The following is a 144,179-nucleotide window of genomic DNA, read 5'->3' as shown; positions in this document are numbered from 1 at the left end:
TTTTCTTCAACGACTTACTAAGGATCTTCTTCACATTCGCCCATGCAGGGGAAGCCAGTTACACCAAAGCAAACGCAGGAAAGTGCATTTCAAGCAGAGACCAGGAGGGACTTGTTTACACCGAGAGTGGTCGGAGAATGGAACAATGCGCCCAGCCCTGTTGCTGGAGCCGATTCTTGATGAGATCTTGGGCTCACTGGATGCTAATCTTTCTGTTGTTCTTGCAGGTCCTGCGCTGCTTTTGAGCCGACAGAGCTCGTCCTGGTCTGTCGGCACAGCCCAATTGCAAATGATCGGCTCCGCGTACAGAAGGAACGTGCGTTTGGTACAAGAGTGCATGAAGGCACCGGAAATACATTGGGAACAAATGACCGGTCGCTCAAGACCTCTGTGAAGTACAGGAGCGTGCAACAAGAGGCTGTTTCCGCCCGGTCTCGAACCGGGGACCTTTCGCGTGTTAGGCGAACGTGATAGCCGCTACACTACGGAAACCTGCAGGGACCGCTGCTGGTGTCTCGCTTGCGTTTCGGGCTGAGAAAGGGAAGCGTCACTTTAGGCAGGGGGCGCTGGAGAGAGGAACAAAGGGCGCGATGAAACAAAATGCCGAAACCCGGGATCGAACCAGGGACCTTTAGATCTTCAGTCTAACGCTCTCCCAACTGAGCTATTTCGGCAGTGCACAGAGCCCACAGCCACCTGCTCCAGCGGCATGAGCGCACCAAGAGGAGCGGGAGAGTGTTGCAGGAACGTCACTCAGAAGGAAAGCCACCCAGCTGCGCCCTCTGAGCTCTGTCCAGCGCATCTTCCTCGCATGGACTCCTGCCTGCGACGGGCAGGAAACAATTAGCAAGAACAGAACAGCACCCCATGGGTGTCTCATGACCACACCTTAGGTTGTGACACGTGCAGGTGTGAGGGGTTGCCGGGCTACTCTGGAGCAGAGCTTGGGCGGAGGGGGGGCGGGAAAGCAGACAAAGAGGTGACACCTCAAGGTCTGCACGATCACAGCTCTCCGCCGCCCCAGGCTTCCGCTCGATAAGCTACTGGACACACCCGCCCCTCCTCACACAGACCGTGGAAAAGCCCCCGAGTGGGAGGGCTCTCTCTTCCTCCCAGGAGCTCTTGGACACGACGCACAGACAGAGCGCGGGGAGCCGCCGCCTGCAAACACGGCTCCAGGCAGGACTCCACTCCACAGGAGCCGCAGAGCAGAGGAGATGGGGGCAGCTTAGTTCCTGTGCAGAGACCTGAGCTGTTGTTGCTGCGGACGCTGTCTTTTCTGTTCTCGGGGTAGGAGTGAATGTTGAGTTGCCCTTAGAAATGAAGCAGAGCACTTCAACGGCACGGGTGTGTGTGTGTGCGTGCGCCCTGGTGATTCTGGGAGACAGATCGAACCTGGGCTAAAAGAGAGGGGGCTTAGCCCTCTTCCATTTGCTAGTTCAGAGTTGTACAACCCATTTGTATCTGCTAGGCGGCGCAGTCGTCGTGCACAAAGAACGCTTTGAAAAGCGTCAAAAGCAAGTCATTCCGAGTTGGTCGTTTGTGTTTTCCGTTCAGACGCGAAATGCTGAAATGATCTCTCGGCTCCTCGGTTGTCATTTCTGCTCCGTAAAGGAATCACAGCACGCGTCGCCTTCCAGCACGCTGGGTCGGGACACGATGCCGGGGATCGAAGGGTGTGATGTCTTCCTCGTTAGTATAGTGGCAAGTATCCCCGCCTGTCACGCGGGAGACCGGGGTTCGATTCCCCGACGGGGAGTCGAAAGCTTTTCTTTTACCTCCTTAGAGAAAGGACTGCCTTTCACTTCTCTGTTTTCTTTCACAGCGTCGTGCACCTTTTCATTGCTCTCGCTTTCAGAGCCTCCGCACGGCACACGACTCGACATCAGAAAGCACATTGAAGTGAAAGCAGGAAGCGCTGCGACATGCACTGTGCAGATCCCGCCACACTAAGAGGTGAGTGGGTCTGTTCGATGCACAAAGAACGCTTTGATAAGCGTCAAAGGCAAGTCATTCCGAGTTGGTCGTTTGTGTTTTCTGTTCAGACGCGAAATGCTGAAATGATCTCTCGGCTCCTCGGTTGTCATTTCTGCTCCGTAAAGAAATCACAGCACGCGTCGGCTTCCAGCACGGTGGGTCGGGACACGATGCCGGGGATCGAAGGGTGTGATGTCTTCCTCGTTAGTATAGTGGCAAGTATCCCCGCCTGTCACGCGGGAGACCGGGGTTCGATTCCCCGACGGGGAGTAGAAAGCTTTTCTTTTACCTCCTTAGAGAAAGGACTGCCTTTCACTTCTCTGTTTTCTTTCACAGCGTCGTGCACCTTTTCATTGCTCTCGCTTTCAGAGCCTCCGCACGGCACACGACTCGACATCAGAAAGCACATTGAAGTGAAAGCAGGAAGCGCTGCGACATGCACTGTGCAGATCCCGCCACACTAAGAGGTGAATGGGTCTGTTCGATGCACAAAGAACGCTTTGATAAGCGTCAAAGGCAAGTCATTCCGAGTTGGTCGTTTGTGTTTTCTGTTCAGACGCGAAATGCTGAAATGATCTCTCGGCTCCTCGGTTGTCATTTCTGCTCCGTAAAGAAATCACAGCACGCGTCGGCTTCCAGCACGGTGGGTCGGGACACGATGCCGGGGGTCGGAGAGAGCGATGTCTTCCTCGTTAGTATAGTGGTGATTATCCCCACCTGTCACGCGGGAGACTGGGGTACATCAGGACGCGCATTGGAGTGAAAGCAGGATGCGCTGCGACATGCACTGTGCAGATCCCGCCACACTAAGAGGTGAGTGGGTCTGTGCGATCACAGCGGTAGGCGAATCCCCAATCCCCTTTTGTGCGTGGCGACAAAAGGAGCCGGTCTGTTTCCGCCCAGTTTCGAACCAGGGACTTTTCGCGTGGGAGGCAAACGTGATAACCACTACACTACGGAAACGGTAGCAAACCCTTCCCAGCGGCCCAGTGCTGAGCTTCGCCAATGCGATTCAGCTGCTTCCAGTGCCTTTATTGGAGTGCGCTGATGGACCGTGCTCTCTCTCCAGAGACCAGCACGCCTGTCATGGACGGAGCAGGAAAAGCGGCGCCACATTCTACAGCCCTCTCCACGCAATCGACGAAATCGGGCTACTGAAGTGGAGAAAATCGCCTCTCCAGAAAGTGCAAATATCATCTTGGAGAGTATAAATCCTATTGCCGAAGGTCAGCCCTGTCTACCAGAGTAACCCTCCCACCTCCTGCAGCGATGATCAGCTCGTCTCACACGCGAGAAGTCTTCGGTTGGAAACAAGCGCCCCCTCTTCTCGCGCGTTTTGCACGTTCGAGTGGTTTTAATGCGGCTCCTTCGTACACGGTGCTGATCTTTTGGAAAGCAGGAGGCAAAACTGACACGTTCCCATACCGGGAGTCAAACCCGGGCCGCCTGGGTGAAAACCAGGAATCCTAACCGCTAGACCATATGGGAGCACACAACCCCGCTGTTCCGGGCATCATGCAAGCAAACTACATAAATATGAGAAAACACGCAAGAGAGTTGTCACTCAGAGTGTCGAAGGGTCGATGTATACTGGGGCTCAGTTGAAATGCAACGTCAGGACTTTTCCGAATTAGGTCACACGAAGAGAGCACAGCCTTTTCCGCCCTACCATGTGTGTATCGGTAACTCGCCGTGATCGTATAGTGGTCAGTACTTTGCGTTGTGGCCGCAACAACCCCGGTTCGAATCCGGGTCACGGCAGAATAGGGGCGTCTACTTTTACTACTTGCGCGAATGAAGGCAAAAGAAAGCCAATCGATGTGAACGAACGGCGCTTTACAGAGGAGTACTGCCTGACTGGATCGTTGATGAACGACAGAGGCCACTCCGACCTCTTCTCGGTTTTCTTCAACGACTTACTAAGGATCTTCTTCACATTCGCCCATGCAGGGGAAGCCAGTTACACCAAAGCAAACGCAGGAAAGTGCATTTCAAGCAGAGACCAGGAGGGACTTGTTTACACCGAGAGTGGTCGGAGAATGGAACAATGCGCCCAGCCCTGTTGCTGGAGCCGATTCTTGATGAGATCTTGGGCTCACTGGATGCTAATCTTTCTGTTGTTCTTGCAGGTCCTGCGCTGCTTTTGAGCCGACAGAGCTCGTCCTGGTCTGTCGGCACAGCCCAATTGCAAATGATCGGCTCCGCGTACAGAAGGAACGTGCGTTTGGTACAAGAGTGCATGAAGGCACCGGAAATACATTGGGAACAAATGACCGGTCGCTCAAGACCTCTGTGAAGTACAGGAGCGTGCAACAAGAGGCTGTTTCCGCCCGGTCTCGAACCGGGGACCTTTCGCGTGTTAGGCGAACGTGATAGCCGCTACACTACGGAAACCTGCAGGGACCGCTGCTGGTGTCTCGCTTGCGTTTCGGGCTGAGAAAGGGAAGCGTCACTTTAGGCAGGGGGCGCTGGAGAGAGGAACAAAGGGCGCGATGAAACAAAATGCCGAAACGCGGGATCGAACCAGGGACCTTTAGATCTTCAGTCTAACGCTCTCCCAACTGAGCTATTTCGGCAGTGCACAGAGCCCACAGCCACCTGCTCCAGCGGCATGAGCGCACCAAGAGGAGCGGGAGAGTGTTGCAGGAACGTCACTCAGAAGGAAAGCCACCCAGCTGCGCCCTCTGAGCTCTGTCCAGCGCATCTTCCTCGCATGGACTCCTGCCTGCGACGGGCAGGAAACAATTAGCAAGAACAGAACAGCACCCCATGGGTGTCTCATGACCACACCTTAGGTTGTGACACGTGCAGGTGTGAGGGGTTGCCGGGCTACTCTGGAGCAGAGCTTGGGCGGAGGGGGGGCGGGAAAGCAGACAAAGAGGTGACACCTCAAGGTCTGCACGATCACAGCTCTCCGCCGCCCCAGGCTTCCGCTCGATAAGCTACTGGACACACCCGCCCCTCCTCACACAGACCGTGGAAAAGCCCCCGAGTGGGAGGGCTCTCTCTTCCTCCCAGGAGCTCTTGGACACGACGCACAGACAGAGCGCGGGGAGCCGCCGCCTGCAAACACGGCTCCAGGCAGGACTCCACTCCGCAGGAGCCGCAGAGCAGAGGAGATGGGGGCAGCTTAGTTCCTGTGCAGAGACCTGAGCTGTTGTTGCTGCGGACGCTGTCTTTTCTGTTCTCGGGGTAGGAGTGAATGTTGAGTTGCCCTTAGAAATGAAACAGAGCACTTCAACGGCACGGGTGTGTGTGTGTGCGTGCGCCCTGGTGATTCTGGGAGACAGATCGAACCTGGGCTAGAAGAGAGGGGGCTTAGCCCTCTTCCATTTGCTAGTTCAGAGTTGTACAACCCATTTGTATCTGCTAGGCGGCGCAGTCGTCGTGCACAAAGAACGCTTTGAAAAGCGTCAAAAGCAAGTCATTCCGAGTTGGTCGTTTGTGTTTTCCGTTCAGACGCGAAATGCTGAAATGATCTCTCGGCTCCTCGGTTGTCATTTCTGCTCCGTAAAGGAATCACAGCACGCGTCGCCTTCCAGCACGCTGGGTCGGGACACGATGCCGGGGATCGAAGGGTGTGATGTCTTCCTCGTTAGTATAGTGGCAAGTCTCCCCGCCTGTCACGCGGGAGACCGGGGTTCGATTCCCCGACGGGGAGTCGAAAGCTTTTCTTTTACCTCCTTAGAGAAAGGACTGCCTTTCACTTCTCTGTTTTCTTTCACAGCGTCGTGCACCTTTTCATTGCTCTCGCTTTCAGAGCCTCCGCACGGCACACGACTCGACATCAGAAAGCACATTGAAGTGAAAGCAGGAAGCGCTGCGACATGCACTGTGCAGATCCCGCCACACTAAGAGGTGAGTGGGTCTGTTCGATGCACAAAGAACGCTTTGATAAGCGTCAAAGGCAAGTCATTCCGAGTTGGTCGTTTGTGTTTTCTGTTCAGACGCGAAATGCTGAAATGATCTCTCGGCTCCTCGGTTGTCATTTCTGCTCCGTAAAGGAATCACAGCACGCGTCGGCTTCCAGCACGGTGGGTCGGGACACGATGCCGGGGGTCGAAGGGTGTGATGTCTTCCTCGTTAGTATAGTGGTGATTATCCCCACCTGTCACGCGGGAGACTGGGGTACATCAGGACGCGCATTGGAGTGAAAGCAGGATGCGCTGCGACATGCACTGTGCAGATCCCGCCACACTAAGAGGTGAGTGGGTCTGTGCGATCACAGCGCTAGGCGAATCCCCAATCCCCTTTTGTGCGTGGCGACAAAAGAAGCCGGTCTGTTTCCGCCCAGTTTCGAACCAGGGACTTTTCGCGTGGGAGGCAAACGTGATAACCACTACACTACGGAAACGGTAGCAAACCCTTCCCAGCGGCCCAGTGCTGAGCTTCGCCAATGCGATTCAGCTGCTTCCAGTGCCTTTATTGGAGTGCGCTGATGGACCGTGCTCTCTCTCCAGAGACCAGCACGCCTGTCATGGACGGAGCAGGAAAAGCGGCGCCACATTCTACAGCCCTCTCCACGCAATCGACGAAATCGGGCTACTGAAGTGGAGAAAATCGCCTCTCCAGAAAGTGCAAATATCATCTTGGAGAGTATAAATCCTATTGCCGAAGGTCAGCCCTGTCTACCAGAGTAACCCTCCCACCTCCTGCAGCGATGATCAGCTCGTCTCACACGCGAGAAGTCTTCGGTTGGAAACAAGCGCCCCCTCTTCTCGCGCGTTTTGCACGTTCGAGTGGTTTTAATGCGGCTCCTTCGTACACGGTGCTGATCTTTTGGAAAGCAGGAGGCAAAACTGACACGTTCCCATACCGGGAGTCAAACCCGGGCCGCCTGGGTGAAAACCAGGAATCCTAACCGCTAGACCATATGGGAGCACACAACCCCGCTGTTCCGGGCATCATGCAAGCAAACTACATAAATATGAGAAAACACGCAAGAGAGTTGTCACTCAGAGTGTCGAAGGGTCGATGTATACTGGGGCTCAGTTGAAATGCAACGTCAGGACTTTTCCGAATTAGGTCACACGAAGAGAGCACAGCCTTTTCCGCCCTACCATGTGTGTATCGGTAACTCGCCGTGATCGTATAGTGGTCAGTACTTTGCGTTGTGGCCGCAACAACCCCGGTTCGAATCCGGGTCACGGCAGAATAGGGGCGTCTACTTTTACTACTTGCGCGAATGAAGGCAAAAGAAAGCCAATCGATGTGAACGAACGGCGCTTTACAGAGGAGTACTGCCTGACTGGATCGTTGATGAACGACAGAGGCCACTCCGACCTCTTCTCGGTTTTCTTCAACGACTTACTAAGGATCTTCTTCACATTCGCCCATGCAGGGGAAGCCAGTTACACCAAAGCAAACGCAGGAAAGTGCATTTCAAGCAGAGACCAGGAGGGACTTGTTTACACCGAGAGTGGTCGGAGAATGGAACAATGCGCCCAGCCCTGTTGCTGGAGCCGATTCTTGATGAGATCTTGGGCTCACTGGATGCTAATCTTTCTGTTGTTCTTGCAGGTCCTGCGCTGCTTTTGAGCCGACAGAGCTCGTCCTGGTCTGTCGGCACAGCCCAATTGCAAATGATCGGCTCCGCGTACAGAAGGAACGTGCGTTTGGTACAAGAGTGCATGAAGGCACCGGAAATACATTGGGAACAAATGACCGGTCGCTCAAGACCTCTGTGAAGTACAGGAGCGTGCAACAAGAGGCTGTTTCCGCCCGGTCTCGAACCGGGGACTTTTCGCGTATTAGGCGAACGTGATAGCCGCTACACTACGGAAACAGTGGAAAATGGGGTCCCCCGGCAGTTAGTATTCAACTTCACAGCATTAGTGCTCGAGAATTCAATTGTTATCCCAACCAGTTGATATCAATTTAATTCCAAAGGTTATGTACTTGTTTTGAGTATCTAATGTAGAAGTTGTAAACAAGTTCAATTACGATACGGTCTAAATGAATGATATACCGAACTTATGTCCTCTTGATATGTGTAACTTTTTGTAACTGAATGAATTTATATCTTTTGTATTCTGATAACCCTTACGATAAGATCTGTTAGGTTTACATGCATATTCTATATAATAATAAATGCAGCCTCGTATATTAGTACCTGTGTGTGCGTTGTTTGAGTTATATCGCATGGTTAGATTCTAAGACCATTAAAATAATCAATTTTGTGATTTACTGCCACAATTAATAATTGTCCCAGTAAATGCCCAAACCCCTACAGAACTGGTGCTTTGTGAGAGCACACTACAACAGTGTGTGATCTCCTGTCCCAGCCTGAGGAGCAGACAGCAAGCCTGTCTCTCAATAATACTAATAATACAGTGTGTGATCTCCTATCCCAGCCTGGGAAACTGTGAGTCAGCCACTCAATAATTATAATACAGTGTGATCTACTGTCCCAGCTTGAGGAACACACAGTGAGCCTGTTTCTCAATAATAATAATACAGTGTGCGACCTCCTGTCCCAGCTTAGGGAACAGTGAACTAGACTCTCAATAATAATAATACAGTGTGATCTACTGTCACAGCCTGAGGAACAGTGAGCTTGTCTCTCAATAATAATAATACATTGTGATCTCCTGTCCCAGCCTGAGGAACAGTGAGCCTGTCTCTCAATAATAATAATACAGTGTGTGACCTCCTGTCCCAGTTTGGGGAACAGAGAACTAGACTCTCAATGATAATAATACAATGTGATCTACTGTCCCAGCCTGAGGAACAGTGAGTTTATCTGTCAATAATAATAATACAGTGTGATCTCCTGTCCCAGCCTGAGGAACAGTGAGCTAGTCTCTCAATAATAATAATAATACAGTGTGATCTCCTGTCCCAGCCTGAGGAACAGTGAGCCTGTCTCTCAATAATAATAATACAGTGTGTGATCTCCTGTCCCAGCCTGAGGAACAGACAGTGAACCTGTCTCTCAATAATGATAATACAGAACGTGATCTCCTGTCCCATCATAAGGAACAGACAGTGAACCTGTCTCTCAGTAATAATACAGTGTGTGATCTTCTGTCCCAGTCTAGGGAATTGAAAGTGAGCCTGTCTCTCAGTAATAATAATATAGTGTGTGATCCACTGTCCCAGCCTGAGGAACAGACAGTCAGCCCGTCTCTCAATAATAATGTAACGCTTACGGCCGACAGGTACTGTGTAAGAGCCGGCGTACCAGAGCAGGTGACGTCACCGCCCTTCCCTGTGATAGCAGGACTACAGCTACTGGGCTGTAGAGAGATCTCTCTTTAGCTCACGGGGCTGGGTCGCTGCAGAGAGACGCGGAAGTCCCGGGTTCGAGCCCCGGACGGTGTGGGGCCGACCTGATGCGGCAAGGGCGCCCGCCTGAGCCCCCGTTGCGTTACATTGGTGTCAGAAGTGGGATGGGATAGCCCTTCGCCGGGGACGGCGATTTAAGCGGGGGAGAGTGTAACGCTTACGGCCGTCAGGTACTGTGTAAGAGCCGGCGTACCAGAGCAGGTGACGTCACCGCCCTTCCCTATGATAGCAGGACTACAGCTACTGGGCTGGATAGAGATCTCTCTTTAGCTCACGGTGCTGGGTCGCTGCAGAGAGACGCGGAAGTCCCGGGTTCGAGCCCCGGACGGTGTGGGGCCGACCTGATGCGGCAAGGGCGCCCGCCTGAGCCCCCGTTGCGTTACATTGGTGTCAGAAGCGGGGTGGGATAGCCCTTCGCCGGGGACGGCGATTTAAGCGGGGGAGAGTGTAACGCTTACGGCCGTCAGGTACTGTGTAAGAGCCGGCGTACCAGAGCAGGTGACGTCACCGCCCTTCCCTATGATAGCAGGACTACAGCTACTGGGCTGGATAGAGATCTCTCTTTAGCTCACGGGGCTAGGTCGCTGCAGAGAGACGCGGAAGTCCCGGGTTCGAGCCCCGGACGGTGTGGGGCCGACCAGATGCGGCAAGGGCGCCCGCCTGAGCCCCCGTTGCGTTACATTGGTGTCAGAAGCGGGGTGGGATAGCCCTTCGCCGGGGACGGCGATTTAAGCGGGGGAGAGTGTAACGCTTACGGCCGACAGGTACTGTGTAAGAGCCGGCGTACCAGAGCAGGTGACGTCACCGCCCTTCCCTGTGATAGCAGGACTACAGCTACTGGGCTGTAGAGAGATCTCTCTTTAGCTCACGGGGCTGGGTCGCTGCAGAGAGACGCGGAAGTCCCGGGTTCGAGCCCCGGACGGTGTGGGGCCGACCTGATGCGGCAAGGGCGCCCGCCTGAGCCCCCGTTGCGTTACAATAATAATACAGTGTGTGATCTCCTGTCCCAGCCTGAGGAACAGACAGGAGTGAGCCAGTCTCTGAGTAATAATAAAGCAGATTATGATCTGCTGTCCCAGCCTAAGGAACAATCAGGAAAGAGCAGGTCTCTCGATAATAATAATACAGTGTGTGATCTCCTGTCCCAGCCTGAGGAACAGACAGTGAGCCTGTCTGTCAATCATAATAATACAGTGTGTGACTTCCTGTCCCAGCCTGAGGAATAGACAGTGAGCCTGCCTCTCAATAATAATAATACAGTGTGTGACCTTCTGTCCCAGCCTGGGGAACAGTGAGCCAGACTCTCAATAATAATAATACAGTGTGATCTCCTCTCCCAGCCTGAGGAACAGACATTGACCCTGTCTCTCAATCATAATAATACAGTGTGAGACCTCCTGTCCCAGCCCAAAAGAAGAGACAGTGAGCCTATCTCTCAATAATAATAATACAGTGTGTGTCTCCTGTCCCAGCCTGAGGAACAGACAGTAAACCTGTCTCTCAATAATAATAATCCAGTGTGGGATGTCCTGTCCCATTCTGAAGAACAAACAGTGAGCATGATTCTCAATAATAAAATAACATTGTGTGATCTCCAGTCCCATCCAGACGAACAGACAGTGAACCTGTCTCTCAATAATAATAATACAGTGTGTGACTTCCTATCCCAGCCTGAGGAACAGACAGTGAGCCCGTCTCTCAGTAATAATAATGCAGTGTGTGATCTCCTGTCCCATCCTGAGGAATACACAGGAGTGAGCCAGTCTCTCAATAATAATAAAGCAGATTATGATCTGCTGTCCCAGCCTAAGGAACAATCAGGAAAGAGCAGGTCTCTCGATAATAATAATACAGTGTGTGATCTGTCCCAGCCTGAGGAACTGACAGTGAGGCTGTCTCTCAATAATAATAATACAGTGTGTGACCTCCTGTCCCAGCCTGGGGAACAGAGAGTGATCCTGTGTCTCAATAATAATATTCCAGTGTGGGATGTCCTGTCCCAGTCTGAGGAACAAACAGTGAGCATGTCTCTCAATAATAAAAGAACAGTGTGTGATCTCCAGTCCCAGCCAGAGGAACAGTGAGCCTGTCTCTCAATACTAATAATACAGTGTGTGATATCCTGCCCCAGCCTGAGGAACAGACAGTGAGCCTGTCTCTAAATAATAATAATACAGTGTGTGATTTCCTGTCCCAGCCTGGGGAACAGTGAGCCAGACTCTCAATAATAATAATACAGTGTGTGATCTCCTGTCCCAGCCTGGGAAACAGTGAGTCAGACTCTCAATAATTATAATACAGTGTGATCTACTGTCCCAGCCTGAGGAACAGACAGTGAGCCTGTATCTCAATAATAATAATACAGTGCGTGATCTCTTGTACTAGCCTGAGGAACAGACAGCGAGCCTGTCTCTCAATAATAATAATACAGTGTGTGATTTCCTGTCCCTGCCTGGGGAACAGTGAGCCAGACTCTCAATAATAATAATACAGTGTGTGACCTCCTGTCCCAGCTTGGGGAACAGTGAGCCAGACTCTCAATAATCATAATACAGTGTGATCTACTGTCCCAGCCTGACGAACAGTGAGTTTATCAGTCAATAATAATAATACAGTGTGATCTTCTGTACCAGTCTGAGGAACAGTGAGCTTGTCTTTCAATAATAATAATACAGTGTGTGACCTCCAGTCCCAGCCCAAAAGAAGAGACAGTGAGCCTATCTCTCAATAATAATAATACAGTGTGTGTCTCCTGTCCCAGCCTGAAGAACAGACAGTGAACCTGTCTCTCAATAATAATAATACAGTGTGTGACCTCCTGTCCCAGCCGGAGGAACAGACAGTGAGCCTGTCCCAGTCTGAGGAACCTGTCCCAGTCTGAGGAACAAACAATGAGCATGTCTATCAATAATAATAGAATAGTGTGAGATCTCCAGTCCCAGCCAGAGGAATAGACATTGAGCCTGTCTCTCAATAATAATAATACAGTGTGTGACTTCTTGTCCCAGCCTGAGGAACAGTGAGCCATACTCTCAATAATAATAATACAGTGTGATCTACTTTCCCAGCCTGAGGAACAAACAGTGAGCCTGTATCTCAATAATAATAATACAGTGCGTGATCTCTTGTACTAGCCTGAGGAACAGACAGCGAGCCTGTCTCTCAATAATAATAATACAGTGTGTGACCTCCTGTCCCAGCTTGGGGAACAGTAAGCCAGACTCTCAACAATAATAATACAGTGTGATCTACTGTCGCAGCTTGAGGAACAGTGAGTTTATCTGTCAAAAATAATAATATAGTGTGATCTCCTGTCCCAGCCTGAGGAACAGTGAGCCATACTCGCAATAATAATAATATAGTATGATCTCCTGTCCCAGCCTGAGGAACAGACAGTGAACCTGTCTCTCAATAATAATAATAATTCAGTGTGTGACTTCCTGTCCCAGCCTGAGTAACAGACAGTGAGCCTGTCTCTCAATCATAATAATAAAGTGTGTGACCTCCTGTCCCAGCCTGAGGAACAGCGAGCCTGTCTCTCAATAATAATAATACAGTATGTCATCTCCTGTCCCAGCCTGAGGAACAGCGAGCCTGTCTCTCAATAATAATAATACAGTCTGTGATCTCCTGTCTTAGCCTGAGGAAAAGACAGTGAACCTGTCTCTTAATAATAATAACCTTGTGTGGAATGTCCTGTCCCAGTCTGAGGAACAAACAGTGAGCATGTCTCTCAATAATAATACAGTGTGTTACCTCCTGTCTCTGCCTGACGAACAGTGAGCCTGTCTCTCAATAATAATAATACAGTGTGTGACCTCCTGTTCCAACCTGAGGAACACTGAGCCTGTCTCTCAATAATAATAATGCAGTGTGTCATCTCCTGTCCCAGCCTAAGGAACAGTAAGCTTGTCTCTCAATAATAATAATACAGTGTGATCTCCTGTCCCAGGCTGAGGAACAGTGAGCTTGTCTCTGAATAATAATAATACAGTATGGCCTCCTGTCCCAGCCTGAGGAAGAGACAGTGAACCTGTCTCTCAATAATAATAATAATAATACAGTGTGTGACTTCCTGTCCCAGCCTGAGAAACCGACAGTGAGCCTGTCTCTCAATAATAATAATACAGTGTGTGACCTGCCTGTCCCAGCCTAGGGAACAGCGAGCCTGTATCTCAATGCTAATAATACAGTGTGTCATCTCCTGTCCAAGCCTGAGGAACAGTGAGCTTGTCTCTTAATAATAATAATTCAGTGTGATCTACTGTCCCAGCCTGACGAACAGTGAGTTTATCTGTCAATAATAATAATACAGTGTGATCTTCTGTACCAGTCTGAGGAACAGTGAGCTTGTCTCTTAATAATAATAATACAGTGTGATCTCCTGTCCCAGCCTGAGGAACAGTGAGCCTGTCTCTCAATAATAATAATACATTGTGTGACTTCCTGTCCCAGCCTGAGGAACAGACAGTGAGCCTATCTCTCAATAATAATAATAAATTGTATGACCTCCTGTCCCAGCCTGGGGAACAGTGAGCCAGACTCTCAGTAATAATAATAAATTGTGATCTCCTGTACCAGCCTGAGGAACAGTGAGCCTGTCTCTCAATAATAATAATCCAGTGTGTGACTTCCTGTCCCTGCCTGAGGAACAGACAGTGAGCCTGTCTCTCAATAATAATAATACAGTATGATCTCCTGTCCCAGCATGGGGAACAGACAGTAAACCTATCTCTCAATAATAATAATCCAGTGTGTGATCTCCAGTCTTAGCCTGAGGAACAGACAGTGATCCTGTCTCTCAATGATAATAACCTAGTGTGGAATGTCCTGTCCCAGTCTGAGGAACAAACAACGAGCATGTCTCTCAATAATAATAGATTAGTGCGTGATCTCCAGTCCCAGCCGGAGGAACAGACAGTGAGCCCGTCTCTCAATAATAATAATGCAGTGTGTGACTTCCTGTCCCTGCCTGAGGAACAGAGAGTGAGCCTGTCTCTCAATAAAAATAATACAGTGTGTGACCTCCTGTCCCAGCCTGAGGAACAGTGAGCCAGACTCTCAATAATTATAATACAGTGTGGTCTACTGTCCCAGCATGAGGAACAGACAGTGAGCCTGTATCTCAATAATAATAATACAGTGCATGATCTCCTGTACTAGCCTGAGAAACAGACATCGAGCCTGTCTCTCAACAATAATAATACAGTGTGTGACCTCCTGTCCCAGCTTGGGGAACAGTGAGCCAGACTCTCAATAATCATAATACAGTGTGATCTACTGTCCCAGCCTGACGAACAGTGAGTTTATCTGTCAATAATAATAATACAGTGTGATCTTCTGTACCAGTCTGAGGAACAGTGAGCTTGTCTCTTAATAATAATAATACAGTGTGATCTCCTGTCCCAGCCTGAGGAACAGTGAGCCTGTCTCTCAATAATAATAATACATTGTGTGACTTCCTGTCCCAGCCTGAGGAACAGACAGTGAGCCTATCTCTCAATAATAATAATAAATTGTATGACCTCCTGTCCCAGCCTGGGGAACAGTGAGCCAGACTCTCAGTAATAATAATACATTGTGATCTCCTGTACCAGCCTGAGGAACAGTGAGCCTGTCTCTCAATAATAATAATCCAGTGTGTGACTTCCTGTCCCTGCCTGAGGAACAGACAGTGAGCCTGTCTCTCAATAATAATAATACAGTATGATCTCCTGTCCCAGCATGGGGAACAGACAGTAAACCTATCTCTCAATAATAATAATCCAGTGTGTGATCTCCAGTCTTAGCCTGAGGAACAGACAGTGATCCTGTCTCTCAATGATAATAACCTAGTGTGGAATGTCCTGTACCAGTCTGAGGAACAAACAACGAGCATGTCTCTCAATAATAATAGATTAGTGCGTGATCTCCAGTCCCAGCCGGAGGAACAGACAGTGAGCCCGTCTCTCAATAATAATAATGCAGTGTGTGACTTCCTGTCCCTGCCTGAGGAACAGAGAGTGAGCCTGTCTCTCAATAAAAATAATACAGTGTGTGACCTCCTGTCCCAGCCTGAGGAACAGTGAGCCAGACTCTCAATAATTATAATACAGTGTGGTCTACTGTCCCAGCATGAGGAACAGACAGTGAGCCTGTATCTCAATAATAATAATACAGTGCATGATCTCCTGTACTAGCCTGAGAAACAGACATCGAGCCTGTCTCTCAACAATAATAATACAGTGTGTGACCTCCTGTCCCAGCTTGGGGAACAGTGAGCCAGACTCTCAATAATCATAATACAGTGTGATCTACTGTCCCAGCCTGACGAACAGTGAGTTTATCTGTCAATAATAATAATACAGTGTGATCTTCTGTACCAGTCTGAGGAACAGTGAGCTTGTCTCTCAATAATAATAATACAGTCTGATATCCTGTCCCAGCCTGAGGAACAGACAGTGAACCTGTCTCTCTATAATAGTAATAAAGTGTGTGATCTCCTGTCCCAGCCCAAAAGAAGAGACAGTGAGCCTATCTCTCAATAATAATAATACAGTGTGTGTCTCCTGTCCCAGCCTGAGGATCAGACAGTGAGCCTATCTCTCAATAATAATAATACAGTGTGTGAACTCCTGTCCCAGCCTTGGGAACAGTGAGCCAGACTCTCAATATTAATAATACAGTGTGATCTCCTGTCCCAGCCTGAGGAACAGTGAGCCTGTCTCTCAATTATAATAATACAGTGTGTGACCTCCTGTCCCAGCTTGGGGAACAGTAAGCCAGACTCTCAACAATAATAATACAGTGTGATCTACTGTCGCAGCCTGAGGAACAGTGAGTTTATCTGTCAAAAATAATAATATAGTGTGATCTCCTGTCCTAGCATGAGGAACAGTGAGCTTATCTCTCAACAATAATAATATAGTATGATCTCCTGTCCCAGCCTGAAGAACAGACAGTGAGCCTGTCTCTCAATAATAATAATAATTCAGTGTGTGACTTCCTGTCCCAGCCTGAGGAACAGACAGTGAGCCTGTCTCTCAATCATAATAATAAAGTGTGTGACCTCCTGTCCCAGCCTGAGGAACAGCGAGCCTGTCTCTCAATAATAATAATACAGTGTGTCATTTTCTGTCCCAGCCTGAGGAACAGCAAGCCTGTCTCTCAATAATAATAATACAGTGTGTGATCTCCTGTCTTAGCCTGAGGAAAAGAGAGTGAACCTGTCTCTAAATAATAATAACCTGGTGTGGAATGTCCTGTCCCAGTCTGAGGAACAAACAGTGAGCATGTCTCTCAATAATAATACAGTGTGTGACCTCCTGTCCCAGCCTGAGGAACAGTGAGCCTGTCTCTCAATAATAATAATACAGTGTGTGACCTCCTGTCCCAACCTGAGGAACACTGAGCCTGTCTCTCAATAATAATAATACAGTGTCTCATCTCCTGTCCCAGCCTAAGGAACAGTAAGCTTGTCTCTCAATAATAATAATACAGTGTGATCTCCTGTCTCAGCCTGAGGAACAGTGAGCTTGTCTCTGAATAATAATAATACAGTATGGTCTCCTGTCCCAGCCTGAGGAAGAGACAGTGAACCTGTCTCTCAATAATAATAATAATAATACAGTGTGTGACTTCCTGTCCGACCCTGAGAAACAGACAGTGAGCCTGTCTCTCAATAATAATAATACAGTGTGTGACCTGCCTGTCCCAGCCTAGGGAACAGCGAGCCTGTCTCTCAATGCTAATAATACAGTGTGTCATCTCCTGTCCCAGCCTGAGGAACAGTGAGCTTGTCTCTTAATAATAATAATACAGTGTGATCTCCTGTCCCAGCCTGAGGAACAGTGAGCCTGTCTCTCAATAATAATAATACATTGTGTGACTTCCTGTCCCAGCCTGAGGAACAGACAGTGAGCCTATCTCTCAATAATAATAATACATTGTATGACCTCCTGTCCCAGCCTGGGGAACAGTGAGCCAGACTCTCAATAATAATAGTACATTGTGATCTCCTGTACCAGCCTGAGGAACAGTGAGCCTGTCTCTCAATAATAATAATCCAGTGTGTGACTTCCTGTCCCAGCCTGAGGAACAGACAGTGAGCCTGTCTCCCAATAATAATAATACAGTATGTCATCTCCTGTCCCAGCTTGTTGAACAGTGAGCTTGTCTCTCAATAATAATAATACAGTGTGATCTCCTGTCCCAGCCTGGGGAACAAACAGTAAACCTGTCTCTCAATAATAATAATCCAGTGTGTGATCTCCAGTCTTAGCCTGAGGAACAGAAAGTGATCCTGTCTCTCAATAATAATAACCTAGTGTGGAATGTCCTGTCCCAGTCTGAGGAACAAACAATGAGCATGTCTCTCAATAATAATAGAATAGTGTGTGATCTCCAGTCCCAGCCAGAGGAACAGACATTGAGCCTGTCTCTCAATAATAATAATACAGTGTGTGACTTCTTGTCCCAGCCTGAGGAACAGTGAGCCATACTCTCAATAATAATAATACAGTGTGATCTCCTGTCCCAGCCTGAGGAACAGTAAACCTGTCTCTCAATAACAATTATCCAGTATGTGATCTCCAGTCAGAGCCTGAGGAACAGACAGTGATCCTGTACTCGATAATCATAACCTAGTGTGGAATGTCCTGTCCCAGTCTGAGGAACAAAAGATGAGCATGTCTCTCAATAATAATAGAATAGTGTGTGATCTCCAGTCCCAGCCAGAGGAACAGACAGTGAGCCTGTATCTCAATAATAATAATACAGTGTGTGACCTCCTGTCCCAGCCTGAGGAACAGTGAGCCTGTCTCTCAATAATAATAATACAGTTTGATCTCCTGTCCCTGCCTGAGGAACAGTGAGCCTGTCTCTCAATAATAATAATAATACAGTGTGTCATCTCCTGTCCCAGCCTGAGGAACAGTGAGCTTGTCTCTCAATAATAATAATACAGTGTGTGATCTCCTGTCCCAGCCTGAGGAACAGTGAGCCTGTCTCTCAATAATAATAATAATACAGTGTGTCATCTCTTGTCCCAGCCTGAGGAACAGTGAGCTTGTCTCTCAATAATAATAATACAGTGTGATCTCCTGTCCCAGCCTGAGGAACAGTGAGCCTGTCTCTCAATCATAATAATAGAGTGTGTGATCTCCTGTCTCAGCCTGGGGAACAGACAGTAAACCTGTCTCTCAATAATAATAATCCAGTGTGGAATGTCCTGTCCCAGTCTGAGGAACACACAATGAGCATGTCTCTCAATAATAATAGAATAGTGTGTTATCTCCAGTCCCAGCCAGAGGAACAGACAGTGAGCCTGTCTCTCAATAATGATAATTCAGTGTGTGACTTCCTGTCCCTGCCTGAGGAACAGACAGTGAGTCTGTCTCTCAATAATAATAATACAGTGTGTGACCTCCTGTCCCAGCCTGAGGAACAGTGAGCCAGACTCTCAATAATTATAATACAGTGTGATCTATCGTCCCAGCATGAGGAACAGACAGTGAGCCTGTATCTCAATAATAATAATACAGTGCATGATCTCCTGTACTAGCCTGAGAAACAGACAACGAGCCTGTCTCTCAACAATAATAATACAGTGTGTGACCTCCTGTCCCAGCTTGGGGAACAGTGAGCCAGACTCTCAATAATCATAATACAGTGTGATCTACTGTCCCAGCCTGACGAACAGTGAGTTTATCTGTCAATAATAATAATACAGTGTGATCTTCTGTACCAGTCTGAGGAACAGTGAGCTTGTCTCCCAATAATAATAATACAGTCTGATCTCCTGTCCCAGCCTGAGGAACAGACAGTGAACCTGTCTCTCTATAATAGTAATACAGTGTGTGACCTCCTGTCCCAGCCCAAAAGAAGAGACAGTGAGCCTATCTCTCAATAATAATAATACAGTGTGTGTCTCCTGTCCCAGTCTGAGGAACAGACAGTGAGCCTGTCTCTCAATAATAATAATCCAGTGTGATCTCCTGACCCAGCCTGAGGAACAGTGAGCCTGTCTCTCAATAATAATAATCCAGTGTGTGACTTCCTGTCCCAGCCTGAGGAACAGACAGTGAGCCTGTCTCTCAATAATAATAATATAGTGTGTGACCTCATTTCCCAGCCTGAGGAACAGTGAGCCTGTCTCTCAATAATAATAATACAGTGTGTCATCTCCTGTCCAAGCCTGAGGAACAGTGAGCTTGTCTCTCAATAATAATAATACAGTGTGATCTCCTGTCCCAGCATGAGGAACAGTTAGCTTGTCTCTGAATAATAATAATACAGTATGGTCTCCTGTCCCAGCCTGAGGAACAGATAGTGAACCTGTCTCTCAATAATAATAATAATACAGTGTGTGACTTCCTGTCCCAGCCTGAGAAACCGACAGTGAGCCTGTCTCTCATTAATAATAATACAGTGTGTGACCTCCTGTCCCAGCCTGGGGAACAGCGAGCCTGTCTCTCAATGCTAATAATACAGTCTGTCATCTCCTCTCCCAGCCTGAGGAACAGTGAGCTTGTCTCTTAATAATAATAATACAGTGTGATCTCCTGTCCCAGCCTGAGGAACAGTGAGCCTGTCTCTCAATAATAATAATACAGTGTGTGACTTCCTGTCCCAGCCTGAGGAACAGACAGTGAGCCTATCTCTCAATAATAATAATACAGTGTGTGACTTCCTGTCCCAGCCTGGGGAACAGTGTGCCAGACTCTCAATAATAATAATACATTGTGATCTCCAGTCTTAGTCTGAGGAACAGACAGTGATCCTGTCTCTCAATAATAATAACCTAGTGTGGAATGTCCTGTCCCAGTCTGAGGAACAAACAATGAGCATGTCTCTCAATAATAATAGAATAGTGTGTGATCTCCAGTCCCAGCCAGAGGAACAGGCATTGAGCCTGTCTCTCAGTAATAATAACACAGTGTGTGACTTCTTGTCCCAGCCTGAGGAACAGTGAGCCATACTCTCAATAATAATAATACAGTGTGATCTACTTTCCCAGCCTGAGGAACAGACAGTGAGCCTGTATTTCAATAATAATTATACAGTGCGTGATCTCCTGAACTAGCCTGAGGAACAGACAGCGAGCCTCTCTCTCAATAATAATAATACAGTGTGTGACCTCCTGTCCCAGCTTGGGGAACAGTAAGCCAGACTCTCAACAATAATAATACAGTGCGATCTACTGTCGCAGCCTGAGGAACAGTGAGTTTATCTGTCAATAATAATAACACAGAGTGATCTCCTGTCCCAGCATGAGGAACAGTGAGCTTGTCTCTCAATAATAATAATAATTCAGTGTGTGACTTCCTGTCCCAGCCTGAGGAACAGACAGTGAGCCTGTCTCTCAATAATCATTATTAAAGTGTGTGACCTCCTGTCCCAGCCTGAGGAACAGCGAGCCTGTCTCTCAATAATAATAATACACTGTGTCATCTCCTGTCCCAGCCTGAGGAACAGCGAACCTGTCTCTCAATAATAATAATACAGTGTGTGACTTCTTGTCCCAGCCTGAGGAACAGTGAGCCATACTCTCAATAATAATAATACAGTGTGATCTACTTTCCCAGCTTGAGGAACAGACAGTGAGCCTGTATCTCAATAATAATAATACAGTGCGTGATCTCCTGTACTAGTCTGAGGAACAGACAGCGAGCCTGTCTCTCAATAATAATAATACAGTGTGTGACCTCCTGTCCCAGCTTGGGGAACAATAAGCCAGACTCTAAACAATAATAATACAGTGTGATCAACTGTCGCAGCCTGAGGAACAGTGAGTGTATTTGTCAATAATAATAATACAGTGTGATCTCCTATCCCAGCATGAGGAACAGTGAGTTTGTCTCTCAGTAATAATAATATAGTATGATCTCCTGTCCCAGCCTGAGGAACAGACAGTGAACCTGTCTCTCAATAATAATAACAATTCAGTGTGTGACTTCCTGTCCCAGCCTGAGGAACAGACAGGGAGCCTGTCTCTCAATAATAATAATAAAGTGTGTGACCTCCTGTCCCAGCTTGAGGAACAGCGAGCCTGTCTCTCAATAATAATAATAAAGTGTGTCATCTCCTGTCCCAGCCTGAGGAACAGACAATGAACCTGTCTCTCAATAATAATAAAAATACAGTGTGTGACCTCCTGTCCCAGCCTGAGGAACAGACAGTGAGCCTATCTCTCAATAATAATAATACAGTGTGTGACCTCCTGTCCCAGCCTGGGGAACAGTGAGCCAGACTCTCAGTAATAATAATACATTATGACCTCCTGTCCCAGCCTTAGGAACAGTGAGCCTGTCTCTCAATAATAATAATACAGTGTGTCATCTCCTGTCACACCCTGAGGAACAGTGAGCTTGTCTCTCAATAATAATAATACAGTGTGATCTCCTGTCTCAGCCTGAGGAACAGTGAGCTTGTCTCTGAATAATAATAATACAGTATGGTCTCCTGTCCCAGCCTGAGGAACAGACAATGAACCTGTCTCTCAATAATAATAATAATACAGTGTGTGACTTACTGTCCCAGCCTGGGGAACAGCGAGCCTGTCTCTCAATAATAATAATACAGTGTGTGACTTCCTGTCCCAGCCTGAGGAACAGACAGTGAGCCTATCTCTCAATAATAATAATACAGTGTTTGACCTCCTGTCCCAGCCTGGGGAACAGTGAGCCAGACTCTCAATAATAATAATACATTGTGATCTCCTGTACCAGCATGAGGAACAGTGAGCCTGTCTCTCAATAATAATAATCCAGTGTGTGACTTCCTGTCCCAGCCTGAGGAACAGACAGTGTGCCTATCTCACAATAATAATAATACAGTGTGTGACCTCCTGTCCCAGCCTGGGGAACAGTGTGCCAGACTCTCAATAATAATAATACAGTGTGTCATCTCCTGTCCAAGCCTGAGGAACAGTGAGCTTGTCTCTCAATAATAATAATACAGTGTGATCTCCTGTCCCAGCCTGAGAACAGTAAGCCTGTCTCTCAATAACAATAATCCAGTGTGTGATCTCCAGTCTTAGCCTGAGAAACAGACAGTGAGCCTATCTCTCAATAATAATAATACAGTGTGTGACCTCCTGTCCCAGCCTGGGGAACAGTGAGCCAGACTCTCAATAATAATAATACATTGTGATCCCCTGTACCAGCCTGAGGAACAGTGAGCCTGTCTCTCAATAATAATAATCCAGTGTGTGACTTCCTGTCCCAGCCTGAGGAACAGACAGTGAGCCTGTCTCTCAATAATAATAATAATTCAGTGTGTGACTTCCTGTCCCAGCCTGAGGAACAGACAGTGAGCCTGTCTTTCAATAATTATAATAAAGTGTGTGACCTCCTGTCCCAGCCTGAGGAACAGAGAGCCTGTCTCTCAATAATTATAATACAGTCTGTCATCTCCTGTCCCAGCCTGAGGAACAGCAAGACTGTCCCTCAATAATAATAATACAGTGTGTGATCTCCTGTCTTAGCCTGAGGAACAGACAGTGAGCCTGTCTCTCAATAATAATAACCTTGTGTGGAATGTCCTGTCCTAGTCTGAGGAACAAACAGTGAGCATGTCTCTCAATAATAATACAGTGTGTGACCTCCTGTCCCAGCCTGAGGAACAGTGAGCCTGTCTCTCAATAATAATAACACAGTGTGATCTCCTGTCCCTGCCTGAGGAACAGTGAGCCTGTCTCTCAATAATAATAATACAGTGTGTGACCTCCTGTCCCAATCTGAGGAACACTGAGCCTGTCTCTCAATAATAATAATACAGTTTGTCATCTCCTGTCCCCGCCTGAGGAACAGTGAGCTTGTCTCTCAATAATAATAATACAGTGTGATCTCCAGTCCCAGCCTGAGGAACAGTGAGCTTGTCTCTGAATAATAATAATACAGTATGGTCTCCTGTCCCAGCCTGAGGAACAGACAGTGAACCTGTCTCTCAATAATAATAATAAAGTGTGTGACCTCCTGTCCCAGCCTGGGGAACAGCGAGCCTGTCTCTCAAAGCTAATAATACAGTGTGTCATCTCTTGTCCCAGCCTGAGGAACAGTGAGCTTGTCTCTTAATGATAATAATACAGTGTGATCTCCTGTCCCAGCCTGAGGAACAGTGAGCCTGTCTCTCAATAATAATAATACAGTGTGTCATCTCCTGTCCCAGCCTGAGGAACAGTGAGCTTGTCTCTCAATAATAATAATACACTGTTATCTCCTGTCCCAGCCTGAGGAACAGTGAGCTTGTCTCTGAATAATAATAATACAGTATGGTCTCCTGTCCTAGCCTCCTGTCCTACAGTGTGTCATCTCCTGTCCCAGCCTGAGGAACAGTGAGCTTGTCTCTCAATAATAATAATACAGTGTGATATCCTGTCCCAGCCTGAGGAACAGTGAGCTTGTCTCTGAATAATAATAATACAGTATGGTCTCCTGTCCCAGCCTGAGGAACAGACAGTGAACCTGTCTCTCAATAATAATAATAATACAGTGTGTGACTTCCTGTCCCTGCCTGAGAAACCGACAGTGAGCCTGTCTCTCAATAATAATAATACAGTGTGTGACCTCCTGTCCCAGCCTGGGGAACAGCGAGCCTGTCTCTCAATGCTAATAATACAGTGTGTCATCTCCTGTCCCAGCCTGAGGAACAGTTAGCTTGTCTTTTAATAATAATAATACAGTGTGATCTCCTGTCCCAGCCTGAGGAACAGTGAGCCTGTCTCTCAATAATAATAATACAGTGTGTCATCTCCTGTCCCAGCCTGAGGAACAGTGAGCTTGTCTCTCAATAATAATAATACACTGTTATCTCCTGTCCCAGCCTGAAGAACAGTGAGCTTGTCTCTGAATAATAATAATACAGTATGGTCTCCTGTCCTAGCCTGAGGAACAGACAGTGAGCCTGTCTCTCAATAATAATAATACAGTGTGTGATCTCCTGTCCCAGCCTGAGGAACAGTGAACCTGTCTCTCAATAATAATAATACAGTGTGTCATCTCCTGTCCAAGCCTGAGGAACAGTGAGCTTGTCTCTCAATAATGATAATACAGTGTGATCTCCTGTCCCAGCCTGACGAACAGACAGTGAGCCTGTCTCTCAATAATAATAATACAGTGTGTGACCTCCTGTTCCAGCCTGAGGAACAGACAATGAACCTGTCTCTCAATAATAATAATAATTCAGTGTGTGACTTCCTGTCCCAGCCTGATTAACAAACAGTGAGCCTGTCTCTCAATAATAATAATAAAGTGTGTGACCTCCTGTCCCAGCTTGAGGAACAGCGAGCCTGTCTCTCAATAATAATAATACAGTGTGTCATCTCCTGTCCCAGCCTGAGAAACAGCGAGCCTGTCTCTCAATAATAATAATACAGTGTGTGATCTCCTGTCTTAGCCTGAGGAACAGACAGTGAGCATGTCTCTCAATAATAATAACCTTGTGTGGAATGTCCTGTCCTAGTCTGAGGAACAAATAGTGAGCATGTCTCTCAATAATAATACAGTGTGTGACCTCCTGTCCCAGCCTGAGGAACAGTGAGCCTGTCTCTCAATAATAATAATACAGTGTGATCTCCTGTCCCTGCCTGAGGAACAGTGAGCCTGTCTCTCAATAATAATAATACAGTGTGTGACCTCCTGTCCCAACCTGAGGAACACTGAGCCTGTCTCTCAATAATAATAATACAGTGTGATCTCCTGTCCCAGCCTGAGGAACAGTGAGCTTGTCTCTGAATAATAATAATACAGTTTGTTCTCCTGTCCCAGCCTGAGGAACAGACAATGAACCTGTCTCTCAATAATAATAATAATAGAGTGTGTGACTTCCTGTCCCAGCCTGAGAAACCGACAGTGAGCTTGTCTCTGAATAATAATAATACAGTATGGTCTCCTGTCCCAGCCTGTGGAACAGACAATGAACCTGTCTCTCAATAATAATAATACAGTGGGTGACTTCCTGTCCCAGCCTGAGGAACAGACAGTGAGCCTATCTCTCAATAATAATAATACAGTGTGTGACCTCCTGTCCCAGCCTGGGGAACAGTGAGCCAGACTCTCAGTAATAATAATACATTATGACCTCCTGTCCCAGCCTTAGGAACAGTGAGCCTGTCTCTCAATAATAATAATACAGTGTGTCATCTCCTGTCACACCCTGAGGAACAGTGAGCTTGTCTCTCAATAATAATAATACAGTGTGATCTCCTGTCTCAGCCTGAGGAACAGTGAGCTTGTCTCTGAATAATAATAATACAGTATGGTCTCCTGTCCCAGCCTGAGGAACAGACAATGAACCTGTCTCTCAATAATAATAATAATACAGTGTGTGACTTACTGTCCCAGCCTGGGGAACAGCGAGCCTGTCTCTCAATAATAATAATACAGTGTGTGACTTCCTGTCCCAGCCTGAGGAACAGACAGTGAGCCTATCTCTCAATAATAATAATACAGTGTTTGACCTCCTGTCCCAGCCTGGGGAACAGTGAGCCAGACTCTCAATAATAATAATACATTGTGATCTCCTGTACCAGCATGAGGAACAGTGAGCCTGTCTCTCAATAATAATAATCCAGTGTGTGACTTCCTGTCCCAGCCTGAGGAACAGACAGTGTGCCTATCTCACAATAATAATAATACAGTGTGTGACCTCCTGTCCCAGCCTGGGGAACAGTGTGCCAGACTCTCAATAATAATAATACAGTGTGTCATCTCCTGTCCAAGCCTGAGGAACAGTGAGCTTGTCTCTCAATAATAATAATACAGTGTGATCTCCTGTCCCAGCCTGAGAACAGTAAGCCTGTCTCTCAATAACAATAATCCAGTGTGTGATCTCCAGTCTTAGCCTGAGAAACAGACAGTGAGCCTATCTCTCAATAATAATAATACAGTGTGTGACCTCCTGTCCCAGCCTGGGGAACAGTGAGCCAGACTCTCAATAATAATAATACATTGTGATCCCCTGTACCAGCCTGAGGAACAGTGAGCCTGTCTCTCAATAATAATAATCCAGTGTGTGACTTCCTGTCCCAGCCTGAGGAACAGACAGTGAGCCTGTCTCTCAATAATAATAATAATTCAGTGTGTGACTTCCTGTCCCAGCCTGAGGAACAGACAGTGAGCCTGTCTTTCAATAATTATAATAAAGTGTGTGACCTCCTGTCCCAGCCTGAGGAACAGAGAGCCTGTCTCTCAATAATTATAATACAGTCTGTCATCTCCTGTCCCAGCCTGAGGAACAGCAAGACTGTCCCTCAATAATAATAATACAGTGTGTGATCTCCTGTCTTAGCCTGAGGAACAGACAGTGAGCCTGTCTCTCAATAATAATAACCTTGTGTGGAATGTCCTGTCCTAGTCTGAGGAACAAACAGTGAGCATGTCTCTCAATAATAATAACACAGTGTGATCTCCTGTCCCTGCCTGAGGAACAGTGAGCCTGTCTCTCAATAATAATAATACAGTGTGTGACCTCCTGTCCCAATCTGAGGAACACTGAGCCTGTCTCTCAATAATAATAATACAGTTTGTCATCTCCTGTCCCCGCCTGAGGAACAGTGAGCTTGTCTCTCAATAATAATAATACAGTGTGATCTCCAGTCCCAGCCTGAGGAACAGTGAGCTTGTCTCTGAATAATAATAATACAGTATGGTCTCCTGTCCCAGCCTGAGGAACAGACAATGAACCTGTCTCTCAATAATAATAATAATACAGTGTGTGACTTCCTGTCCCAGCCTGAGAAACCGACAGTGAGCTTGTCTCTGAATAATAATAATTCAGTATGGTCTCCTGTCCCAGCCTGAGGAACAGACAATGAACCTGTCTCTCAATAATAATAATAATAATACAGTGTGTGACTTCCTGTCCCAACCTGGGGAACAGCGAGCCTGTCTCTAAATAATAATAATACAGTGTGTGACTTCCTGTCCCAGCCTAAGGAACAGACAGTGAGCCTATCTCTCAATAATAATAATACAGTGTTTGACCTCCTGTCCCAGCCTGGGGAACAGTGAGCCAGACTCTCAATAATAATAATACATTGTGATCTCCCGTACCAGCATGAGGAACAGTGAGCCTGTCTCTCAATAATAATAATCCAGTGTGTGACTTCCTGTCCCAGCCTGAGGAACAGACAGTGAGCCTGCCTCTCAATAATAATAATACAGTGTATGATCTCCTGTCCCACCCTGAGGAACAGTGAGCCTGTCTCTCAATAATAATACAGTGTGTCATCTCCTGTCCCAGCCTGAGGAACAGTGAGCTTGTCTCTCAATAATAATAATACAGTGTGATCTCCTGTCCCAGCCTGAGGAACAGACAGTGACCCTGTCTCTCAATAATAATAATATAGTGTGTGACCTCCTGTCCCAGCCTGAGAAACAGACAGTGTGCCTATCTCACAATAATAATAATACAGTGTGTGACCTCCTGTCCCAGCCTGGGGAACAGTGTGCCAGACTCTCAATAATAATAATACAGTGTGTCATCTCCTGTCCAAGCCTGAGGAACATTGAGCTTGTCTCTCAATAATAATAATCCAGTGTGTGACTTCCTGTCCCAGCCTGAGGAACAGACAGTGAGCCTGTCTCTCAATAATAATAATACAGTGTGTGATCTCTTGTCCCAGCCTGAGGAACAGTGAGCCTGTCTCTCGATAATAATAATACAGTGTGTCATCTCCTGTCCCAGCCTGAGGAACAGTGAGCTTGTCTCTCAATAATAATAATACAGTGTGATCTCCTGTCCCAGCCTGAGGAACAGACAGTGAGCCTGTCTCTCAATAATAATAATACAGTGTGTGACCTCCTGTCTCAGCCTGAGGAACAGATAGTGAACCTGTCTCTCAATAATAATAATAATTCAGTGTGTGACTTCCTGTCCCAGCCTGAGGAACAGACAGTGAGCCTGTCTCTCAATAATAATAATAAAGTGTGTGACCTCCTGTCCCAGCCTGAGGAACAGCGAGCCTGTCTCTCAATAATAATAATACAGTGTGTCATCTCCTGTCCCAGCCTGAGGAACAGCGAGCCTGTCCCTCAATAATAATAATACAGTGTGTGATCTCCTGTCTTAGCCTGAGGAACAGACAGTGAGCCTGTCTCTCAATAATAATAACCTTGTGTGGAATGTCCTGTCCTAGTCTGAGTAACAAACAGTGAGCATGTCTCTCAATAATAATACAGTGTGTGACCTCCTCTCCCAGCCTGAGGAACAGTGAGCCTGTCTCTCAATAATAATAATACAGTGTGATCTCCTGTCCCTGCCTGAGGAACAGTGAGCCTTTCTCTCAATAATAATAATACAGTGTGTGACCTCCTGTCCCAATCTGAGGAACACTGAGCCTGTCTCTCAATAATAATAATACAGTTTGTCATCTCCTGTCCCAGCCTGAGGAACAGTGAGCTTGTCTCTCAATAATAATAATACAGTGTGATCTCCTGTCCCAGCCTGAGGAACAGTGAGCTTGTCTCTGAATAATAATAATACAGTATGGTCTCCTGTCCCAGCCTGAGGAACAGACAATGAACCTGTCTCTCAATAATAATAATAATACATTGTGTGACTTCCTGTCCCACCCTGAGAAACCGACAGTGAGTTTGTTTCTGAATAATAATAAAACAGTATGGTCTCCTGTCCCAGCCTGAGGAACAGACAATGAACCTGTCTCTCAATAAAAATAATACAGTGTGTGACTTCCTGTCCCAGCCTGAGAAACAGTGAGCCATACTCTCAATAATAATAATACAGTGTGATCTACTTTATCAGCCTGAGGAACAGACAGTGAGCCTGTATCTCAATAATAATAATACAGTGCGTGATCTCCTGTACTAGCCTGAGGAACAGACATCGAGCCTGTCTCTCAATAATAATAATACAGTGTGTGACCTCCTGTCCCAGCCTGAGGAACAGACAGTGAACCTGTCTCTCAATAATAATAATAATTCAGTGTGTGACTTCATGTCCTATTCTGAGGAACAGACAGTGAGCCTGTCTCTCAATAATAATAATAAAGTGTGTGACCTCCTGTCCCAGCCTGAGGAACAGCGAGCCTGTCTCTCAATAATAATAATACAGTGTGTCATCTCCTGTCCCAGCCTGAGGAACAGCGAGCCTGTCTTTCAATAATAATAATACAGTGTGTGATCTCCTGTCTTAGCCTGAGGAAAAGACAGTGAACCTGTCTCTCAATAATAATAACCTTGTGTGGAATGTCCTGTCCCAGTCTGAGCAACAAACAGTGAGCATGTCTCTCAATAATAATACAGTGTGTGACCTCCTGTCCCAGCCTGAGGAACAGTGAGCCTGTCTCTCAATAATAATAATACAGTGTGATCTCCTGTCCCTGCTTGAGGAACAGTGAGCCTGTCTCTCAACAATAATAATACAGTGTGTGACCTCCTGTCCCAACCTGAGGAACACTGAGCCTGTCTCTCAATAATAATAATACAGTGTGTCATCTCCTGTCCCAGCCTGAGGAACAGTGAGCTTGTCTCTCAATAATAATAATACAGTGTGATCTCCTGTCCCAGCCTGAGGAACAGTGAGCTTGTCTCTGAATAATAATAATACAGTTTGTGACTTCCTGTCCCAGCCTGAGAAACCGACAGTGAGCCTGTCTCTCAATAATAATAATACAGTGTGTGACCTCCTGTCCCAGACTGGGGAACAGTGAGCTTGTCTCTGAATAATAATAATACAGTATGGTCTCCTGTCCCAGCCTGAGGAACAGACAATGAACTTGTCTCTCAATAATAATAATACGGTGGGTGACTTCCTGTCCCAGCCTGAGGAACAGACAGTGAGCCTATCTCTCAATAATAATAATACAGTGTGTGACCTCCTGTCCCAGCCTGGGGAACAGTGAGCCAGACTCTCAGTAATAATAATACATTATGACCTCCTGTCCCAGCCTGAGGAACAGTGAGCCTGTCTCTCAATAATAATAATACAGTGTGTCATCTCCTGTCCCAGCCTGAGGAACAGTGAGCTTGTCTCTCAATAATAATAATACAGTGTGATCTCCTGTCGCAGCCTGAGGAACAGACAGTGACCCTGTCTCTCAATAATAATAATATAGTGTGTGACCTCCTGTCCCAGCCTGAGGAACAGACAGTGAGCCTATCTCTCAATAATAATAATACAGTGTTTGACCTCCTGTCCCAGCCTGGGGAACAGTGAGCCAGACTCTCAATAATAATAATACATTGTGATCTCCTGTACCAGCATGAGGAACAGTGAGCCTGTCTCTCAATAATAATAATCCAGTGTGTGACTTCCTGTCCCAGCCTGAGGAACAGACAGTGAGCCTGCCTCTCAATAATAATAATACAGTGTATGGTCTCCTGTCCCAGCCTGAGGAACAGTGAGCCTGTCTCTCAATAATAATAATACAGTGTGTCATCTCATGTCCCAGCCTGAGGAACAGTGAGCTTGTCTCTCAATAATAATAATACAGTGTGATCTCCTGTCCCAGCCTGAGGAACAGAGAGTGACCCTGTCTCTCAATAATAATAATATAGTGTGTGACCTCCTGTCCCAGCCTGAGAAACAGACAGTGTGCCTATCTCACAATAATAATAATACAGTGAGTGACCTCCTGTCCCAGCCTGGGGAACAGCGTGCCAGACTCTCAATAATAATAATACAGTGTGTCGTCTCCTGTCCAAGCCTGAGGAACAGTGAGCTTGTCTCTCAATAATAATAATACATTGTGATCCCCTGTACCAGCCTGAGGAACAGTGAGCCTGTCTCTCAATAATAATAATCCAGTGTTTGACTTCCTGTCCCAGCCTGAGGAACAGACAGTGAGCCTGTTTCTCAATAATAATAATACAGTGTGTGATCTCCTGTCCCAGCCTGAGGAACAGTGAGCCTGTCTCTCGATAATAATAATACAGTGTGTCATCTCCTGTCCCAGCCTGAGGAACAGTGAGCTTGTCTCTCAATAATAATAATACAGTGTGATCTCCTGTCCCAGTCTGAGGAACAGACAGTGAGCCTGTCTCTCAATAATAATAATACAGTGTGTGACCTCCTGTCCCAGCCTGAGGAACAGACAGTGAACCTGTCTCTCAATAATAATAATAATTCAGTGTGTGACTTCCTGTCCCAGCCTGAGGAACAGACAGTGAGCCTGTCTCTCAATAATAATAATAAAGTGTGTGACCTCCTGTCCCAGCCTGGGGAACAGCGAGCCTGTCTCTCAATAATAATAATACAGTGTGTCATCTCCTGTCCCAGCCTGAGGAACAGCGAGCCTGTCCCTCAATAATAATAATACAGTGTGTGACTTCCTGTCCCAGCCTTAGAAACCGACAGTGAGCCTGTCTCTCAATAATAATAATACAGTGTGTGACCTCCTGTCCCAGACTGGGGAACAGCGAGCCTGTCTCTCAATGCTAATAATACAGTGTGTCATCTCCTGTCCCAGCCTGAGGAACAGTGAGCTTATCTCTTAATAATAATACAGTGTGATCTCCTGTTTCAGCCTGAGGAACAGTGAGCCTGTCTCTCAATAATAATAATACAGTGTGTGACTTCCTGTCCCAGCCTGAGGAACAGACAGTGAGCCTGTCTCTCAATATTAATAACCTAGTGTGGAATGTCCTGTCCCAGTCTGAGGAACAAACAATGAGCATGTCTCTCAATAATAATAGAATAGTGTATGATCTCCAGTCCCAGCCAGAAGAACAGACAGTGAGCCTGTCTCTCAATAATAATAATACAGTGTGTGACCTCCTGTCCCAGCCTGAGGAACAGTGAGCCTGTCTCTCAATAATAATAATACAGTTTGATCTCCTGTCCCTGCCTGAGGAACAGTGAGCCTGTCTCTCAAAAATAATAATACAGTGTGTCATCTCCTGTCCCAGCCTGAGGAACAGTGAGCTTGTCTCTCAATAATAATAATACAGTGTGATCTCCTGTCCCAGCCTGAGGAACAGTGAGCTTGTCTCTGAATAATAATAATACAGTATGGTCTCCTGTCCCAGCCTGAGGAACAGACAGTGAACCTGTCTCTGAATAATATTAATAATACAGTGTGTGACTACCTGTCCCTGCCTGAGAAACCGACAGTGAGCCTGTCTCTCAATAATAATACAGTGTGTGACCTGCTGTCCCAGCCTGGGGAACAGCGAGCCTGTCTCTCAATGCTAATAATACAGTGTGTCATCTCCTGTCCCAGCCTGAGGAACAGTGAGCTTGTCTCTTAATAATAATAATACAGTGTGATCTCCTGTCCCAGCCTGAGGAACAGTGAGCCTGTCTCTCAATAATAATAATACAGTGTGTTTCTCCTGTCCCAGCCTGAGGAACAGACAGTGAGCCTATCTCTCAATAATAATAATACAGTGTGTGTCCTCCTGTCCCAGCCTGGGGAACAGTGAGCCAGACTCTCAAAAATAATAATACATTGTGATCTCCTGTACCAGCCTGAGGAACAGTGAGCCTGTCTCTCAATAATAATAATCCAGTGTGTGACTTCCTGTCCCAGCCTGAGGAACAGACAGTGAGCCTGTTTCTCAATAATAATAATACAGTGTGTGACCTCCTGTCCCAGCCTGAGGAACAGTGAGCTTGTCTCTCAATAATAATAATACAGTGTGATCTCCTGTCCCAGTCTGAGGAACAGACAGTGAGCCTGTCTCTCAATAATAATAATACAGTGTGTGACCTCCTGTCCCAGCCTGAGGAACAGACAGTGAACCTGTCTCTCAATAATAATAATAATTCAGTGTGTGACTTCCTGTCCCAGCCTGAGGAACAGACAGTGAGCCTGTCTCTCAATAATAATAATAAAGTGTGTGACCTCCTGTCCCAGCCTGGGGAACAGCGAGCCTGTCTCTCAATAATAATAATACAGTGTGTCATCTCCTGTCCCAGCCTGAGGAACAGCGAGCCTGTCCCTCAATAATAATAATACAGTGTGTGACTTCCTGTCCCAGCCTTAGAAACCGACAGTGAGCCTGTCTCTCAATAATAATAATACAGTGTGTGACCTCCTGTCCCAGACTGGGGAACAGCGAGCCTGTCTCTCAATGCTAATAATACAGTGTGTCATCTCCTGTCCCAGCCTGAGGAACAGTGAGCTTATCTCTTAATAATAATACAGTGTGATCTCCTGTATCAGCCTGAGGAACAGTGAGCCTGTCTCTCAATAATAATAATACAGTGTGTGACTTCCTGTCCCAGCCTGAGGAACAGACAGTGAGCCTGTCTCTCAATATTAATAACCTAGTGTGGAATGTCCTGTCCCAGTCTGAGGAACAAACAATGAGCATGTCTCTCAATAATAATAGAATAGTGTATGATCTCCAGTCCCAGCCAGAAGAACAGACAGTGAGCCTGTCTCTCAATAATAATAATACAGTGTGTGACCTCCTGTCCCAGCCTGAGGAACAGACAATGAACCTGTCTCTCAATAATAATACTACAGTGTGTGACTTCCTGTCCCAGCCTGAGAAACAGTGAGCCATACTCTCAATAATAATAATACAGTGTGATCTACTTTCCCAGCCTGAGGAACAGACAGTGAGCCTGTATCTCAATAATAATAATACAGTGCGTGATCTCCTGTACTAGCCTGAGGAACAGACATCGAGCCTGTCTCTGAATAATAATAATACAGTGTGTGACCTCCTGTCCCAGCCTGAGGAACAGACAGTGAACCTGTCTCTCAATAATAATAATAATACAGTGTGATCTCCTGTCCCAGCCTGAGGAACAGTGAGCCTGTCTCTCAATAATAATAATACAGTGTGTGACCTCATTTCCCAGCCTGAAGAACAGTGAGCCTGTCTCTCAATAATAATAATACAGTGTGTCATCTCCTGTCCAAGCCTAAGGAGCAATGAGCTTGTCTCTCAATAATAATAATACAGTGTGATCTCCTGTTCCAGCCTGAGGAACAGTAAACCTGTCTCTCAATAACAATAATCCAGTGTGTGATCTCCAGTCTTAGCCTGAGGAACAGACAGTGATCCTGTCTCTCAATATTAATAACCTAGTGTGGAATGTCCTGTCCCAGTCTGAGGAACAAACAATGAGCATGTCTCTCAATAATAATAGAATAGTGTGTGATCTCCAGTCCCAGCCAGAGGAACAGACATTGAGCCTGTCTCTCAATAATAATAATACAGTGTGTGACTTCTTGTCTCAGCCTGAGGAACAGTGAGCCATACTCTCAATAATAATAATACAGTGTGATCTCCTGTCCCAGCCTGAGGAACAGTAAACCTGTCTCTCAATAACAATAATCCAGTGTGTGATCTCCAGTCTTAGCCTGAGGAACAGACAGTGATCCTGTCTCTCAATAATAATAACCTAGTGTGGAATGTCCTGTCCCAGTCTGAGGAACAAACAATGAGCATGTCTCTCAATAATAATAGAATAGTGTATGATCTCCAGTCCCAGCCAGAAGAACAGACAGTGAGCCTGTCTCTCAATAATAATAATACAGTGTGTGACCTCCTGTCCCAGCCTGAGAAACAGACAATGAACCTGTCTCTCAATAATAATACTACAGTGTGTGACTTCCTGTCCCAGCCTGAGAAACAGTGAGCCATACTCTCAATAATAATAATACAGTGTGATCTACTTTCCCAGCCTGAGGAACAGACAGTGAGCCTGTATCTCAATAATAATAATACAGTGCGTGATCTCCTGTACTAGCCTGAGGAAAAGACATCGAGCCTGTCTCTGAATAATAATAATACAGTGTGTGACCTCCTGTCCCAGCCTGAGGAACAGACAGTGAACCTGTCTCTCAATAATAATAATAATTCAGTGTGTGACTTCCTGTCCCAGCCTGAGGAACAGACAGTGAGCCTGTCTCTCAATAATAATAATAAAGTGTGTGACCTCCTGTCCCAGCCTGAGGAACAGTGAGCTTGTCTCTGAATAATAATAATACAGTGTGTGACTTCCTGTCCCAGCCTGGGAAACCGACAGTGAGCCTGTCTCTCAATAATAATAATACATTGTGATCTCCTATACCAGCCTAAAGAACAGTGAGCCTGTCTCTCAATAATAATAATCCAGTGTGTGACTTCCTGTCCCAGCCTGAGGAACAGACAGTGAGCCTGCCTCTCAATAATAATAATACAGTGTGTGATCTCCTGTCCCAGCCTGAGGAACAGTAAGCCTGTCTCTCAATAATAATAATACAGTGTGTCATCTCTTGTCCCAGCCTGAGGAACAGTGAGCTTGTCTCTCAATAATAATAATACAGTGTGATCTCCTGTCCCAGCCTGAGGAACAGACAGTGAGCCTGTCTCTCAATAATAATAATACAGTGTGTGACCTCCTGTCCCAGCCTGAGGAACGGACAGTGAGCCTATCTCACAATAATAATAATACAGTGTGTGACCTCCTGTCCCAGCCTGGGGAACAGTTAGCCAGACACTCAATAATAATAATACAGTGTGATCTCCTGTCCCAGCCTGAGGAACAGTGAGCCTGTCTTTCAATAATAATAATCCAGTGTGTGACTTCCTGTCCCAGCCAGAGGAACAGACAGTGAGCCTGTCTCTCAATAATAATAATACAGTGTGTGACCTCATTTCCCAGCCTGAAGAACAGTGAGCCTGTCTCTCAATAATAATAATACAGTGTGATCTCCTGTCCCAGCCTGAGGAACAGTAAACCTGTCTCTCAATAACAATAATCCAGTGTGTGATCTCCAGTCTTAGCCTGAGGAACAGACAGTGATCCTGTCTCTCAATAATAATTAACCTAGTGTGGAATGTCCTGTCCCAGTCTGAGGAACAAACAATGAGCATGTCTCTCAATAATAATAGAATAGTGTATGATCTACAGTCCCAGCCAGAAGAACAGACAGTGAGCCTGTCTCTCAATAATAATAATACAGTGTGTGACCTCCTGTCCCAGCCTGAGGAACAGACAGTGAACCTGTCTCTCAATAATAATAACAATTCAGTGTGTGACTTCCTGTCCCAGCCTGAGGAACAGACAGGGAGCCTGTCTCTCAATAATAATAATAAAGTGTGTGACCTCCTGTCCCAGCCTGAGGAGCAGCGAGCCTGTCTCTCAATAATAATAATACAGTGTGTAATCTCCTGTCCCAGCCTGAGGAACAGCGAGCCTGTCTCTCAATAATAATAATACCGTGTGTGATCTCCTGTCTTAGCCTGAGGAAAAGACAGAGAACCTGTCTCTCAATAATAATAACCTTGTGTGGAATGTCCTGTCCCAGTCTGAGGAACAAACAGTGAGCATGTCTCTCAATAATAATACAGTGTGTGACCTCCTGTCCCAGCCTGAGGAACAGTGAGCCTGTCTCTCAATAATAATAATACAGTTTGATCTCCTGTCCCTGCCTGAGGAACAGTGAGCCTGTCTCTCAAAAATAATAATACAGTGTGTCATCTCCTGTCCCAGCCTGAGGAACAGTGAGCTTGTCTCTCAATAATAATAATACAGTGTGATCTCCTGTCCCAGCCTGAGGAACAGTGAGCTTGTCTCTGAATAATAATAATACAGTATGGTCTCCTGTCCCAGCCTGAGGAACAGACAGTGAACCTGTCTCTCAATAATATTAATAATACAGTGTGTGACTACCTGTCCCTGCCTGAGAAACCGACAGTGAGCCTGTCTCTCAATAATAATACAGTGTGTGACCTGCTGTCCCAGCCTGGGGAACAGCGAGCCTGTCTCTCAATGCTAATAATACAGTGTGTCATCTCCTGTCCCAGCCTGAGGAACAGTGAGCTTGTCTCTTAATAATAATAATACAGTGTGATCTCCTGTCCCAGCCTGAGGAACAGTGAGCCTGTCTCTCAATAATAATAATACAGTGTGTTTCTCCTGTCCCAGCCTGAGGAACAGACAGTGAGCCTATCTCTCAATAATAATAATACAGTGTGTGTCCTCCTGTCCCAGCCTGGGGAACAGTGAGCCAGACTCTCAAAAATAATAATACATTGTGATCTCCTGTACCAGCCTGAGGAACAGTGAGCCTGTCTCTCAATAATAATAATCCAGTGTGTGACTTCCTGTCCCAGCCTGAGGAACAGACAGTGAGCCTGCCTCTCAATAATAATAATACAGTGTGTGATCTCCTGTCCCAGCCTGAGGAACAGTGAGCTTGTCTCTCAATAATAATAATACAGTGTGTCATCTCCTGTCCCAGCCTAAGGAACAGTGAGCTTGTCTCTCAATAATAATAATACTGTGTGATCTCCTCTCCCAGCCTGAGGAACAGTGAGCCTGTCTATCAATCATAATAATACAGTGTGTGATCTCCTGTCTCAGCCTGGGGACAGACAGTAAACCTGTCTCTCAATAATAATAATCCAGTGTGTGATCTCGAGTCTTAGCCTGAGGAACAGACAGTGATCCTTTCTCTCAATAATAATAACCTAGTGTGGAATGTCCTGTCCCAGTCTGAGGAACAAACAATTAGCATGTCTCTCAATAATAATAGAATAGTGCGTGATCTGCAGTCCCAGCAAGAGGAACAGACAGTGAGCCTGTCTCTCAATAATAATAATACAGTGTGTGACTTCCTGTCCCTGCCTGAGGAACAGACAGTGAGCCTGTCTCTCAATAATAATAATATAGTGTATGACCTCCTGTCCCAGCCTGAGGAACAGTGAGCCAGACTCTCAATAATTATAATACAGTATGATCTAATTTCCTAGCATGAGGAACAGACAGTGAGCCTGTATCTCAATAATAATAATTCAGTGCGTGATCTCCTGTACTAGCCTGAGAAACAGACAGTGAGCCTGTCTCTCAATTATAATAATACAGTGTGTGACCTCCTATCCCAGCCTGAGGAACAGACAGTGAGCCTGTCTCTCAATAATAATAATACAGTGTGTGACCTCCTGTCCCAGCCTGGTGAACAGTGAGCCAGACTCCCAGTCATAATAATACAGTGTGATCTACTGTCTCAGCCTGAGGAACAGTGAGCTTGTCTCTCAATAATAATAATACAGTGTGATCTCCTGTCCAAGCCTGGGGAACAGACAGTAAACCTGTCTCTCAATAATAATAATCCAGTGTGTAATCCCCAGTCTTAGCCTGAGGAACAGACAGTGATCCTGTCTCTCAATAATAATAACCTAGTGTGGAATGTCCTGTCCCAGTGTGAGGAACAAACAATGAGCATGTCTCTCAATATTAATAGAGTAGTGCGTGATCTCCAGTCCCAGCAAGAGGAACAGACAGTGAGCCTGTCTCTCAATAATAATAATACAGTGTGTGACCTCATGTCCCAGCCTGGGGAACAGTGAGTTTGTCTCTCAATAATAATAATACAGTATGATCTACTTTCCCAGCCTGAGGAACAGACAGTGATCCTGTCTCTCAATAATAATAACCTAGTGTGGAATGTCCTGTCCCAGTGTGAGGAACAAACAATGAGCATGTCTCTCAATATTAATAGAGTAGTGCGTGATCTCCAGTCCCAGCAAGAGGAACAGACAGTGAGCCTGTCTCACAATAATAATAATCCAGTGTGTGACTTCCTGTACCAGCCAGAGGAACAGACAGTGAGCCTGTCTCTCAATAATAATAATACAGTGTGTGACCTCATTTCCCAGCCTAAAGAACAGTGAGCCTGTCTCTCAATAATAATAATACAGTGTGTCATCTCCTGTCCAAGCCTGAGGAACAGTGAGCTTGTCTCTCTGTAATAATAATACAGTGTGTTCTCCTGTCCCAGCCTGAGGAACAGTGAGCTTGTCTCTGAATAATAATAATACAGTATGGTCTCCTGTCCCAGCCTGAGGAACTGACAATGAACCTGTCTCTCAATAATAATAATAATACAGTGTGATCTCCTGTCCCTGCCTGAGGAACAGTGAGCCTGTCTCTCAATAATAATAATACAGTGTGTGACCTCCTGTCCCAACCTGAGGAACACTGAGCCTGTCTCTCAATAATAATAATACAGTGTCATCTCCTGTCCCAGCCTGAGGAACAGTGAGCTTGTCTCTCAATAATAATAATACAGTGTGTGACTTCCTGTCCCAGCCTGAGGAACAGACAGTGAGCCTATCTCTCAATAATAATAATACAGTGTTTGACCTCCTGTCCCAGCCTGGGGAACAGTGAGCCAGACTCTCAATAATAATAATAATACATTGTGATCTCCTGTACCAGCCTGAGGAACAGTGAGTCTGTCTCTCAATAATAATAATCCAGTGCGTGACTTCCTGTCCCAGCCTGAGGAACAGACAGTGAGCCTGCCTCTCAATAATAATAATACAGTGTGTGATCTCCTGTCCCAGCCTGAGGAACAGTGAGCCTGTCTCTCAATAATAATAATACAGTGTGTCATCTCCTGTCCCAGCCTGAGGAACAGTGAGCTTGTCTCTCAATAATAATAATACAGTGTGATCTCCTTCTCCCAGCCTGAGGAACAGACAGTGAGCCTGTCTCTCAATAATAATAATATAGTGTGTGACCTCCTGTCCCAGCCTGAGAAACAGACAGTGTGCCTCTCTCACAATAATAATAATACAGTGTGTGACCTCCTGTCCCAGCCTGGGGAACAGTGTGCCAGAATCTCAATAATAATAATACAGTGTGATCTCATGTCCCAGCCTCAGGTACAGTGAGCCTGTCTCTCAATAATAATAATCCAGTGTGATACTTCCTGTCCCAGCCAGAGGAACAGACAGTGAGCCTGTCTCTCAATAATAATAATACAGTGTGTATTATTGTGTATTATTATTTCTCAGCCTGAAGAACAGTGAGCCTGTCTCTCAATAATAATAATACAGTGTGTCATCTCCTGTCCAAGCCTGAGGAACAGTGAGCTTGTCTCTTAATAATAATAATACAGTGTGATCTCCTGCCCCAGCCTGAAGAACAGTAAACCTGTCTCTCAATAACAATAATCCAGTGTGTGATCTCCAGTCCTAAGGAACAGACAGTGATCCTGTCTCTCAATAATAATAACCTAGTGTGGAATGTCCTGTCCCAGTCTGAGGAACAAACAATGAGCATGTCTCTCAATAATAATAATCCAGTGTGTGACTTCCTGTCCCAGCCTGAGGATCAGACAGTGAGCCTGTCTCTCAATAATAATAATACAGTGTGTCATCTCCTGTTCCAGCCTGAGGAACAGACAGTGAGCCTGTCTCTCAATCATAACAATACAGTGTGTGACCTCCTGTCCCAGCCTGGGGAACAGTGAGCCAGACTCTCAGTCATAATAATACAGTGTGATCTACTGTCCCAGCCTGAGGAACAGTGAGCTTGTCTCTCAATAATAATAATACAGTATGGTCTCCTGTCCCAGCCTGAGGAACAGACAGTGAACCTGTCTCTCAATAATAATAATAATACAGTGTGTGACTTCCTGTCCCAGCCTCAGGAACAGCGAGCCTGTTTCTCAATAATAATAATACAGTGTGTCATCTCCTGTCCCAGCCTGAGGAACAGTGAGCTTGTCTCTTAATAATAATAATACAGTGTGATCTCCTGTCTTAGCCTGAGGAACAGACAGTGAACCTGTCTCTCAGTAATAATAACATTGTGTGGAATGTCCTGTCCCAGTCTTAGGAACAAACAGTGAGCATGTCTCTCAATAATAATAATATAGTGTGTGACCTCCTGTCCCAGCCTGTGGAACAGAGAGCCTGTCTCTCAATAATAATAATAGTGTGTCATCTCCTGTCCAAGCCTGAGGAACAGTGAGCCTATATCTCAATAATAATAATACAGTGCGTGATCACCTGTACTAGCCTGAGGAACAGACAGTGAACCTGTCTCTCAATAATAATAATACAGTGTGTGACCTCCTGTCGTAGCCTGAGGAAGAGACAGTGAACCTCTCTGTCAGTAATAATAATACAGTGTGTGATCTCCTGTCCCAGCCCAAAAGAAGAGACAGTGAGCCTATCTCTCAATAATAATAATACAGTGTGTGACCTCCTGTCCCAGCCTGAGGAAGAGACAGTGAACCTGTCTCTCAATAATAATAATAATACAGTTTGTGACCTCCTGTCCCCGCCCAAAGGAAGAGACAGTGAGCCAATCTCTCAATAATAATAATACAGTGTGTGATCTCCTCTCCCAGCCTGAGGAACAGACAGTGAACCTGTCTCTCAATAATAATAATAATACAGTGTGTGACCTCCTCTCCCAGCTTGAGGAACAGACAGTAAGCCTCTCTCTCATTAATAATAATAAAGTGTGTGACCTCCTGTCCCAGCCTGAGGAACAGCGAGCCTGTCTCTCAATAATAATAATACAGTGTGTCATCTCCTGTCCCAGCCTGAGGAAAGTGAGCTTGTCTCTTAATAATAATAATAATACAGTGTGATCTCCTGTCCCAGCCTGAGTAACAGTGAACCTGTCTCTCAATAATAATAATACAGTGTGTGACCTCCATTTCCAGCCTGAGGAAGAGACAGTGAACCTCTCTATCAGTAGTAATAATACAGTGTGTGATCTCCTGTCCCAGCCCAAAAGAAGAGACAGTGAGCCTGTCTCTCAATCATAATAATACAGTGTGTGATCTCCTGTCTCAGCCTGGGGAACAGACAGTAAACCTGTCTCTCAATAATAATAATCCAGTGTGTGATCTCCAGTCTTAGCCTGAGGAACAGACAGTGATCCTGTCTCTCAATAATAATACCCTAGTGTGGAATGTCCTGTCCCAGTCTGAGGATCAAACAATGAGCATGTCACTCAGTAATAATAGAATAGTGCGTGATCTCCTGTACTATTCTGAGGAACAGACAGTGAGCCTGTCTCTCAATAATAATAATACAGTGTGTGACCTCCTATCCCAGCCTGAGGAACAGACAGTGAGCCTGTCTCTCAATAATAATAATACAGTGTGTGACCTCCTGTCCCAGCCTGGGGAAGAGACAGTGAGCCTGCCACTCAATAATAATATTACAGTGTGTGATCTCCTGTCCCAGCCAGGGATCAGACAGTAAATCTGTCTCATAATAATAGTAATCCACTGTCTTAGCCTGAGGAACAGACAGTGATCCTGTCTCTCAATAATAATAAAAATACAGAGTGTGACGTCCTGTCCCAGCCTGAGGAACAGACAGTGAGCCTGTCTCTCAATAATAATAATAATACAGTGTGTGACCTCCTGTCCCAGCCTGAGGAACAGACAGTGAGCCTGTCTTTTAATAATAATAATACAGTGTGTGACTTCCTGTCCCAGCCTGAGGAACAGACAGTGAGCCTGTCTCTCAATAATAATAATACAGTGTGTGTCCTCCTGTCCCAGCTTGGGGAACAGTAAGCCAGACTCTCAACAATAATAATACAGTGTGATCTACTGTCCCAGCCTGAGGAACAGTGAGCTTGTCTCTCAATAATAATAATACAGTATGATCTCCTGTCCCAGCCTGAGGAACAGACAGTGAGCCTCTCTCTCAATAATAATAATAAAGTGTGTGACCTCCTGTCCCAGCCTGAGGAACAGCGAGCCCGTCTCTTAATAATAATAATACAGTGTGATCTCCTGTCCCAGCCTGAGGAACAGTGAGCCCGACTCTCAATAATAATAATACAGTGTGTGATCTCCTGTCTTAGCCTGAGGAACTGACAGTGAACCTGTCTCTCAATAATAATAACCTTGTGTGGAATGTCCTGTCCCAGTCTGAGGAGAAAACAGCGAGCATGTCTCTCAGTAATAATAGAACAGTGTGTGATCTCCAGTCCCCGCAAGAGGAACAGACAGTGAGCCTATATCTCAATAATAATAATACAGTGCGTGACCTCCTGTCCCAGCCTGAGGAAGAGACAGTGAACCTCTCTGTCAGTAATAATAATACAGTGTGTGATCTCCTGTCCCAGCCCAAAAGAAGAGACAGTGAGCCTATCTCTCAATAATAATAATACAGTGTGTGATCTCCTGTCCCAGCCTGAGGAACAGACAGTGAACCTGTCTCTCAATAATAATAATAATACAGTGTGTGACCTCCTGTCCCAGCCTGAGGAACAGACTGTGAGCCTGTCTCTCAATAATAATAATAAAGTGTGTGACTTCCTGTCCCAGCATGAGGAACAGACAGTGAGCCTCTCTCTCAATAATAATAAGGTGTGTGACCTCCTGTCCCAGCCTGAGGAACAGCGAGCCTGTCTCTCAATAACAATAATACAGTGTGTGATCACCTGTACTAGCCTGAGGAACAGACAGTGAACCTGTCTCTCAATAATAATAATAATACAGTTTGTGACCTCCTGTCCCAGCCCAAAAGAAGAGATAGTGAGCCTATCTCTCAATAATAATAATACAGTGTGTGATCTCCTGTCCCAGCCTGAGGAACAGAAAGTGAACCTGTCTCTCACTAATAATAATAATACAGTGTGTGACCTCCTGTCCCAGTCTGAGGAACAGACAGTGAGCCTGTCTCTCAATAAGAATAATACAGTGTGTGACTTCCTGTCCCAGCATGAGTAACAGACAGTAAGCCTCTCTCTCAATAATAATTATAAAGTGTGTGACCTCCTGTCCCAGCCTGAGGAACAGCGAGCCTGTCTCTCAATAATAATAATACAGTGTGTCATCTCCTATCCCAGCCTGAGGAACAGTGAGCTTTTCTCTTAATAATAATAATACAGTGTGATCTCTTGTCTCAGCCTGAGTAACAGTGAGCCTGACTCTCAATAATAATAATACAGTGTGTGATCATCTGTCTTAGCCTGAGGAGCAGACAGTGAACCTGTCTCTCAATAATAATAACCTTGTATGGAATGTCCTGTCCCAGTCTGAGGAACAAACAGTGAGCATGTCTCTCAATAATAATAGAACAGTGTGTGATCTCCAGTCATAGCAAGAGGAACAGACAATGAGCCTATATCTCAATAATAATAATAAAGTGCGTGATCACCTGTACAAGCCTGAGGAACAGACAGTGAACCTGTCTCTCAATAATAATAATACAGTGTGTGACCTCTTTTTCCAGCCTGAGGAAGAGACAGTGAACCTCTCTATCAGTAGTAATAATAAAGTGTGTGATCTCCTGTCCCAGCCCAAAAGAAGAGACAGTGAGCCTATCTCTGAATAATAATAATACAGTGTGTGATCTCCTGTCCCAGCCTGAGGAACAGACAGTGAACCTGTCTCTGAATAATAATAATAATACAGTGTGTGACCTCCTGTCCCAGCCTGAGGAACAGACAGTGAGCCTGTCTCTCAATAATAATAATACAGTGTGTGACTTCCTGTCCCAGCATGAGTAACAGACAGTGAACCTCTCTCTCAATAATAATAATAAAGTGTGTTACCTCCTGTCCCAGCCTGAGGAACAGACAATGAGCCTGTCTCTCAATAATAACAATACAGTGTGTGACTTCCTGTCCCAGCCTGAGGAACAGACAGTGAGCCTGTCTCTCAATAAAAATAATACAGTGTGTGACTTCCTGTCCCAGCCTGAGGAACAGACAGTGAGCCTGTCTCTCAATTATAATAATACAGTGTGTGACCTCCTGTCCCAGCTTGGGGAACAGTAAGCCAGACTCTCAACAATAATAATACAGTGTGATCTACTGTCCCAGCCTGAGGAACAGTGAGCTTATCTCTCAATAATAATAAAACAGTATGATCTCCTGTCCCAGCCTGAGGAATAGACAGTGAGCCTCTCTCTCAATAATAATAATAAAGTGTGTGACCTCCTGTCCCAGCCTGAGGAACAGCGAGCCCGTCTCTTAATAATAATAATACAGTGTGATCTCCTGTCCCAGCCTGAGGAACAGTGAGCCCGACTCTCAATAATAATAATACAGTGTGTGATCTCCTGTCTTAGCCTGAGGAACTGACAGTGAACCTGTCTCTCAATAATAATAACCTTGTGTGGAATGTCCTGTCCCAGTCTGAGGAGAAAACAGCGAGTATGTCTCTCAGTAATAATAGAACAGTGTGTGATCTCCAGTCCCCGCAAGAGGAACAGACAGTGAGCCTATATCTCAATAATAATAATACAGTGCGTGATCACCTGTACTAGCCTGAGGAAGAGACAGTGAACCTGTCTCTCAATAATAATAATACAGTGTGTGACCTCCTGTCCCAGCCTGAGGAAGAGACAGTGAACCTCTCTGTCAGTAATAATAATACAGTGTGTGATCTCCTGTCCCAGCCCAAAAGAAGAGACAGTGAGCCTATCTCTCAATAATAATAATACAGTGTGTGATCTTCTGTCCCAGCCTGAGGAACAGACAGTGAACCTGTCTCTCAATAATAATAATAATACAGTGTGTGACCTCCTGTCCCAGCCTGAGGAACAGACAGTGAGCCTGTCTCTCAATAATAATAATACAGTGTGTGACTTCCTGTCCCAGCATGAGGAACAGACAGTGAGCCTCTCTCTCAATAATAATAATAAGGTGTGTGACCTCCTGTCCCAGCCTGAGGAACAGCGAGCCTGTCTCTCAATAATAATAATACAGTGTGTCATCACCTGTCCCAGCCTTAGGAACAGTGAGCTTGTCTCTTAATAATAATAATACAGTGTGATCTCCTATCCCAACCTGAGGAACAGTGAGCCTGACTCTCAATAATAATAATACACTGTGTGATCTCCTGTCTTAGCCTGAGGAACAGACAGTGAACCTGTCTCTCAATAATAATAACCTTGTGTGGAATGTCCTGTCCCAGTCTGAGGAACAAACAGTGAGCATTTCTCTCAATAATAATAGAACAGTGTGTGATCTTTAGTCCCAGCAAGAGGAACAGACAGTGAGCCTATATCTCAATAACAATAATACAGTGCGTGATCACCTGTACTAGCCTGAGGAACAGACAGTGAACCTGTCTCTCAATAATAATAATACAGTGTGTGACCTCCTGTCCCAGCCTGAGGAAGAGACAGTGAACCTGTCTCTCAATAATAATAATAATACAGTTTGTGACCTCCTGTCCCAGCCCAAAAGAAGAGACAGTGAGCCTATCTCTCAATAATAATAATACAGTGTGTGATCTCCTGTCCCAGCCTGAGGAACAGAAAGTGAACCTGTCTCTCACTAATAATAATAATACAGTGTGTGACCTCCTGTCCCAGTCTGAGGAACAGACAGTGAGCCTGTCTCTCAATAATAATAATACAGTGTGTCATCTCCTATCCCAGCCTGAGGAACAGTGAGCTTTTCTCTTAATAATAATAATACAGTGTGATCTCTTGTCTCAGCCTGAGTAACAGTGAGCCTGACTCTCAATAATAATAACCTTGTGTGGAATGTCCTGTCCCAGTCTGAGGAACAAACAGTGAGCATGTCTCTCAATAATAATACAACAGTGTGTGATCTCCAGTCATAGCAAGAGGAACAGACAGTGAGCCTATATCTCAATAATAATAATAAAGTGCGTGATCACCTGTACAAGCCTGAGGAACAGACAGTGAACCTGTCTCTCAATAATAATAATACAGTGTGTGACCTCCTTTTCCAGCCTGAGGAAGAGACAGTGAACCTCTCTATCAGTAGTAATAATAAAGTGTGTGATCTCCTGTCCCAGCCCAAAAGAAGAGACAGTGAGCCTATCTCTGAATAATAATAATACAGTGTGTGATCTCCTGTCCCAGCCTGAGGAACAGACAGTGAACCTGTCTCTGAATAATAATAATAATACAGTGTGTGACCTCCTGTCCCAGACTGAGGAACAGACAGTGAACCTGTCTCTCAATAATAATAATAATACAGTGTGTGACCTCCTGTCCCAGCCTGAGGAACAGACTGTGAGCCTGTCTCTCAATAATAATAATAAAGTGTGTGACTTCCTGTCCCAGCATGAGGAACAGACAGTGAGCCTCTCTCTCAATAATAATAATAAGGTGTGTGACCTCCTGTCCCAGCCTGAGGAACAGCGAGCCTGTCTCTCAATAACAATAATACAGTGTGTGATCACCTGTACTAGCCTGAGGAACAGACAGTGAACCTGTCTCTCAATAATAATAATAATACAGTTTGTGACCTCCTGTCCCAGCCCAAAAGAAGAGACAGTGAGCCTATCTCTCAATAATAATAATACAGTGTGTGATCTCCTGTCCCAGCCTGAGGAACAGAAAGTGAACCTGTCTCTCACTAATAATAATAATACAGTGTGTGACCTCCTGTCCCAGTCTGAGGAACAGACAGTGAGCCTGTCTCTCAATAAGAATAATACAGTGTGTGACTTCCTGTCCCAGCATGAGTAACAGACAGTAAGCCTCTCTCTCAATAATAATTATAAAGTGTGTGACCTCCTGTCCCAGCCTGAGGAACAGCGAGCCTGTCTCTCAATAATAATAATACAGTGTGTCATCTCCTATCCCAGCCTGAGGAACAGTGAGCTTTTCTCTTAATAATAATAATACAGTGTGATCTCTTGTCTCAGCCTGAGTAACAGTGAGCCTGACTCTCAATAATAATAATACAGTGTGTGATCATCTGTCTTAGCCTGAGGAGCAGACAGTGAACCTGTCTCTCAATAATAATAACCTTGTGTGGAATGTCCTGTCCCAGTCTGAGGAACAAACAGTGAGCATGTCTCTCAATAATAATAGAACAGTGTGTGATCTCCAGTCATAGCAAGAGGAACAGACAGTGAGCCTATATCTCAATAATAATAATAAAGTGCGTGATCACCTGTACAAGCCTGAGGAACAGACAGTGAACCTGTCTCTCAATAATAATAATACAGTGTGTGACCTCTTTTTCCAGCCTGAGGAAGAGACAGTGAACCTCTCTATCAGTAGTAATAATAAAGTGTGTGATCTCCTGTCCCAGCCCAAAAGAAGAGACAGTGAGCCTATCTCTGAATAATAATAATACAGTGTGTGATCTCCTGTCCCAGCCTGAGGAACAGACAGTGAGCCTGTCTCTCAATAATAATAATATAGTGTGTGACCTCCTGTCCCAGCCTGAGAAACAGACAGTGTGCCTATCTCACAATAATAATAATACAGTGTGTGACCTCCTGTCCCAGCCTGGGGAACTGTGTGCCAGACTCTCAATAATAATAATACAGTGTGATCTCATGTCCCAGCCTCAGGTACAGTGAGCCTGTCTCTCAATAATAATAATCCAGTGTGATACTTCCTGTCCCAGCCAGAGGAACAGACAGTGAGCCTGTCTCTCAATAATAATAATACAGAGTGTATTATTGTGTATTATTATTTCTCAGCCTGAAGAACAGTGAGCCTGTCTCTCAATAATAATAATACAGTGTGTCATCTCCTGTCCAAGCCTGAGGAACAGTGAGCTTGTCTCTCAATAATAATAATACAGTGTGATCTCCTGCCCCAGCCTGAAGAACAGTAAACCTGTCTCTCAATAACAATAATCCAGTGTGTGATCTCCAGTCCTGAGGAACAGACAGTGATCCTGTCTCTCAATAATAATAACCTAGTGTGGAATGTCCTGTCCCAGTCTGAGGAACAAACAATGAGCATGTCTCTCAATAATAATAGAATAGTGTGTGATCTCCAGTCCCAGCCAGAGGAACAGACATTGAGCCTGTCTCTCAATTATAATAATACAGTGTGTGACCTCCTATCCCAGCCTGAGGAACAGACAGTGAGCCTGTCTCTCAATAATAATAATACAGTGTGTGACCTCCTCTCCCAGCCAGGTGAACACTGAGCCAGACTCTCAGTCATAATAATACTGTGTGATCTACTGACTCAGCCTGAGGAACAGTGAGCTTGTCTCTCAATAATAATAATACAGTGTGATCTCCTGTCCATGCCTGGAATACAGACAATAAACCTGTCTCTCAATAATAATAATCCAGTGTGTGACTTCCTGTCCCAGCCTGAGGATCAGACAGTGAGCCTGTCTCTCAATAATAATAATACAGTGTGTCATCTCCTGTTCCAGCCTGAGGAACAGACAGTGAGCCTGTCTCTCAATCATAACAATACAGTGTGTGACCTCCTGTCCCAGCCTGGGGAACAGTGAGCCAGACTCTCAGTCATAATAATACAGTGTGATCTACTGTCCCAGCCTGAGGAACAGTGAGCTTGTCTCTCAATAATAATAATACAGTATGGTCTCCTGTCCCAGCCTGAGGAACAGACAGTGAACCTGTCTCTCAATAATAATAATAATACAGTGTGTGACTTCCTGTCCCAGCCTCAGGAACAGCGAGCCTGTTTCTCAATAATAATAATACAGTGTGTCATCTCCAGTCCCAGCCTGAGGAACAGTGAGCTTGTCTCTTAATAATAATAATACAGTGTGATCTCCTGTCTTAGCCTGAGGAACAGACAGTGAACCTGTCTCTCAGTAATAATAACATTGTGTGGAATGTCCTGTCCCAGTCTTAGGAACAAACAGTGAGCATGTCTCTCAATAATAATAATATAGTGTGTGACCTCCTGTCCCAGCCTGTGGAACAGTGAGCCTGTCTCTCAATAATAATAATAGTGTGTCATCTCCTGTCCAAGCCTGAGGAACAGTGAGCCTATATCTCAATAATAATAATACAGTGCGTGATCACCTGTACTAGCCTGAGGAACAGACAGTGAACCTGTCTCTCAATAATAATAATACAGTGTGTGACCTCCTGTCGTAGCCTGAGGAAGAGACAGTGAACCTCTCTGTCAGTAATAATAATACAGTGTGTGATCTCCTGTCCCAGCCCAAAAGAAGAGACAGTGAGCCTATCTCTCAATAATAATAATACAGTGTGTGACCTCCTGTCCCAGCCTGAGGAAGAGACAGTGAACCTGTCTCTCAATAATAATAATAATACAGTTTGTGACCTCCTGTCCCAGCCCAAAGGAAGAGACAGTGAGCCAATCTCTCAATAATAATAATACAGTGTGTGATCTCCTCTCCCAGCCTGAGGAACAGACAGTGAACCTGTCTCTCAATAATAATAATAATACAGTGTGTGACCTCCTCTCCCAGCTTGAGGAACAGACAGTAAGCCTCTCTCTCATTAATAATAATAAAGTGTGTGACCTCCTGTCCCAGCCAGAGGAACAGCGAGCCTGTCTCTCAATAATAATAATACAGTGTGTCATCTCCTGTCCCAGCCTGAGGAAAGTGAGCTTGTCTCTTAATAATAATAATAATACAGTGTGATCTCCTGTCCCAGCCTGAGTAACAGTGAACCTGTCTCTCAATAATAATAATACAGTGTGTGACCTCCATTTCCAGCCTGAGGAAGAGACAGTGAACCTCTCTATCAGTAGTAATAATACAGTGTGTGATCTCCTGTCCCAGCCCAAAAGAAGAGACAGTGAGCCTGTCTCTCAATCATAATAATACAGTGTGTGATCTCCTGTCTCAGCCTGGGGAACAGACAGCAAACCTGTCTCTCAATAATAATAATCCAGTGTGTGATCTCCAGTCTTAGCCTGAGGAACAGACAGTGATCCTGTCTCTCAATAATAATACCCTAGTGTGGAATGTCCTGTCCCAGTCTGAGGATCAAACAATGAGCATGTCACTCAGTAATAATAGAATAGTGCGTGATCTCCTGTACTATTCTGAGGAACAGACAGTGAGCCTGTCTCTCAATAATAATAATACAGTGTGTGACCTCCTATCCCAGCCTGAGGAACAGACAGTGAGCCTGTCTCTCAATAATAATAATACAGTGTGTGACCTCCTGTCCCAGCCTGGGGAAGAGACAGTGAGCCTGCCACTCAATAATAATATTACAGTGTGTGATCTCCTGTCCCAGCCAGGGATCAGACAGTAAATCTGTCTCATAATAATAGTAATCCACTGTCTTAGCCTGAGGAACAGACAGTGATCCTGTCTCTCAATAATAATAAAAATACAGAGTGTGACGTCCTGTCCCAGCCTGAGGAACAGACAGTGAGCCTGTCTCTCAATAATAATAATAATACAGTGTGTGACCTCCTGTCCCAGCCTGAGGATCAGACAGTGAGCCTGTCTTTCAATAATAATAATACAGTGTGTGACTTCCTGTCCCAGCCTGAGGAACAGACAGTGAGCCTGTCTCTCAATAATAATAATACAGTGTGTGTCCTCCTGTCCCAGCTTGGGGAACAGTAAGCCAGACTCTCAACAATAATAATACAGTGTGATCTACTGTCCCAGCCTGAGGAACAGTGAGCTTGTCTCTCAATAATAATAATACAGTATGATCTCCTGTCCCAGCCTGAGGAACAGACAGTGAGCCTCTCTCTCAATAATAATAATAAAGTGTGTGACCTCCTGTCCCTGCCTGAGGAACAGCGAGCCCGTCTCTTAATAATAATAATACAGTGTGATCTCCTGTCCCAGCCTGAGGAACAGTGAGCCCGACTCTCAATAATAATAATACAGTGTGTGATCTCCTGTCTTAGCCTGAGGAACTGACAGTGAACCTGTCTCTCAATAATAATAACCTTGTGTGGAATGTCCTGTCCCAGTCTGAGGAGAAAACAGCGAGCATTTCTCTCAATAATAATAGAACAGTGTGTGATCTTTAGTCCCAGCAAGAGGAACAGACAGTGAGCCTATATCTCAATAACAATAATACAGTGCGTGATCACCTGTACTAGCCTGAGGAACAGACAGTGAACCTGTCTCTCAATAATAATAATACAGTGTGTGACCTCCTGTCCCAGCCTGAGGAAGAGACAGTGAACCTGTCTCTCAATAATAATAATAATACAGTTTGTGACCTCCTGTCCCAGCCCAAAAGAAGAGACAGTGAGCCTATCTCTCAATAATAATAATACAGTGTGTGATCTCCTGTCCCAGCCTGAGGAACAGAAAGTGAACCTGTCTCTCACTAATAATAATAATACAGTGTGTGACCTCCTGTCCCAGTCTGAGGAACAGACAGTGAGCCTGTCTCTCAATAATAATAATACAGTGTGTCATCTCCTATCCCAGCCTGAGGAACAGTGAGCTTTTCTCTTAATAATAATAATACAGTGTGATCTCTTGTCTCAGCCTGAGTAACAGTGAGCCTGACTCTCAATAATAATAACCTTGTGTGGAATGTCCTGTCCCAGTCTGAGGAACAAACAGTGAGCATGTCTCTCAATAATAATACAACAGTGTGTGATCTCCAGTCATAGCAAGAGGAACAGACAGTGAGCCTATATCTCAATAATAATAATAAAGTGCGTGATCACCTGTACAAGCCTGAGGAACAGACAGTGAACCTGTCTCTCAATAATAATAATACAGTGTGTGACCTCCTTTTCCAGCCTGAGGAAGAGACAGTGAACCTCTCTATCAGTAGTAATAATAAAGTGTGTGATCTCCTGTCCCAGCCCAAAAGAAGAGACAGTGAGCCTATCTCTGAATAATAATAATACAGTGTGTGATCTCCTGTCCCAGCCTGAGGAACAGACAGTGAACCTGTCTCTGAATAATAATAATAATACAGTGTGTGACCTCCTGTCCCAGCCTGAGGAACAGACAGTGAACCTGTCTCTCAATAATAATAATAATACAGTGTGTGACCTCCTGTCCCAGCCTGAGGAACAGACTGTGAGCCTGTCTCTCAATAATAATAATAAAGTGTGTGACTTCCTGTCCCAGCATGAGGAACAGACAGTGAGCCTCTCTCTCAATAATAATAATAAGGTGTGTGACCTCCTGTCCCAGCCTGAGGAACAGCGAGCCTGTCTCTCAATAACAATAATACAGTGTGTGATCACCTGTACTAGCCTGAGGAACAGACAGTGAACCTGTCTCTCAATAATAATAATAATACAGTTTGTGACCTCCTGTCCCAGCCCAAAAGAAGAGACAGTGAGCCTTTCTCTCAATAATAATAATACAGTGTGTGATCTCCTGTCCCAGCCTGAGGAACAGAAAGTGAACCTGTCTCTCACTAATAATAATAATACAGTGTGTGACCTCCTGTCCCAGTCTGAGGAACAGACAGTGAGCCTGTCTCTCAATAAGAATAATACAGTGTGTGACTTCCTGTCCCAGCATGAGTAACAGACAGTAAGCCTCTCTCTCAATAATAATTATAAAGTGTGTGACCTCCTGTCCCAGCCTGAGGAACAGCGAGCCTGTCTCTCAATAATAATAATACAGTGTGTCATCTCCTATCCCAGCCTGAGGAACAGTGAGCTTTTCTCTTAATAATAATAATACAGTGTGATCTCTTGTCTCAGCCTGAGTAACAGTGAGCCTGACTCTCAATAATAATAATACAGTGTGTGATCATCTGTCTTAGCCTGAGGATAAGACAGTGAACCTGTCTCTCAATAATAATAACCTTGTGTGGAATGTCCTGTCCCAGTCTGAGGAACAAACAGTGAGCATGTCTCTCAATAATAATAGAACAGTGTGTGATCTCCAGTCATAGCAAGAGGAACAGACAGTGAGCCTATATCTCAATAATAATAATAAAGTGCGTGATCACCTGTACAAGCCTGAGGAACAGACAGTGAACCTGTCTCTCAATAATAATAATACAGTGTGTGACCTCTTTTTCCAGCCTGAGGAAGAGACAGTGAACCTCTCTATCAGTAGTAATAATAAAGTGTGTGATCTCCTGTCCCAGCCCAAAAGAAGAGACAGTGAGCCTATCTCTGAATAATAATAATACAGTGTGTGATCTCCTGTCCCAGCCTGAGGAACAGACAGTGAGCCTGTCTCTCAATAATAATAATATAGTGTGTGACCTCCTGTCCCAGCCTGAGAAACAGACAGTGTGCCTATCTCACAATAATAATAATACAGTGTGTGACCTCCTGTCCCAGCCTGGGGAACTGTGTGCCAGACTCTCAATAATAATAATACAGTGTGATCTCATGTCCCAGCCTCAGGTACAGTGAGCCTGTCTCTCAATAATAATAATCCAGTGTGATACTTCCTGTCCCAGCCAGAGGAACAGACAGTGAGCCTGTCTCTCAATAATAATAATACAGAGTGTATTATTGTGTATTATTATTTCTCAGCCTGAAGAACAGTGAGCCTGTCTCTCAATAATAATAATACAGTGTGTCATCTCCTGTCCAAGCCTGAGGAACAGTGAGCTTGTCTCTCAATAATAATAATACAGTGTGATCTCCTGCCCCAGCCTGAAGAACAGTAAACCTGTCTCTCAATAACAATAATCCAGTGTGTGATCTCCAGTCCTGAGGAACAGACAGTGATCCTGTCTCTCAATAATAATAACCTAGTGTGGAATGTCCTGTCCCAGTCTGAGGAACAAACAATGAGCATGTCTCTCAATAATAATAGAATAGTGTGTGATCTCCAGTCCCAGCCAGAGGAACAGACATTGAGCCTGTCTCTCAATTATAATAATACAGTGTGTGACCTCCTATCCCAGCCTGAGGAACAGACAGTGAGCCTGTCTCTCAATAATAATAATACAGTGTGTGACCTCCTCTCCCAGCCTGGTGAACACTGAGCCAGACTCTCAGTCATAATAATACTGTGTGATCTACAGACTCAGCCTGAGGAACAGTGAGCTTGTCTCTCAATAATAATAATACAGTGTGATCTCCTGTCCATGCCTGGAATACAGACAATAAACCTGTCTCTCAATAATAATAATCCAGTGTGTGACTTCCTGTCCCAGCCTGAGGATCAGACAGTGAGCCTGTCTCTCAATAATAATAATACAGTGTGTCATCTCCTGTTCCAGCCTGAGGAACAGACAGTGAGCCTGTCTCTCAATCATAACAATACAGTGTGTGATCTCCTGTCTTAGCCTGAGGAACTGACAGTGAACCTGTCTCTCAATAATAATAACCTTGTGTGGAATGTCCTGTCCCAGTCTGAGGAGAAAACAGCGAGTATGTCTCTCAGTAATAATAGAACAGTGTGTGATCTCCAGTCCCCGCAAGAGGAACAGACAGTGAGCCTATATCTCAATAATAATAATACAGTGCGTGATCACCTGTACTAGCCTGAGGAAGAGACAGTGAACCTGTCTCTCAATAATAATAATACAGTGTGTGACCTCCTGTCCCAGCCTGCGGAAGAGACAGTGAACCTCTCTGTCAGTAATAATAATACAGTGTGTGATCTCCTGTCCCAGCCCAAAAGAAGAGACAGTGAGCCTATCTCTCAATAATAATAATACAGTGTGTGATCTCCTGTCCCAGCCTGAGGAACAGACAGTGAACCTGTCTCTCAATAATAATAATAATACAGTGTGTGACCTCCTGTCCCAGCCTGAGGAACAGACAGTGAGCCTGTCTCTCAATAATAATAATACAGTGTGTGACTTCCTGTCCCAGCATGAGGAACAGACAGTGAGCCTCTCTCTCAATAATAATAATAAGGTGTGTGACCTCCTGTCCCAGCCTGAGGAACAGCGAGCCTGTCTCTCAATAATAATAATACAGTGTGTCATCACCTGTCCCAGCCTTAGGAACAGTGAGCTTGTCTCTTAATAATAATAATACAGTGTGATCTCCTATCCCAACCTGAGGAACAGTGAGCCTGACTCTCAATAATAATAATACACTGTGTGATCTCCTGTCTTAGCCTGAGGAACAGACAGTGAACCTGTCTCTCAATAATAATAACCTTGTGTGGAATGTCCTGTCCCAGTCTGAGGAACAAACAGTGAGCATTTCTCTCAATAATAATAGAACAGTGTGTGATCTTTAGTCCCAGCAAGAAGAACAGACAGTGAGCCTATATCTCAATAACAATAATACAGTGCGTGATTACCTGTACTAGCCTGAGGAACAGACAGTGAACCTGTCTCTCAATAATAATAATACAGTGTGTGACCTCCTGTCCCAGCCTGAGGAAGAGACAGTGAACCTGTCTCTCAATAATAATAATAATACAGTTTGTGACCTCCTGTCCCAGCCCAAAAGAAGAGACAGTGAGCCTATCTCTCAATAATAATAATACAGTGTGTGATCTCCTGTCCCAGCCTGAGGAACAGAAAGTGAACCTGTCTCTCACTAATAATAATAATACAGTGTGTGACCTCCTGTCCCAGTCTGAGGAACAGACAGTGAGCCTGTCTCTCAATAATAATAATACAGTGTGTCATCTCCTATCCCAGCCTGAGGAACAGTGAGCTTTTCTCTTAATAATAATAATACAGTGTGATCTCTTGTCTCAGCCTGAGTAACAGTGAGCCTGACTCTCAATAATAATAACCTTGTGTGGAATGTCCTGTCCCAGTCTGAGGAACAAACAGTGAGCATGTCTCTCAATAATAATACAACAGTGTGTGATCTCCAGTCATAGCAAGAGGAACAGACAGTGAGCCTATATCTCAATAATAATAATAAAGTGCGTGATCACCTGTACAAGCCTAATGAACAGACAGTGAACCTGTCTCTCAATAATAATAATACAGTGTGTGACCTCCTTTTCCAGCCTGAGGAAGAGACAGTGAACCTCTCTATCAGTAGTAATAATAAAGTGTGTGATCTCCTGTCCCAGCCCAAAAGAAGAGACAGTGAGCCTATCTCTGAATAATAATAATACAGTGTGTGATCTCCTGTCCCAGCCTGAGGAACAGACAGTGAACCTGTCTCTGAATAATAATAATAATACAGTGTGTGACCTCCTGTCCCAGCCTGAGGAACAGACAGGGAACCTGTCTCTCAATAATAATAATAATACAGTGTGTGACCTCCTGTCCCAGCCTGAGGAACAGACTGTGAGCCTGTCTCTCAATAATAATAATAAAGTGTGTGACTTCCTGTCCCAGCATGAGGAACAGACAGTGAGCCTCTCTCTCAATAATAATAATAAGGTGTGTGACCTCCTGTCCCAGCCTGAGGAACAGCGAGCCTGTCTCTCAATAACAATAATACAGTGTGTGATCACCTGTACTAGCCTGAGGAACAGACAGTGAACCTGTCTCTCAATAATAATAATAATACAGTTTGTGACCTCCTGTCCCAGCCCAAAAGAAGAGACAGTGAGCCTATCTCTCAATAATAATAATACAGTGTGTGATCTCCTGTCCCAGCCTGAGGAACAGAAAGTGAACCTGTCTCTCACTAATAATAATAATACAGTGTGTGACCTCCTGTCCCAGTCTGAGGAACAGACAGTGAGCCTGTCTCTCAATAAGAATAATACAGTGTGTGACTTCCTGTCCCAGCATGAGTAACAGACAGTAAGCCTCTCTCTCAATAATAATTATAAAGTGTGTGACCTCCTGTCCCAGCCTGAGGAACAGCGAGCCTGTCTCTCAATAATAATAATACAGTGTGTCATCTCCTATCCCAGCCTGAGGAACAGTGAGCTTTTCTCTTAATAATAATAATACAGTGTGATCTCTTGTCTCAGCCTGAGTAACAGTGAGCCTGACTCTCAATAATAATAATACAGTGTGTGATCATCTGTCTTAGCCTGAGGAGCAGACAGTGAACCTGTCTCTCAATAATAATAACCTTGTGTGGAATGTCCTGTCCCAGTCTGAGGAACAAACAGTGAGCATGTCTCTCAATAATAATAGAACAGTGTGTGATCTCCAGTCATAGCAAGAGGAACAGACAGTGAGCCTATATCTCAATAATAATAATAAAGTGCGTGATCACCTGTACAAGCCTGAGGAACAGACAGTGAACCTGTCTCTCAATAATAATAATACAGTGTGTGACCTCTTTTTCCAGCCTGAGGAAGAGACAGTGAACCTCTCTATCAGTAGTAATAATAAAGTGTGTGATCTCCTGTCCCAGCCCAAAAGAAGAGACAGTGAGCCTATCTCTGAATAATAATAATACAGTGTGTGATCTCCTGTCCCAGCCTGAGGAACAGACAGTGAACCTGTCTCTGAATAATAATAATAATACAGTGTGTGACCTCCTGTCCCAGCCTGAGGAACAGACAGTGAGCCTGTCTCTCAATAATAATAATACAGTGTGTGACTTCCTGTCCCAGCATGAGTAACAGACAGTGAACCTCTCTCTCAATAATAATAATAAAGTGTGTTACCTCCTGTCCCAGCCTGAGGAACAGACAATGAGCCTGTCTCTCAATAATAACAATACAGTGTGTGACTTCTTGTCCCAGCCTGAGGAACAGACAGTGAGCCTGTCTCTCAATAAAAATAATACAGTGTGTGACTTCCTGTCCCAGCCTGAGGAACAGACAGTGAGCCTGTCTCTCAATTATAATAATACAGTGTGTGACCTCCTGTCCCAGCTTGGGGAACAGTAAGCCAGACTCTCAACAATAATAATACAGTGTGATCTACTGTCCCAGCCTGAGGAACAGTGAGCTTATCTCTCAATAATAATAAAACAGTATGATCTCCTGTCCCAGCCTGAGGAACAGACAGTGAGCCTCTCTCTCAATAATAATAATAAAGTGTGTGACCTCCTGTCCCAGCCTGAGGAACAGCGAGCCCGTCTCTTAATAATAATAATACAGTGTGATCTCCTGTCCCAGCCTGAGGAACAGTGAGCCCGACTCTCAATAATAATAATACAGTGTGTGATCTCCTGTCTTAGCCTGAGGAACTGACAGTGAACCTGTCTCTCAATAATAATAACCTTGTGTGGAATGTCCTGTCCCAGTCTGAGGAGAAAACAGCGAGTATGTCTCTCAGTAATAATAGAACAGTGTGTGATCTCCAGTCCCCGCAAGAGGAACAGACAGTGAGCCTATATCTCAATAATAATAATACAGTGCGTGATCACCTGTACTAGCCTGAGGAAGAGACAGTGAACCTGTCTCTCAATAATAATAATACAGTGTGTGACCTCCTGTCCCAGCCTGAGGAAGAGACAGTGAACCTCTCTGTCAGTAATAATAATAGAGTGTGTGATCTCCTGTCCCAGCCCAAAAGAAGAGACAGTGAGCCTATCTCTCAATAATAATAATACAGTGTGTGATCTCCTGTCCCAGCCTGAGGAACAGACAGTGAACCTGTCTCTCAATAATAATAATAATACAGTGTGTGACCTCCTGTCCCAGCCTGAGGAACAGACAGTGAGCCTGTCTCTCAATAATAATAATACAGTGTGTGACTTCCTGTCCCAGCATGAGGAACAGACAGTGAGCCTCTCTCTCAATAATAATAATAAAGTGTGTGACCTCCTGTCCCAGCCTGAGGAACAGCGAGCCTGTCTCTCAATAATAATAATACAGTGTGTCATCACCTGTCCCAGCCTTAGGAACAGTGAGCTTGTCTCTTAATAATAATAATACAGTGTGATCTCCTATCCCAACCTGAGGAACAGTGAGCCTGACTCTCAATAATAATAATACACTGTGTGATCTCCTGTCTTAGCCTGAGGAACAGACAGTGAACCTGTCTCTCAATAATAATAACCTTGTGTGGAATGTCCTGTCCCAGTCTGAGGAACAAACAGTGAGCATTTCTCTCAATAATAATAGAACAGTGTGTGATCTTTAGTCCCAGCAAGAGGAACAGACAGTGAGCCTATATCTCAATAACAATAATACAGTGCGTGATCACCTGTACTAGCCTGAGGAACAGACAGTGAACCTGTCTCTCAATAATAATAATACAGTGTGTGACCTCCTGTCCCAGCCTGAGGAAGAGACAGTGAACCTGTCTCTCAATAATAATAATAATACAGTTTGTGACCTCCTGTCCCAGCCCAAAAGAAGAGACAGTGAGCCTATCTCTCAATAATAATAATACAGTGTGTGATCTCCTGTCCCAGCCTGAGGAACAGAAAGTGAACCTGTCTCTCACTAATAATAATAATACAGTGTGTGACCTCCTGTCCCAGTCTGAGGAACAGACAGTGAGCCTGTCTCTCAATAATAATAATACAGTGTGTCATCTCCTATCCCAGCCTGAGGAACAGTGAGCTTTTCTCTTAATAATAATAATACAGTGTGATCTCTTGTCTCAGCCTGAGTAACAGTGAGCCTGACTCTCAATAATAATAACCTTGTGTGGAATGTCCTGTCCCAGTCTGAGGAACAAACAGTGAGCATGTCTCTCAATAATAATACAACAGTGTGTGATCTCCAGTCATAGCAAGAGGAACAGACAGTGAGCCTATATCTCAATAATAATAATAAAGTGCGTGATCACCTGTACAAGCCTGAGGAACAGACAGTGAACCTGTCTCTCAATAATAATAATACAGTGTGTGACCTCCTTTTCCAGCCTGAGGAAGAGACAGTGAACCTCTCTATCAGTAGTAATAATAAAGTGTGTGATCTCCTGTCCCAGCCCAAAAGAAGAGACAGTGAGCCTATCTCTGAATAATAATAATACAGTGTGTGATCTCCTGTCCCAGCCTGAGGAACAGACAGTGAACCTGTCTCTGAATAATAATAATAATACAGTGTGTGACCTCCTGTCCCAGCCTGAGGAACAGACAGTGAGCCTGTCTCTCAATAATAATAATACAGTGTGTGACTTCCTGTCCCAGCATGAGTAACAGACAGTGAACCTCTCTCTCAATAATAATAATAAAGTGTGTTACCTCCTGTCCCAGCCTGAGGAACAGCGAGCCTGTCTCTCAATAATAATAATACAGTGTGTCACCTCCTGTCCCAGCCTTAGGAACAGTGAGCTTGTCTCTTAATAATAATAATACAGTGTGATCTCCTATCCCAGCCTGAGGAACAGTGAGCCTGACTCTCAATAATAATAATACAGTGTGTGATCTCCTGTCTTAGCCTGAGGAACAGACAGTGAACCTGTCTCTCAATAATAATAACCTTGTGTGGAATGTCCTGTCCCAGTCTGAGGAACAAACAGTGAGCATTTCTCTCAATAATAATAGAACAGTGTGTGATCTTTAGTCCCAGCAAGAGGAACAGACAGTGAGCCTATATCTCAATAACAATAATACAGTGCGTGATCACCTGTACTAGCCTGAGGAACAGACAGTGAACCTGTCTCTCAATAATAATAATACAGTGTGTGACCTCCTGTCCCAGCCTGAGGAAGAGACAGTGAACCTGTCTCTCAATAATAATAATAATACAGTTTGTGACCTCCTGTCCCAGCCCAAAAGAAGAGACAGTGAGCCTATCTCTCAATAATAATAATACAGTGTGTGATCTCCTGTCCCAGCCTGAGGAACAGAAAGTGAACCTGTCTCTCACTAATAATAATAATACAGTGTGTGACCTCCTGTCCCAGTCTGAGGAACAGACAGTGAGCCTGTCTCTCAATAATAATAATACAGTGTGTCATCTCCTATCCCAGCCTGAGGAACAGTGAGCTTTTCTCTTAATAATAATAATACAGTGTGATCTCTTGTCTCAGCCTGAGTAACAGTGAGCCTGACTCTCAATAATAATAACCTTGTGTGGAATGTCCTGTCCCAGTCTGAGGAACAAACAGTGAGCATGTCTCTCAATAATAATACAACAGTGTGTGATCTCCAGTCATAGCAAGAGGAACAGACAGTGAGCCTATATCTCAATAATAATAATAAAGTGCGTGATCACCTGTACAAGCCTGAGGAACAGACAGTGAACCTGTCTCTCAATAATAATAATACAGTGTGTGACCTCCTTTTCCAGCCTGAGGAAGAGACAGTGAACCTCTCTATCAGTAGTAATAATAAAGTGTGTGATCTCCTGTCCCAGCCCAAAAGAAGAGACAGTGAGCCTATCTCTGAATAATAATAATACAGTGTGTGATCTCCTGTCCCAGCCTGAGGAACAGACAGTGAACCTGTCTCTGAATAATAATAATAATACAGTGTGTTACCTCCTGTCCCAGCCTGAGGAACAGCGAGCCTGTCTCTCAATAATAATAATACAGTGTGTCACCTCCTGTCCCAGCCTTAGGAACAGTGAGCTTGTCTCTTAATAATAATAATACAGTGTGATCTCCTATCCCAGCCTGAGGAACAGTGAGCCTGACTCTCAATAATAATAATACAGTGTGTGATCTCCTGTCTTAGCCTGAGGAACAGACAGTGAACCTGTCTCTCAATAATAATAACCTTGTGTGGAATGTCCTGTCCCAGTCTGAGGAACAAACAGTGAAAATGTCTCTCAATAATAATAGAACAGTGTGTGATCTCCAATCCCAGCAAGAGGAACAGACAGTGAGCCTATATCTCAATAATAATAATACAGTGCGTGATCACCTGTACTAGCCTGAGGAACAGACAGTGAACCTGTCTCTCAATAATAATAATACAGTGTGTGACCTCCTGTCCCAGCCTGAGGAAGAGACAGTGAACCTCTCTGTCAGTAAGAATAATACAGTGTGTGATCTCCTGTCCCAGCCCAAAAGAAGAGACAGTGAGCCTATCTCTCAATAATAATAATACAGTGTGTGATCTCCTGTCCCAGCCTGAGGAACAGACAGTGAACCTGTCTCTCAATAATAATAATAATACAGTGTGTGACCTCCTGTCCCAGCCTGAGGAACAGACTGTGAGCCTGTCTCTCAATAATAATAATACAGTGTGTGACTTCCTGTCCCAGCATGAGGAACAGACAGTGAGCCTCTATCTCAATAATAATAATACAGTGTGTGACCTCCTGTCCCAGCCTGAGGAAGAGAGAGTGAACCTCTCTGTCAGTAATAATAATACAGTGTGTGATCTCCTGTCCCAGCCCAAAAGAAGAGACAGTGAACCTGTCTCTCAATAATAATAATAATACAGTTTGTGACCTCCTGTCCCAGCCCAAAAGAAGAGACAGTGAGCCAATCTCTCAATAATAATAATACAGTGTGTGATCTCCTGTCCCAGCCTGAGGAACAGACAGTGAACCTGTCTCTCAATAATAATAATAATACAGTGTGTGACCTCCTCTCGCAGCTTGAGGAACAGACAGTAAGCCTCTCTCTCATTAATAATAATAAAGTGTGTGACCTCCTGTCCCAGCCTGAGGAACAGCGAGCCTGTCTCTCAATAATAATAATACAGTGTGTCATCTCCTGTCCCAGCCTGAGGAAAGTGAGCTTGTCTCTTAATAATAATAATAATACAGTGTGATCTCCTGTCCCAGCCTGAGTAACAGTGAACCTGTCTCTCAATAATAATAATACAGTGTGTGACCTCCTTTTCCAGCCTGAGGAAGAGACAGTGAACCTCTCTATCAGTAGTAATAATACAGTGTGTGATCTCCTGTCCCAGCCCAAAAGAAGAGACAGTGAGCCTGTCTCTCAATCATAATAATACAGTGTGTGATCTCCTGTCTCAGCCTGGGGAACAGACAGTAAACCTGTCTCTCAATAATAATAATCCAGTGTGTGATCTCCAGTCTTAGCCTGAGGAACAGACAGTGATCCTGTCTCTCAATAATAATAACCTAGTGTGGAATGTCCTGTCCCAGTCTGAGGATCAAACAATGAGCATGTCACTCAGTAATAATAGAATAGTGCGTGATCTCCTGTACTAGCCTGAGGAACAGACAGTGAGCCTGTCTCTCAATAATAATAATACAGTGTGTGACCTCCTGTCCCAGCCTGGGGAAGAGACAGTGAGCCTGCCACTCAATAATAATATTACAGTGTGTGATCTCCTGTCCCAGCCAGGGATCAGACAGTTAATCTGTCTCATAATAATAGTAATCCACTGTCTTAGCCTGAGGAACAGACAGTGATCCTGTCTCTCAATAATAATAAAAATACAGTGTGTGACCTCCTGTCCCAGCCTGAGGAACAGACAGTGAGCCTGTCTCTCAGTAATAATAATAATACAGTGTGTGACCTCCTGTCCCAGCCTGAGGAACAGACAATGAGCCTGTCTCTCAATAATAACAATACAGTGTGTGACTTCCTGTCCCAGCCTGAGGAACAGACAGTGAGCCTGTCTCTCAATAAAAATAATACAGTGTTTGACTTCCTGTCCCAGCCTGAGGAACAGACAGTGAGCCTGTCTCTCAATTATAATAATACAGTGTGTGACCTCCTGTCCCAGCTTGGGGAACAGTAAGCCAGACTCTCAACAATAATAATACAGTGTGATCTACTGTCCCAGCCTGAGGAACAGTGAGCTTGTCTCTCAATAATAATAATACAGTATGATCTCCTGTCCCAGCCTGAGGAACAGACAGTGAGCCTCTCTCTCAATAATAATAATAAAGTGTGTGACCTCCTGTCCCAGCCTGAGGAACAGCAAGCCCGTCTCTTAATAATAATAATACAGTGTGATCTCCTGTCCCAGCCTGAGGAACAGTGAGCCTGACTCTCAATAATAATAATACAGTGTGTGATCTCCTGTCTTAGCCTGAGGAACTGACAGTGAACCTGTCTCTCAATAATAATAACCTTGTGTGGAATGTCCTGTCCCAGTCTGAGGAGAAAACAGCGAGCATGTCTCTCAGTAATAATAGAACAGTGTGTGATCTCCAGTCCCCGCAAGAGGAACAGACAGTGAGCCTATATCTCAATAATAATAATACAGTGCGTGATCACCTGTACTAGCCTGAGGAACAGACAGTGAACCTGTCTCTCAATAATAATAATACAGTGTGTGACCTCCTGTCCCAGCCTGAGGAAGAGACAGTGAACCTCTCTGTCAGTAATAATAATAGAGTGTGTGATCTCCTGTCCCAGCCCAAAAGAAGAGACAGTGAGCCTATCTCTCAATAATAATAATACAGTGTGTGATCTCCTGTCCCAGCCTGAGGAACAGACAGTGAATCTGTCTCTCAATAATAATAATAATACAGTGTGTGACCTCCTGTCCCAGCCTGAGGAACAGACAGTGAGCCTGTCTCTCAATAATAATAATACAGTGTGTGACTTCCTGTCCCAGCATGAGGAACAGACAGTGAGCCTCTCTCTCAATAATAATAATAAGGTGTGTGACCTCCTGTCCCAGCCTGAGGAACAGCGAGCCTGTCTCTCAATAATAATAATACAGTGTGTCATCACCTGTCCCAGCCTTAGGAACAGTGAGCTTGTCTCTTAATAATAATAATACAGTGTGATCTCTTATCCCAACCTGAGGAACAGTGAGCCTGACTCTCACTAATAATAGAACAGTGTGTGATCTCCAGTCCCCGCAAGAGGAACAGACAGTGAGCCTATATCTCAATAATAATAATACAGTGCGTGATCACCTGTACTAGCCTGAGGAACAGACAGTGAACCTGTCTCTCAATAATAATAATACAGTGTGTGACCTCCTGTCCCAGCCTGAGGAAGAGACAGTGAACCTCTCTGTCAGTAATAATAATAGAGTGTGTGATCTCCTGTCCCAGCCCAAAAGAAGAGACAGTGAGCCTATCTCTCAATAATAATAATACAGTGTGTGTTCTCCTGTCTTAGCCTGAGGAACAGACAGTGAACCTGTCTCTCAATAATAATAACCTTGTGTGGAATGTCCTGTCCCAGTCTGAGGAACAAACAGTGAGCATTTCTCTCAATAATAATAGAACTGTGTGATCTTTAGTCCCAGCAAGAGGAACAGACAGTGAGCCTATATCTCAATAACAATAATACAGTGCGTGATCACCTGTACTAGCCTGAGGAACAGACAGTGAACCTGTCTCTCAATAATAATAATACAGTGTGTGACCTCCTGTCCCAGCCTGAGGAACAGACAGTGAGCCTGTCTCTCAATAATAATAATACAGTGTGTGACTTCCTGTCCCAGCATGAGTAACAGACAGTGAACCTCTCTCTCAATAATAATAATAAAGTGTGTTACCTCCTGTCCCAGCCTGAGGAACAGCGAGCCTGTCTCTCAATAATAATAATACAGTGTGTCACCTCCTGTCCCAGCCTGAGGAACAGTGAGCTTGTCTCTTAATAATAATAATACAGTGTGATCTCCTGTCCCAGCCTGAGGAACAGTGAGCCTGACTCTCAATAATAATAATACAGTGTGTGATCTCCTGTCTTAGCCTGAGGAACAGACAGTGAACCTGTCTCTCAATAATAATAACCTTGTGTGGAATGTACTGTCCCAGTCTGAGGAACAAACAGTGAGCATGTCTCTCAATAATAATAGAACAGTGTGTGATCTCCAGTCCCAGCAAGAGGAACAGACAGTGAGCCTATATCTCAATAATAATAATACAGTGCGTGATCACCTGTACTAGCCTGAGGAACAGACAGTGAACCTGTCTCTCAATAATAATAATACAGTGTGATCTCCTGTCCCAGCCTGAGGAACAGGCAGTGAGCCTGTCTCTCAATAATAATAATACAGTTTGTGATCTCCTGTCCCAGCCCAAAGTAAGAAACAGTGAGCCTATCTCTCAATAATATTAATAAACTGTGTGATCTCCTGTCCCAGCCTGAGACACAGACAGTGAGCCTCTCTCTCAATAATAATAATACAGAGTGTGATCTCCTGTCCCAGTCTGGGGAACAGAAAGTGAGCCTGTCTCTCAGTAATAATAATATAGTGTGTGATCCACTGTCCTAGCCTGGGGAACAGACAGTCAGCCCGTCTCTCATTAATAATAATACAGTGTGTGATCTCCTGTCCCAACCTGAGGAACAGATAGGAGTGAGCCGGTTTCTCAATAATAATAAAGCAGATTATGATCTCCTGTCCCAGCCTAAGGAACAGTCAGGAAAGAGCAGGTCTCTCGATAATAATAATACAGTGTGTGATCTCCTGTCCTAGCCTGAGGAACAGACAGTGAGCCTGTCTCTCAATAATAATAATACAGTGTGTGACTTCCTGTCCAAGCCTGAGGAACAGACTGTGAGCCAGTCTCTCAAAATAATAAAAATACAGTGTGTGACCTCCTGTCCCAGCCTGAGGAAGAGACAGTGAGCCTGCCTCTCAATTATAATAATACAGTGTGTGACCTCCTGCCCCAGCCTGGGGAACAGTGAGCCAGACTCTCAATAATAATAATACAGTGTGATCTCCTGTCCCAGCCTGAGGAACAGTGAGTCTGTCTCTCAATAATACAAATACAGTGTGTGATCTTCTGTCCCAGCCTGAGGAACAGACAGTGAGTCTTTCCCTCATTAATAATAATACAGTGTGTGACTTCCTGTCCAAGCCTGAGGAACAGAGAGTGAGCCTTTCCCTCAATAAGAATAATACAGTGTGTGACCTCCTGTCCTAGCCTGAGGAACAGACAGTGAGCCTGTCTCTCAATAATAATAATACAGTGTGTGACCTCCTGTCCCAGCCTGGGGAACAGTGAGCCAGACTCTCAATAATAATAATACAGTGTGATCTCCTGTCCCAGCCTGAGGAACAGACAGTGAGCCTGTCTCTCAATAATAATAATACAGTGTGTGATGTCCTGTCCCAGCCCAAAGGAAGAGACAGTAAGCCTATCTCTCAATTATATTAATAAACTGTTTGATCTCCTGTCCTAGCCTGAGATACAGACAGTGAGCCTGTCTCTCAGTAATAATAATAAAGAGTGTGATCCACTGTCCCAGCCTGGGGAACAGACAGTCAGTCCGTCTCTCAATAATAAAAAAACAGTTTGTGATCTCCTGTCCCAGCCTGAGGAACAGACAGTGAGCCTGTCTCTCAATAATAATAACAATAATAATTATAATAATAATAATAGAGTGTGTGACCACCGACAATGGCCACAAAGCCGGGGAATGGCACCTGTAAAGTGTTAATTGGGGCACAGGAACAGCCCGTCTTGTCTCGGGGGCCGGCTTCAAAGACAATACAGCAAACACAACGGGGCGGGGGAAGAAGACGACACGACACATGCAGGTACATTCAGTTCCGGCCGGAACGAGTCATTTGTCAGTGTTTTCAAGTGCTGGGAGCCGAGTAATCCTTCGCTTGTATCGTTTCTCCCCGGTGACTAGATCTCACCCTGCGACTCTCGACTGGGCTCACCCACGGCAGCCCAGCAGGTGTGAGCCTAGCTGGCACCCGGATGGGAGATTCCCCCCGGAAAAGCTCAGGTTGCTGCTGCTCCTGCAAGAGGTGTGACTGGGACCAGTAGGGAGCGCTCACCCTGCGGTCTGTGTGGCTTTCTTATGCCCCAGCATCCTGATGGCAACACTCTGCTGCACAAACAGGCGCCGCTCTTCGGGGGAGGCGTAAAACCGAGGTCCCGACCCTCCTTGGCCATTAAGAAATTCCAAGGCGTCTCTCAAAAAGAGATGCCGGAGGTGTCACTCTGGTGTTAGTGTTCCCCTTTACCAATCAGTCGGGGTCTCCTCCTAATCAGCGTCTCATATGTAACAATCAATGACGAGGCCCCCCTGTCCTGCGATATTGTACTTGTCTCCTGGCCGCTGGCTGGCGCCGTGAGATTTAGTACTTGCGCAAGAGACCGGGGGCAGAGCGCGAACGCGGTCCCCCGCCCCCCGCAAAGTGTGCGCTCCAGGTTCCCTCTCGGGGCTCTGCAACACAGCGGAAAGGCAGCGAGAAGGAGCCTCTTGCTCTGACGCCGCAAGGCCACAAGAGGGCGGAGGCGCCGCGCGCCCGGCCGACGTGTTGGACTGGTGCGCTTTATGTGCTGAAATAAACACGCGACAGCCCAGAAATGTTTTCAGAGTGCTGTGCACTGGAGGTTTTTGTCTTGTGAAGACTTGCCTTGTGCTCCTCCGAGCAGTTTGTTTGTTCTCCTCCAGTGCGGGACAAGCCAACACAAGGGAGCACATTCGCCAACATCCAGGTACGCAATGCGATTTGGAAAGAAGCTCCTTTCCAAAGAGTTGCACACGAACGATCCTTCAGTCCCGCTCGGGGGGCACGGAGCCCCAGCCACACACAGCTTCAAGTAGCGAGTCAGGCGTCATGGCTTTCGCTTGCGGCCACACCACCCTGTACGCGCCTGATCTCGTCTGATCTCGGAAGCTGAGTAGGGTTGGGCCTGGTTAGTATTTGGATGGGAGACCGCCTGGGAATGCCAGGTGCTGCAAGCTTTTGCTCTCTCGGCCAGCAGGGGTCGCCGTTGGTACCGTAGGCTTTGGGAGGAAAACCTGGAGGATGGAAAGGTGATCTATAGCCTCATCTCTAGAGATGTTTTGTTGCTATGGCATGTGTGTGACCCATATAAAAAAAAAAACCCGTTTGTAAAACAAATATCGAAGCTGCCTCTAAATCTGCAAATGAAGATGAGTCGATAAACCACTTGTTTTTCGTATAACTATACATATATTCATTTATTACTGATTTCATTCATTGAGCACGGATACAATAGAGGTACAGCCATTCACTGTTTGACATGTCTGCACTGCTACAGAACCTAGCAATCAGAAAACGGGTGAAACTGTCTTGAGAATTAGCATACAGTACCGAGGCCCCCATGACCAAATAAAGGCTAACCTCGATAATCAGCCTAAATAATGCAGATTACAGCAAAACGACTGACTTTGAAAAGGGAATGAATGTCCGGAAGGAGTAGTGTAACCAGCTTGAAATGCTTCTCCGGACCTCTAACTAAAAGAAACCGGGAACCAGCAGTGGCATCGACTCCTTTCGAACTGGGATTCTATCGCAGCTTGTGGTGTCGTAACTCTTCCGTATCCGATATGGACCAAGCACATCAGGGGAGAGCGCGAACGCAGTCCCCCACTACCAGAAATTATGCAGTCGAGATTCCCACATTTGGGGAGTTCGCAGGGGTCAGCACAGCCGGAGTGCAATGGCCGAGCCTCACCCTGGGTGAACCTCCTTCTTGATCAAGGTATCTCCCCTGCCAGGTAAGTATGAGTTGTACAAGCCCCTGCAAGTGGCCCGCACCCACAGCAAAAAGCGCGCAGCCTAGACCAGCTCCTCGCCCCGCATCGCCACCGCATAACAACGCCTGAAGAAGACCCAGGCAGGTCGAAACGCCGCGACACAAAGAAAAGCAAGATTGCCTTTTCACGGAGCCATAGACTCTACAGAGGTAAATTGCCTAACAGTGGAAACCTAACGGTGCCAACGAAGCTTTATGAACGAAGCTTTTTTTATTTTTTTAAGTATGGATCGTTATGGTATGCGTCAACCCAGAGTTGACAACGCACGCTGCCTTACGGTCACTCCCCACACCGCCACCCACACCGCCTACACACCAAACCACACCACATCAGACACATCAAACAGACAGGATACCTTCCAACTAGGAACCAGGATCATCTACAAAATGATCCAGACAGTCAACCACCTAAAAAACACAGCAGTTTCCGGAGGGGAGAACCAGGCACCCGCCAGCCTACGACGGAAGACAGAGGAACTCAAGCACCTCATAAGACCGGCCAACCCAACCGAACTCACATGTTTGAAGCTAGTAAGCAATGCCAAAAACTGGCTCCACACCACATTGCAGATCCTCGAAGAGCACTACGAGGAAACTCTCACACATCTGTCCAGACGACTGGAGGACCTGGAGCTTCCCGGCTGGGAACAAGCTTTCGCGGTTGCCTCCAACTGGGCAAAGAAAAATTATGGGAGGAAAATACAGAAGGACACGTTGGACCATACACAAGCTATGGTTACTGCTACACTTAGCAACAAGGAATCCACTATCCCCACGTCTCCAAACAGATTCCAAATACTCGACACACTAATCAGGGAAGAGGTAAATGGCTCAGAAGAGACATACGTAACCCAGGCAGAATCCCTTCCAGAACCAGTGAAGAGACACTGGGAAAGCAGACATCCAACCCAGAAATCTGGCCCCATGAGAGCCAGAGCATATACTCCAGAAATAGATTACTTTCCTCCAATCCCCAGGCCACAAAGGATCCGAAGAGAGCAGAGAAGCAAGAAGACAGAGAAGACTTCATACTACCTTTCCACAAGGCCTGAACATCAGAAAATAAAGTGGGAGGGTTTCAGTCGTTGGAAGGAGAGTGCAACACTCCTTGTCCCAGATGGTCCCTTCTTAGAGAAAATCTAGGAGAAAGAGCTTTGTTCCCCTACCCTAACCCTAATACTAACACTGACATTAACCCTGATCCTAACCCTGACCCTGGTCCTAACCCTAACCCTAATCTTAACCCTGACATTAACCCTGATCCTAACCCTGACTCCGACCCCGACTATTACCCCCCCACACCAGCACCAGCCCAACCAAGATACAGACCACACCGACATGACAAGACCACAAGAAAGCTAATGGACAGGAAGCTGGAAACCCACAAACGCTGGCTCTGCATAGGGGACTCCAATTTATCAAGAATACCCCCCTATGAAAATCCAGATCTACAGATAGAAAGCTACCCAGGAGCATCATTTTACAATGCAGCAAACCTCCTACAACACACCCCCCGGAACACAGTAGTGGAGAAAATCATTCTATCCTTTGGAATCAATAACAAGGCACAAAAAGCAAAGGAAACAGCTATCAAACAACTATGACAGATGCTACGGGAGGCTAAGGGAACCTTCCCATCTGCAGAAATATACATCCCACTGATTAATTACTCCAGAGACCAGGAAAAACCTGGACACAATAAACAATCACATACAGCAAAACATGCCATACCTCCCCAAACTGGAAGAAGCTCTTTTCAAGACAGAAAGAGATGGAATTCACTGGACCACCGCAACAGCTAAAAAAATGCTAGACCACTGGTCACAACATTTAAACTGGTAAGCCCCAAAGCCGCAGAACAAGATGGGGACAAGAACAACAAAAATATTGTAAATCTAAGCAACAACTTCCACCCCACAACTGAACAAATAAACCTCCTCAATAAGAGCTTATCATTTGTCCCCACAGTAGGGACAAAGAAAGGTTAGAAAACCAGACTGAAAAGCAAAATCCGACAATACCACCGTCGCCTTAAACTGACCGCCTTCTTTGAGGATAAAGACACCGACACAGAAAGGGTTCCCTTCCTGCCTAAATCCAGTTGGGAACCAAGGGAAAACCAACTGCCACCAGAAATCCAGGAAATAATTCAAGAGGACAACAGAATTCTACAAAAACTCCGACCATACAGGTACTCACACAACATAACAAAGGAGGAACCCGTAGCCTTAAAACATTTAAAGGAAAACAAACATATAGTCATAAAACCAGCAGACAAAGGGAGTGCAATAGTTATCATGGATAGAGAAAAATACATTGCAGAAGCACACAGACAATTAAATAATCAGAAACACTATACTACATTGGAAGAACCGCTGTACAAACAAACAGCACTAGAAATAGGGCAAATCCTACAAACTCTGGTTGAATTAAAACACCTAACCAAAAAACAGGCATTCTACCTAAGAGGAGAGGAATCACCACGACCGAGGATTTTCTACCTCCTCCCAAAAATTCATAAAGCCCCAGAAACATGGCCACTCCACTACGAAATTCCACCTGGGAGGCCCATAGTGTCCGACTGCAACAGTGAATCCTACAGAATAGCAGAATATCTAGACCATTTCCTCAACCCCATTTCTAAACACCACCCAAGTTACATCAAAGACACCTATGACTTTGTAGCCGAAGTCAAAAATGCTACAATACAACAGGAAGCCTTCCTGTTCACCATTGACATTGACAGTTTATACACCAACATTGAAACTACGGAGGGACTGAAAGCAGTATTTCTCAAATACTCTGACCGCAACAGACCAGAAACACAAATTCTGAAGCTATTGGAAATTAGCCTCAACAAAAACGATTTTGAATTTGAAGAGCAATACTACTTACAAATAAAAGGAACTGCTACGGGGAAACGCTTTGCTCCGGCCTATGCTGACATCTATATGGCCCATTGGGAAGCCACAGTATTCCCAAAATGTACACACAAACCTACACACTACTTCAGGTACCTTGACGACATCTGGGGAACGTGGACGCACGGCCCACAGTCCTTTCAAGAATTCATTAACACTCTCAACACACACCACAGGTCCATTAAACTCAAATACACCAAGCATGAAAACCAGATAGACTTCCTAGACACCACCACATACAAGGGTTCCTCCTTCAACAACACAGGCAAACTGGACATCAAGGTATATTTCAAAGACACGGACACACACGGCTTACTGCACAAAGACAGCTTCCACCCAAAACATACTTTCAAAGGACTGGGAAAATCACAACTCCTACGCTTCCACAAAATCTGCACACAACAACAAGACTTTGAGGAAGCCAAACACACACTCTTCCAAGCCCAAGCTCTACGCCCGAGAGGATATACACAAAGATTCCTCAGAAATGTGGCACAAACATTTCTAAACAGAAAAACACCTGATGACAGCAAAATAATCCCCCTCATCACAACATACTCCCAACTCAGCGGAATAACCAACCAAAAACTAAAGTCTACATTCACCACGATATTAGAAAACACAAACCTACTGAGGGAACACAAAATCATATCTGCATAACGAAAAAACAAAAACCTACAGGATTATTTAGTCCAAAGCAAACTAAAACCAGTACAAAACAGATCAAATACACCAAAAGCCAAACACTTCAAACAGAAAACAACGATCCAAAACAACAAAACCAAAGAAATCTTCCAGTTGCAAAGGGTGCTCTCAGAAAACACCAATAATGCTGTCTATGGCATCCAGTGCAAAACATGCGGGGTGACCTATGTGGGGGAAACGGGTAACTCCATCCGAACCCGACTGGCACAACACAGGTACAACATCCGGAACCAGCGGGAAAGGAGGACTCACCTGGTGGCACACTTCCTACAGCACGGGCTGGAAGCGCTGGAGGCCACAGGACTGGAGAGCAACCCCAACTGGACAGAGATGGAAAGAAAGAAAAAGGAAACGGAGTGGATCAAAAGACTTCATATTACCTTTCCACAAGGCCTGAACATCAGAAAATAAACTGGGAGGGTTTCAGTCGTTGGAAGGAGAGTGCAACACTCCTTGTCCCAGATGGTCCCTTCTTAGAGAAAATCTGGGAGAAAGAGCTTTGTTTCCCTACCCTGACCCTGTCGATACTGACGATTGCACCTAACCCTAACCCTGACGATACTGACGATCGTACCAAACCCTAACCCTAACCCTGACAAAACCCGACGATCGCACCTAACCCTAACCCTGACGATAGTGACGATCATCCCTAACTCTGACCCTGACTCTGCCAGCAGCCATATCACCCTGCAACTAACAACTGGCAACCCACTGAAGTTAAGCAGGTGTGAGCCTGGTCAGTACCTGGATGGGAGACCTCCTGGGAAAGGTTGCTGCTGGAATAGGTATTAGTCGGGCCAGCAGGAGGCGCTCACCCTGTGGTCCACATGGGTCCTAATGCCCCAGTATAGTGATGGGGACACTATACTGTAAACAGGTGCCATCCTTTGGATGAGACGTAAAAGCGAGGTCCTGACTCTCTGTGGTGATTAAAAATCCCAGGGCGTTTCCCGAAAAGAGTAGGGGTATAACCCCGGCGTCCTGGCCAAATTTCCCATTGGCCCTTACCAATCATGGCCTCCTAATAATCCCCATATATGAATTGGCTTCATTACTCTCTGCTCTCCTCCCCACTAATAGCGGATGTGTGGTGAGCATTCTGGTGCACTATGGCTGCCGTCGCATCATCCAGGTGGATGCTGCACATTGTTTGGTAGTGGAGGGGAGACACGATTGCCTGTAAAGCGGGTTGAGTGGAGTGTCCAAAAGAGCACTATGTAAGTGTAAGCAATTATAATTATTAATTAATTACTGCTTTACGCAGAGAGTGGCGGGGGTGGGATGTCAGAGCCATACGACACTTCTTTACGGAGAGAGTGGCGGGGGTGGGATGTCAGGGCCATACGACAGTGCTTTACACAGAGAGCGGTGGGGATGGGATGTCAGGGTCATAAGACACTGCTCTATGCAGAAAGTGGAGGGGGTGGGATATTAGGGCCTGACAACACTGCTTAACGCAGAGAGTGGAGGGGTGGGTGTCAGGGCCATACGACACTTCTTTACGCAGAGAGTGTCAGGGGTGGGATGTCAGGGCCTGACGATACTGCTTTACGCAGAGAGTGGCGGGGTTGGATGTCAGGGCCATACGACATTGCTTTACGCAGAGAGTGGTGGGGGACGGATGTCAGGGTCGTACGACACTGTTTACGCAGAGAGCGGAAGAGGTGGGATGTCAGGGCCATACGACAACGCTTTACACAGAGAGTGGAGGGGGTGGGTGTCAGGGCAACACGACTGCTTTACGCAGAGAGTGGTGGGGGTGGGATGTCAGGGCCTGATGATACTGCTTTACGCAGAGAGTGGCGGGGGTGGGATGTCAGGGCCCGATGAGACTGCATTATGCAGAGAGTGGCAGGTGTGTGTGTCAGGGCCATAAGACTGCTTTACGCAGAGAGTGGTGGGGGTGGGATGTCAGAGGCTGACGACAGTGCTTTACGCAGAGAGTGGTGGGGGAGATATGTCAGGGTCGTACGACACTGCTTTACACAGAGATTGGAGGGGGTGGGATGTCAGGGCTATACGACAGTGCTTTACGCAGAGAGTGGTGGGGGTGGGATGTCAGGGCCTGACGATGCTGCTTTACGCAGAGAGTGGTGGGGGTCGGATTTCAGGGCTTTACGACACTGCTTTATGCAGAGAGTGGAGGGGTGGGTGTCAGGGCCATACGACACTTCTTTACGCAGAGAGTGGCAGGGGTGGAATGTCAGGGCCTGACGATACTGCTTTACGCAGAAATTAGCAGGGGTGGGATGTTAGGGCCTGACGATACTGCTTTACGCAGAGAGTGGCGGGGGTTGGATGTCAGGGCCGTAAGACACCGCTTTATGCAGAGAGTGCAGGGGGTGGGGTGTCAGGGCCATACGACACTTCTTTATGCAGAGAGTGGTGGGGGTGGGATGTCAGAGCCTGACGACAGTGGTTTACGCAGAGAGCAGAGGAGGCAGGATTTCAGGGCCATACGACAGTGCTTTACGCAGAGAGTGGAGGGGAGGGATGTCAGGGCCTGACAACACTGCTTAACGCAGAGAGTGGAGGGGTGAGTGTCAGGGCCATACGACACTTCTTTACGCAGAGAGTGGCAGGGGTGGGGTGTCAGGGCCTGACGATACTGCTTTATGCAGAGAGTGATGAGGGTGGGATGTCAGGGCCTGACGAGACTGCATTATGCTGAGAGCGGAGGGGTGGGTCTCAGGGCCATACGACACTTCTTTACGTAGAGAGTAGCGGGGTGGGTGTCAGGGCCATACGAAACTGCTTTACACAGTGAGAGGCGATGGTGGGATGTCAGGGTCGTACGACACTGCTTTACGCAGAGAGCGGAGGAGGTGGGATGTCAGAGCCTGACGACACTTCTTTACGTAGAGAGTGGCGGGGATTGGATGTCAGGGCCTGACAACACTGCTTAATGCAGAGAGTGGAGGGGTGGGTGTCAGGGCCATACGACACTTCTTTACGCAGGGAGTGGCGGGGGTGGGATGTCAGGGCCATACGACAGTGCTTTACGCAGAGAGTGGCGGGAGTGGGATGTCAGTGCCTGACAACACAGCTTAACGCAGAGAGTGGAGGGGTGGGTCTCAGGGCTATATGAAAGTGCTTTACGCAGAGAGTGGTGGAGGTGTGATGTCAGGGCTTGACGACACTGCTTTCTGCAGAGAGTGGAGGGGTGGGTGTCAGGGCTATACGACAGTGCTTTCCTCAGAGAGTGGTGGGGGTGTGATGTCAGGGCCATACGACAGTGCTTTACACAGAGAGTGGTGGGGATGGGATGTCAGGGCTAGACGACATTGCTTTATGCAGAGAGTGGAGGGGTGCGTGTCAGGGCCATACGATACTACTTTACGCAGTTAGTGGCGGGGGTGGGATGTCAGGGCTAGACGACACTGCTTTATTCAAAGAGTGGAGGGGTGGGTGTCAGGGCTATACGACAGTGCTTTCCGCAGGGAGTGGTGGGGGTGGGATGTCAGGGCTTGACGACACTGCTTTATGCAGAGAGTGGAGGGGTGCGTGTCAGGGTTATACGACAGTGCTTTACGCAGAGAGTGGTGGGGGTGTGATGTCAGGGTCATACGACAGTGCTTTACACAGAGAGTGGTGGGGATGGGATGTCAGGGCCTGACAACACAGCTTAACGCAGAGAGTGGAGGGGTGGGTGTCAGGGCCATACGACACTTCTTTACGTAGAGTGTGGCGGGGGTGGGATGTCAGGGCTTGACGACACTGCTTTATGCAAAGAATGGAGGGGTGGGTGTCAGGGCTATACAACAGTGCTTTCCGCAGAGAGTGATGGGGGTGTGATGTCAGGGCCATACAACAGTGCTTTACACAGAGAGTGGCGGGGGTGGGATGTCAGGGCCATACGACAGTGCTTTATGCAGAGAGTGGAGGGATTGGTGTCAGGGCCATATGACACTGCTTTACAAAGAGAGTGGCGGGGGTGGGATGTCAGGGCCTGACAACACAGCTGAACACAGAGAGTGGAGGTGTGGGTGTCAGGGCCATACGACACTTCTTTACGTAGAGAGTGGCGGGGGTGGGATGTCAGGGCTTGACGACACTGCTTTATGCAGAGAGTGGAGGGGTGGGTGTCAGGGCTATACGACAGTGCTTTACGCAGAGAGTGGTGGGGGTGTGATGTCAGGGCCATACGACAGTGCTTTACACAGAGAGTGGCGGGGGAGGGATGTCAGGGCTTGACGATACTGCTTTATGCAGAGAGTGGTGGGGAGGGTTTCAGGGCCATAAGACACTGCTTTATGCAGAGAGTGGAGCGATTGGTGTCAGGGCCATATGACACTGCTTTACACAGAGAGTGGTGGGGGTGGGATGTAAGGGCCTGACAACACAGCTTAACGCAGAGAGTGGAGGGGTGGGATGTCAGGGCCATACGACACTGCTTTATTCAAAGAGTGGAGGGGTGGATGTCAGGGCTATACGACAGTGCTTTACACAGAGAGTAGTGGGGGTGGGATGTCAGGGCCATATGACAGTGCTTTACGCAGAGAGTAAAGGGGGTGGAATGTCAGGGCTTGACGTCACTGCTTTCAGCACAGAGTTGACTGGTGGGTGTCAGGGCCATACGACACTTCTTTACGTAGAGAGTGGCGGGGGTGGGATGTCAGGGCTTGACGACACTGCTTTATGCAAAGAATGGAGGGGTGGGTGTCAGGGCTATACGACAGTGCTTTCCGCAGAGAGTGATGGGGGTGTGATGTCAGGGCCATACAACAGTGCTTTACACAGAGAGTGGCGGGGGTGGGATGTCAGGGCCATACGACAGTGCTTTATGCAGAGAGTGGAGGGATTGGTGTCAGGGCCATATGACACTGCTTTACACAGAGAGTGGCGGGGGTGGGATGTCAGGGCCTGACAACACAGCTGAACGCAGAGAGTGGAGGTGTGGGTGTCAGGGCCATACGACACTTCTTTACGTAGAGAGTGGCGGGGGTGGGATGTCAGGGCTTGACGACACTGCTTTATGCAGAGAGTGGAGGGGTGGGTGTCAGGGCTATACGACAGTGCTTTACGCAGAGAGTGGTGGGGGTGTGATGTCAGGGCCATACGACAGTGCTTTACACAGAGAGTGGCGGGGGAGGGATGTCAGGGCTTGACGATACTGCTTTATGCAGAGAGTGGTGGGGAGGGTTTCAGGGCCATAAGACACTGCTTTATGCAGAGAGTGGAGCGATTGGTGTCAGGGCCATATGACACTGCTTTACACAGAGAGTGGCGGGGGTGGGATGTCAGGGCCTGACAACACAGCTTAATGCAGAGAGTGGAGGGGTGGGATGTCAGGGCCATGTGACACTGCTTTATTCAAAGAGTGGAGGGGTGGATGTCAGGGCTATACGACAGTGCTTTCCGCAGAGAGTGGTGGGGGTGTAATGTCAGGGCCATACGACAGTGCTTTACACAGAGAGTAGTGGGGGTGGGATGTCAGGGCCATATGACACTGGTTTACATAGAGAGTGGCGGAGTTGGGATGTCAGGGCCATATGACACTGCTTTACACAGAGAGTGGCGGGGGTGGGATGTCAGGGCCTGAAGATACTGCTTATCGCAGAGACCAGAGGAGGTGGGATGTCATGGTTATATGACAGTGCTTTCCACTGAGAGTGGTGGGGGTGGGATGTCATGCCCATAAGACACTGCTTTATGCAGAGAGTTGAGGGATTGATGTCAGGGCCATACTACAGTGCTCCACTCAGGCCTCTGCTTGAATTTGTACTCCTCCTCTCTCTCCCTACCTCTACCTCTCCCTCTCTCTACCTCTCCCCCTACCTCTCCCCTTTCCCCTCCCTACCTCTCTCCCTACCTCTACCTCTCCCTCTCTGTGGGGCCAGCAGGGGGTGCTCACCCTGCGGTCTGTGTGGATCCTATTGTCCCAGTATAGTGATGGGGGACACGATCTGGCCCACCAGCGACGAGCAGGTTACCAGATCTTGACAAAGGGGGCAACTCTTAGTCGTATGAGCTTAGTCACACATCTCAGCGATTAAAAAAACAAAACAAACATATTATGTCCATTACTAACGACTTTTTTTTCCTACATTGAAAGTCTCTTTCCCGGGTGATTTTCTAGCGCGACTGGGGCTCTTCATTTCTCCTCGGTGTCTCATCGCGGGCGGATTTGAAACAGACCACAGAACCTGCCGCTGCAGTGCTCTCGGTTAGGGGCTCTCATCCTGCATCACCAATCTTCCACAGGAGGAACGGAGCTGGATTTCTGTCTGGAAAATAAACTCCAGAGTGAGAGAGAGAGAGCAGAGAGGGGTAGGGAGAGGTAGAGAGAGGTAGAGCGGTAGAGAGGTAGAGAGAGGGAGAGAGGTGGAGGGTGAGGGGGTTAGGGAGAGAGGGAGAGGTAGAGAGAGGGAGAGGTAGAGGTAGGGAGAGAGAGGGAGGAGGAGTACAAATTCAAAGAAGGAGAAAATCCACAACACAACACAGGCGTCGGCATGCGTGGGCTACAAAAGGAACAAGTAAAATATTTCTTCCGGGCTGAAAAGAGAAGGAAGGAAAACACACCGTTGCGGCACTACGACACGAAGACGCCGAGCCGGTTAAGCACAGCAAACCCAACCTGTTCTCACAAGTTGCTTGCGCTTCAGGCGAAATAAAAGCTGCTGAGCTAAATCAGGAAAGCGGTAACTATTAGGACTGCTCACTGTTCCTCAGGCTGGGACAGGAGATCACACACTGTATTACTATTATTGACAGATAGGCTCACTGTGTCTTCGCTTGGGCTTGAACAGGAGATCACACACTGGATTATTATTATTGAGAGACAGGCTCACTGTCTGTTCCTCAGGCTGGGACAGGAGGACATACACTATATTATTATAGAGAGACAGGCTCACTGTATGTTCCCCAGGCTGGGACAGGAGATCACACTGTATTATTATTATTATTATTGAGAGACAGTCTCACAGTCTGTTCCTCAGGCTGGAGCAGGAGATCACACACGGTATTATTATTACTGAGAGACAGGCTCACTGTCTGTTCCTCAGGCTGGGACAGAGGATCACACACTGTATTATTATTGAGAGACAGGCTCACTCTCTGTTCCTCAGGCTGGGACAGGAGATCACACACTATTATTATTATTGACAGATAGGCTGACTGTCTGTTCCTCAGACTGGGACAGGAGATCACACACTGTATTACTATTAATGAGAGACAGGCTCACTGTCTGTTCCTAAGAGTTGGACATGAGATCCCACACTGAAATATTATCATAGAGAGACAGGCTCACTGTATGTTCCCCAGGCTGGGTCAGGAGATCACACTGTATTATTATTATTGAGAGACAGTCTCACTGTCCGTTCCTCAGGCTGGAGCAGGAGATCACATGCTGTATTATTATTATTGACAGATAGGCACACTGTGTCTGTGTCGTTTGGGCTGGGACAGAAGATCACACACTGTATTATTATTACTGAGAGAGAGGCTCACTGTCTCTTCCTCATGCTGGGACAGGAGATCACACACTGTATTATTATTATTGAGAGACAGGCTCTCTGTCTGTTCCTCAGGCTGGGACAAGAGATCACACACTGTATTATTATTATTGTGAGACAGGCTCACGGTCTTTTCCCCAGGCTGGGAGAGAAGATCACACTGTATTATTATTATTGAGAGTCTGGCTCACTGTTCCCCAGGCTGGGACAGGAGATCCAACACTGTATTATTATTATAATACGGAAAGCGGTAACTATTAGGACTGCTCACTGTTCCTCAGGCTGGGACAGGAGATCACACACTGTATTACTATTATTGACAGATAGGCTCACTGTGTCTTCGCTTGGGCTTGAACAGGAGATCACACACTGGATTATTATTATTGAGAGACAGGCTCACTGTCTGTTCCTCAGGCTGGGACAGGAGGACATACACTATATTATTATAGAGAGACAGGCTCACTGTATGTTCCCCAGGCTGGGACAGGAGATCACACTGTATTATTATTATTATTATTATTATTATTGAGAGACAGTCTCACTGTCTGTTCCTCAGGCTGGAGCAGGAGATCACACACGGTATTATTATTACTGAGAGACAGGCTAACTGTCTGTTCCTCAGGCTGGAACAGTAGATCACAGTATATTAGTATTATTATTGAGAGTCTGGCTCACTGTTCCCCAGGCTGGGACAGAAGGTCACACACTGTATTATTATTATTGAGAGCCAGGCTTACTGTCTTTTCCTCAAGCTGGGACAGGAAGTCACACTGTATTATTATTATTGAGAGACCTGCTCTTACCTGACTGTTCCTTAGGCTGTTACAGGAGATCATAATCTGCTTTATTGTTATTGAGAGACTGGCTCACTCCTGTCTGTTCCTCAGGTTGGGACAGGAGGTCACACACTGTATTATTATTATTGAGAGACAGGCTCACTGTCTGTTCTTCAGGCTGGGACAGGAAGTCACACACTGTATTATTATTATTGAGAGACAGGCTCACTTTCTGTTCCTCAGGCTGGGACAGGAGATCACACACTTTTCTATTATTATTGAGAGACATGCTCACGGTTTGTTCCTCAGACTGGGACAGGACATTCCACACTAAGTTATTATTATTGAGAGACAGGTTCACTGTCTGTTCCTCAGGCTAAGACAGGAGATCACACACTGGATTATTATTATTGAGAGACAGGTTTACTGTCTGTTCCCCAGGCTGGGACAGGAGGTCACACACTGTATTATTATTATTGAGAGACAGGCTCACTGTTCCACAGGCTGGGACAGGAGATCACACACTGTATTATTAGTATTGAGAGACAGCCTCAGTGTTCCCCAGGCTGGGACTGGAGATCACACACTGTATTATTAGTATTGAGATACAGACTCACTGTCTGTTCCTCAGGCTGGGACAGGAGATCACACACTGTATTATTATTATTGAGAGACAGGCTCACTGTTCCTCAGGCTGGGACTGGAGATCACACACTGTTCTATTATTATTAAGAGACATGCTCACTGTTTGTTCTTCAGACTGGGACAGGACATTCCACACTAGGTTATTATTATTGAGAGACAGGTTCACTGTCTGTTCCTCAGGCTAAGACAGGAGATCACACACTGTATTATTATTATTGAGAGACAGGCTCGCTGTTCCTCAGGCTGGGACAGGAGGTCACACACTGTATTATTATTATTGAGAGAGAGGCTCACTGTCTGTTCCTCAGGCTGGGACAGGAAGTCACACACTGTGTTATTAATATTATTGAGAGACAGGTTCACTGTCTATTCCTCAGGCTGGGACAGGAGATCATACTGTATTATTATTATTGAGAGACAAGCTCACTGTTCCTCATGCTGGGACAGGAGATCACACTGTATTATTATTATTGACAGATAAACTCACTGTTCCTCAGGCTGAGACAGTAGATCACACTGTATTATTATTATTGAGAGTCTGGTTCACTGTTCCCCAAGCTGGGACAGGAGACCACGCACTGTATTATTATTATTGAGATACAGGCTCACTTGGTGTTCTTTAGGCTGGGACAGTAGATCACACTGTATTATAATTATTGAGAGGCTATTTCACTGTTTCCCAGGCTGGGACAGGAGATCACACACTGTATTATTATTATTGAGAGACAGGCTGACTGTCTGTTCCTCTGGTTTGGGCAGGGAATCACACACTGTATTATTAGTATTATTGAGAGACAGGCTCGCTGTCTGCTCCTCAGGCTGGGACAGGAGATCACACACTGTTGTAGTGTGCTCTCATGAGGCACCAGTTCTGTAGAGGTTTGGGCATTTACTGGGACAATTATTTTTGTGGCAGTAAATCACAAAATTGATTCTTTTAATGTTCTTGGAATCCAACCATGCGATATAACTCAAACAACGCACACACAGGTACTAATACATGAGGATACATTTATTAATATATAGAATATGCATGTAAACCAAACAGATCTTATCGTAAGGGTTATCAGAATACAAAAGATATAAATTCATTCAGTTACAAATTTACACATATCAAGAGGACATAAGTTCGGTATATCATTCATTTAGACCGTTTCGTAATTGAACTTGTTTACAACTTCTACATTAGATACTCAAAACAAGTACATAACCCTTAGGAATTAAATTAATATCAACTGGTTGGGAGCAGTAAAGCAATGAAGTTGAATACTCACTGCCGCTAAGCCTGTAATCTAACCGTTTCTGTAGTGTAGCGGTTATCACGTTCGCCTCACACGCGAAAGATTCCCGGTTCGAGTCCAGGCGGAAACAGCCTCTCTTTGCACGCTCCTGTACTTCACACAGGTATTAAACGACTGATCATTTGTTCCCAATGTATTTCCGGTGCCTTCATGCACTCTTGTACCAAACGCACGTTCCTTCTGTACGCGGAGCCGATCATTTGCAATTGGGCAATCAGGACGAGCTCTGTCGGCTCAAAAGCAGCGCAGGACCTGCAAGAACAACAGAAAGATTAGCATGCAGCGGGGGATGCTAGATCTCATCAAGAATCGGCTCCAGCAGTCCCTGGTTCGAAACTGGGCGGAAACAGACCGGCTTCTTTTGTCGCCACGCACAAAAGGGGATTGGGGATTCGCCTAGCGCTGTGATCGAACAGACCCACTCACCTCTTAGTGTGGCGGGATCTGCACAGTGCATGTCGCAGCGCATCCTGCTTTCACTCCAATGCGCGTCCTGATGTACCCCAGTCTCCCGCGTGACAGGTGGGGATAATCACCACTATACTAACGAGGAAGACATCGCTCTCTCCGACCCCCGGCATCGCGTCCCGACCCACCGTGCTGGAAGCCGACGCGTGCTGTGATTTCTTTACGGAGCAGAAATGACAACCGAGGAGCCGAGAGATCATTTCAGCATTTCGCGTCTGAACAGAAAACACAAACGAAAAACTCGGAATGACTTGCCTTTGACGCTTATCAAAGCGTTCTTTGTGCATCGAACAGACCCACTCACCTCTTAGTGTGGCGGGATCTGCACAGTGCATGTCGCAGCGCTTCCTGCTTTCACTTCAATGTGCTTTCTGATGTCGAGTCGTGTGCCGTGCGGAGGCTCTGAAAGCGAGAGCAATGAAAAGGTGCACGACGCTGTGAAAGAAAACAGAGAAGTGAAAGGCAGTCCTTTCTCTAAGGAGGTAAAAGAAAAGCTTTCTACTCCCCGTCGGGGAATCGAACCCCGGTCTCCCGCGTGACAGGCGGGGATACTTGCCACTATACTAACGAGGAAGACATCACACCCTTCGACCCCCGGCATCGTGTCCCGACCCAGCGTGCTGGAAGGCGACGCGTGCTGTGATTCCTTTACGGAGCAGAAATGACAACCGAGGAGCCGAGAGATCATTTCAGCATTTCGCGTCTGAACGGAAAACACAAACGACCAACTCGGAATGACTTGCTTTTGACGCTTTTCAAAGCGTTCTTTGTGCACGACGACTGCGCCGCCTAGCAGATACAAATGGGTTGTACAACTCTGAACTAGCAAATGGAAGAGGGCTAAGCCCCCTCTCTTTTAGCCCAGGTTCGATCTGTCTCCCAGAATCACCAGGGCGCACGCACACACACACACCCGTGCCGTTGAAGTGCTCTGCTTCATTTCTAAGGGCAACTCAACATTCACTCCTACCCCGAGAACAGAAAAGACAGCGTCCGCAGCAACAACAGCTCAGGTCTCTGCACAGGAGCTAAGCTGCCCCCATCTCCTCTGCTCTGCGGCTCCTGTGGAGTGGAGTGGAGTCCTGCCTGGAGCCTTGTTTGCAGGCGGCGGCTCCCCGCGCTCTGTCTGTGCGTCGTGTCCAAGAGCTCCTGGGAGGAAGAGAGAGCCCTCCCACTCGGGGGCTTTACCACGGTCTGTGTGAGGAGGGGCGGGTGTGTCCAGTAGCTTATCGAGCGGAAGCCTGGGGCGGCGGAGAGCTGTGATCGTGCAGACCTTGAGGTGTCACCTCTTTGTCTGCTTTCCCGCCCCCCCTCCGCCCAAGCTCTGCTCCAGAGTAGCCCGGCAACCCCTCACACCTGCACGTGTCACAACCTAAGGTGTGGTCATGAGACACCCATGGGGTGCTGTTCTGTTCTTGCTAATTGTTTCCTGCCCGTCGCAGGCAGGAGTCCATGCGAGGAAGATGCGCTGGACAGAGCCCAGAGGGCGCAGCTGGGTGGCTTTCCTTCTGAGTGACGTTCCTGCAACACTCTCCCGCTCCTCTTGGTGCGCTCATGCCGCAACATAGGAAGGCTGGAGCAGGTGGCTGTGGGCTCTGTGCACTGCCGAAATAGCTCAGTTGGGAGAGCGTTAGACTGAAGATCTAAAGGTCCCTGGTTCGATCCCGGGTTTCGGCATTTTGTTTCATCGCGCCCTTTGTTCCTCTCTCCAGCGCCCCCTGCCTAAAGTGACGCTTCCCTTTCTCAGCCCGAAACGCAAGCGAGACACCAGCAGCGGTCCCTGCAGGTTTCCGTAGTGTACCGGCTATCACGTTCGCCTAACACACGAAAGGTCCCCGGTTCGAGACCGGGCGGAAACAGCCTCTTGTTGCACGCTCCTGTACTTCACAGAGGTCTTGAGCGACCGGTCATTTGTTCCCAATGTATTTCCGGTGCCTTCATGCACTCTTGTACCTAACGCACATTCCTTCTGTACGCGGAGCCGATCATTTGCAATTGGGCTGTGCCGACAGACCAGGACGAGCTCTGTCGGCTCAAAAGCAGCGCAGGACCTGCAAGAACAACAGAAAGATTAGCATCCAGTGAGCCCAAGATCTCATCAAGAATCGGCTCCAGCAACAGGGCTGGGCGCATTGTTCCATTCTCCGACCACTCTCGGTGTAAACAAGTCCCTCCTGGTCTCTGCTTGAAATGCACTTTCCTGCGTTTGCTTTGGTGTAACTGGCTTCCCCTGCATGCGCGAATGTGAAGAAGATCCTTAGTAAGTCATTGAAGAAAACCGAGAAGAGGTCGGAGTGGCCTCTGTCGTTCATCAACGATCCAGTCAGGCGCTTTACTCCTCTGTAAAGCGCCGTTCGTTCACATCGATTGGCTTTTTTTTTGCCTTCATTCGCGCAAGTAGTAAAAGCAGACGCCCCTATTCTGCTGTGACCCGGATTCGAACGGGGTTGTTGCGGCCACAACGCAAAGTACTGACCACTATACGATCACGGCGAGTTACCGATACACACATGGTAGGGCGGAAAAGGCTGTGCTCTCTTCGTGTGACCTAATTCGGAAAAGTCCTGACGTTGCATTTCAACTGAGCCCCAGTATACATCGACCCTTCGACACTCTGAGTGACAACTCTCTTGCGTGTTTTCTCATATTTATGTAGTTTGCTTGCATGATGCCCGGAACAGCGGGGTTGTGTGCTCCCATATGGTCTAGCGGTTAGGATTCCTGGTTTTCACCCAGGCAGCCCGGGTTTGACTCCCGGTATGGGAACGTGTCAGTTTTGCCTCCTGCTTTCCAAAAGATCAGCACCGTGTACGAAGGAGCCGCATTAAAACCACTCGAACGTGCAAAACGCGTGAGAAGAGGGGGCGCTTGTTTCCAACCGAAGACTTCTCGCGTGTGAGACGAGCTGATCATCCCTGCAGGAGGTGGGAGGGTTACTCTGGTAGACAGGGCTGACCTTCGGCAATAGGATTTATACTCTCCAAGATGATATTTGCACTTTCTGGAGAGGCGATTTTCTCCACTTCAGTAGCCCGATTTCGTCGATTGCGTGGAGAGGGCTGTAGAATGTGGCGCCGCCTTTCCTTCTCCGTCCATGACAGGCGTGCTGGTCTCTGGAGAGAGAACACGGTCCATCAGCGCACTCCAATAAAGGCACTGGAAGCAGCTGAATCGCATTGGCGAAGCTCAGCGCTGGGCCGCTGGGCAGGGATTGCCACCGTTTCCGTAGTGTAGTGGTTATCACGTTCGCCTCACACGCGAAAGGTCCCCGGTTCGAAACCGGGCGGAAACAGACCGGCTTCTTTTGTCGGCACGCACAAAAGGGGATTGGGGATTCGCCTAGCGCTGTGATCGAACAGACCCACTCACCTCTTAGTGTGGCGGGATCTGCACAGTGCATGTCGCAGCGCATCCTGCTTTCACTTCAATGCGCGTCCTGATGTACCTCAGTCGCCCGCGTGACAGGTGGGGATAATCACCACTATACTAACGAGGAAGACATCGCTCTCTCCGACCCCCGGCATCGTGTCCCGACCCACCGTGCTGGAAGCCGACGCGTGCTGTGATTCCTTTACGGAGCAGAAATGACAACCGAGGAGCCGAGAGATAATTCAGCATTTCGCGTCTGAACAGAAAACACAAACGACCAACTCGGAATGACTTGCCTTTGATGCTTTCAAAGCGTTCTTTGTGCATCGAACAGACCCACTCACCTCTTAGTGTGGCGGGATCTGCACAGTGCATGTCGCAGCGCTTCCTGCTTTCACTTCAATGTGCTTCCTGATGTCGAGTCGTGTGCCGTGCGGAGGCTCTGAAAGCGAGAGCAATGAAAAGGTGCACGGCGCTGTGAAAGAAAACAGAGAAGTGAAAGGCAGTCCTTTCTCTAAGGAGGTAAAAGAGAAGCTTTCTATTCCCCGTCAGGGAATCGAACCCTGGACTCCCGCGTGACAGGCGGGGATACTTGCCACTCTACTAACGAGGAAGACATCGCACTTTCCGATCCCCGGCATCGTGTCCCGACCCAGCGTGCTGGAAGGCGACGCGTGCTGTGATTCCTTTACGGAGCAGAAATGACAACCGAGGAGCCGTGAGATCATTTCAGCATTTCGCAGCAATTCAGCATTTCGAAAACACAAACGACCAACTCGGAATGACTTGCTTTTGACGCTTTTCAAAGCGTTCTTTGTGCATGACGACTGTGCTGCCAAGCAGATACAAATGGGTTGTACAACTCTGAACTAGCGAATGGAAGAGGGCTAAGCCATCTCTCTTTTAGCCCAGGTTCGATCTGTCTCCCAGAATCACAAGGGCACACACACACTGTCTTGTTTCTCGTACACGTATAGTGTAAAAATTAAGAACCCAGGACGAAGATGTGACACTCGAAGAAACTCTTTATTATTTAACCTGTAACTCCGAACCAGTTAGCTCCTAAATTCACTATGACCTGTGACCCTGAGCAACCGTTATTCCCCACTCAGCCCTCCATCAATCAACATGCAGTTTTACTGCTGACGCACACAAATATTACACCTCCTCCAGCTGTTATGAATCGCCTCTCTTCAAAGCCCGGTGTGTTTTTTTTTGGAGATGTTATATATGTCAGAAAGAGCACTGTGACGTCAGAGACACCAGCCAGAGCGCCGGGATCAGAGAGCGAGACTGCGGTGGAGAGTTATTGATCACTTATCTATCGACAACCTATTAATTCAGCTGAAGAACCGTAGAATTAACGATTAACTTCACCGATTGGTGAGTACTGATTCTTTTCCCGTTCTTGACCCTGTTTTAAATATCTAGAAAACGGTCAATACCGCCTGTATCGATCAATTACAGTACCATAGTGCGTTTAGTGTTAATAATGTTCAATCCAAAATTAAAGAATGGTTATTCAAATTATTATTTAGGAATTTAATCCTAGAGCTAGATAGTTATATTCCAAGTTGATAAATTTGTTTAAGTAACAGTTTAAATGCATTTTCCATTTGTTTACAAATCATAAGTTTGGTAACCACGGCGACACGCACCAAGTCACTGTGCCCGGCTAGGTGTCTCGCCTTCATCACAAAGAGCGGTGTGACGTCACGGACAGCTACTAATACTAGTGTATTCATGTTAATATTAGTGAGAGTACAACTGGTAGTTTTAATATTAATGCTAGTATTCATGTTAATATTAGTGCTTATTATAGATTTACAGTTAGACTATTTACACTAGTAGTCATGTTAGTTTTAGTGATATTATTACTGTTATTATTAGTATTAGTAGTGTAGTAGTAACTTTGTGTTATTGTTAGTAATAATGATAGTGTTAGTCATAGTGATAGTGTTACTGTTGTAATATTAGTGGTATTTTTGTTAGTGTTTGTAATAGTGTAACTGTAGGTAAGAGTGTATGTGGTGTCCGTCAGTATGTGAGTTTGTGTCTGTGAGTATGTGTACTGTCTATGTGTGATTCTGTAAATGTGCGTATCAGTGTGTGCGTGTGTATCTCTTAGTGTAGTGTCTACAGTATGTGTGTGTCTGTGAATGTGTGCTAGTTTGTATTTGTGCATGTATGTGTCTGATTGTGTGTATAAATGTGTATGGTGTTAGTCAGTATGTGTAGTGTCTGTGTGTGTGAATGTGTGTGAGTGTGTAGGTGTATACTGTATCTCTCAGTGTGTGTGAATGTGTTTGTAGGTGGGCTTGGGCTCCAATGTTGTGTCTGATAGAAGTGACCCATCAACAGGTGTTGAGGTCCAGAGCTGCATGCAAATCGAATCACTTTCTAGAGTCCAGACCAATGTCTACAGAGCTGTGAGTGCTCTGTTTTTATCACTATTAGTAGTAATGACAGCAGTAATAGTAGCAGGAGTATTAGTATCAGAATTAGTATTAGAATCTGAAGTCATGGTCGTAGTAGTAATGGTAGTAGTGGTAGTAGCAGTTGTGTCAGTGGCAGCAGTATTAGGAGCAGTAACAGTACTACTAGTAGCTTTAGAAACATTAGTAGTAGCAGTAGGAGTAGCTGTAAAATTTTATTAGTTGCAGTTGTATCAGTGGCAGCAGTAGTAGTAGCTGTAATAGCAGTAGTAACACTATAACCATGTGTTACGATCCCTGCCTCCCAGCAACGAAAGAGGCAGAAGAAGGCGGAGTCTTAGTTCATTAGTCTACCTGTTAGTGTACGCTTTCACCACCACACCTCCGTCTCCTTTTATATTTAAGCACTAGTCTTTCCCTACTTCCTCGGTCAGTATTGGTTTACCTTTCGAGCTACTTAGTTGCGCTACGCCTTCTACCTCTTCGTACTGTTCAGGTTCCGACTTTGGTTTCTCCCCTCTTTTGGAGTTTGGATCTCTGGCTTCCCCTGGACTATCGGCTCTCTCCTTCGTCTACGGTTTTGGAGATTTTATTTTTACAGGAAGACGCATTCCGAAACGTATCTCTGTAGTTTTAGAAAAGCTTTGAACAGCGTATTTTATACAACGCACAAACAGTATTCTAATTTCACACGGCAGATCAGTGCAGCAATCGTACTCGATTTGACTGTGATTCTGAAATACTTCTAGTAAACATATTCAGGTTTCCTTGAACCTTTAATAAAAAAAATTACTTTGCGATGTTCCGCAGATGTGCAGTGCGCCTTTCCTCTTTTCGAATTCAAGGGTACTCACTGCGGGAGCTCCTCACTGCGTGTCTTTTACTCTACTGTGATTTCTTTTAATTTATCTACGTGGAGTGTGGTGAGAAGATCACCTTGAACATTTTCGGTTTGTGAAAGGAAACACTAAAGAAAATACAAGTGATGAACATATAAAATAACCACAGTACAGCTAGAAGAGGGAAAGATAAAAGACGATTACGCAGAGTCTGAAGCTTGCTTAACAGAAGAACTATATTCAGAGGGCCAAAGAAGTGAATATTTCACCAAGTGAGAGAAAGCATCTCGGAAAAAGGAGGTGCAGTCTCTTCCATGCAGCATAACACCACAAAGACAGACTACAAGTGCTGAAAAGCTGCTATCAAGCGTAACCCGGCCGAGTGCTCTAAGGAGCTGGATTAAAGCGCCGTCTCTTCGAGGGCGTGAGTTGGAATCCCACTGCTGCCCAGTATCTCCTTGTTAAGAATCATGGTTTTGTTGTTGTAGATTCTGCGCAATTAAATCAGTTTCAATAGAATTAATTTGAACAGTCATATTTGTTTTATTCCTCCTACCATGGCAATTTGTGCTCAAAGATTGAACTTTTTTGTATTTTAAAAAAACGTGCTAGCCTTGATGGGAAAGTAAGCGGAACTGCAGGCGTGGTGGCCAAGTGGTAAGACGTCGGTATCGATAAGGTCAATAATCTGTTAAACATTTTATGCCATTTTTTCCATAGATGATGTTCACCTTGGAACAGTGAGAAAGGCATACCTGGATGCAGTTGAACCATCACCTTACTATTATTTTAGTCCCAACGTGGCCGGACTAAGCAATTGTACCACAGAGACTCCAACGAGTTGGTTTTCTCCATTTGCAGTTTTGGGTAAAAAATAATCTGCACTTTTAAGCAAGTATTGTATTTCAAATTTTGCAAATTTCTTGAAAAACGTTGTTTCAGAGAGAAACTGAGTAGACAGGGATAGCCCAGTCAGTAGAATATCGAACTTTTTATCTCTAGGTCCCTAGTCAGGCGACTGATTTTCTTGCAACTACTGTGAACCTGCGAAATAGATGGTCTTTTGTCCCTCAGTTTTTCAAGTTGTTCTATGAATGTTTGAATTGTTCAATATTTTTCATGCTCTTAAGCACTTTCCGTCACAAAGTTTATGGTGTTCTTGGTGCTGTGCTGCACGTAGATAATGTAGACAAGAGCACAGGTAACAATACAGGACAAGCAGTGAGGAGCTCCCGTAGCTTTCAACTCAGTGCAGAGTCCAGAGGGAGGCCTAGGTCACTAAACGATCAACAGGTATCTAATAATGACGTTCACGAAGGTGACAATACGTTTTTTTCAACATATCCTTACATTTACCCGTACAGCACAACGTATTTTCTATACCCTCAAATCCCCAATGTAACTACTTTCTCCTGAAAAACACAAGTATAGAGTGAAATCACAATAACTTATACAACAAATCTATTCAAACACCCAGATATGACAGAACACACCCCTTTAAATATGTATTTCCTTTATTTCAGTTTTCTTCCCTCCTCAGGATACCTGAAAATTCACTATCGCATATTAAAGGCTGTACATGTAATACATCTACTAATAAAGATGGACATTAAAGTTAATTATTAAAAAAATACACTTTTCATTAAGACATGTATTGATAAAATTATTGTGAATAGTTGTGGTGTCTGGAAAGCAATTTTTGTTAAATATAATAATTTTCAAGCGAGTGGTGGATTTTCAGTTCAAAAATCATTTTGCCATCATAAAAAATATTTTCAAGGCAAATCAGAACAAATCAGAGTGGTGCATAAGCTTGTTATTTAGTGACTAAATTATTTCCACTGCATTCACAACAGTTCTAATGTGTTCAATTGTTCCACATAGCGGGCTACTGAGTTGTTTTCGGAACTGAAACCTATAAGAACAGTATTTAAGATGCACCATGGCCCAGAATCGTTCATTGGGACTAGGATTAATATCAATTGAAAGTACTCCAAAATAAAAGATTTAACCTGAATATTAAAAGAGCAGGAAAGTATTACAACAACACCATAACGTCTTGACTTCCAATCTTCTTCCTTGTTCAGGCCATGTACAGTAAAATGACATAATCAGTGGAGTCATGCCGAGGTTGAAAGTTTAAGCCTCACCTGGAGCAGCCTGGTTTTCTGTCTTGACAAAAAACGGCGTGAAATGATCACGTATTTCACTCTACTTCTCTCTTGTATTAAAGCAGATCTTGCTAGGTGAGCATTTGCTCCGGTTAATTAGGTCACTTTTCATGTTAACTCACTTCTTCTAAACACAACATTTCCTGGTGCATGTTTTCTCCATGAAAAAAGTCATTTTCCCTTCCATGATTTCTCGTTTTGTTTCATCAAAGAGTACAGAAAGAAGAAAGAAAGGAAAAGTGTCATAAATGAACTCTGCCGCCCTTGGGAGATGTCAAGCGCATTGGACATGAAAAGTGCCCAATAAAAGCCATTTCTCTTCGTTTCTCTTACAGTCGGGGCTCCTGTTGCGTGTAAAGGAGGCAGCTTGCTCAGCCAGCAGACTCAGGGCTTACTGAACACAGATGGCTCAGAGCGGTGTGTCCAAGCGGCTGTAAAAGAGGAGAATTCTGCCGGCACTGTAGCTTAGTTGCTTTAAGTATCTATCTCGTTAACTGGAGATCCTGGCTCCACATCCCAGCTGTGCCTTTCTTTTTGTGCAGAAAGTACCATTTTGGACAACCGCATAGGGCTTGATTTAGTTTAATGCATGAATGCATTTCCTTTCTGCAACAACTTGTTTTTCAAGAAATTCATACAGCTTGTGAAAAATGAAATTTAATTCTTGGCTATCAGAGCAGAAGGAATATTGCCGACTGGCAAGAAAATGCAAGCAATGTTTATTTTTTGACCGGAAAGGTGCGAATGGAGAAGTGTCTCTCTCATCAGTCTCTGTGGCGCAATCGGTGAGCGCATTCGGTTGTTAACTGAAAGGTTGGTGGTTCAAGCCCACCCAGGGACGATCTTCTTATTATTGTCAATGTAAACACTGCCTCCGCTAAAGCCGGAACCTTAAACCTCTTTATATTTGCCGAAAATGCGAGTCTTTTGCCCGTGTCCAACAACAACACTTGAGACCGGGGAAGTCCAATAGTGATCAACGCCGCAACTCCCCAGAGAACCATATTCACCCATGGAAAAGTATCTTTGAAGGGCTGGCGGGAGATATCATTTATACTCCTGTTGCGTCCTCTGCTAAAATAGTTCAGAAATACAACGCGGATTTGTTTGAGATTTTGACAAGCATTGTTACGTTAGCACTGTGAAGTTGGATGTTGATATTTTGATATATTTACCTTCATTTTAACATAAATATAAACATAAATGCTGTACAATCTATGCTGTACAATCAAACACAGGCATATTTTGAGTCTCGTGCTGATCGTCCTGTGGATCCAAAAGAAAATTTTAAAGCTGATACATTTTTGATTGTAATTTGCATCTAGCTACAACGTCCCTGGAAAAGAGATTTTATTAGTTGCGTGCAATCGGTATCTTTTACTTTACGTATGGTAGTGGAAATACTTTGAAAAATGTTTTCTAAAGAAGATTGTATTGCCAGGACCTGCCTTTAGCGCTCAGTAGCGATGACGCTGTTGATATAGATGGAGAAGAAATGTCAGATGAATTGATGATCTAAGCTAAAATAGCCCTAACACGCCTCCAGTAACAGTGTTTGTATTCATAGCAAGTAATCTCTTATCTATCTGTGTACAGGTCAGCTGGAGGTCCACAGGTGATGGTAATTTAAGTAAGTAGCTGTGTTAGCATGCATGGGCTGCAAAAGAACAAGTAAAGGTTTATTCAATGCTGAAACAAGAAGGAAGCAGTGGAGCCTTCTTTGGGTGTGATACCAAGACATCGAAAGTTTATTTTTAATTATTGTTCTAAAAAATGCGAAGGCAAATAACCTTTTTACATGATATGGAATGTGACTGGTTAAATTTCAGCACAGTTGCAACCCACTTTATAAAGGGTGTGCACACGTATACAACCAAGGCATTGAAAGTTTTTTGTTGTTTATTGTTCCAAAAAATGTTCCATTTCTTTTCTTTCTTAAATGTTGTTGATTAAAAGATCTTATTAAATGTGAAAAAATCTGATTGTGAAAAGGTCAAAATGTTAGTGAAAAAATATGTAATGTGAGGAAAGATGAATTGTGGGAGCCCCTTGACTCCTCATGTCGTACTGTATTTCTCTCTCATACTACTGGGTGAGGTGCCGTCACTTCTGGATAAAGTCCGTCAGTGGTCATTCCAGACGGGTCAGGTACGACTGCGCTTCGGCACAATAAGAGACATGTGACTTGCGAGGATCCTGACAGTGTCACCCTTCTTCCAGAGCTTGGATAGCTCAGTTGGTAGCGCATCAGACTTTTAATCTGAGGGTCCAGGGTTCAAGTCCCTGTTCAGGCAGTTGTCCTTTCTTTAAATCTATTGTGAATGTCATTATAAATCGGTAAGGTGTCGGTCTCGTAAACCGACGATCGCGGGGTCCAACCCCGTCCGTGCCTATATCGTTTGCCAAGACTTTACTTTATCTATATCGTCAATTGTCTTGCAATGCAGAAATCTCTGTAATAAGAAGAAAAGGACTATCAGTAGTAGTTAATAATCCTTCGACAAAGAAACGGGCGCATTCAAAACAGCAGCCTCCACTGCTGGTTAGGATGGCTGAGTGGTCTTAGGTGCCAGACTCAAGGACTCAATCATGTGTAGTGACAGTTTTATTTTATTCACAACACGGATTTCCATTCATGTTTATTAAGATGTGTAATTTGTATGTTTGTATGAGAACAGTTTCTTCAAAAGTCCTGTCAATTAACAGTGGAGGGCTAGCCAACGTATGTCTTCATGAAAACGCTCTTTAAGGTGATTACAAATGTCTTGAACAAATCTGCGTCATATTTTTAAAATAGTTTAGCTCAAGATACAACGGGAGCATAAATGAATTCTTGCGCCCGCCATTCCAAGATAAAACTCCATGTGTGAATCTTATTTTACTTGAAGTTGATGATGTTGGTCACTATTGGAAATTGCCCAGTGATATCGACTCAGGTACTCAGTTGTTACGTGCTGTAATTCGATACATGCAAAGCATTTGCATTCCCTCCAATTATCAATAAAGTCAATAATGTATTAAACATTACATGCCACTTCTTCCCTAGATGATGTTCATGTTGGATCAGTGAGAAAAGCATGCCAGGTTGTGCATGAACCAGCACCTTACTATCATTTTAGTCCCAACCTGACCGCACTAAGCAATTGTACCACAGAGACTCAAAAGGGTCGGTTTTCTCCATTTACAGTTTTTGGGAAAAAAATCATCTAATTTTTAAGCAAGATTGTATTACAAATTTCACAAATTGTAAGTATTTCTGGAAAAACACTGTTTCAGAAAGAAACTGAGTAGACGGGAATAGCCCAGTCAGTAGAATATCGAACTTTTCATCTCAGGGTCCCTATTCAGGCGGCTGATTTTCTTGCAACTACTTATTCCATGCTGAAACGAGCAGGAAACAACGTTTCAGCAGTGGAGCCTTCTTTGGGTGTGATATAGAATAAACCTTTACTTGTTTCTTTCAAATTAATTTAAACCTCATCTCCAGCACCTAAACTTGTCAGTTGCTTTCAGTAGCTAAAGACACAGGCCATTCTGCTCCAGGTGAGGTTTGAACTCACAACCTCGTCATAGCTCCGCTGTGTACTGCTGTATAAGCACCGCTTGCTGGCCAATTGCACCGCTGGAGCTGTGGAACACCCACCCCTCATACAGACTGACACTGCAGAAACACAGGGTGAAAACAGGGTTTTGGTTGTGAATCCATCTCCACATGGGGGAAAGGGACAGTACAATAGAAAAGAATATACAAGAGAAGAAACTGAAAGAATTGTGCTCACTGCAGAGTAGGAAGGAAAGAGGTGGCCGGATACATAAAACAGCTTGGCGGATAATTTGTAACGACATTCTTTGCTGACAATCAGCAGTTGGATTTCTTTTCATGTTCCGCTGTGTAGTTTGAACGTTTGTTCTCCCAGATCGGTTGGTTACTGTATATGAGATCAGCTGATATAAATTAGGACTAATCAGAATCAATACAACTGATGTCTGGTGAAGGCAAATAACCTTTGTACATGATCTGGGATGTGACTGGTTAAATTTCAGCACAGTTGCAACCCCCTTTATAAAGGGTGTGCACACGTATGCAACCAAGGCATTGAAAGTTTTTTATTTATTGTTCCAAAAAATGTTCCATTTGTTTTCTTTCTTAAATGTTGTTGATTAAAAGATCTTATTAAATGTGAAAAAATCTGATTGTGAAAGGTCAAAATGTTAGTGAAAAAATGTGTAATGTGAGGAAAGATGAATTGTGGGAGCCCCTTGACTCCTCGTGTCGTACTGTATTTCTCTCTCATTCTACTGGGAGTGGCGCCGTCACTTCTGGATAAAGTCCTTCAGTGGTCATTCCAGAGGGGTCAGGTACGACTGCGCTTCGGCACAAGAAGAGACATGTGACTTGCGAGGATCCCGACAGTATTAACTACCTTCCGGAGCCTGGATAGCTCAGACAATAGAGCATCAGACTTTTAATCTGAGGGTCCAGGGTTCAAGTCCCTGTTCAGGCAGTTGTGCTTTCCTTAAATCTTTCGTGAATGTCATTATAAATCGTTAAGGTGTCGGTCTTGTAAACCGAAGATCGCGGGGTCCAACCGCTTCCATGCCTGTTTAGTTTGCCAAGACTTTACTTTATCTATATCGTCAATTGTCTTGCACTGTAGAAATCTCTGTAATAAGAAGAAAAGAACTATCAGTAGTAGTTAATAATCCTTCGACAAAGAAACGGGCGCATTCAAAACAGCAGCCTCCACTGCTTGTCAGGATGGCTGAGTGGTCTTAGGTGCCAGACTCAAGGACTCAATCATGTGTAGTGACAGTTTTATGTTATTCACAACACGGATTTCCATTCATGTTTATTAAGATGTGTAATTTGTATGTTGGTTGTATGAGAACAGTTTCTTCAAAAGTCCTGTCAATTAACAGTGGAGAGCTAGCCGACGTATGTCTTCATGAAAACGCTCTTTAAGGCGATTACAAATGTCTTGAACAAATCTGCATCATATTTTTAAAATAGTTTAGCTCAAGATGCAACGGGAGTATAAATGAATTCTCCCGCCCTCCATTCCAAGATAAAACTCCATGTGTGAATCTTATTTTACTTGAAGTTGATGATGTTGGTCATTATTGGAAATTGCCCGGTGAGGGCTAACACAAGTTTTAATGTAGATGACACTGTAGTAGAAGAGGTATTATTAACTCTTGTAGAGTGATGCTGATTTTATTTTTTGCCTTTAATTTTAAAGTGAACTGCATTCTAAATTATAGCATGACATAGCATGACTCTGAGCTTTAGTTTTTCAGGTGCGTAGGCTGCAAAGGAACAAGTAATAGGTTTATTCCATGCTGAAAAAAAGAAGGTGCGCAGATAAAGCTGTCAGTTCATCTTAGTCCATGAATATCAGCAACGTTATCGCTACAGAGCGCTAAAGGCAGGTCCTGACAATACTTCATGAGATCTTTTTTAATATTTCTGGTACCATACAAAAAGCCAAAAATATACATTGCATGTAACTGATAAAATCTCTCTTCGAGGGACGTTATAACTACAAGCAAAATAAATGGAAACTTTATCAGCTTTAAATGTTTCTTTTGGATCCAGAATATATTGTATATTAATAAAGAGCCATTCTTATATTCTTTTGACCTGTTTATTAACTACACAAATCACAACCTTATGCCATATATTCATACTCCCTCGTTGTGTTGTCTCGCAATGTCTACTCACTATAATACATCTCCTCTTTTGTTATTTTAGTCCAGAACCTTACCATACGATTGTAAGAATTATATATCAACACACAAGAAAATTATCTATTACAACAAAATTTATGTAAAACCTTCCATTTCTATTCAACACATTCAACTCTCTTTTTTTAACAACAACTCAAATATGTAACAACTCAAATTTTAGTTAAATTTCTACTTAAGTCGCTTCTAAATATCACCTCATTGCTAGCAGACTAAGTAACTTCTACATAGAAAACACAAACAGAATAGGGCAATTTAACATTTGGAGAGCTATGTACTTTGCATTGCCTGTCCTTTCCTAGTTAGTTTTCTAAAGGGTTCTGATATATCTGTATAATTGGGAATGAATTTTATAAAAAATCTACAAGTGCCTAAGAACAAGCGCAAAAGTGCAACATTCTCAGGTCTCGGTGCACTGCAAACAGCTGTCACCTTTTTCGGTCTGATATTATTCCTTCTGCAGTGACCAAAGGTCCCAGTATCTCGATCTCTTTTAGGCCAAAGATACACTTATCTTTATTTAAAGTTAAGCCTCTGTCTTGGAATCTTTGGAATACTTGCCTGAGCCTCTGTTCTAGTTGTTCTTCATTTTCCGCATGTACTACAACAACATCCATATACTGTACCATACAACATCTGGCATTGCACACAACATTGAGTCCATAGCCTTCTGATAGGCGTCTGGTGCAATAGACAAGCCAAAAGGAACTTTTCTGAAACGGTAACAACCCCTGTGTGTGATGAAGGTAGTCAGGTGTCTTGATTCTGGGGCCAACTCAACTTGCCAGAACCCTTTTCAAGCTTTTTTGGTACTGGATGTCTCTCTCTGATAACTGCTTCATTCACTTCTCGCAGATCCACAAACAGTCTCACTTCCTTGGTGTCTTTTTTAGGTATTATCAGAATATTTGAGATCCATTCTGCACCTTCATTCACGTCTTCAATAATTCCATCATCCAACATTTTATCTAACTCTTGATTAACAGCTTCTATCATCGGATATGTAGTGTGCTCTCACGAGGCACCAGTTCTGTAGGGGTTTGGGCATTTACGGGTGTAGTGTTTCATAGCCGTTCAGGGACGCCAAATATGTAATCATAGTGGCTCTCTGAAGGCACCAGTTCTGTAGGGTTTGGGCATTTACTGAGACAATTATCAATTGTAGCAGTAAATCACAAAGTTGATTCTTTTGATGGCTTTAGAATCCAACCACGCGACATAACTCAAACAACGCGCACACACAGGTACTAATACACGAGGATAAATTTATTAATACATAGAATATGCATATAAACCTAACAGATCTTATCGAGAGGGTTATCAGAATACAAAAGATATATATTCAATCAGTTACGAAGTGTTACACATCAAGAGGACATACGTTCAGTATATCATTCATTAAGACCGTTTCGTAAATGAACTTGGTTATAACTTCTACATTAGATACTCAAAACAAGTACATAACTCTTAGGAATTAAATTGATATCAACTGGTTGGGATAACAATTGAATTCTCGAGCTGTAATGCATTGAAGTTGAATACTCATCCAATTTCTGGGGATTCAGATCTCCTGCAGGCACAAACAATCAGCTGCAGGCTTGTTGCTGTCCAATCCGCGCTCTCTGGCTCCGTGCCAGGCTGTGCTGTGCGGCTTGCGACGGTGCGCTGCTGATGCTCACTGACCGGCTAGTTAGTGTTGGCTTTAACTAGCAAAGTTTGTGCACAGGAGAAAAGATGACTGTGGGTCCCAGCAAGTCAGGAAGAGGACTGGTTCGTTCCTGATGAAGAGCTAGTTCTGAATGGTGATTCAGCTGTCCACAGTTCTGACCTGTTCACGAGGCCTGCTGCTGGTTACTCTCTGGCAACCTCCACTCTAGACTCTTAGAACAAAGGAAAGTTCTGGCACTCGGACACACTGGCCGTTCCGTGGTTGTCCGGGCTGAGTCTCGGGATGGTCAGGAGGCGCGCTGCGAGAATGTCCTGCCCTTGGGAGCCTTCTGCTCCTGGGCCGTCCTGCCCTGGAATTCTCCTTTGAATTCCCTTTAGAACAGTCCACAGAATCCTCTCCAGAATCTTACTGAATCTCCCGAATCTGAATCTTGTTGAATCTCAATCTTGTTGAATCTGAATCTCCAGGCCTGTGTTGCCTGTTTTTACCTGGAGGAACTTCAGCTCGTTGATTGGCTGAAAGTTCCATGGGCATCAGAGTCCCACGTGGGTTACTCAGCCCTACCAGTCCCTGATTGGTTGATCAAGGTGAGATATGAGTCACTTAGTCCTGACACTTAGTAATGCAGTCCAGATGTCCATCCGGCACTCCCTAGACTGATAGGCGCCAGTGGATGACCATTGATCATGATAGCCAGACTTAGCTAAGTGCATCCCCCTTTGGGAGCTTGCTTCTTATCAAAAGAAAAACATTTTAAATCAACTTGCATGAATTCTTTCTCTGTGGTTGCACCACAGAGATGGAGGGTGAGATGGGGCCTCCTTTAGGAGCATACCAATGCTTAACTCTGTCTTATTACAAGCATTGCCGCTACACGGGGACAATTATTAATTGTAGCCATAAATCACAAAATGCTTCTTTTAATGGCTTTAGAATCCAACCTTGCGATATAACTCAAACAACGCACACACACAGGTACTAATACACAAGGATACATTTATTAATACATAGAATCTGCATATAAACCTAACAGATCTTATCGAGAGGGTTATCAGAATACAAAAGATATATATTCAATCAGTCACGATGAGTTACATATATCAAGAGGACATACGTTCAGTATATCATTCATTTAGACCGTTTCGTAAATGAACTTCGTCATAACTTCTACATTAGATACTTGAAACAAGTACATAACTCTTAGGAATTAAATTGATATCAACTGGTTGGGATAACAGTTGAATTCTCGAGCAGTAATGCAGTGAAGTTGAATACTCATCCAATCTCTGGGGATTCAGATCTCCTGTGGGCACAAAGAAACAGTTGCAGGCTTGTTGCTGTCCAATAAGCACTCTCTGGCTAGGTGCTAAGCTGTGCTGTTGCGGCTTGCGACGGTGTGCTGCTGATGCTCTCTTTTGGCTGAAACTAGCAAGAGTTTGTGCACAGGAGAAAAGATGAATGTGGGTCCCAGCAAGTCAGGAAGAAGATCAGTTCGTTCCTGATGAAGCGCTAGTTCTGAATAGTGATTCAGCTGTCCACAGTTCTGACCTGTTCACGAGGCTTACTGCTGATGCTAACTTCGGGTGGATCCTCTGGTTACTCTCTGGCAACCTCCACTCAAGACTCTTAGAACAAAGGAAAGTTCTGGCACTCGGACACACTGGCCGTTCCGTGGTTGTCCGGGCTGAGTCTCAGGATGGTCAGGAGGCGCGCTGCGAGAATGTCCTTCCCTTGGGAGCCTTCTGCTCCTGGGCCGTCCTGCCCTGGAATTCTCCTTTGAATTGTCCGAAAAAGTTCACAGAATTCTCGCAGGCCCTCTGTGTTGCCTGTTGTTACCTGGAGGAACTTCAGCTCGTTCATTGGCTGAAAGTTCCATGGGCATCAGAGTCCTACGTGGGTTACTCGGCCCTACCAGTCCCTGATTGGTTGATCAAGGTGAGATGTGAGTCACTTACTCCTGACACTTAGGAATGCAGTCCTGATGTCCTTCTGGCACTCCCTAGACAGATAGGCGCCAATGGATGACCATTGATCATGATAGCCAGGCTTAGCTAAGTGCATCCCCATTTGGGAGCTGTCCCTTATCAAAAGAAAACATCTTTAAATCAGCCTGCATGAATAGCTTCTCTGTGGCTGCACCACAGATTTGAAGAGAGAGATGGGGCCTCATTTGGGAAAGCACAGCAACACTTAATTCTGTCTTATTAACAAGCATTGCCGCTACACGGGTTTGCTTGAACCTTTGATAAAAAAAGTGATCTGATCTGAAACTACCCAGCTTACAATCTCTGAGGTAGTTGTTACTAAATACATGTGCTGTGTGCCTTTACTTTTGTAAAAAACTGGTATCGGGAAAAGTTTCTTAATATTTCTTTTGATTAGCATGCAAGAAAATGTGATCATTACCTATGGAATTTCCCGCCAGCGTGGAGCTTGAATTCACAACCTTGAGATTCAGTGTTCAAGAGTCACAGAAGAGGTCGGCCTGGTCTTCAGTTTGCCAACGATAAGCTCCGGCAGTGCTCCTCTGTAAAGCAGATTGTTCGGATCGGTTATGTGGGACGGCACTTCGATACTAAGATCGTTTGCAGCACACGCATGGTTTCCCCCCTTCACGCAAAAAACATAGACGAAGGAAGCTCTCTTGTCTTGGGCTGCTGAATTCCGGATTTAAAGCGCTCTGGGTGCCAGCTAAGTCTCTAACAAGCACACTATAAAGACAGGAATTACACTTTGCTCACGTCACGCATGGAATGGCGAGGCTACTTGTTCCAATATTATCTAGTCTCACCTCATATGGTGCCGATTCCTGGTTTTCATTTAAGAAAGAGCACTGCAAACACCGTAAACAGTGCAAAACGTGTGATGAAAGAAGTCTTTTCCCCCCTTTGTCTAACGCAGAACACAGCGGAGTCATGCCGAGGGTTGTGAGATCAAGATTTCAGCGGAGCACTGTCGTCTACGTCTTTAGCTACATGAGTTGGACATCCTCTTGTACACGGAAAGCAGATTGAGATCCTCTCACATGAAAAGTGCCAGATAAAAGCCATTTCTCATCCTTTCTCTTAGTGGTGGAGCTATCGCATGTAAATGATGGAACTTGCAAGGCGAGCAGGCTCAGTGCACACCGAACGCAGATGTCTCAGAGCAGTTGAGACGTCTCCAAGTGGCTGTCAAAGGACAGCACTTTGCCGGCGCCGTGGCTTAGTTGGCTAAAGCGCCTGTCTAGTAAACAGGAGATCCTGGGTCCGATTCCCAGCGGTGCCTTTCTTCCTGTCTTACTGTACAGAATTTATCCTTACGGGCAAATCCCATGCCTTTTAATTCAGGTGAATGCAAGTGTTCGTTTCCTTTCTGGAACAACTTGTTTTGAAAGAAATCTATACAGCTTGCGAAAGATGAAAAACAAATCTTGCTCATCAGTGAAGAAGAGGTACTCCCAGCAGGCCAGCTAATACCAGCAAAGTTTTTTTTTTCACCCTAACCCAGAGAATGGAGAAAAGCGAGGCGCCTGTGGCTCTGCAGTGTAATCAGTTCGCGAGTTCCGCGGTTAGCTGAAAGAGTGGTAAATGGAGCTCGCCCCAGCCCGTCCTTATTCTTTTAAAGAGGATAAAAAATTAACTTTGCCGCCATTACTACCAGCTTTAAAAGACTGCCATGGGCACGGAAAAAAACACACTACAGATGACTTTTCTGGAACCGAAGCAGAGATTCCTTTACGAACCAACTGATAAAGCTCAGCCAGTGAATACTGTTAACAGAATGTGAAAGCACGATCAACTTTGTAACTGCAACCACAGGAAAAACAGCAAGAAGCAGGCTCCATTCCCCATTTAAATCTGTCGTGCGAGGCATGCTTTTTGAACGCATGAAGTAAATCCCACGATCGCTTTTGAACTTGGACAAAGTACTTCCAAAGGAGCGCTATGCGCAAAGATTTAACAAGCTCAACCCCCGCCAACGATTCGGTGTGAAGAAGCAGAACATTCAAGTTTCACAGACAGAAGCAGCACGCCAGCATTAAAACGGAGGGCACACTACGATTTGCATTGACACAAAAGTGATCTGGGCAGATGTTGTTCCCTGCATAACGCAAAAAGTGGCAAAGCGCTTTTGGGTTGAGAGGACGCAAGAAGGTTTTTGTTTTGTGCCTTGATGTCAAGCTGAGAAAGTATCTTTAAACACTTTGCTTAGTTTCTCGAGAGACAACCAAAAAGCAGCTCCCTCCCTTTCGTCTGAAGTCAGCTGAAAGGGGGTCTCGACAGAAGCACCTAGCAGCGGTGGGATTCGAACCCACACCCCCGAAAAGACTGGAGCCTTAATACAGCGCCTTAGACCGCTCGGCCACACTAACCACTGTGCACTGTCTCTTTGTCTCATTACTTGCCCGGAGGAATCCAGGTGGGTTTTGCTCTTGTTGCCCGACTTAGTGGCGTTATGACCGTGGAACCGACTGCACCTGCTTTTTCTGAGATGCTTCCCCTCTCATGGCGAGATCTCGACTTCTTTAACACCTCTGGATAAAGATCTTCTGTGGAGCAGGTTTCAGACCTCTGCGTACAGCACCCTTGATGTCATTTGATTTTTACAGCAGCCGCATCCGGAAAGTTGAGTCTTTTACGTTTTATTTGAACAACAAAACTACATACAATACAAACAAGAGCACATATAACGTATCAAGAAAATCGTCAGGGGCACATGCTATAATACAATTACACTTTATGAATAACGATTACACAAGGTAAATAAAGATAAGGTCCGCACAGCTTGTTCTTACATTTCGAAAGAGTCCGTAAATACCCCTTTACGTCTATTTTGAACTATTCAAACGTAGGACTCTTCCCAGACCATTTCACTTTATACCACATTCCTAAACAAGGATGCATCTCCTGTTTTAGAACTATTTTGGGCGGTATGGCTTATACAACACACCCACAGTATTCTAATGGTGGACGGCAGATCTGTGCTATAGTTCAGTCGAATACGAAGGATCCAGCAATCGTACTGGATTTGACTGGGATTCTGAAATGTCGCTTGCAAAAGTATTCGGGTTTGCTTGGACCTTTGATAAAAAAAAGTGATCTGATCTGAAACTTTGTTTTGTGCCAGCTTACAATCTCTGAGGTAGTTGTCACTAAACTCGGACGTGATGTGGCACACATGTGCCGTGTGCCTTTACTTTTGTAAAAAGCTGGTATCGGGAAAAGTTTTCTTAATATTTCTTTTGATTAGCATGCAAGAAAATGTGATCATTACCTATGGAATTTCCCGCCAGCGTGGAGCTTGAATTCACAACCTTGAGATTCAGTGTTCAAGAGTCACAGAAGAGGTCGGCCTGGTCTTCAGTTTGCCAACGATAAGCTCCGGCAGTGCTCCTCTGTAAAGCAGATTGTTCGGATCGGTTATGTGGGACGGCACTTCGATACTAAGATCGTTTGCAGCACACGCATGGTTTCCCCCCTTCACTCAAAAAACATAGACGAAGGAAGCTCTCTTGTCTTGGGCTGCTGAATTCCGGATTTAAAGCACTCTGGGTGCCAGCTAAGTCTCTAACAAGCACACTATAAAGACAGGAATTACACTTTGCTCACGTCACGCATGGAATGGCGAGGCTACTTGTTCCAATATTATCTAGTCTCACCTCATATGGTGGCGATTCCTGGTTTTCATTTAAGAAAGAGCACTGCAAACACCGTAAACAGTGCAAAACGTGTGATGAAAGAAGTCTTTTCTCCCCTTTGTCTAAAGCAGAACACAGCGGAGTCATGCCGAGGGTTCTGAGATCAAGATTTCAGCGAAGCACTGTCGTCTACGTCTTTAGCTACATGAGTTGGACATCCTCTTGTACACGGAAAGCAGATTGAGATCCTCTCACATGAAAAGTGCCAGATAAAAGCCATTTCTCATCCTTTATCTTAGTGCTGGAGCTATCGCATGTAAATGAGGCAACTTGCAAGGCGAGCAGGCTCGGTGCACACCGAACGCAGATGTCTCAGAGCAGTTGAGATGTGTCCAAGTGGCTGTCAAAGGACAGCACTTTGCCGGCGCCGTGGCTTAGTTGGCTAAAGTGCCTGTCTAGTAAACAAGAGATCCTGGGTCCGATTCCCAGCGGTGCCTTTCTTCCTGTCTTACTGTACAGAATTTATCCTTATGGGCAAATCCCATGCCTTTTAATTCAGGTGAATGCAAGTGTTCGTTTCCTTTCTGGAACAACTTGTTTTGAAAGAAATCTATACAACTTGCGAAAGATGAAACACAAATCTTGCTGATCAGTGAAGAAGAGGTACTCCCAGCAGGCCAGCTAATACCAGCAAATTTTTTTTTTTCACCCTAACCCAGAGAATGGAGAAAAGCGAGGCGCCTGGGGCTCTGCAGTGTAATCAGTTCGCGAGTTCGGTGGTTAGCTGAAAGAGTGGTAGATGGAGCTCGCCCCAGCCCGTCCTTATTCTTTTAAAGAGGATAAAAAATTAACTTTGCCGCCATTACTACCAGCTTTAAAAGACTGCCATGGGCACGGAAAAAAACACACTACAGATGACTTTTCTGGAACCGAAGCAGAGATTCCTTTACGAACCAACTGATAAAGCTCAGCCAGTGAATACTGTTAACAGAATGTGAAAGCACGATCAACTTTGTAACTGCAACCACAGGAAAAACAGCAAGAAGCAGGCTCCATTCCCCATTTAAATCTGTCGTGCGAGGCATGCTTTTTGAACGCATGAAGTAAATCCCACGATCGCTTTTGAACTTGGACAAAGTACTTCCAAAGGAGCGCTATGCGCAAAGATTTAACAAGCTCAACCCCCGCCAACGATTCGGTGTGAAGAAGCAGAACATTCATATTTCACAGACAGAAGCAGCACGCCAGCACAGCCAACATTAAAACGGAGGGCACACTACGATTTGCATTGACACAAAAGTGATCTGGGCAGACGTCGTTCCCTGCATAACGCAAAAAGTGGCAAAGCGCTTTTGGGTTGAGAGGACGCAAGAAGGTTTTTGTTTTGTGCCTTGATGTCAAGCTGAGAAAGTATCTTTAAACACTTTGCTTAGTTTCTCGAGAGACTGCCAAAAAGCAGTTCCCTCCCTTTCGTCTGAAGTCAGCTGAAAGGGGGTCGCGACAGAAGCACCTAGCAGCGGTGGGATTCGAACCCACGCCCCCGAAGAGACTGGAGCCTTAATCCAGTGCCTTAGACCGCTCGGCCACGCTACCCGCTGTGCGCTGTCTCTTTGTCTCATTACTTGCTCGGAGGAGGTCGGGTGGGTTTTGCTCTTGTCACCCGACTTAGTGGCGTTATGACCGTGGAACCGACTGCACCTGCTTTTTCTGAGATGCTTCCCCTCTCATGGTGAGATCTCGACTTCTTTAACACCTCTGGATAAAGATCTTCTGTGGAGCAGGTTTCAGACCTCTGCGTACAGCACCCTTGATGTCATTTTATTTTTACAGCAGCCGCATCCGGAAAGTTGTGTCTTTTACGTTTTATTTGAACAACAAAACTACATACAATACAAACAAGAGCACATATAACGTATGAAGAAAATCATCAGGGGCACATGCTATAATACAATTACACTTTATGAAAAACGATTACACAAGGTAAATAAAGATAAGGTCCGCACAGCTTGTTCTTACATTTCGAAAGAGTCCGTAAATACCCCTTTACGTCTATTTTGAACTGTTCAAACGTAGGACTCTTCCCAGACCATTTCACTTTATACCACATTCCTAAACGAGGATGCATCTCCTGTTTTAGAACTATTTTGGCCATGTGGCTTATACAACACACCCACAGTATTCTAATGGTGGACTGCAGATCTGTGCTATACTTCAGTCGAATTCGAAGGATCCAGCAATCATACTGGATTTGACTGGGATTCTGAAATGTCTCTTGCAAAAGTATTTGGGTTTGCTTGAACCTTTAATAAAATAGTGATCTGAAACTACCCAGCTTACAATCTCTGAGGTTCTTGTGGCAAAGCACAGTCATACCTGACCTGTCTGGAATGACTACTGAGAGTCTTTATCCAGAAGCGACGGCACCACTCCCAGTAGAATGAGAGAGAAATACAGCATGACATGGGGAGTCATGGGGCTCCCACAGTTTATTTTTCCTCATGTTACTGATTTTTTCACTAACATTTTGACCTTTTCACAATCAGACCTTTTTTCACATTTAATAAAATCTTTTAACCAGCAAACCAGTTTTATCGGTTTGTGAGGTTTGTGAATGCGTGCAGTAAGTCCTTATTGAACTAGGACAAAATATTCCTGATGGAGTGCTGTGCGCAAACATTGAATAAACTCGACCTTTGCAGATGATTCGGCATGAAGAAGCAGAAGATTAATTTTTCACAGACAAGCAGCACACCAGTACAACCAATATTAAAATTGAATTGACAGCTCACAAACATTTGCACTGACTCAAAGGTGATCTCAACGGACGTTGTTCCCTGCATAACGCTGAAAGAGCTAAAGAACATTTCTGTTGAGAAGACAAAAACACGCTTCTTTGTGCTATGATGATACAATGACAAAATTTGTCTTTAAACACCTTGCTCAGCCTCTCACGAGACTGTCAAAAATTGCTCCCACTGATTGTATTTCAAATCAGAGGAAGCGGGGTATTGGGAAATGTTTTCAACTAGCAATAACTGCGCCTCTGCTAAACCTCATAGGCGACGATACTGCCACTGCGCAAAGCTGACGGTTGCCAGGCAACCATGGGGCTCCTATGGAAATTGCGATTAATCATCTCATGATATGCCATTGCTGTAACGCTTCACATTTGTCTTCCCCTTATAGCTTTAGGTTTACATAGGTTTAACTATTTCATAGTTTACATCCTTTGGATACATAGGGCATTCTGAGAAAACCACTGCGCATTTTCAGCAGTAGATGACAGAGCCTTGATGATGATGACAGAGCAAAGATATAAGATAACAGAGCAATGTTCTCGGATTTTGCACAAACAAATCCTAACTTCCTGAAAGTATTACAGCACATCTGCGTCTGACTTTCCGTAGCTTCAGGATGACTGACACGACTGGACAAACACAATCTGTGGCATTTAGCACGAATAGCATGAATAGTCTAGCAGGCATTGTGTTGTCTCACTGCAATACAATACCACTGCGGTTCGTGACTCTCTAGGAAACAGTCCACCTGGCCCTGAAACCCATTCGAACGTCTAGCGACAGTATTGAACAATATCATGATTCCTTCGCAATATGTGGAATCATCACAAATGCTGGAGAAAGCTTCCGATATCAGTGGCATTATCGTATGATGTTCTGAGGGGCTCTGTGGTGTGCGCGTTGATGGTGTAGTGTCGGGCATAGCTGTCTTCCAAGCAGTTGACCCGGGGTCAGTTCAAGCCCAATGCATCAACAGCCTTTTCAAATGCTGTTAAAACTGTTAGGAAGCTAGTCACCTATACATTTTTGAAAGCACAGCCAGTCTGAATTTGGGAGAATCATACAGGTGATTCTGAGTGATGTCTGCATCCACGCAATTTGATAAATGCTAAATGGAGAGGGGATTCTGTGTTAATTGTGCTCCTCCTGGGAGAGGTCAAGATGAGAAGTTCACGAGGCTGGTGGTAAATATCCTGTCCAGGAATATCGGGGCTGTAGGGGGTCAGATCTATAGATGTAGTAAACACATTAGTGGAGACGGTGTGTCTGCTCCCTGTGTGAGAGCCGAGCAGGAAGAATAATCTGTGGTCTGGGAAGAAGAGACCCTCGTTGCGGTGTTCCTCACAGGAGAGAATGAACAAAAAAATTTTCAGGGACGCTGATTTTTCTCTTTGGGGGAATTAAAAGCACGTGTAGCGAGTGATCTCGTGGCGCAACGGTAGCGCGTCTGATTCCAGATCAGAAGGTTGCGTGTTCAAATCACGTCGAGGTCAGCTGATGGGTTTGCAGGTGTTGCTGGTGCCAAACCCGGAAATTACACCATGCTGTTCAGTATTATTTGTACACCACATAGGTAATCTGAACGAAATAACAGAACAGTACAGACCACGCAGTCAGGAGCTTATGCAGCGTTTCATCTTGAACACGACAAGAGAAAAGGCACACTGCACGTCCGCGAAACATCACGTCTGACTTTAGAGAAAGTGACATCAGAGAATGGAAGTTTCAGACCGCTTTTTTGTTACAGGTTCAAGCAAACCTGAAAGTTAGGGAGTGTTTGGTCACTTTTGTATGAAAAAGTGTCTGAAGCCTGTAATTATAATTTGCCCTTTTTTAATTGTGGTTGAAATCCACTCCCATGTACCAAGACCTTACAGTATATTCATGTTTACTTAAATAACTAACTATTGGACTATTGGACATTAGTTGGTGTTTTTTTTGTAACGATTTGCTATTTCATGCAGGAAAGAAAGGAACCCAGACCCAACGTTTGCTTTCAGGTGCGGTTCATTTACATAACGGACATCTATTTCTGAGGAGCCTGATTTAAATCACACAACCCCGGTAGAAGTCAAATCGACAATCTTATAAACCGAAATCAGACGCGTTATCCATTAAACCACTAGCCCGCCACGTAACTGAATTGCACCATGGTGAGTTCAGCGCCGCTACTAGTAATACCCCACCCCCATCTTAAATTTCTACGTGAGAAACGTGTTTTCTACATTTTTATCAGTTTTTAAAAATCATCACTTTTAAGCAGACAAAGCCTTTATGTGGATTGATTTAGAATTCCAAGAAAAAAGGAATTTTGTTCCACAACGGCGTGAAATGATCACGTCTTTCACTCTACTTCTCTCTAGTAGTAAAGCAGATCTTGCTAGGTGAGCATTTGCTCCGGTAAGTTAGGTCACTTTTCATGTTAACTCACTTCTTCTAAACACAACATTTCCTGGTGCATGTTTTCTCCATGAAAAAAGACATTTTCCCTTACATGATTTCTCGTTTTGTTTCATCAAAGAGTACAGAAAGAAGAAAGAAAGAAAGGAAAAGTGTCGTAAATGAACTTTGTCGCCCTTGGGAGATGTCAAGCGCATTGGACATGAAAAGTGCACAATAAAAGCCATTTCTCTTCGTGTCGGGGCTCCTATTGAATGTAAAGGAGGGAACGTGCTCAGCCAGCCGACTCAGCGCTTACTGAACGCAGGTGTCTCAGAGCGGTGTGTCCAAGTGGCAGTAAAAGAGGAGAATTCTGCCGGCGCCGTGGCTTAGTTGGTTAAAGTACTTGTCTAGTTAACGGGAAATCCTGGCTCCAAATCCTAGCAGTCCATCGCCTGTGTTGCACTGGACACCCTGTAGATCATCAAAAGCATATTGAGCTCCTTGGTAATGAAATTGCCGGATAAAAGCCATTTCACATCCTTTCTCAACATGCTCAGCGAGCAGGCTCACCGCACACCGAACGAAGATGTGACAGAGCGGTGTGTGCAATTGGCTGTAAAAGGATACTGCTTCGCCGTCGTTGTGGCTTAGTTGGTTAAAGCTCCTGTCTAATAAACAGGAAATCCTGGGTTCAAATCCCAACGGTGCTTTTCTTCCTGTCTTCTCGCACCGTTTATTGGTATAGACAACATGCTTCTGCATTATGTTTAAAAGAAGTGTTCATTTCATTTTGGCACAGCTTATTTTTCAAGAAATCCACACATTGCGGAAGATAAAGTGCTCATCTTTCTTATCAATGCAAAAGAATTACTGCCAGCTGGCAAGAAAATGACAACGATTTGTTTTTACTTTAGCCAAAAATCTGTGAATGTAGAAAAAATACGACATGTGTTAGTTTCTATGCCACACTCAGGGTGTCCTTCAGTTAAACACAACGTTGGTAGATCAAACGCACGCAGAGACACACTTCGAATTAATCCGATCTAAACATTACCTTCTCTAAATGTGATTGAGTTTCTTTCCACGTCCTTAGCCATCTTGATGTTTGCAGAGATTTTCAACTTTTGACACGAGTCAAACTACGAGTAAATAGTTGAGTACCTAAGTCAATATCACCGGGAATGTGAAAATAAATGTAAACATCAATATTTCTGCTGTCTCCTGAGAAACACAAGTATAGAGTCAAAACACAATAAATAATGCTAAAAAATTATTCAGTTAACACCCAGATGTGACAAAACACATTTAAGACTTACATCCCCTTTAAATATGCATTTCCTTAATATCAGTTCTCTTCCCTCCCCAGGACACTTGCAAATTCACTATAGCATATTAAAAGCTGTGTGTAAGTCTTACATGTGTTCTGTCACATCTGGGTGTTAAATTAATAGATGTGTTGTGTTATTTAATATGATTTGACTCCACGCTTGTGTTTCTCGGGAGACAGCAGAAATATTGGGGATTTGCGGCTACAGAAAATAATGTGAACTTTACAGGCAAAAGTAAGGTTACGTTAAAGAAACAAAAACTAATTGTCACCCTTTTTAACGTGATTTTTTAAGACATTTGTTCGGAATAGTATATCTTCTCGTGTCTGTGGCTGTTATCCTACAATAACGGTGGTGAAATAGCAGGAATGTGCGGAAAGAATCGGAGATTGAACAGAAGACTCATCCAGTCGATAGTAAGGTTGTGTAGGACCGCACACACTACGATGTCAGTGTTGAGTAGCGTGGTTTAAAAGCTTCTTCACGAACCAGGAAGGAGTAGAAACCTAAAGTCTTCTGATCCGTAATCAGACACGTTATCTATTGTGCCATTGGCGTTTGCATCGCGTTCCCATACAGCACCACATTCAGTTCAGAGCCGCTACTATTCATCTGTTTTGTACGTGTGTCTAGTTACTACGTCTTTCATTATGTCTGGTTTAAAATAATATATCTTTAAAACAGACAAAGAGTTTATGAGTCTCCCTGAAATTCACACACGAAGAATAAAAGATATCGCGTTTAAAAAGAATACAGAGATGCCGGCGATAGAAAACGGAGCGTCTTAAGTGCGCGCTATCACTGAACTAAACTCCCGATCGGTAAGTTTGTCGGCGGCTTTTTAATTGTGTTAGGAAGAGCAAACAGTCCACAGTGTACATTTTAAAGGTCTAAGCAAAACAGTCAGACGTGAGGATTATTCAGAACAGGAGCCTCTACTTCTTTGTATACTGAGCTTTCAGGTGAACGTCAAAATGAAAGACAAATTCGCAATTTTCCCTTTTTGATTAAGGAACAAGAAAACACCATCCTTCGAGCTGGATTCAAACCAGGGACATAAGAAATGCCCGCTGTTTTTGTTTACAGTCTTAAGATCTAGTAACTGAGCTATCGAGAGGTCGAAAAGTAAACGCTTTGTCACACGTGTAGCCCAATGTAGTTTAGTGTTCCTCTTTATTTAAATCCCAGTTCGACATCAAAATACTCACTCCCATAGTCTCGTTCAGAAGAAGAAATGGACCAGGCTTCCACTGTATAAACGTCCAGAGTTCTTAACGTAAAACGTTTGAAGGGACATCAGTGCAGGCGGAAATTGACCCTTTTTCTAGTAGTATCAGGATCATATAAAACCTTTCTTTTGGATTGAGAAGAGGATCATGGAGACACTCAAAACATCCCTGTCTTTGCTTCTTTCAAGGACGAATGGAGTATTGAGCTGCAAGCATCGGTTCAAATCAAAACTCTCTGCTACTGCAGTTGCTTGTTTGAGAGTTTCTTCAAATCTTTCAACTGAACGTTGATATCAAGGGATATTGACAGTAATATCATACGGGTTTTGGTTTTCTTTTGATCGAAAATTGTATTAAAATACAAGCCTCTTTCACATTTGTATAATACTTTCCCTTGCATCCTCAGATAAAAATTCTAAATACCACAAAGTTACAATATATGGAATAGCATTTATTTTAAAATGTATTTTAAAATTTGCATTTAATTAGAGCTATATTTAGAGCTTAGTAAAGATAACATTGCTAATATTGATGGAGTAGAAATGTAAGATGAATTGATAGCTTTTTCTGAGCTAAAAAGTCCTACAACGCCTCCTGTAACAGGTAAGGACTCATAGCAAGACATTGCTATTGCATTGCGCATTTTGCAGATACGACCAGTTTCTGCTTCTGGTGAGTGCATTTTTTCCAAACTGAAATTAACAAGAACATTTTCAAGATGCGCCATGTCCCTAAATCGTTCATCAGGACTACTATTAATATCAGGTGAAAGCAGTACAAAGCATAAATTTAACCTATTAAGAGACTATATCTGTCAGCTACTGCTGTAAGCCATGTTCAGCCAACGCTAGAAATATTACTACTCTACTACAGTAGATAAAGATAGCAAGTCCGACTTAGAAACGGATCACAAGTCGAAGACATAAACCGACAAGGATGGGACACGCGTGCAGAGCACAAGGGATTAGCAATCCATCGCCTTAACCACTCGGCCACCTCGTCACGAAAGCCATCTACACTTGGGCATGATTTTGGTCGGCGACCAGGCTCAGCGCACATCGGCCTCAGATGTCTCAGAGCGGTGTGTCCAAGCGGCTGTATAAGAATAGGTAATAGGTTTATTCCATGCTGAAAAAAAGAAGAAAGAGAACACAACGTTTCGGCCGTGGAGCCTTCTTCAGGTGTGAGAGAGACAGGGCAGTAGGCAAAGGTAAAGTAGCGGGAGAACAAAGGTTTGAGGGTGGGTATCCACCTATATAAGAATAGTGTTCTGCCGGCGCTGTGGTAAAGCTGGTTAAAACACCTGTTTCATAAAGAGGAGATGCTGGATCCGAATTGCAGCGGTACCTTTTTTTCCTGTCTTGTTTTACAGAACATGTAAAACAACATGTAGAACAACATTACCGGGAATTTCCAATAATTACGGACATTGGCAACTTCCAAGCAGTTAGTATTCACCCATGGAATTATAGGTTCCAGTGGGTGGCGGGAATGCTCCCGTTGCATCTTCAGCTAAAGTAATTTAAAATACATAGCAAAATTGTTTGAGAACTTGACAAGCAAAAACGACAGATCGCCGAAGTTGTATTTTAATATTTTCGTATATTTACTTTAATTTGAATATAAATGTTAACATAAACGCTGTTCAATATAATGTAATTTTGTTGTACTTTTAAAATATTTTAGCTGAGGATGCGAGGGGGGCTATTACACCTTGCCAAACATCTAAATAACTGTAAAAGAGGCTGGCATTTTAATAAAACGGGCGATCAAAAGAAAGCTACAAATAGTACGGTATTATGCTCAATATCCCTCGATACTGAAGGTCAGATGAAGAACTTGAAGAAACTCTCAAAGAATCAACGGCAATAGCAGAGGATGTTGATTTTGAACCAACGTTTGCACATCAATTATCCAGCAGTCTTTGCTTGACAGACTTCCTCAAGATATTTGGTGTTCTATGTAGAAAATCGAAAATTAAAAGTGCTAATGTGCCAAGAGGGGTGGTCCGAGGCAAAGACTGCGGTAGAGGAAGAATAATCTCTGCACGATAAGGCGTGTCTAATACTCGGCCCCTGAAAGGCATCATATTCGTTGAACTGCCTCCCAGCTGTGACTCTTGCACGAATTTCGCGGTACGTGTGTACGAGCTTATAATTCAGGAATATCAATGGTCAGACGTTTATGGTGGGTTTGTGTTTTGTATTATTTAGTGAATGGAAAAAAAAACATTTTCAAAACTACAGCTCGAATGAAATAATAAAAAAAGTTTATTTGCCTGTTTGTTGTAACAGCTGTGCCAAAAATATTCATCTACATCAGAATAGTACCTGAACGGGACTGGACCGTATTGGATTTTAGGAAATTTATTTTTGCACATCTTCGCCTACGATCAGGAATACCTTCCTGTTTTCAGCGTGTTTATTGTTTCTACCTGTGATCTCGGAAAGAAAGACCCACTACCTGTGAAATAGGTAAAACCGAAATATTCCGGGAATTTGCTATGGTTTGAGAGGAGTGTATGAAGGTATTAAAGGAGAGAAGAGACGCGCATTCCGCAGGGGGAGCACAAAACCATGAACCCCGCCTGTGTCTTTTCTTATATAACCGCTGAGCCCGGACACAGCGTCTCCAGCCAGTGAAATACAGGATAAACCGCAAGGAAAACAATGTTTCTTTTAATAAGTCTTCTTCTGGTTTTCTATTTCGGTCTTTCACATTTGAATGCATACTTTGCAGTTAATCTTTCCTCGATTACAGGCAGCCCAAACAGTTCTTAAGGCAGACATCGAAGCCTATTTGACTTTCTGCTAATCACATAAGTGTTCAAGAAGTATTTCCCTGCCCATCATGTGCCCCCAAGCCGGTTTCTCCGTTTTCCTCTTCCTGTCGTTGTCAGCGAGCACAAGAAGACAGGAAAAACGCAAGGCAGGGAAAAGACAGTAGCTGTCAGAGTGGGATTTGAACCCACGCCTCTATTCAGAGACCAAAACACCCAATCAATGGAAAAACATGCCCTTAAAATCTGGCGCATTAGACCACTCGGCCATTCTGACAAGCTACTGAAATTGGTGTGTTGGAAGCACAAGTCATTCACAAAACTGAGAAATGGTTTGCTGGAGAAGCGCCAAGTTGCCTGTTGTAGCCTAAACGGATCGAGGAAATCAAATTTTCGGATCGATTCAGAGTGTGCTTTACAGCCTTCGTGTAATATTTTGATCTGCTAGGGTGCAGTCGTCTTCACAATCTGGATTATCTCATAAAGAGCGACGTCAGTGTAAAACAGCTATCATTTTTAAGAACAGACGTTGTATTGCATATTAATAATTGATTTATTTTCCTGATTACAATACAGTATACTTTCCTGATTGCAATGTATTGTGAAGCATAAAAGCCAGCTGCATCAATCTCTATTACGCGTCATTTATGAAGGCGTTTCAAATAGCAGCCAGTGCAGTATTAACGCTTTTGGAGCATGTATTACATTGTAAACAATCTTATTTAAATAAGTTTAAATTCGCACACTGTTATTTAAACAGCGCAAACCAGTCTGACCTCTTTCAACTTTCTGTGCCCGCTGAGTAGATCTTAAAGCAGCTGCAGCCAGAGTAGCCGTAATGGCAACACAGTGCTTAGAGTTCGGCTATTCTTATTTCTTCTGCAGAACCACCGGCATCGGAATATACTGATACGCATAAGAAGCGCTTTCGGTTTCTGATCGTTTTTATTGAGCGCTGCTCTAAACTTTACATTTGCTCGTACTTGTTTTTCCCATGAAAAAAGACATTTCTCTCATTACATGATTTCACTTTTTTTCTTTTCAACAAGTAGAAAGAAATAAAATATAATTTCGTATAAGAGACACAGGTTGGATGGTTGGTGGTCTAAGGCGTTGCGTTTAGGTTGCAGCTTTTCCTGGAGACTTTTGTTTAAACCCCACTTCTGACAACGTAGAAACGATAAAATCCCTAGGTAGAAAGCATCTCGCATTTCGCGTGTTCAATGTTAATTGTCTCAGTGGTTGCCTCAGTGAATGATGGATCTTCTCTCTTGCAGGGTGACGGAAACTTCTTCAGAGAGGGAGTCTCTGGAGTTTACAGCCAGTGCAGTTTCTCCTGGAGACATATGTTCAAATCACACTTCTGATGAAAAGCTTTTCTCGTTAGAGTAGAAACGATAGAAGCCTTAAGTGGGGAAAAAAATCACGGCACGGCTTTTCTTCGTCAAGAGCCGAGACAACAGAAACAGACTTCAAACTGACATGAATTACTTCATGAGCGTTTATGACCGTCTTTAAAAAGCTGAGAGCAGGCGAAAACGTCATTGGAAATGTCTGCTGACTGTAAACAGAGCTCACGCTCAGCTGCGAATAAGCGCTCCTCTTTAGTACAGTGCTGAGTGCCTACGCTTGCTGCGCGGGAGACCGGGGTACTTTTCTGTGACAGGGCGCTGGTTTATTTTTTTAACAACCTGACTCCACTTAGAAGTGTGTACTGTGTACTAACTTTCGAACTACTTAGTGCGGTAGAATATGGAGATCATCTCTAGCTCTGAGCTCAACTGCAACAAGAAGTCGTGCTGAACAAAGTCAGAGCCCAGCTGAACGTGTGCTCAGTGTGGTGCTCAGGACACGGGAGCATTGTTGTGGTTCTAATTAGCACGAACTGCAGGGGCTCTGAATCAGAACGTTTCAATTTATCTGTTCAGTAAATTAAAATGCAGGACACGTTAAAATCGGATTATGACTATATAACCGAATGTCCCTCACAGTTTAAAAGATACCAGTAAGGACACACAATTACTAATGCGATACTTATTGGAAATAGTCCCAAAACAAGCACGTATCGCAGCTGGTAGACCCCTGTAATAATTTTGCAGTGACAGAACACTTTGAAGATTTGCAATCTATTTAAATATGAATTTTCTAAATTTCAGTTCTCTTCACTCCCTGGCATAACTGAACTCTCACCTTCACATACTAAAGGCATTACATGCATTAGCTGTGATAATGCTTCTAAGAAGCACAGAATGACATTTAGTTTTGTTCCTCATTTCCCCCAAGAAAAAAAAAGGAGTCAATTTCCGCCTGGAATGATTGATGCCCCATCAAACATGTTTTAATATCCCCGGAAGTTTATACGGTAGAATCCTGGTTTGTGGTTTAAATTCAAGGTAAAAAAGACTAAGGAAACGAGTTGGAAACAATGTCGATCTGGGATTTTACTCATCTGGAACATTTCACTACATTGGGCAGTATGTGTCAGAGTGCAGCTCCTGGTATCCCTTCGATAGCTCAGTTGGTAAAGTAGGGAACTGTAATGGAAACACTTGGGAATCCTTAGGTCGCTGGTTTGACTCCAGCTTGAAGGAAGGTGCCTTTTGTGTATTGTAATCAAAGAGTTAAAATAGTGAATCTGTTTAATTCAGTCGTTGATCAAAAGCTCAATAAACGACGAAGCAGAGGCTCCTGTTCCAAATTCAGCTCCCATCTGATTGTCTTGTTTTGGCCAAGATCTGATCTATGAATTAAGGGACTTCTCTGTCTGCTTTGTAATTCAAAAATACATTTTGTAATGCAAATGTCAAGTTTTTTGTAGATATAAAGGTGTTCTCTGTTTTCAAAGGATAGCTACTTAATTGGCTTTATGATTTGGTATTGATTTTGTATCGTTGTATTATTAACTTTGTGCTTTCTGTGTTTTTATCGTATTGTGGACTTATTTTTTAAACAAATGCTTATAGAGGCAGACATGGCACACATCTGTTTATACCAGTGGTGAATTGTACATTTTTATTAAGTACAATCTACTGTGCACTTTTGGGAGTATAACAGGTTCGATATAAAGTGGCAAAAATATAAAAGGGGAAAATACCCCAGACTGCGTGTAAAGCCCTTGTTGTGGCTGTTGTTTTATTTTTAGATAAAAATGGCGTACTGTGCACGAAATTTTGCAGAAACACAATCTGATATTTTAATAACTATTATTTTAATATTTTGATAAGTATGAGGCCCCGGATCCAAATCTTCGGTTCTGATTTTTTAAACATGATATCTTCCCTTCCTCTTGATGTGAGCAATTCTATTTTTTCACGTTGCGATCCAAAGAGCCTCAGACGCACAGTCTAACAGTAACCAAACCAGAATGGATTCTGCTGGGAGCCGGACTGAGCTCATTCTCACTCCCTGTGCTGAAAACAGAATTATCTCTTCCCCGAACATCGTCTACAGATCACTTGTGTGCTTTTAACCTTCTCCCAGCTACAGGCGAGACTGAAGCTGGAGATGTGAAGGCACCCGCTGGTGCATCTTCTCCAAATTTCACAATTGCAACAGACTTCTCTTTTTTTAAAAAAGTAGATATAGCCCTGAAAAAAGCATTAGCTTTATCAGTTTTTACATTAATCGATTTTGAAACAAATATTCTATTTTTATTGCAATTTACATAATAATAATTATTATTATTATCGCTTACACTTATATAGCGCTTTTCTGGACACTCCACTCATAGCGCTTTACAGGTAATGGGGAATCCCACTACTGCCACCAATGTGCAGCCCCACCTGGATGATGCAACAGCAGCCATACTGTGCCAAAATGCTCACTACACATCAACAATCAGTGGGGAGGAGAGCAGAGTAATGAAGCCAGTTCATAGATGGGGATTATTAGGAGGTCATGACTGGTAAGGGCCAATGGAAAATTGGGCCAGGATGCCGGGGTTACACCCCTACTCTTTCAAGAGACGACCTGGGATTTTTAAAGGCCAGAGAGAGTCAGGACCTCAGTTTTACTTCTCAGCCAACGGACGGCACCTGTTTACAGTTTAATGTCCCCGTCATTATACTGGGGCATGAGGACCCACATGGACCGCAGGGTGAGCGCCCAGCGACAGAAACCAGATGGTACCGTGTGTCGGGCTTGGCTGCGAGCAGGACAATGACGTCACGGGGACAAAGTAGAAAAAATCAAAACAGTTCTGTAAAAGACCTGTGTCAGCTGTCGGTTAGCAGTCTGGACTCTAAATCCATCGATCTGATTTCAAATCTCTCTAACACCTGAGCTGCGGCTTCTTTCGAGTAGTTATTCAGGAGAATACTATGTTTGATTGTATAGATGAAACGTTTAATATATTCAGGTGGGTAGCTACTTCAGCATGCCTATCTGCAAAGAAACAAGTAATGTTTGTATATAAATGAATGTCTCTGACAACTTAATGTTAGTTTTTAATTTAGTTTTAGTTTTACGATGTAGGTCAGGCGTTGACATATGCACAAACACACGAAATGTCTCACTCCTGATTCAGCTCATGCTTCATACGAGTGAAGCGATTCCTCCTGCTTCTCGTACAACCATATCAGAACAGAAGCCCGTGTCACCCAGCTCTGATTCAAGAGCGACTCACATCTTGACAGGGTGCCCCTTTGGTCAGAAAAAATAGTTGTCAGAAAATGTGAGAAAAGGAAAGTTATGTACAGTAAGCTTTCACACACAGCTCTCACACACAGCATTAGAGATTGGAATCTGATTGTAAAAAAAAAACTGCCCGTCTTCCCGGCATTTAACGGTGCTGTTGCTTTTATTTTACATATTGTTAGCATTTTAATGAATTGTTAAAAGATTTATACACAAATCGCTAAATACAAAACGTAAAAAAACCAACTGTAAGCAATTGACCATTCATATTCCTGAATTTTAAATCCCTGTGTTTATCTGTGTCCAAGTGCCTGGTGCAGCTATTTTGTAAGCATACCTCAAGGAGGGCTTTACACGCAGTCTGGGGTATTTTCTCCTTTTACATTTTTGCGATTTTATATCGAACCTGGTATACTCCCAAAAGTGCACAGTAGCTTGTACTGTGTGCCCTGTTTGCCTTTGTAAGCGTTTGTTTAAAAAATAACTTCACAATACGATAAAAACAGAGAAAGCACAAACTTAATAATATAACGATTCAAAATCAAAACCAAATCATAAAGTCAATTAAGTACCTAACTTTTGAAAACAGACAACACTTTATCTATAAAAAACTTGACATTTGTATCTATTTTTGAATTACAAAGCAGACAGAGCAGTCCCTGAACTTAAAGACCAGATTTGTTAAAATCCCTTGTACCAATTTAGATTGATCTTGATCAGAACACGACCATCAGACGTGAGGGGAATTCGGAACAGGAGCCTCTGCTTCGTCATTTATTGAGCTTCTGATCAACGTCTGAGTGAAAGTTATTTATTGTCTTTGATTAAAGTACGCAAAAGGCACCTGCGTACACCTTTTACCTCATAAATTCATCGTACATTTATATCCCATCAATATAAACAATGTTATCTTTACCTAGCACAAAATGTAGCTCTAAATAAATGCAAATTTTAAAAAACATTTAAAAATTAATGCTATTCCATATATTGTAACTTTGTGGTATTTAGAATTTTTATCTGAGGATGCAGGGGAAAGTATTATACAACTGTGAAAGAGGCTCGAATTTTAATACAATTTCGATCAAAAGAAAACCAAAATCCATAAGATTTTACCGTCAATATCCCTCGATATTGACGTTCAGTTGAAAGATTTGAAGAAACTCTCAAAGAAGCAACTGCAGTTGGAGAGATTGGATTTGAACCGATGTTCGCAGCTCAATAATCCATTCGTCCTCGAAAGAAGCAAAGGTTAGTATGTTTTGAGTATCACCATGATCCTCTTCTCAATCCAAACGAAAGGTTTTATGTGATCCTGATCCCACTAGAAAAAGAGTCAATTTCCTCCTGCACTGATATCCCTTCAAATGTTTTATAAGAACTCTGGACGTTTATACAGTAGAAGCCTGGTCCATTTCTTCTACTAAACGAGACTATGGGAGTGAGTATTTTGATGTCGAACTGGGATTTAAATAAAGAGGAACACTACACTACACTACACTTGGGCTACGCGTGTGACAAAACGTTTATTTTCTGACCCCTCGATAGCTCAGTTGCTAGCTCTTAAGACTGTAGAAAAAGCAGCGAGTATTTCTTATGTCCCAGGTCTGAATCCAGTTTGAAGGATGGTGTTTTCTTGTTCCTTAATCAAAAAGTGAAAATTGCTAATTTGTCTTTCACTTTGACATTCACCCGAAAACTCAGTATACAAAGAAGAGGCTCCTGTTCTGAATAATCCTCACGTCTGATTGTTTTGCTTAGACCTTTAAAATGTACACTGTGGACTGTTTGCTCTTCCTAACACAATTAAAAAGCCGCCGACAAACTTACTGATCGGGAGTTTAGTTCAGTGATAGCGCGCACTTAAGACGCTCCGTTTTCTATCGCCGGCATCTCTGTATTCTTTTTAAACGCGATATCTTTTATTCTTCGTGTGTGAATTTCAGGGAGACTCATAAACCCTTTGTCTGTTTTAAAGATACATTATTTTAAACCAGACATAATGAAAGACGTAGTAATAAGACACACGTACAAAACACATGAATAGTAGCGGCTCTGAACTGAATGTGGTGCTGTATGGGAACGCGATGCAAACGCCAATGGCACAATGGATAACGTGTCTGATTACGAATCAGAAGACTTTAGGTTTCTACTCCTTTCTGGTTCGTGAAGAAGATTTAAACCACACTACTCAACACTGACATCGACGTGTGTGAGGTCCTACACAACCTTACTATCGACTAGATGAGTCTTCTGTTCTATCTCCGATTCTTTCTGCACATTCCTGCTATTTCACCACCGTTATTGTAGGACAACAGCCACAGACACGAGAAGATATACTATTCCGAACAAATGTCTTAAATAATCAAGTTGAAAAGGGTGACAATAAGTTTTTGTTTCTTTAACGTAACCTTACTTTTGCCTGTAAAGTTCACATTATTTTCTGTAGCCGCAAATCCTCAATATTTCTGCTGTCTCCCGAGAAACACAAGCGTGGAGTCAAATCATATTACAGTACACAGCTGATAGTAATTTAAGTAGGGAGCTGCGTCAGCATGCGTGGGCATGCTGCAAAGGGAAAAGTATAGGTTTATTCCATGCTGAAAAGAGAAGGAAACACAATGTTTCAGCTGTGGAGCCTTCTTTGATCGTGACTCGAAATAAACCTTTACCTTTACTTGTTCGTTTGATGTTAATTTATCTCCATCAAATACCTGAGTATCTAAACTCGACAGTTGCTTTCAGTAGCTAAAGACACTGCTCCAAATAAGGCTTGAACTCACAACTTCAGCATGACTCCGCTGTGCACCGCTGTATAAGTACCGCGCGCTGACCGATTGCGCCACTGGAGCTGTGCGAGATGTGCTCCTCATACAGACTGACGCTGCAGAAACAAAGGGTGAAAACGGTTTCGGTTGTGGATCCATCTCCTCATGGGGAAAAGCAACAGTAAAATAGCAAGGAAAATACAAGAAAAGAAACTGAAAGAATTGTGCTAACAGCAAAGAGGGACGGAGGGAGGTGGTCTGACAAGTAAATCAACCCGGCGGATTATTTGTAGCGACATTTTTGAGTCAATCAGCACACGGATTTCTCTTCATGTGCCTTAAGCTGTGCAGTTTGTATTTTCGATGTCGATAGGTTTCTTCAGAAGTCCAGTAAATTGACAATAATGGAGAACTAGCTGACGCACCCCGTCGTGAAGACCCTCTGTAAGGTGATTGCACGTTTCATTTTCAAGTCGCCTCCTTTACACGCAATTGCAGCCCCGACACTGAGAGAAAGCATGAGAAATGGCTTCAATTTCAATGTGAATCGCAGTACAGGCTCGATGGCTTCACATCTTCCATCGATCACATAAAATTGCAGTAAAGCGCTTTAAATATGACTCTGAAGTACTGGGAAAGATGATTATTTTGAGCGTGCCTCCCAGGGTCTGCTACGAGGCTGAAGTTGGCTTCTTATTCGCCAGCTTCTTCGCGTTTTTCGTTCCACCTTAAATGCTGCTGCTGTGATGTTATGTCGCCTTTCGCCTGTAGATGGCTCTCTTCGATCAGTACTAATACGGCTGGAATACTGCAGACATCCTCAGTGAAAGGAAATATCCAAATAAATAGCGACTGTTCAAATCATATTTTTGTATGCAATATATTTCAGAAAATCGCAAACCAATTTTGAAAACTCACCATAACACGGACTTACACTGGGAAAAGGTGATTGTACTTTCTGCTTATTGCTACGGCCTTCCCCCCCAATTATGAAAATGTCTCACAGTTCTGACACCGACGTGTGAAAGACAATGTAACAGACTATCAAAATCCTGAAGTACAAAACATTTTAATGCACCAGTTTTTTTAAATATGACCCTCTGATCTTGGCATGTCAGAATACATTGGGAAAAAGTATGGCACGAATTGCACGAATTGCAATGGCACACATTGTTGAGAATATCACTGACCTTGCCGATATTTGCAGGGGATACGAATATTTTGTACATGTTGAACTACAACACGTAAAAATTGAGCTCCTTAGTCAATATCACCGGGAATGTCCAATAATGACGAACGTCAGTAGCTCCAAGGAAACTTAGAATCGCACATGGAGTTTTATCTTTGAATGGAGGGTGGGAGAATTCATTTATACTCTCGTTGCTCATTAGCTAAATTATTTTAAAAATATGACACAGATTTGTTCGAGAAACTTGTAATCGCCTTAAAGAGAGTCTTCTTGAAGATGTGCACCAGCTAGCTCTCCACTGTCAATTGACAGGACTTTAGAAGAAACTGTTCTCATACAACCAACATACAAATTACACATCTTAAGTCACATGAAGAGAAATCCTTGTACTAAATAACATAAAACTGTCGCTGTAAATTATCACCAAGCTGTTTTATGTGTCTGACCACCTCTTTCCTACTTTGCAGAGAGCACAATTCTTTCTGTTTCTTCATCGCTATTTTACTGTCTCTTTCCCCCACGTGGAGATGGATCCACAGCAGAAACTTTTGATCCGTTCCTGTTACTCTGTCCGATTGAAAGAGCTGTATTAAAGGCACTCCCATCTCTGCAGGAAAGTTATTGCTGCTCTCAACACAATATACTGCAGCCAAATGTGATAGCGATACTGTCACTGCCTGTGGGCCACGTGTTCCTGTTGTCAGCCTATTATGTCATGTCCATCCACACCCAGAAACATTACTGCTGTAGCACAAGAGTTATACAGGCGCAGTCAATAGAGCATGAATCTCTTAATCTCAGAACTGTGGGTTCAGCCCCCACATTGGGTCCCTCTGTGTCAATTTGATCCCCCCAATCCTCCTAGCAGGACCTGATGGCGTAACAGTGATACCCAGTGCCTTATATGACCTTTACGTAATTCAGCTTTCTTTCCACTTGATTCAGATTTTGATCTGAAATCATCGGCCAAACAAGAGTTTGTCTAAATCGAGGGAGATCTGCTCACAAGCAAGTATTAAACACTTCAGCATTTACTGTTCGAATACCACATATTGTCAAAACACTGCCGCTTCTTTAGCTAATAAGTAATGGTTTTTGAGCACGCATTGTATTGTTAATGCTTATATTAAAAAAGCATAAATTCACATAATGGAATTTGGACTGAACAAAGTAGTCCAGCCCCTTTACAACATTACATACCCACTGATTAAAGCTTAAAACTACAGCAGCAGGAGTAACAATAATGGCAACAACATGTTTGGAGTTCGGCATTTCATTTATTCTGCGGAAACATCGTATCGGAATGAACTGCCCGAGATAAAAGAGTAATTGCGGCTTCAGATCGTTTTTACAGAGCATTGCGTTGTTCTGTTCATGCTGACAACACGCTTTAAATTTGTCGTTTACTGCAAGCGTTGTTTTTTCTGAAATTCCTCGCATTTGAGCCAGCACTAAAATATTTCATTCCCGTCGCTGAATACATCGTGGAAACGGTATTTGCAACAGAATGCTGTCACACATGAAACCTTTTTGTTATTCGGTTCTGAAGTTTGAAAATGAAAATAAAACGGGGATCACTTCATAGACTTGAAAGAAGTCCAAGCAGCATAAAAACCCGCGAATTCTCACAAAGGCTGCACCTTTCTTCTGCTGCTTTTATAAATCAGCCTTAAACATTTGAATGCATACCTTACTGCTGCTAATCACATTCACGTGTTTACGAAGCTTTTTTCTGTCCGTTATGTTTTTTCTAAGTAGTTTCTCCGTTTTCCTCGTACTGTGATTGTCAGCGAGCACAACAAGACTGAAACAGTGTAAAGGCAGGTAAAAAAGACAGGGTAAAACGCCTGACTGTCGGGAGTGGGATTTGAACCCGTGCCTCTATTTGGAGAGCGAAACACAAAGCTTAAAAGACACGAATCTGTGAATTTGCTGTTTTAAAACGCTCGACTATCCTGAAGAAATGGGTGCTGATTGCACCAGTTGCATCCGATTTTCCGTAACTTTAGGACGATTGATACGACTGGACGAACAAAATTTGTGGCGTTTAGCATGACATGGAAAACGGTACCGGAGCATTCGGGTCCGGACTACCAGACTCAGAAACAGTTTTTACCCCCGCACTATCAAACTATTAAACTCCCAGCCTCTCTCACTCTCACCTATGATCTGAACCTCACAGTGCCTTCTTTCTTACCAAAAACCCAAACACACATTGAAAATCTACCTCTACCATACATGTCAAAAGCTCACTCCCCATAATTTCTATCCCTTTATTTCATTCTTTTGATGCATGTTTTTGCACATAACCTGTTACCTTTTTGTTGTTTTGCACACTGCCTGTTGTTGTTTTTTGCACATCGGCTGTTGTCTCTGTCTTTCTTTTGTAATACAATTGTATTGTTGTTGTGTTGTTGTGTTTTTTTCTTTGTACTACTTATGTCCGAGAGCTAGCTAAATAGCATTTCGTTATACCATATACCTGTGTATAAGTATAATGACAATAAACTTGAACTTGAACTTGACATAGTCTTGCAGGCAGTATATACGCATGCTGACGCAGCTACCCACCTGAACTATTATTTTATCGTTTACTCGTTTAAAAAAACACGGTCTTCTCGTTCCTAAGTCAGATTTTTAGTGCTTTCGAACGTTACTTCCAACCTGGACTGACAGCTCACCCGATCTGTTTGTGATCAGACCATGGAGTGGGGGGCTGTACCAAGCGCACGTTCCTTCCCAATGCTGAGGTGATCATTCGGAAGATGGGTGTGAAGAGAAACAAGCTTTGTCGACTAAAAAACAAGGCAGGATATGCAAGAATACTAATCACTGGCGACAGTTACGCTCTCTTACTATTCAGACTCCTACATTGCGAGTTTTTTGAAGACTTTGAAACTAAAGGAAAACAAATGAAACAGGCACAGGTGGGGTTTGAACCCACGATTTTCGGTTTACGAGACCGACGCCTTACCACTTGGCCACCGCGCCTTCAAACAACATAGGAATAATGTTGTTCAAATTATTTTTTTTCTGAATCTGGTTTACATCGCCTGGAGGCAGCAACAACAATAAAAGGGATACTTAACAAGGAGATACGCTGTAGCAGTGCGACTCCAACAGATGCTCCTGAAGAGACTGGAGGTTTAAGCCAGCTCCTTAGAGCGCTTGGCCGCGTTACTCTCAACAGCGGCTCTTCAGCTCTTGTTGTTTGACCCAGTGGTTTTATAACGCGTGGAAACGACCGCAACTTCTTTTTCTGAGATGCTTTCTCTCACGTGGTGAAATCTCGACCTCTTTGGCATCTCTGGCTATAGTTCTTCAGTAAAGCAGGCTTTCACACCTCTGCTTATAGTACCCTTGAAGTCATTTTATTTTTACAGGAAGACGCATTCCCTAACGATCTCTCCTGTTTTAGAAATGCTTCATAAGGCGTGTTTGATTCAACGGACAAACAGTATACTAATTGTACAATGCAGATCTATGGGGCATTCGTACTGGATTTGACTGGGATTCTGAAATACTTCTTGCAAAGGTATTCATACTTTCTTGAACCTAGAATAAAAACACAGACCTGAAACTCCTTAGCTTCCAATCTCTGATGTTGCTCTCCTTAAACTCGGACGTGATGTTCTGCAGACGTGTGCATAATGTCCTGTTTTCTTACAGTGTAGACATTTTGCTGTTCACGCTCCGCATTCATCTGCTTTGTGCGTTGTTAGTCCGCACCTGTAACATGTAATGTCAGCCGTCCCCTGTTCTTCTATATCTCTAGCATGACTGCGTCCTGCTGCTCGGCTTTTGTTTGTAAAGTTTGAGCGAGCACCCCGTTCAGTGTCACTTTGTCACTGTGGTCAGAAAGCATTCTTGATTCTGCTTGAGCTGCTTCATGAATTCTAGCGACTTTAAGAGCTCTTTCTAAAGTCAGCCCTTCCTCCTGCAGCTCCGAGGTTCAGTAGAAGCGGTGGAAAAAGATGGGCATAAGCAAAGCTTCTCGGCGCGGCTGCCATACCCAGTGGGCATTGATTCGTCGAATATACGTATATTTACGGCGAAAATACGGCTATACGTATATATACGTCGCCTCGACGTATAATCAACGTCGAATTGCAACCGTAAAATCGACGACATGAATAAACGCATATATAACGTCGAAAACACATCTAACACAGTGCCTGAGGCTTTTTACTGTATGTATCGTGTGTGCCGCAACTAAGAGTATACGGCACTCTGCACAGTGTACGAAGTAAATTATTTTCGCAGTAATTAATTTATTATATTTACTATATTTATTATACACGTGTAAATTAATTACTGCGACACGATACATACAGTAAAAAGCCTCAGGCACTGTGTTAGATGTGTTTTCGACGTTATATATGCGTTTATTCATGTCGTCGATTTTACGGTTGCAATTCGACGTTGATTATACGTCGAGGCGACGTATATATACGTATAGCCGTATTTTCGCCGTAAATATACGTATATTCGACGAATCAATGCCCACAGCTTGGCATACAAGGGTTTTGCTGAGGGGGTCTTGCCACCTGCCCGAAAAAAACAGTAAAATGTTTGAGTGCCTATAGAGTTTCTATTTTTATTTTCTTGAGAAAAGTTGATACCATTTCCTGGACACCCCGTCCCCCATCAGTGCGCGGTGCCCGGGGAAAAATCTGTAGGGGGGCGTCTGAAATTCTGAGGGGGGGTGATATTTCGGTTGAAACGGAGCTGTACGGTGCAGCTACCCAAATGAAATCTCGTAGCTATGCCATTGATTAGTGCTTCATGATAGAAGATAACGACTAACAATGTGGTATTTGCGATGAAGTTCAGTTTCACATTTTTCGTCACTCTCACGGTTTGTATTGCCTGGAGCGAAAAGTACCATAAGCGTTCATTTTTGCAGCTACATGGACGTTCTGAATCGTTAAGAAAAAAATGTTGTAAAACCAACAGAAAGCACAGACTGCTATAACTAGTCCTAGTTATATAACGATTTTAAGTATAATGATAAACTACTGCAAGGAATCGGTCCACATGAGCAAACAGGATCATAATGTTGACACTCAATAACAACACTGATATGTGCAGTTCCTGGACGGATAGCCCTCCTGCCCATCAAACAGACTGAGTGACTGTTCGTGTCATTTAGTGTTGTCTGACCATTGACAAAGTACAACTATTTTTTTAGGACGCAAATTAAGTTAGGTAAATCTTTTTGCCCAAAACTGAAGGGGCGACATTCCTCCCTCCCCCCGTGATGCCAGGCCTGTACCCATCCTATTCCATAATGTCATTATATATAATACCATACAACAGTGACCGATCCTTACTAACTGCATGCGTTAAAATTGCACATCAGCTCATAGCAGGGGGCACATAGCCGCGATGTATTATCAATGTTAAATTTCAACCATAATATCGACAACATTAATAAACGCATACGTTGAGAAAATATCGAACCCAGCATATTTTCCGGTTATATACCACAATGCATTGCTAATATTCGTTGGTCACCATTTTGGACACGTTTTTCAAACGTAGAAGTATATCCGCAAATATCTCAGCAATCCTCTTTTGACGAGTAAGTATGAACAATAATAATAGTATCTGAATACATACAGATCTTTCTTAATATTATTTTGATTAAAATAGTACGTGAATAAGCAAAAAATGGCACATAAAAATAGTGTGAATGGGGAAGATGACACAAAATCGTTTTGCCGTTTCTCTATTCTTATTCTATGTTGTACTTTCAAACTTTGGGTACTCTTTAATTAGGACAGACTTTATTGCTCAACTGCTATGATGCAAGCCAAATTTTATACATTTATTTCAGCTTTGAGCTTAGTAAACCGTTCATTTTTTAGATTATACTAAAGAAGATATTAATCATCATTTATTTGGGAAGTAATATTATATAATTTTCTCCTAGCTGCGGTGCTGAAGTCCCACCCTACATCGACAGAAAAAGAAATAAAGGAGCACGCAATGTGTTACTTGAAAAATGCATATGCAAGGCAGGGGGCCAGGAGATCTGGACACTGAAAATAATAGGTTTTTGGTTCTAACTGTTAGGACAATTAGACAGGGTTTGCAAATACATTGCAAATATTTGTAATATTTGCATTGCATTGTAATATTTTTTTTCTTGGAAATATAGAAGTTGTACATTTTAAAATGTATATTTGAATCAAAATGTGGTTTTGAGTTAGTGTGTTAATGTAATTAGTTTGTGTTTGTCATTACTATACTGTATATTGCCATGTTACCAGAATTTGTAGCTGAAGTTTAAGACTAGTTGTGTTTTTTATGATTATTGCCCATATGTTGATTGTTGATTGATTGTATACAATGTATAATTTGAAATACATATGTTTCAGGTGTGAATGTGTATTTTCAGAATACATTTCTAAACCTAATCATTGGCTTGGTTTACTAGTTTCTACACCTATAAAACCTATCTTTGATGTATAATAGACCTCTACCTATATACGTATAATAGACCTCTAATGTTATCCGTATAATAGACCTCTTACCATATACGTATAATAGACGTCTAAAGTTATCCGTATAATAGACCTCTAACCATATACGTATAATAGACGTCTAAAGTTATCCGTATAATAGACCTCTAACCATATACGTATAATAGTCCTCTAAAGTTATCCGGAACTCCAACCATATATGTATAATAGTCCTCTAAATTTATCCGTATAATAGAACTCCAACCATTTATGTATAATGAACGTCTAAACATAGACGTATAATTGACGTATATTAGAATTTCATTCTAGACGAATTGCAGACCACATTTAGACGTCTAAGGTATGCGTTTAATAGACGTATATTATACGTCTTTTGCCCACTGGGAAGGTTGTGTAGGACCGCACACACTACGATGTCAGTGTTGAATAGCGTGGTTTAAAAGCTTTTTCACTAACCAGTAAGGAGTAGAAACCTAAAGTCTTCTGATCCGTAATCAGACACGTTATCCATTGTGCCATTGGCGTTTGTATTGCATTCCCATCCAGCACCACATTGAGTTCAGAGCCGCTACTATTCATGTGTTTTGTACATGTGTCTAGTTACTACGTCTTTCATTATGTCTGGTTTAAAATAATGTATCTTTAAAACAGACAAAGGGTTTATGAGTCTCCCTGAAATTCACACACGAAGAATAAAAGATATCGCGATGAAAGAGAATACAAAAATGCCGGCGATAGAAAACGGAGCGTCTTAAGTGCGCGCTATCACTGAACTAAGCTCCCGATCGGTAAGTTTGTCGGCGGGTTTTTAATTGTGTTAGGAAGCGCAAACAGTCAACAGTGTACATTTTAAAGGTCTAAGCAAAACAATCAGACTTGAGGATTATTCAGAACAGGAGCCTCTACTTCTTTGTATACTGAGCTTTCGGGTGAACATCAAAGTGAAAGAGAAATTCGCAATTTTCCCTTTTTGATTAAGGAACAAGAAAACACCATCCTTTGAATTGGATTCAAACCAGGGACATAAGAAATACTCGCTGCTTTTTCAACAATCTTAAGAGCTAGCAACTGAGCTATCGAGAGGTCAGAAAATAAACGTTTTGTCACACGCGTTGCCCAATGTAGTGTAGTGTTCCTCTTTATTTAAATCCCAGTTCGACATCAAAATACCCACTCCCATAGTCTCGTTTAGTAGAAGAAATGGACCAGGCTTCTACTCTATAAACGTCCAGAGTTCTTATAAAACATTTAAAGGGATATCAGTGCTGGCGGAAATTGACTCTTTTTCTAGTGGGATCAGGATCACATAAAACCTTTCGTTTGGATTGAGAAGAGGATCATGTTGACACTCAAAACATACTAACCTTTGCTTCTTTCGAGGACGAATGGATTATTGAGCTGCGAACATCAGTTCAAATCAAATCTCTCCAACTGCAGTTGCTTCTTTGAGAGTTTCTTCAAATCTTTCAACTGAACGTCAATATCGAGGGATATTGATGGTAATATCATACGGATTTTGGTTTTCTTTTGATCGAAAATTGTATTAAAATACAAGCCTCTTTCACATTTGTATAATACTTTCCGTTGCATCCTCAGATAAAAATTCTAAATACCACAAAGTTACAATATATGGAATAGCATTTATTTTAAAATGTATTTTAAAATTTGCATTTATTTAGAGCTATATTTAGAGCTTAGTAAAGATAACATTGCTAATATTGATGGAGTAGAAATGTAAGATGAATTGATAGCTTTTTCTGAGCTAAAAAAGTCCTACAACGCCTCCTGTAACAGGTAAGGACTCATAGCAAGACAGTGCTATTGCATTGCGCATTTTGCAGATACGACCAGTTTCTGCTTCTGGTGAGTGCATTTTTTCCAAACTGAAATTAACAAGAACATTTTCAAGATGCGCCATGTCCCTAAATCGTTCATCAGGACTACTATTAATGTCAGGTGAAAGCAGTACAAAGCATAAATTTAACCTATTAAGAGACTATATCTGTCAGCTACTGCTGTAAGCCATATTCAGCCAACGCTAGAAATATTACTACTCTACTACAGTAGATAAAGATAGCAAGTCCAACTTAGAAACGGATCACAAGTCGAAGACATAAACCGACGAGGGTGGGATTTGAACCCACGCGTGCAAAGCACAATGGATTAGCAGTCCATCGCCTTAACCACTCGGCCACCTCGTCTCGCATACCACTTCCCCTTGGGCATGATTTTGCTCGGCGACCAGGCTCAGCGCACATCGACCTCAGATGTCTCAGAGCGGTGTGTCCAAGCGGCTGTATAAGAATAGGTAATAGGTTTATTCCATGCTGAAAAAAAGAAGAAAGAGAACACAATGTTTCGGCCGTGGAGTCTTCTTCATGTGTGAGAGAGACAGGACAGTAGGCAAAGGTAAAGTAGCGGGAGAACAAAGGTTTGAGGGTGGGTACCCACCTGTATAAGAATAGTGTTCTGCCGGTGCTGTGGTAAAGCTGGTTAAAACACCTGTTTCATAAAGAGGAGATCCTGGATCCGAATGCCAGCGGTACCTTTTTTCCTGTCTTGTTTTACAGAACATGTAATTTGGGACACTCAAAGAGGTCTTGATTTGGTTTTATGCGTTTATTAATTTCCTTTGCAGAACAACTTGTTTTTTTTAAATCATATAGCTTGCGAAAGATGAAATGCAAGCAAATTTTTTTGTTCACCAAAAGTATGTACAAGTATGTTGATTGTTGATTGATTGTATACAATGTATAATTTGAAATACATATTTTTCAGGTGTGAATGTGTATTTTCAGAATAAATTTCTAAACCAAATCATTGGGTTGATTTACTAGTTTCTACACCTGTAAAACCTATCTTTGATGTATAATAGACCTCTAAAGTTATCCGTATAATAGACCTCTAAAGTTATCCGGAACTCCTACCATATATGTATAATTGTCTTCTAAATTTATCCGTATAATAGAACTCTAACCATTTACGTATAATGAACATCTAATCATAGACGTATAATTGACGTATAACAATAGACGTATATTAGAATTTCATTCTAGACGAATTGCGGACCACATTTAGACGTTTAAGGTATGCGTTTAATAGACGTATATTATACGTCTTTTGCCCACTGGGTACAACGAAAAAAACACAACAACAATACAATTGTATAACAAAAGAAAGACAGAGACAACAGCCGATGTGCAAAAAACAACAATAGGCAGTGTGCAAAATAACAAAAAGGTAACAGGTTATGTGCAAAAACATGCATCAAAAGAATGAAATAAAGGGATAGAAATGATGGGGAGTGAGCTTTTGACATGTATGGTAGAGGCAGATTTTCAATGTGTGTTTGGGTTTTTGGTAAGAAAGAAGGCACTGTGAGGTTCAGATCATAGGTGAGAGGTGAGGAGAGAGTGAGAGAGGCTGGGAGTTTAATAGTTTGATAGTGCGGGGGTAAAAACTGTTTCTGAGTCTGGTAGTCCGGACCCGAATGCTCCGGTACCGTTTTCCATGTCATGCTAAACGCCACAAATTGTGTTAGTCCAGTAGTATCAATCGTCCTAAAGTTACGGAAAATCGAATGCGACTGGTGTTATCAGCACACATTTTTTCAGAATAGTCGAGCTGTTTAAAACAGCAAATTCACAGCTTCGTGTCTTTTAAGCTTTGTGTTTCACTCTCCAAATAGAGGCACGGGTTCAAATCCCACTCCCGACAATCAGGCGTTTTACCCTCTTTGTGAGTTCGAGCCTCACCTGGAGCAGTATAGCCTGTCTTTAGCTACTGAAAGCAACTGTCGAGTTTAGATACTCTTAGGTATTTGACGGAGATAAATTAACATCAAACGAACAAGGAAAGGTAAAGGTTTACTTCGAGTCACAATCAAAGAAGGCTCCACAGCTGAAACATTGTGTTTCCTTCTCTTTTCAGCATGGAATAAACCTACAGTACCTTATCAGGATGGCCGAGTGGTCTAAGGCGCCAGACTCAAGGACTCCTGTCTTTTCATCGCTTGGGTGTTCTGGGGTGAGTTTCCCGAAAACGATGAATCTTAGAGACGAACGAGCAACTTTACGATGTACGTAGGTAACATACAAGCTACTTTTTCGTGGGTTTCCCAAAACCCCTCTTAATCGATCATTTAACGAGCGAGTATAAAGTACTTCTTTGTTAACCCCGCCCCTGAAGTCGCTTAGCAAAAAGCATCACAAGTCGATTGACAAACAATTGATTGACAATACTTTCATTATATGGTGTAATAAAATAAATGACTGACATGCTGTAAAAGAAAACCAAGTTTAACTGTGTGAACAGTGTATGCGTCCTGCACGACGTCTTTGATTTAAAGCAATATTTTTTGTCACGCTGCCATCGTTAGGAATCACAGTGTTTCAAGAGAAAATACTGTTGTTATTTAAAGTTGTTGGGTGTGTTGGAACTCCTTTTTAATTGGTCTTATTAACATGACATCTGGAAAAATTAACTACTAAGCTTGGCACGTGTCACTCAACAAATACAGGACCTATAATCAAATTTAAAAACAAGTAGGTCTAAGCTTTACCGTCAACAATCAAGACAGAACATAAAACGGCATTCGAACTTAAAATATTGTATGGACCGCGGGTTTCGGTACGGAATGGAACAGGCGTAGGACTCAGGGAATGGGGTTGAACAACACATTTAATAACTCGAATCGGGAAAGGTACACACACAGGGACAGGGGTTACAGCGCTGCACCTACACTAACATACACACACACGAAGGGAAGAGACTGTATCTCAGCCTCCGTCCCACTATATACAGTCCGGTAGTCCCCAGGTGCTGTTCTCAGCCCGCCCTGCGTGGCGCTACATTGTAATACATGTTACATGTTTCACGTTCTTTATGGAATTTAAATACAATTTAAACCCCACCCCAAAAGTACTAAAAGAGGGAGTATTATTAAAACATTTGATTTATGAATATGAAATTTACCCAAGATGACTAATAAATTCATAACTGTATAAATAAATGTTCTTTTTTCGAATTTCCTCTTACATAGTACAACAAAATATCAAAATCCTTAATATAAAATCTTAGTATTCTATATTTCCAGAGAATTCCCATGATGTGAATTGAATGTGCTCTGTCTGGCGATCTCTGTCGCTAAGGTTGGCGCAAGAGGTAGCCAGTTTAAGAAGCACTTAGTGATTAACGAGTGGGTCGGGGAGCACGTAGATTACGAAGGATTATAACGTTCTACTTTAGTTACGATAGGTTTTAGGAAACACTCGTAAATCAACGATCGATCTTAAGAGCGAGTTTACGATGTTCTTAGCGCTACGATGCTTTCGGGAAACTCACCCCCTGGTCTCTGAATAGAAGCGTGGGTTCAAATCTCACTCTTGACAGCCGCTCCCTTTTCCCTCTCTTGCATTTGTCCCGTCTTCTTGTGCTCGCTAACAACGACAGGAAGAGGAAAACGGAGAAACCGATTTGTGGGCACCCGATGTGCAGGGAAATGCTTCGTGAACACTTACACGTTATTAGCAGAAAATCAAATGGGGTTCGATTTCTGCCTTAAAAACTGTTTGGGGTGCCTGTAATCGAGTAAAGATTTACGGCAAGGTATGCATTTAAAGGAGAAAGACCGAAATATAAATCCAGAAGAAGATTTCTTAAAACATATTGCTGTCCGTGCGGTTTCTCCTGTATTTAATTAATTGTGGCATTGTGAAATCAACCTGTAGCCCTACGGAATGCAGAGTGACAACGACAGGAGCAGAGAGGATTATATCAGAGCTCGAACAGAGAGTTCGAAAATATAGGCAGATCGAGTTATAGAACATTTGATTTAAACTTTCCTATCTGCTCGGCCTTACTGAAGTATTTGTAGCTGTATTTCATCTTCTGTCTATTTCTATACTTTACAGTAGATAGTGTTTAGCCAGAGAAGAGAGATACAAGCGCTATACCCCCACAGCAGCCGCCGATTCTGATAACCTTAACTAAAGCAGGAAGATCAGTTTCTGCTCGAGACAGTCGTTTTCTGAACTGTAAATCTCCAACACGGGCTGGAAACGCTGTGTGTCCGGACTCAGTGGTTATATAAGAAAAGACTCAGCGAGCTGCAGGCGCGGCTCATTGCTCTGCGCTCCCCGTGCTGAATGCGCGTGTCCTCCCTCATTCATTACCTTCATACACTCCTCTCAAACCACAGCAAACTCCCGGAATATTTCGGTGAACACATACTTTATTTCCGAGATCACAGGCAGAAACAATAAACACGATGAAAACAGGAAGGTATTATGATCGTAGGGGGAAATGCACACAAATAAATTTCCTAATATCCAATAAAATCTAGTCACGTTCTGATGCTATTCTGATTTATCTGAATAGTTTTGGCAGAGTTGTTACAGCAAAGAGACACATAAACTTTTTTTTATTTCATTCGAGCTGTAGTTTTGATTCAATTTGGAAAAACTGCACTCACCAGAAGCTGAAATGGGTCGTGTTTACATAATGCATAATGTAATAGCAACGTTTGGAGTTTAATCTTGCTACGAGTCCTTTCCTGTTATAGGAGGCGTTTTAGGACTTTTTTAGCTCAGATAAAGCTATCAATTCATCTTACATTTCTACTACATCAGTATTAGCAACGTTATCTTTACCTAGCACTAAATGTAGCTTTAAATAAGAGTACATTTTAAAACATATGTAAAAATAAATGCTATTCCATATATTGTAACTTTGTGGTATTTAGAATGTTTATCTGAGGATGCAAGGGAAAGTATTATACCTTGCGAAACATCCAAGACAAAGGTAAAAGAGGCTCATATTTTAATAAAATTTTCGATCAAAAGAAAACCACAATCTGTATTATATCATCGTCAATATCCCAAGACGTTCAGTTGAAAGATTTGAAGAAACTCTCCAAGAAGCAACTGCAGTAGCAGAGTTTTGTTTTGAACCGATGTTTGCAGCTCAAAAGTCCTCGTAAGAAGCAAAGACAGGGATGTTTTGAGTGTCACCATGATCCTCTTCTCAATCCAAAAGAAAGGTTTTATATGGTACTGATCCCACTAGAAAAAGAGTCAATTTCCACCTGCACTGATGTCCCTCCAAACGTTTTGTAAGACCTCTGGAAGATTATACAGTAGAATCCTGGTCCATTTCTTCTACTAAACGAGACTGTTAGTGAGTATTTTGATGTCGAACTGCGATTTATATAAACAGGAACTCTACACTACATTGGGCTACGCGTATGACAAAACGTGTGCGGTTGGAGTCGACCTTTCGATAGCTCAGTTGCTAGAGCGTAAAACTGTTTAAAAAAGCAGCGGACGATTGTTATGTAGCTGTTTTGAATCCGGCTCGAAGGATGGTGTTTTCTTGTTCCTTAATTAAAAAGTGAAAATAGCGAATTTGTCTTTCACTTTGACGTTCACCGAAAGCTCAGTAAACAGAGAAGCAGAATTCTCTTCACATCTAATTGTCTTGCTTTGGCCTTTAAAATGCGCTCTGTTGACTGTTCACATTTCCTAACACAATTAACCTGCGGAAAAAGTTCACTATCAGGAGTTTAGTTCAGTGGTAGTGCGCTCGTACTATATGAAGCTTCGTTTTCATTCGCCGGCGTCTCCACTCTGGATTCTCTTTAAACGCGATATCTTTCCTTCCTCGTGTGACTTCCTTCGTGTGTGAATTTCAGGGAGACACATAAACCCTTTGTCTGTTTTCAAGAGACATTTTTATAAAACCAGACAAAATGAAAGACGTAGTAATTAGACACACGTAAAAAACACGTGAATCTAATTGAGAAAATGCGGATCTGGACAATGTATTACTAGTAGCGGCTCTGAGCTCACTGTAGTGCAGTTGAGTAAGATGATAGTGGGGCCAGTGGCGCAATGGATAACGCGTCTGACTTCGGATCAGAAGATTGCAGGTTCGATTCCTGTCTGGCTCGTGAAGGTTTTACACCCGCTACTCAACACTCTTCCTAGTGTGTGCGGTCCTACACAACCTTACTATAGACTGGGTGAGTCTCCTGTTCCATCTCCAGTTCTTTCCGCACATAACGTCTGTTTCATCACCGTTATTGTAGGACCACAGCCACAGATATGAGAAGACATACTGTTCCGAACAACTGTCTTAAATAATCACGTTGAAAAAGTTGAAAATAAGTTTTTTTTTTCTTAAACATAACCTTACATTTGCCTGTAAAGTTCAAACTATTTTCTGTAGCCACAAATCCCCAATATTTCTGCCGTCTCCTGAGAAACACAAGTATAGAGTTAAAACACAATAAATAATGCCACAAATCTATTCAGTTAACACCCAGATGTGACAGAGGTGACTTGCACCCCCTTTAAATATGTATTTCCTAAATTTCAGTTCTCTTCCCTCCCCAAGATACCTGCAAATTCACTATCGCATATTAAAGGCTGTACATGCATTACCTGTAATACAGCTACTAATAAAAATATACATTAAAGTTAATTATTAATAAATAATACTATTATTCATAAAGACGTATTCATAAGATTCATCGTGAATAGTTGCGGTGTCTGGAAAGCAACTGTAGTTAAATATAGAAAAAAGAGTTGTAGTTATTGAGGCAATTTCAGGTAGAATGTAAGAACTAAAGTTAACTAGTCCCACAGTAATGCGGGGGGTCCTATCAATAGAAAAAAAAAATTGTAACACGAAAACACAACAACCACAAAACGAGAAGTCTTCAGGGAACCTAGGTAAATCCCTGTAGAGGACTAACAACTATAAAAACAAACAAACAAATGAAACAACTTCAAAAAATAAAGAAAAAGAACATTAAAAACATATCTGGGAAACAACAAAAACACAGAATCTAACTGCGAGAGCTTTTTCAAGTTTTCGGTACTCCATCGTGCTCCTCTCATCTAAGTAGATATCACTCAGGTCAGTTGGAGGTCCACAGCTGATGGTAACTTAAGTAAGTAGCTGTGTCAGCATGCATGGGCTGCAAAGGAATGAGGAAAGGTTTATTCCATGCTGAAATGAGAAGAAAACATAATGTTTTGGCTGTGGAGCCTTCTTTGGAATAAACCTTTACTTGTTTATTTAGACCAAATCTCCAGCAAATACCTAAAAGCACCTAAGCTCGTCAGTTGCTTTCGGTAGCTTAAGACACAGGCTACACTGCTTCAGGTGAGGTTCGAACTCAAACCCTCGGCATGACTCTGCTGTAGAAGTACCGCACGCTGACCGATTGCACAACTGGAGCTGTGTAACTCCTTCTCCTCATACAGACTTGAGCTGCAGAAACACAGGGCGAAAACTGGGTTTCGGTTGCAGATCCATCTCCACTTGGGGGAAAGGGACAGTAAAATAGCAAGGAAAATACAAGAGAAGAAACTGAAAGAATTGTGCTCACTGCAAACTAGGAAGGAAAGAGGTGGCTGGATACATAAAACAGCTCGGCGGATAATTTGTAACAACATTCTTTGGTGAATGGATTTCTCTTCAAGTTCCGCCGTGCAGTTTGAACGTTTGTTCTCCCAGATCAGTTGGTTATATGAGATCAGCTGATATAAATTAGGACTAATCAGAATCAATACAATTGATGTCTGGCAAAGGCAAATAACCTTTGTACATGATCTGGAATGTGACTGGTTAAATTTCAGCATAGTTACAACTTCCTTTATAAAGGGTGTGCACACTTATACAACCAAGGCATGGAAAGATTTTTTTTTAATTATTGTTCAAAGAAATGTTCCATTTTTTTTTCTTAAATGTTGTTGTTTAAAAGATCTTATTAAATGTGAAAAAATCGGACTGTGAAAAGGTCAAAATGTTAGTGAAAAAATCAGTCATGTGAGGAAAGATGGATTGTGGGAGACCCTTGACTCTCCATGTCATGCTGTATTTCTCTCTCATTCTACTGGGAATGATGGTGCTGTCGCTTCTGGATAAAGTCTGTCAGTGGTCATTCCAGATGGGTCAGGTATGACTGCGCTTTGGCACAAGAAGAGACATGTGACTTGTGAGGACCCTGAGAGTGTCTTTTCTTCTAGAGCTCGGATAGCTCAGTTGGTAGAGCATCAGACTTTTAATCTGAGGGTCCAGGATTCAAGTCGTGCTTTTCTTAAATCTATTGTGAATGTCATTATAAATCGTCTTTTATCTTTCACTTTTCTAGCTGTACTGTGGTTATTTTAAATGTTCATCACTTGTATTTTCTCTAGTGTTTCCTTTCACAAACCGAAATTGTTCAAGGTGATCTTGTCACTCTACTCCAAGTAGATAATCTAAATCAGTGGTTCTCAAACTGTGGTACGCGTACCGGCAGTGGTACGTGGCGTGCCGCCTGGTGGTACGCCAAATGACCCTGGAACTGTGTTGTGTGCGCTGAAAAATCGGGACGGGTTTTCATATTTTGTATTTTAATACGTGTCGAATACGCAGCCTATGTACTACGATACATTGCGTGCTAATACTTCAGTGGACACAAGAGATACTCTGTAATTCTATACCACTCTATAGGAATGCGTGCTACGGATGCAAGTGACCAATTGTATTTAAAAAAAGCTACTGTATCTCCAGCAAATAGGGAGAAAGGAGAATGTGTGTGATTTTGGAACAATGCCAACGTTGTAAACACAGGAATGCATAGAAATACGTGCTACGAACGCAGGTAATCTTGTGAGCACACGAAAGCGTGATACCAGAAAAATATTTAATAACTGTTCTAATTTGAGAAAAATACACCGAGCGTCTCTGTGTTTTGCTCCCATGCGCATGAAATAAAAACTTTAAATAAATACGGAAATAAAAACGGAAACGCGGAAAAATGCAAGCTTGCAGATTGCTAAAGCAGGTAAGCTACACTATTTTGAAGAACCTTATTTACCGTTGGCAAAAGAGCTGACACGTATTAAGTGTGGAGAAAAAGCTGCTAAACAGCTCGACCTGCTGCCCCCCTCCCCGTGAAAGACACAGTCATTCATAGAATTATTGAAATGAAGGATTATATCAAACGTACACTGATAGAGCGCGTTAAGATGAGCAGATTTTTTTCACTGCAATTAGATGAGTCTGTAGTCGATTTGGTCAATTTGCTCGTTTACGTTAGATACGAGTTTGAGGGTACGTCCCATGAAGACTTTCTGTTCTGTAAACCGCTACCAACAGGAACTACAGGAGAGCACATATTTCAGCTTCTGAATAAATTTATCGAACAGAATGGCCTCGACTGGATAAAATGCGTCTGAGTTTGTACAGACGGTGCTAGAGCAATGACAAGCCGACATAACGGTGTAGTTGCACGAATTAGAGAGGTTGCTCCAGAAAATAATGTACGCATTACAACATCCACCGCGAGACCTTTGCCGTCAAGAAAATGCCTGACGATTTAATATCTGTTAGACTCGAAAAATTGTATCAAGGCTCGAAAAATTAATTCACCTCTGCTTTGCTCAACTAAACAGGCTCACCCCTCTCACTGAAATGGTGCTTTTTTATTAGTTGTTGTTAATGTTTTTTTTTCCTGTAAAACACTTTGAGAAGCCACCTTTAAAGGCGCTATATCAAATAAAGTTTATTATTATAATATTTATTATATGTGTGTGTGTGTGATTGTGTGCGCACACACACGCTCATGTTGGTCATTGAGAATTTCTGGGGTTCCTATGAGATGATGACTTGTAGGTGGTACTTGGATGCTTTGGTTGGATTAGGGGTGGTATTTGGTCCAAAAAGTTTGAGAACCACTGATCTAAATGAAATCACTGTAGAGTACAGGGCACGCAGTGAGGAGGTCATGCAGTGAGTACTCTTGAATGCAACAAGAGGAAAGGCACACTGCACATCTGCGGAGTATCACGTCCGAGTTTACAGTGACATCAGAGATTGGAAACGATGTAGCTTTTTTATTAAAGGTTCAAGGAAACCTGAATATGTTTGCTAAGGTATTTCAGAATTACAGTCAAATCGAGTAAGATTGCTGCACAGATCTGCAGTCTGCAATTAGAATACTATTTGTGCGTTGTATAAAATACGCCGTTGTAGAATACTATTCGTGCGTTGTATAAAAAACTTTTTTAAAACAGGAGAGATACATTTAGGAATGCGTCTTCCTGTAAAAATAAAATCACTTCAAGGGCACTATAAGCACCGTCTGAAGCCTGCTTCACAAAGGAACTATTTTCAAAGGACCAAAGAAGAAAATATTTCACCAAGTAAGAGGAAGCATCTCAGAAAAAGGAGGTGGGGTTGCTTCTACATACTGTAACACCATAAGGTCAGACTACAAATGCCACTGTACAGAGTAATTTGCCAAGTGGTCTAAGGAGCTGGATGAAAGCTCCAGCCCCTTTGAGGGCATGAGTTGGAATCCCACTGCTGCCAAATATCTCCTTGTTAAGAATCACAGTTTTGTTGTTGTTGCCCCCATGTAATTGAATCAGTTTCAATAGAATTAATTTGAAAAGTAATAATCATATTTGTTCTGTTCCTCTTCTCATTGCAATTTGTACCGAAATATTTATTTCATTTTATTTTAAAAACGTGTTAGCCTTGATTGGAAGGAGGTGGCATTGCAGGCAAGGTAGCCAAATGTTAAGGCTTTTGTCTCGTAAACAGAAAGTCGGAGTTTCAAACCCTGTCCGTGCTCGTTTCACTTATCATGACGTTCCTTTATCTAAGTCTTTAAATGTCTTGCACTGTACGAATCTCTATAATAAGAAGAAAATAACTTCATAATCCTTCTGTTGTCCTACCATAATCTGCACTGCTTTTGAATTGACAATGTTTGTCTCTCTTCACACCCAATTTATAAATGATCGTCTCAGTGTAAAAAGGAACGTGTGTTTGGTACAGCCCC

At 44.0% G+C, this 144,179-nt stretch overlaps 21 non-coding genes and 1 pseudogene across 21 annotated transcripts; 11 read left to right on the top strand and 11 right to left on the bottom strand.

The window, feature by feature from the left end:
* Positions 1–419: 419 nt before the first annotated feature.
* trnav-aac (transfer RNA valine (anticodon AAC)) lies at positions 420–492 on the bottom strand. The gene has a single exon. It is a non-coding gene; the product is annotated as a tRNA-Val (tRNA).
* A 109-nt stretch (positions 493–601) lies between these two features.
* On the bottom strand, positions 602–674 carry trnaf-gaa (transfer RNA phenylalanine (anticodon GAA)). The gene has a single exon. It is a non-coding gene; the product is annotated as a tRNA-Phe (tRNA).
* A 1,013-nt stretch (positions 675–1,687) lies between these two features.
* trnad-guc (transfer RNA aspartic acid (anticodon GUC)) lies at positions 1,688–1,759 on the top strand. Its single transcript has one exon. It is a non-coding gene; the product is annotated as a tRNA-Asp (tRNA).
* A 416-nt stretch (positions 1,760–2,175) lies between these two features.
* Positions 2,176–2,247, top strand: trnad-guc (transfer RNA aspartic acid (anticodon GUC)). The gene has a single exon. It is a non-coding gene; the product is annotated as a tRNA-Asp (tRNA).
* A 620-nt stretch (positions 2,248–2,867) lies between these two features.
* trnag-ccc (transfer RNA glycine (anticodon CCC)) lies at positions 2,868–2,940 on the bottom strand. Its single transcript has one exon. It is a non-coding gene; the product is annotated as a tRNA-Gly (tRNA).
* Positions 2,941–3,666: 726 nt separating this feature from the next.
* Positions 3,667–3,738, top strand: trnah-gug (transfer RNA histidin (anticodon GUG)). The gene has a single exon. It is a non-coding gene; the product is annotated as a tRNA-His (tRNA).
* Positions 3,739–4,298: 560 nt separating this feature from the next.
* On the bottom strand, positions 4,299–4,371 carry trnav-aac (transfer RNA valine (anticodon AAC)). Its single transcript has one exon. It is a non-coding gene; the product is annotated as a tRNA-Val (tRNA).
* A 1,887-nt stretch (positions 4,372–6,258) lies between these two features.
* On the bottom strand, positions 6,259–6,331 carry trnag-ccc (transfer RNA glycine (anticodon CCC)). The gene has a single exon. It is a non-coding gene; the product is annotated as a tRNA-Gly (tRNA).
* A 726-nt stretch (positions 6,332–7,057) lies between these two features.
* trnah-gug (transfer RNA histidin (anticodon GUG)) lies at positions 7,058–7,129 on the top strand. The gene has a single exon. It is a non-coding gene; the product is annotated as a tRNA-His (tRNA).
* Positions 7,130–68,690: 61,561 nt separating this feature from the next.
* On the top strand, positions 68,691–68,809 carry LOC148807461 (5S ribosomal RNA; annotated as a pseudogene).
* Positions 68,810–69,433: 624 nt separating this feature from the next.
* On the bottom strand, positions 69,434–69,597 carry LOC148807460 (U1 spliceosomal RNA). Its single transcript, XR_016088868.1, has one exon. It is a non-coding gene; the product is annotated as a U1 spliceosomal RNA (small nuclear RNA).
* Positions 69,598–84,398: 14,801 nt separating this feature from the next.
* On the bottom strand, positions 84,399–84,470 carry trnad-guc (transfer RNA aspartic acid (anticodon GUC)). Its single transcript has one exon. It is a non-coding gene; the product is annotated as a tRNA-Asp (tRNA).
* Positions 84,471–85,501: 1,031 nt separating this feature from the next.
* Positions 85,502–85,574, top strand: trnaf-gaa (transfer RNA phenylalanine (anticodon GAA)). Its single transcript has one exon. It is a non-coding gene; the product is annotated as a tRNA-Phe (tRNA).
* A 1,542-nt stretch (positions 85,575–87,116) lies between these two features.
* Positions 87,117–87,189, top strand: trnav-cac (transfer RNA valine (anticodon CAC)). The gene has a single exon. It is a non-coding gene; the product is annotated as a tRNA-Val (tRNA).
* A 6,289-nt stretch (positions 87,190–93,478) lies between these two features.
* On the top strand, positions 93,479–93,552 carry trnan-guu (transfer RNA asparagine (anticodon GUU)). The gene has a single exon. It is a non-coding gene; the product is annotated as a tRNA-Asn (tRNA).
* Positions 93,553–103,318: 9,766 nt separating this feature from the next.
* Positions 103,319–103,392, top strand: trnat-agu (transfer RNA threonine (anticodon AGU)). Its single transcript has one exon. It is a non-coding gene; the product is annotated as a tRNA-Thr (tRNA).
* A 3,864-nt stretch (positions 103,393–107,256) lies between these two features.
* trnal-aag (transfer RNA leucine (anticodon AAG)) lies at positions 107,257–107,338 on the bottom strand. The gene has a single exon. It is a non-coding gene; the product is annotated as a tRNA-Leu (tRNA).
* Positions 107,339–108,689: 1,351 nt separating this feature from the next.
* Positions 108,690–108,831, bottom strand: LOC148807453 (U4 spliceosomal RNA). Its single transcript, XR_016088869.1, has one exon. It is a non-coding gene; the product is annotated as a U4 spliceosomal RNA (small nuclear RNA).
* Positions 108,832–109,964: 1,133 nt separating this feature from the next.
* Positions 109,965–110,036, top strand: trnaw-cca (transfer RNA tryptophan (anticodon CCA)). Its single transcript has one exon. It is a non-coding gene; the product is annotated as a tRNA-Trp (tRNA).
* A 17,733-nt stretch (positions 110,037–127,769) lies between these two features.
* On the bottom strand, positions 127,770–127,841 carry trnat-cgu (transfer RNA threonine (anticodon CGU)). The gene has a single exon. It is a non-coding gene; the product is annotated as a tRNA-Thr (tRNA).
* A 5,616-nt stretch (positions 127,842–133,457) lies between these two features.
* On the bottom strand, positions 133,458–133,539 carry trnas-gcu (transfer RNA serine (anticodon GCU)). The gene has a single exon. It is a non-coding gene; the product is annotated as a tRNA-Ser (tRNA).
* A 5,674-nt stretch (positions 133,540–139,213) lies between these two features.
* Positions 139,214–139,286, top strand: trnar-ucg (transfer RNA arginine (anticodon UCG)). Its single transcript has one exon. It is a non-coding gene; the product is annotated as a tRNA-Arg (tRNA).
* The last annotated feature ends 4,893 nt before the right edge of the window (positions 139,287–144,179 follow it).

The sequence above is a fragment of the Atractosteus spatula genome, unplaced genomic scaffold (assembly GCF_055471065.1).
Source record: "Atractosteus spatula isolate fAtrSpa1 unplaced genomic scaffold, fAtrSpa1.hap1 Scaffold_30, whole genome shotgun sequence".
NCBI lineage: Eukaryota > Metazoa > Chordata > Actinopteri > Semionotiformes > Lepisosteidae > Atractosteus > Atractosteus spatula.
This window is presented reverse-complemented; position numbering and strand designations above follow the sequence as displayed.